The sequence below is a fragment of the Moschus berezovskii genome, chromosome 19, assembly GCF_049115385.1.
Source record: "Moschus berezovskii isolate FMDL1 chromosome 19, NW_MosBer_1.0, whole genome shotgun sequence".
Lineage (NCBI taxonomy): Eukaryota > Metazoa > Chordata > Mammalia > Artiodactyla > Moschidae > Moschus > Moschus berezovskii.
The window spans coordinates 47746156-47859164 of NC_142478.1; the positions used below are offsets into that span (position 1 = coordinate 47746156).

At 58.2% G+C, this 113009-nt stretch overlaps 1 protein-coding gene across 31 annotated transcripts; it reads right to left on the minus strand.

Moving 5' to 3' along the window:
- Nucleotides 1-550: 550 nt before the first annotated feature.
- On the minus strand, nt 551-84036 carry FBRSL1 (fibrosin like 1). Of its 31 annotated transcripts, none has more exons than XM_055404313.2 (20): nt 83357-84034; nt 67705-67905; nt 51185-51289; nt 48978-49013; nt 33065-33094; nt 14965-15010; nt 12128-12443; nt 11797-12017; nt 10996-11064; nt 10628-10827; nt 9874-9924; nt 9582-9677; nt 8968-9036; nt 8784-8813; nt 8498-8569; nt 7114-7243; nt 4775-4852; nt 4530-4613; nt 4139-4346; nt 551-2661 (listed from the first exon to the last, which is right to left on the minus strand). In XM_055404313.2, exons 1-20 carry the CDS (start codon nt 83633-83635, stop codon nt 1827-1829), a joined length of 3156 nt encoding a protein of 1051 aa, XP_055260288.2. In that variant the 5' UTR covers nt 83636-84034; the 3' UTR covers nt 551-1826. The 31 variants fall into 31 exon arrangements, with proteins under 31 accessions (XP_055260288.2, XP_055260275.2, XP_055260263.2 ...); XM_055404300.2 differs by having other exon boundaries at nt 8784-8816; XM_055404288.2 differs by having other exon boundaries at nt 8784-8816; nt 10628-11064; nt 11797-12014.
- Between the last annotated feature and the right edge of the window lie 28973 nt (nt 84037-113009).

The window sequence follows — 113009 nt, forward strand, 5'->3', positions numbered from 1 at the left end:
CTCCTCACCCTAGGAAGCCAATCCAATTGGGGTGCAATGTCAGAGCCCCATTTCCAAACCATGCCAGGGCAGGGGTGCAGGCCTAGTGCCAAGCACAAGCAGCAGAGGCCCCACTGCAGGGCAGGCCTGCGCCTCTGCGCCTGTTTCCTCCAGCAGGTCAGAGCAGCAGCTCCACCCTTGCGCCCCTCCTTGCTGAGATCGCCCTCTCCAAAAACGGTCACCTGCTCTGCTAGGGTAGCAGGGAGTGAGGCCAGCCCTCCTGAGGACATGCACCCTGACCCCCAGTGCACAGACCCAGAGAACAAGTTCGGGGCAGGGGTGATGTGGCAGGTGACAGGGTGGGGACTGTGGGACCAAAGCAGTTGAAGGCAAGATGGAGATGCCAGCAAAGGTCAAAGGGAGGAGTCTTGGCAGCGGGAACTGCTTGGAGGAGCAAGCCCAGGGCAGGCAGGGCAGCCCTGGTGGGTGGGAGCCCGGGGTTGGCCGAAGGAACTGAGGGCGGGTACATGACCCCCACCTGCCACAAAGTCCCACAAAACACTCAACCACCTTTTCATCCAAAATCAAGGCTGTATTTACCTTCATTGGTTGATGTGAGAACAGACTGTTTAAAATAACCGGGGTCTACCGTGAAAACATAGGGTTGAAAATACAGAACAGAATAAAGCAAACAGCCAAGGATGGCCAAACCGAGGCTCCAATGCTCAGGACACAGGTGTGGACGTCAGGAAAGAAGGGATACTGATGACAGGGCATGGTGCCATTCACGGGGTTATGAAAGTAAGACTGAAACCAAAAGGAAATCATGCCAAAGCCTTGGCCGGTGGGAGAACATGAGACCGATGTCTTCTGACAGCCTCCATGGAGAAGAAACACAGGTTATTTCTTTTGTGATCAGCCTTGAGCCTCTTTACCTCCCAATCCCTACTCATCTGGGGTGGATCCCCAGACCACCGCACAGCCAGCCCGAGGTGCACGCACGTTCCAGGGCCGCTCCGCGGTCCCCCAGCGGCCTGGCCGCTCAAGCGCTTGCATAGTTGAAGGATGTTGCTGCCATTAAACGTCTGAGGGCAGTTCCAACTGACAGTGGGTGGGTTGTTGTGACCACCTTAAACAACCAACCAGAGAAATTTCTAGAAACTGTTTTTATAAAGTCTACCTAGGTTAAGAATTTAATAACATCATATATTTATATTAAGACTATTTACAGTTTCATTTTTCTTTTTAAAAAAACAAACCGAAAAAGAAACCCTTTTACACTTCTGCATAATAAGGCAAAAAAAGCTTTGTACATTATTATCTTAATATATATCTGTAACTTCGGTTCCAAGTACCAAGGGAGGGCCAGGGCCGGGCCTGAGAGGGGGCCTCACAGTGCATTGGACAAAATGACCGTTTTTTTTTTCTCCATAAATAAGACAAAAAAACCCCAGGGGCTCTGGAGACAGATCTGAGGCCATTAAATTGCAAAACCAAACTAAAAGTAAAAAAGCAAAAGTGTCTTTCGTTTCTCTTAAGTGTCTAAAGAGCACAAAGTTGAAAAAAATACAAATCTATTAAAAATGCTTCTCACCTGTGGGAAAAAAGGTACAAACTTGAATTTTTTTTTCCAGTAGCCTAATCTCAAGCTCGGAAAACAAAAGATCACCCCCAGAAAATCTGTGTGTGACACCCCCGACGCTTCGAGTGGAAAAGTGAGCGTCGCCACCCCAGGGCCGATGGAACTGTGCTTAGGTTCTAGAAACGGACGTTTTGTTTAGAAAAGTGGACAGCAGTGCGTTCCTGGAGGGGCCCCTGCACGCGCGGCAGGAGCGGCCCCGCGGCCACTACCGCGCCTCCACCTCCTGGGGGTTGCGGGACGGGGAATAGTCGCGGGCCTCGCCCTGCGCGCGGGCCCCCAGCGGCGTAGTCCTGCTCCGCGGCTGCCCGGGGGGCGTGGGGGGCCCGCCTGCGGCCACCAGCGGCGGCGGCGCGCCGAGTGCGGCGGCGGCGGTGGGCGGGGTCCGCGCCAGGAGGCTGTTGTGCAGCACGGCGGCGGCGGGCGCGAGGCGCGGGTAGTGCAGGGCGCCCAGTGCCGGCAGCAGCGCCGCGCCGTCCAGGTGCGCGGCCCGGGCGCGCTCCAGCTCGTCGCGGCGCGCCTCCCGCAGGCGCTCGGGGCTGTAGTCGTGCGGTTCGCGGTCCCGGTAGGGGCGCTCGGGCGGCTCGAGGAGGGCGACGGGGCCCGGGCCCGGCGGGGCGCGGCGGGGCAGCTCCGGGCCGCGGTAGGCGTCGCGCGGCGACTCCCACGCGAAGGCCGGACGCTCGCGGCCCGCGGGGCCCGGGCCGGGCTGTGGGGGCGCGTCACCGTCCTCCCCGCGCTCCTCCTTGACCTTCACGTCGCTCTGGGACCGCTCGGCCAGCGCCTCGTGCGGCTTCCCGGGCTCGCGGCCCAGGAGACCAGCCAGGCGCAGGCCTTCCCCCAGGGCCATCTTGCTGGGCTTGGGGCCATCCTCCCTGGCCGGGGAGCGGCTCTCCTTGATGCGGAGCTCAGCCTCGCGTTCGGAGGGGATCCCGGGCCGGCCCGGATCGCCCTGGCCCCGGAGCACGAGGCCACTGCCTGGGTGGCCCAAAGGCGCCGCTGGAGAGGCCCGGCTCAGCAGGCGTGTCTTTTCCAGGAGATCCCTGGGAGCGACAACACAGACACACCCTCCTCAGCCTGACGGGACACCCTGCAGCGAGTTCCTCTGCCACCAAGTTCCCGCCTCAATGTGGCACCCTCACTGTCCACTGCAGTGACCTCAGCGTCCTTGTGTGCGGGTGTGTGTCCACTGAGCACTCAAGGTTCCTGTGGAATTACTGCTAGTGGCACCCATCAACACACACGTGGTGATCATAACCCACACACCCACAAGGATACCCCCATACCTACCTCCCCCACCACAGGCAACTCTGGAGCCCAACTTTGCTCCTGTGCTCAGAAGCACAGACTTCTCCACCAGAACCCAGGCCCCTGAGCCCCTGAGCCAGGAGCAGCCCTTCAGTGCTGAACTTTGGGAAGTCCTACTCCCGCTCAGACCCACTGATCCACTGGAGGGACGGGGTTCTGAAACCCCCTTCTGGTGGGTGTGTGTGGCCCAGCTGGGGCTCACCAGAGTTCCACCCTCCCCATCCCAGTCTGGTTCTCACCCATGAGGTGCCACTCTACGTTTTAGCCCTTTGGCCCTGAGGCTGGGAGCAAGGTGGGCATGACCACCACCCTGATGAGGGGCTGGGATGGCAGCTGAGCTTGAGTGCATCAGGTGCCCAGGTCCCCCTCCAACCCTCACTGCTGCACCTGGCTACCCTGACTGTACTTGCAGCCCGCCCTCTTGACCCTGCTTTCCCCACGGGGGGCTGCAGTTCCCTGGGCTCCTGACCCTCCGCGGTGACAGTGACGGTTGTAGGATGTGAGCAGGCCCTGGGGTGCTCCCTGGCACCCTTCCTGGGGCCTATGACAAATGTCCCCGTCATCTTCTAGACCACCCCCTCCCTCACTGTGCTCTGAGGTTCTGCCCAACACCTAGCTTGCAGCAATGCCTGGACCTGGCTGGAAGGGCTGGCCAGGGGCTCGCCCATGACTCCTCCAGAACCAAGTCCCGGACTCCGATGCTCCCATTAATGCAGGCTCCCTCCTGCCCTGCCCTGGCCTAGCTCTGCTGCCCATGGGGCGAGGGGTGGAACACACAACCTCAGCCCCCATCCTCCAGCCCAGCGGGCTCCCCACAGGTGTACTTCCCAGACCTGGCACCCCCTGGTGGTTCAGTAGCCCCCCTCCAGCTCTGCCCTGTGGGTCTGAGCTCCCTCCAGACCCCACTATGGTCCAGAAGCCCACCGTCCCTGCCAAGGCTTTGGTGGAAGTAACCCTCATCCTGGATGGTACCTGCCCAGATCATGCCCCAGCAAGTCTTCTGTGGGAACAGGTGGAGTGTATGGACTCGGGGGTCCCCTTCCCCTGGTCTTTCCTACCCCAAGGATGCAGTCTTTGCGTCCTCCCACAGAAGGAGATTTCAGTTTGCCCCCTTGGGTTCAGTAGAGGTGGCTGGGGGCTGCAGGTGCGGCGGCGGGGGTCGGGGGGGGGCAGGGAGCTGGCGGAATGGGCAGCAGAGGAGTCCCTACTCACCGGTCCCGCTCCTCCTTGCCCTTGTCCAGCTCTCGGTCGTGGTTGGTCAGGGCTGAGACCCGCTCGGCGTCTACGGGCTTGGGCCACGGGGGTGGCGTGGGGAAGGAGGGTGGTGCTCGGTGCAGCCGGTTCCAGGCCTCATGGGGGCTGGGCAGGCCGTGCAGCGTGGGGCCCTCCTTGGGGGCAAAGATGCCGCCGCCGCCGGGAGCTGGGGGGTGGCGGCAGAGGGTGAGGCCGGGGTGCCAGGGAGGAGCACACACAGGGAGATGCCCAACCCCAGGCCCGCGTTCGCCCTGAGGAGACGAGGGGCGCCAGTCCGCCCACTGTCGCTGGAGCCCTAATGCACATCCATGCCCGTGCAAGGGGGGGAGCAGGTGGCGGGGTCACTCACTCAGTGCGTGGCTGCCGAGGCCTCCGAAGGCGTTGCTGCCCAGGCTCCCCAGGCCCCCAAAGGTGCTTGATCTGCTGAAAGGGTCTGTGGGTACAGCAAGCACTCAGCAATTTGTGTGCACCGGGCCCTCCCCCACCCCGGGGCTCCAGAACCTGGCGGGTACCACCTGTACAATCTGAGGGTGCCCTGGGTCTTGGGGGTCAGCACAGGCCAACCAGACTGTACACATCTCAGGGGACACCTACCTGTCAAGTGAGCAGTGGGCAGGAAGCTGCCAGGATGTGCTGAGGGTCCAAACGGGCTGGTGGCGGGATGGGTGGCACCTGGGGAGGGGTAGGCTGTTGGAGGCCTGGGTGCACCTGGGGCCCCATCTGTGCCTCCTTCCCAGGGTGGCTGCACTTCCCTGGCTGCTCAACCTCCCCTTCCAAGCTCAGGACCAGCTGGGAAGTAGGCTTTCATCTCCCTGAGTCTGGAGGACCACGATGCGGGGGAGCAGGGAGGGAGGTGCTGAGAGTAGTGAAGCCCCCAGAGGAAACAGGGCAGAGCAAAGGCCTGAGGCTGAGCCTTGAGGGGCTGCTCCCACAGCCAGCTACCCTCTGAGGTCCCAACCAGAGCTAACAAACAATCCTGGTCATGTGACAGTGGGTGAGGCTTGGTGCAGATGGACAATGGCCCGAAGATGGCAGCCCCTCCGGTGGTGTCCCCTGGCCACAGCCTACAGGCATCACTGCAGCATCAGCCCCGCTCCCCCGATGCCCCCAGAACTGAATCTGGAGGGCAGCTGAGTGGGCCTGGTCCCGAGAAGGGGCTGCTGGGTCAAGGGTCGACCCTGCTGCTTAGGGTGTCCCACCTTCTGTCTAGAGGTGAATTTCTGGTGAGACCTGAGAGCGGCGCCCCCTCCACCTGTGGGGACCCTAACAGTGGAGTGCTCCTGTCTGCCTGCCATGGGTGTCACAGGCGGGCTCCTCCACCCAGACAAACGCAGGTTTAGTTCCCAGAGAGCTTCCACCTAGAAACGCGATCTCATTTCTAAGTGACCTGATGAAGAAATCACACCAGAACTTAGGATACAGTTGGTCCCAGTGCCGAAGAGGATGCTATGAGAACAGTCAGGGAAACGTGCTGCCTTAAAGAGCTACACCCCGAGAAAAGGCCAACGAGCTGATACTCCCTGGGGAAGAGGACGGCAACATGCAGATGGGAGAAACACAGACGCCAGATGGGCGGGGGGAGGCGGGCATCAGGTGGGGACAGCAGGGCCCTGGTCTAGGTGGGGCATGTGCTGGGGGACGTGGACACACAGCAGGACGAGGCCATGGGTGGACGGAAGCATAGAGGGGCCCAGGCCACAGTCTGTAGGCTAAGGCCTAAGAAGTCAGCTGGCCGCCAGGGCTGAGGCCCAGATGGGAGGCGCTCTACTTTCTGAGGGACCCTGACACCTGGGAGATGCCTCTGCCCTGGCTGGGGACTGGAGGCCATGAGGATGGTGGAGTGGGGGCTGGGAAGAGCCGCCCAGCTCACAGGCCAGCCAGCTGATCCCATCACACCACTGCACTAACGGGCTGCCTGCACAGACTGACAGTGGGTGGGGCTGATCGAGCATGAGCTTGCGGCAGGGTGTGAGCAGGGTGGATGTAAGCAGTGGTCAGGGAAGGTTCTCTGAGGAGGTGACATCCTTCAAGGGCCTGACAGCTGGGGAGGAGGCAGCAACAGCCCTGTGGGCTCCAGACCGTCAGCCTGAGGCCTGCCGCACAGCTGCCCTGGGCCGGCGTCTGGGAACTCGGGTTTCAGGAGGTTTCTCACCTTCCTCTGATAGGAATACCTCACTCACATGTGCTCAGATTGTTTGTGCGAACAGTGTGGTTTGTGCGGAGCACCCGCTTTCCTTTCAGGAGTCTGGGTTTTGGTCCAGGCACACACAGGTGCCTACGTGACTGGCCCCCAGAAAGAAGCCGGGGCGCTGGGTCCCCACAAGCTTCCCTGGGAGACAGCCTCTTGCCCTGTTGTCAGGGCTCCTTTCTGGGGAATAAAGTGCGTCCTGGAGCTCCTCAGGCAGTCCTCAGGAGACACCCAACTTCCACCCTCCCCCCTTCCTTGCCGACAGATGTGCGTCCCTTGGCTGCAGTGCATACAGCTGGGGGGCGGTGTGAGACATGGGTTGAGTCCTGGGAGCGCCACAAGCCTAGGGGTGGTCCTAGGGACCCCACATAGTGAGGCTGTGGTGTGGCTGCTGGCAGAAGTGAGCATGGAACAGAGGCTCTGGAGCAGCTTCCCACTATTTGGATAATAGCCGAACCCTTCCTGGGAGGGAAGCCCCAGAGAGGAAGGTGGCCTGGGCCAGAGCATGGGCAGGGTCAGGTCAGCTGTGGGGACACCTCTGGGGGGCAGGGGGAGAAGCCTCAGGCGGGCAGGACTGCCAGACCCCACCTGCTACGGCTAGAAAAACAAAAGTGCCGCCCAAGCAGCCGCAGCCCTCCTGTGCCCACACCAGCCAGAGGAGAAAGGCGAGACCGCGTCTGCTGGGCCATCCCTGGGCCTGCACAGTGGCCGGGTCTGCCAGCTCCCCTGGGCCAGGCCGCCTTACCCGAGCTGGAGAAGAGGGGCCGGGCCAGGTCCTGTGGGTAGTGGAATCCGGCGAACACGCCCGGGGCAGGGGGTCTGCTGAACAAGTCCAGCTTGGTGCCCACGTCCAGCTTGTGGGGCTCCAGCTGCATCTGCCGGGACAGAGCGTGTATAGGGGCCGGAGGCCGGGCCTCTGTCCTGCTCGCCACCAGGCTGCCGATGAGCTGGACAACAAGGTGTGATGCCCCCTGCTCCGCTGGCCTCGCTCAGTGGGCGGAGAGACAGGTAAGAGTCATCCTGACCATGTGTCAGCGACGCGGGGTAACCGAAACGTCGTCACGTGTGGTCGATATAGGAGGTTCCCGATTGTGGCGTTTCACTCCTGTTTATATGGTCTTTGAAAGCTGGTGTTTTACACTTAAAACTCATCTCAATTTGGATGCTACATTTTCATTAAAAATATTGTTTAGATTTTGTAAGTTGAGTTGGAAAAGTACATGCGCACACCCAAGTCTTTCCAGTTTTCCAATGGCTAAATTTACCATGAGTATTAAAATTTAAATGTATTAAATAAAACTAAGATGCCAGCCCCTGGGTCACTAGGGCCGCGGGAGGCACGGGGTGAGCCGAGTCCATCGAGTTCTTCCTGCTGTGGTGACAGCAGAGGGGTGCCCCCCACCCTGCCTGCTCCACTGCACCTTCCAGGCACCCTGCCTGAGTATATCCGTCATAAATCCCTTTCTGTGACTTGTCCTTTGTAACCCACTTAGGGTGCGATGATTTAAAAATGCCTTGAGTAAGGGTAACGTGTTACCTGAGATGACAGACAAGAGTGTAGAGACCCTTCTGTGATACGGGGAGCGGGGTCCCATCCTGGCCTCCCTCAGTGCCCCAGCCCACTGCCCCTGGCTGCAAGTCCCCAGGCTTCCCAGGGCCGCCTCTTCCCTGAATCACTCAGCCAGGTCATCTGGCATCACCCACTAGGGGGAAGGACGGCCTCAAGCTGGGCTCCTCTTCACCACCTGTCCCCCCCCAGGAGCATGCAGGCTCCATGAGTGCTTAGGTTCATCTTTGTCCGTGGCCCACAGCAGACACTTAATAAACACTTGGGGGAAAGGGGGAGCCAGGCCAAAGGCCCCCTGGGAGGGCCTGACTGACAGCAGGGAGGCCCGCAAGGTCAGCTCCTCCCTAACCCTGCCTGAGTCATCCCGGGTGACCAGGTGGGAAGTGACTTTGAGTTCCCCATACACTTTTGTCTTTCTCCCCAGCTCTGACCCCTGCTGGCCCGGCCCAGCGCTGGGGCGAGGGGCACATGCGCACACATGTGGACGCTGGGGAGGGCCTGGCCCAAGGAGGGCGCCCTCTGAGCCGCAGGCCTGGCTGGCAGGACGAGCAGTCCAGCTCACCTTTATCTTCTGCTGATGGTGGTAGATCTGCCAGGCGATCTGCACGTGCACAGCGCACCACTTCCCCGGCTTCTGCGACGGGGGGATGGGCTCAGCCTCGCGGCCAGAACCGTCTCCTCACTCCCCACCCCCAGATCCCTGCTGTCACAGGGCACCCCTGTGCCACCCAAGAGTCCTCCCTGGCCTCAGACCCTCCCGGAAGGTCCCGCCGGGCCCCTTCCTCCCAAGGTGAGACACGCACAGGCACACACACAGACCTTACACATGCAAGCACGCACACACTCACCCTGATTGCTGTCCGGTACGGGTCGGACACCTGCTGTCAACAGAGGAGGAAGTGTTAGACCCAGGCTCTGCAAGCAGTCAAGCCCAGAGGGGTTGGGGAGGGGGGACTATGTGAGCCCTGTTGAGCCGTGCTGGCTGGACGCCCACCCGGGAAGGAGAGAGGCAAGAACACTGCTGCCACCTACCCCGGGGGCTTTCTGCAGGAGGGTGTGAACCGCACTGGCCCGGCCTGTTAACTCGAGTGGGTTTGAAGTCTGAGGGGAAAGAGGGACACCGCACAAGACCACTTTGCAGGCTCTGTGCTCAGGTGGCTGCAAACCGCCCCCCAAGGGCACCGGTGTCCGCCTTGCCCTCCTTGTGGGGCCCTGCACGCTGTCACCCAGGATGGTCTGGCCTCCCACCACATCCTCCGTCCGGAGGTTTCTGAAAAGGCGGCAGAAGACTCTGATCACTGTGCTGGGCAAAGGAGCCCTGCTGCAGGGAAGGTGAGCAAAGCAAGCCCAGTCCCTGGTGCCTGGGCCTCCTGCAGTGTGGATGGCCTTGGGTGGCTGCTGTCCACTCTCCACCTCTGCTCCTGTGCACTGCTCCTCCCACCCCCCAACCCTGAGTGCTCCCAGCTGAGGAGCGAACAAGTGAAGCAAGGCTCTCCTGGCCCCGAAGATCAGGGTATTCTGCACTGAGGTGAAGGCCCTTCAGGTGCTACCCGGGATCATGACTGCCCTGCAAGATGCTGGTTGGGGGGGGGCAGTCCTGCAGCCCCTGCCCACCGTACCCACCCCCTCCCGGGAGCAGCTGGTACCTTGGGCTGAAAAGCACCCTGCAGGGATCCAAAGGGGCCTGGGTGTGGGAGCAGGGCGGGCAGTCCTGGGACGGCCGGAGGGAAGGGCGGGAAAAACTGCAAGAGAAGGTGGGAGGGCTGTTCCAGGGGCCTCGCCGGGCACTCGGACGTCCTGGGCAGGGGCGCTGGGCCTGGCCCTCCGGTCCCCACCCTGCCTCGCCTGCACTAGGGTGGGAGGCTACAGAGACAAGGCGCAGCCCGACCTCCACACCCCCACCCTGCTGGCGACCCCAGGGCACACAGGGACACTCACGTTGGAATGTCGGAAGTAGGGGCTGTCCAGCTTGGGCGTGTACTTGTCAAACTGGAAGGGAAGGAGGCAGAGAGTGAGGCCTCCCAACCGTGCTGACACCCTCCATTGGCCAAGTGCCCACCCACACCGCCAGGCCGGGCAGCGGCCTGAATGAGGCTGGCGGCCTCCAGCCAGCTGTCCTCCAGGCTCCCCAAGGGTGCTGGCCCATGGCCCTTCCCTGTTCTAGTGACCTCAGCATAGGAGGTGCAGACTCGCCCACCTGGGTGACTGCAGCCACGATTGGGAGGGTAGGGCCTGGAGCCCAGGGCTGGTGGTCAAGTTACAGGGTACACCAAGGCCACTGCTAACTGGCCAGTGCCAAAACAAAGCCGGGAGGGGACTCTGCCCATAGCAGCTGGCCTGGGGATAAGATCTTGAGGCTCAGGAACGTGGGAAGAGCCCTCATCTGCATGGCCCCAGTCCTGGCCCTCCTGACGTGCTGCCTTGCTGCCATCTGAGACACTGAGGACCCTACATGGGTGCAACTGACCCCACGGTCATGGGGACGGGGGTGTTCACCCAGGCCCAGGGCAGGGAGCTTCATGGGATGACCTGGGAGCGGGGCTGGGGGGCACCAGAGGAGGGGCTGGACGGACAGACGGACCGAGCGGGGCGGTGTCAGCCTGCATGCGTGCAGAGAGCGTCTGCGTGTGCCTGCTGCGCGTCCCGCGCCCGGCCGCCCCCTCCCCGCCTGCCGGCGCTGCAGCCTACGCACCGGCGGGGGTGCGGCGGGTGGCGGGAGCGGCGGCGGGGGCGGCCCGGCAGGGAAGGGGGCGAATGTGTGTTGGTGCTGGTGTGTGTGCTGGTGTGTGTGTTGGTGCTGGTGGAACTCCGCCCGCAGCAGAGCTCCCGGGCCCAGGGGGGCGCTCTGGACCAGAAAACGCGCGTTCAGCTCTTGCCTGAGCAGCTCGTGATCTACAAGAGAAAAAGAGAGAGACAGAGAGGCACGTCGGCCACGGGCTCCCGGCGGGGCGAGGCGGATAGTCACCTGGCACTCCCGGTTTCGGCAGGCCAAGCCGTGATGGCCGCTCGCTAGGTGCGGGCCCCAGGGTGGAGGTAAGAGAGGTGCCTGTGACCAAGTACCAATCAGAATCCCCGAATGAGGCTGGCAATACATGATTGGCTGGCTGAATGAGATCAACAGGCTGGCATCTAAAGGCAAGAGAGAACACGGTGAGCCACCCTGGGAGCCCGAGACAGCCCTGTTGGGGAGCCCTGCCCATCCCAGCCTCCCCCAGACCATTGTCTTGGTCCCAGTCTGGGGCACTGAGCTGCTCCCAACTGAGCTGGGCTCAGACTTTTAGAAAAAAATTGGAGACCCATGGAAAAGTCCTTAGTGACCTAAGATTTGGCCATGAGGGGGGGTACTTGCTGGAATCAAGCAGCGAGGGAGAGGTCAGGCTAGCTGCAGTTCATCTGGGGACCCTCTACCCCACAATTCAGCCCTATCCACCCCTGCCCCCCTAGCAGCCTAGGGATGGAGGGATGGAAGGAGACACACAGCAGGCCCTGGGAGCCCTCATCGCAGTGAAAACTGAGCAGCTCCAAGTTATACCAATTCCTGGCTCCCAACTGCCCTACTAGGCTTGGCAAGGGTTCAGAACGGAGCAGGGAGTGTGTGTCCGTGTACACGTGTGCACCCGTGTATCTGTGTGTGTGTACACCGAGGCCCTGGCAGGAAATCATCTTTGCCCTGCACTGATGGTCTGCTAGGGCGCTGCTATCCTGCTGGGGGTGGTCTGGAGGAGCAGGAGGGAGAAAAGTCTGCATCTCGGAGGCCAACCCCCCCTCCCCAGGGGCCATGTCCCTCCCTGCCCAGGGATGAGGAGCCCAGAGTGGAGCGGGGACAGTGACCCTGGCCCGACCGACGGCACCCAGACCTACCGGCGGGGTGTCCTGGGAGGACCAGGCTGTTGGCCGGCAGCGCCGGGGGCGGGGGCAGTGTCGGGGGCGCGGCGAACATGGCCGCCGCGTGGTGCTGGTGCTGGGCCTGCGAGCGGAGCGCCAAGTGTGAGGTAGAGAGGTGGGGGCCCGGCCCGTGAGGCGACAGGGACGCGTGCTTCGCGAGCCCCAGGCTGGTACCGCTGCTGGCACTGCTGCTCCTGCTGCAGGGAGGGGCGCTCAGTGCCCGGCCACGCGCCTTGCCTCCGCGCCGCCCCGCGCCCGCCTGAGGCCACACAGGCTCGGCCCCGCGCCCACCTGAGGCTATGCCCACCTGAGGCTGTGCAGGCCGTTGTGCGCGGCCGGGCCAGGGCCCGGGAAGGCGCCCGGAGGGAGAGGCACGTGCGTCAGGAGCGGGGCCCGGGGCTGCGAGGGCGCGGGTGGCAGCTGCGGGGCGAGGCGGGGCAGCGCCGGGGCCTCCTTCTTGACCAGCAGGCTGCCCGCGGTGCTGGCGGAGGGCAGGACCGGTGCGGGGCTGCGCACGGGGGCCAGGAAGGGCGGCTCGGTGCTCAGCTCGCGGCTGCGCTCCAGACCAGAGACCTTGGGCGCTGCCCCGGTCTTGGCCTCAGACTTCTCGCCCAGCGTGGGGCCTGCGGAGAGAGCGGAAGGGGTGAGTCTGGGGTTCAGGATCATCTCCGAAGGGGAACTAGGTGGTGCAGAGCCCCTGCCCACAACACCTTGGTATAACCCAGCCCTTGCTCCCCGGGGAGGCTACCTGTCTGGAGGGCCAACCACCAAGGCATGTCCTGCACCTCCTGCTCATGGCCATCTCAGTGCAGGGGCTCTTGTGGCCCCGTTTTATGGAGGGAGACTCAAATGCGTGAGAGCCGGCTCAGTCTGGGCGCTGGGCTCCAAGCTCTGCTGCCCTATCTCCCACCACGGTAGCGTCACTTGAGTGAGTGGTTGCTCTTTCTTGACCCACCTGACTGACCCAGGGCCTAAGCTCTTTTTTGGGTCCTCACCCTGGGGGAGACTTTCTGGATGACCAGCCTTGCCTAGTCTGTTGGGAGAAAGTGGCTCCCTCAACTCATCACCACCCAGAGCCTCTGCTCCCCTGAGCTCCAGGCTTGCCTTTGGGCCATCAGCAAGCCAGTTTGCTCATTCCAAACCCTCCTTTTGAAGCTGATCCAAGCGAGGTCTCAGGTCATGTGCCCAGGGGCCAGGTGGAAAGCATGTGTCCAGGCCAGGGGAGGCACCACTACCCATCTGAGCAGCTCTGCCTTCAGGGGATGACATCCCAGTTTTCCAGGAGGAGTGGAAATTCAGGTTACTGAATGTGTTTGCTTCATCTGGCCTGTTGGTTGACTCCACTTCCTCCTCCAGGCCCAGGGGCCCATGCAGGCGGCAGCCATGCAGAGTGACGCGCTGGCCACAGCCTCCCCTGTGGCTGCAGGGCAGTGTAACCCATAACCCAGGCTGGCAGAGAGATGTCTCCTCTGCAAGGCGACACCTCCCTGCCTTGGGCCTGTTTGCTTAGGAACAGACCTGAGGAGGGGGCCACTGCCACCACTCCTGCAAGGAGGACAGGAAGCTGTCAGCCCACGTGCTCACAGCTGTCCGGGGAGGCTGGCCCTCTCTCCCCGCCTATCTCTCTCACTTCTCCACACGCAAGGCTCTTGCAAAGTGAGAGCAGCCATCAGAACCCAAAGAGCCAGGCACGGGCCATGCAGACCTGGATGTGACCCCAGGCCTGCCACCAATGCTCCAGCCCTTCTGGAAAGTCCTGAAATCTCTAGAGCCTCCTGCCATTGACAAAACCATGAGCGCTTCTACTGATCACCCCTCTCCAACTATGCACCTCTCTGGACACCTCAAAGCCTTGCCCAGTTCCCTGAACTCTGATGAATCATAACCTCCAGAACTTGGGACTGTGACCTTATTTGGAAAAAGGGTCTTGGTAGCCATAATCAAGCTAAGAATCTCCAGGTGAGATCAGCTGGGAATTGGGGGTTGAGGGTGCCTAAATCCAGTGAAGGTGCCCTTAGAAGAGACAAGAAGAGGAAGGGGCCACATGAAGACAGAGGCAGAGATGGCCAGGATGCAGCCAGAAGCCTGGGGATGCCCACACTTGCAGGCAGTATCAGGAGCTGGAAGAGGGAGCAGGGACTCCTCCCCCGGAGCCTCTGGAGGGAGCACAATCCTGCACACACCTGACTCCAGACTTCTGGTCTGCAGAACTATGAGCCTGTTGTTTCAAGCCACACGGTTTGTGATCATTTGTTGAAACTGGTAACACCCTACATTAATTCTGTCTGAAATGTCCGCTGAGCATGCCTGGCTCCAAGGAGCCTCCGGTGGGCCTCCTTACCCAGACTCTTCAGCAGGCATCGGCTCTGCTGCAGTGCCTGACTTGAGGAAAGGGCTTCCTGAGCTAAAGGCACGTACAGGCCATGCCCAGCTACCAGACCAGCAGGACCTGTGGTGCACTGGGTACCCCAAGGCCTGTCCTGTGTAGTCATGTCCTAAGGGAGCCTCCCAAGCAAAAAGACTCCTTCTCTGTACTGGGTCCAGCGATACCCACTCTGGGCCACAGCCACGACCAACAGGCTGGGCTACAAAGGGCTACCCTGGCCTTGATGGGATGGTGCTGGTCAGAAGAGCTTTCTGCGATGATGGGATGCCAGGCACCTGTGCCGTCCCACTTGGGGTTCACTGGCTATGGCGAGTGAGTCTAGTCTGTCTCATGTTATTTCAACAGCCACACATGTGGTAGTGGCCACGGGGGCCAGTCCACACTGTGGCAGGGATGCTTCACGAGCCAGGAGCTGCTGTCCATCCCTAGAGCATGTGACTCCATGAACCTGGGAAGGGCGTGGGAAAGTACATTCCTAATGGTCCCCAGGGGGTACAGGGATTCCCCCCAACTTTGGGAACCACTGCTCCAGATCTGTGTGGCTCTGGCTGAGACACTGGTCCTCCTCCCAGCTCCCCCTGTTTCCTTGTGGCTGTTTCTGGGGGTGTGGTTTGCATCCCTCAGTAAATGTGAACACCTAACTCTGGCCTCAGGCTCTGCACCTGAAATTCAAGACAGAGCTAACTTGGGGCCTCCAGTTCATTTCAGGAGTGTGCCCTGTGCTTTTCTAGAGGCCTGGAGTCCAGGGACACACTTACCTTTATCGGCTGCTGGGGCAAAGAGCTTCTCGGAGCCCACAGATGCCTGGAAAAAAAGAGAGGAGGGTCAGGTCAAAGGGACCTACAAGGCTGGGGTGAACCTGGCCCTTAACCTCCTGCCCCTGGCACCCAGGGAACAGGTCTGGGCAGGCTCAGTGCATATGAGGGCTGCCCAGTCTGGTGGAACACGTCTTTCTGTGCCCACTGTCCCCACGTAGGAGGGTGACCACACCCAGGTCCAGTGGACTTGGACACAGGTCACTCGGCTTGTGATTAGGGACCCAAGGATTCCCCCTCAGCAGGGATGTGGGGGCTCAGTGGCCCTGCTGGGTGGGGAGCCAGGATTGGGGAATCTGGGTGCCTCCCTGCAGAGCCAGCATCAGGAACCTGAAGGTACCCCTGGGTCTGGCACTGGAGGCAGCAGGGTTGGGGGAACAGAGTGGGGATGCCCCCCGCCCCTGGGCTGAAGGCCACCGCCTGCCAGGCCTCCGACGGCCTGAGTCACAGGTCTGGGGACCACAGCCACCATAATGTACCGAGTGTCAGGGTGGAGCAGGCCCCTCTGAGTGGGGGCCAACCTGCTTCAGGAAGGAACGCGGCAGTTTCTGATGGGCCCCCTGACCCCGCCCAGCCTTCCCCTCCTGGGGAGAGGCCCGTGTATACACAGGGCCTTGGTGAGGACAGTCAGGATGAGGATGTGGCCCTCACACTGGCTCACGGGCAGAGGCCCGTAAGGCTGCTCTTAGCAGATCTTGTCTCCCTAGTTGGTGGTGTTCTAAATCAGTTTTACTGAGATATGATTCACACACCATACAACATACCCACTGAAAGTACAGAGCTGGGAGCAACCATCACCACAACCTGTTTTAGAAGACTTTCTGCACCCCCAAAAACCCCACGTGTTCTTCTGCTTTCACCCCAATCCTCACATCTCCCTTAGCCCTGGGCACTGCCACTCTGCTCCCAGTGTCTGTGGGTGCCCCGTCCTGAACTTCCAAGGGGAGAAAGCAGCCAGTGGTGGCTATTGGGAGTGGGTTGACTGAGTACCGAGGCGCATGAGACGCCCCTGTGCCCCATAATGGCCACCATCAGAAAAGACAGAAAACGGCGGGGCTTGGTGAGGGTGTGGAGAAGCTGGAAGCCCTGTGCGCTGCTGGTGGGAATGGAAAATGGTGCAGCCGCCACGGCAAGCGGTATGGAGGTTGCTCAGAAAACCAACCACAGAACTACCATGTGATACGCAGTCCCACTTGTGGGCATCTGTCCAGAGAATTGAAAGCAAGAACAGATAATGACAGGTATACAAACAGATACAAGAGTCCAGGCAGAGTGAGGCCCCACGCGGAATGGAGCCCAGGTCTGCAGGGAAAGGGTGGGAGCTGCTCGAAGAAGCTCCCTGGACCAGGGTCACAGCAGACCTACTGATGAAAATGTGCAGAGTGAACCGTGACACCTTCACGTGAACGCTGTGCCCCTTCACACCTCGTGCTAGGGTGGGCTCACCTTTCTAACCCTGCCCGGAAACCCCACATCCGAAAGAAAACAGGTGGCAAACAGCTCGAAAACAGGCTCACTGAGCCTCAGGCTGGACTGGCACTGGACCAGAAAGGAGGCTGCCAACCTGCCCCCTGCCATCCCCCTGGGAGGCCCCGGTGTGGAGGGTGGTTGCGAGGGTGCTCCTCCCACACCGGAGCTCAGGGGGCAGCAGGGAGGCTGTGGCTGTCACTTCTTCCCATGGGTTCTCAAGGCACCCTGCGTGGTGAGCAGCAGCTGTCAGAACACCTGGATCAGCGCCTCACTCAAGGAGACCCCACAGGGGTGAGCGGTCCACCTGAGCAGGGGTCTGAGGGGCAGGATGGCAGGGTCAGCAGTGCTGCCCACCCACCCCTCAGAGCCTGGATGTGGACACCTCATGCCCGCTCACTCAGCACCAGGCGTGGTCCCAGCTCTGCTGGGAGCTATGACCGCATGTCCAGGCGTGAGGTCAGGTGCCCCCAGAGCCCTGTACCCTCCTGTGAAGGCCCATGAGCCACCTACCCTCCTGCAATCCCAGGGTCCACCCAAAGACCTCGCAGGGCCTCAGCCTCAGAGGACTGGACCCTCACCATGACCCCAGGAGGGGGTCCCGGTGTCACCCGCACTTGAGGCCATACAGCTGCTGTAATTATTATTAACAGCTGGTCTCATTAACAGTTTCACAAATTAGTTCTCCACAGAGCAGCCAAGAGTATCTTTCAAAACCAAAGCAGAACAAGTCATCCCGGGACTGAAAACAGTCCAGGGCCTTCCCACGGCCCCAAACTACAGTGTGCATTTCTCCCCCAGCCCCCAAAGGCTGTGACCAGCTGGCCTGCCTGGGCCCTGACCCAGGGACTTCAGTCAAGTCCCCCAGGCCTTCCCAGAACCCCTCAGTCTGAGGGTGCCTCCCTCGCTGGTGCAGATTTAAATCCTCTCTGCTTGCTGCCCTGCACCAGGGGGAGGAGGGCATGAGTGGGCACTCGGAGCCCCCCCAGATGAGAGGAACAGAAGCAGAGGCCGCTGCTGGGCTCTGCCGAGAACACCCTCGTGAAGGTCTTTGTTACCTGTGGCCCTGACAGCCCCTCTGAGCCTGGCCCCGTGCAAGCAGCCCACGGGGGTCCCCAGCACCTCCTGGGGTGCCTGATCACATGCCCTCAGCAGGTGAAACAAATGAGCTAAAGGGCTGAGTCTCAAAGCTATCATTACCTCCCAGGGGTGTGGTCGCTGGGCCACCAGGATGGGGAAGGGGCGGCTACCTCCTGGCAGGCGGTGCCTCAGCTGCACACTCTGTGCCAGCCCTCCCTGGAACCCCCTCCTCCGATATAGCAGGGCATCTCCATCCCACCAAGGCTGATAGTATGGGAAGGAAACAGCAGAGGCATCACTCTGAGAAAACGAGTTTGTTTCTGTGGGGCACAACTGTCCTAGGTCCCAGAATAGGGGTGAAGGGGTGAGCAGCAAATTCAGTTAAGGCTGCAGGAGCCCTTGCCCAGCCCAGCAGGACGCCCAGCCAGGCCAGTTCCGGTTCACTTCAAGGCCCCAGGCTGGAGCACCGACTTCCAGAGACGGAAGGTGGCGCCCCAGACCCTGGGAAAGTCAAGGGACCAGAGATGGGGGAGTGGAGGAGGGGGCGAGCAGCAGCAATGGGGGAGGGTCTTCCCTAGCCCTGGAGACCCCTGGGGTGCTGCCCAGGCAAAGGCAGGAGGCAGGTGGCCGGCCATTCTCCTCTCCCTATCTGGTCCCACACCACACTGCTCAAGTTAAAGTTTGCTCAAAGAAGTTGAGGGATCCAAGTCCCCAGAGGGGTCACGGGCAGGGACCTGGCAGGCTTCCACCACATGGCAAGGGCCTGGACACCTGGCTAGGCACAATAACGCCCATTGGAGAAGGCTCTCAACAAACACAGGCATCCTCAGGCCCCAGGAGGTCTGGGCCACAGCCCAGGCTACAACCCCCTTGCCAGCACAGGTATAAAGCCAGCCATTGCTGGTACATGTCCCAGGTCGAGGTCCTTCGGTGACTTTCCTTCCAGGACAAGGGGTCTGGAGCCGGCTAGCTGACCCAAGGCGGGCTAGCAGTCCCAGCGAAACCACTACACCTGTGCTAATAACTTCTAGAGGATTATCTACTGGGACATGACCCAGGCAGCACGGGTATCTTCCCGCCCTGGCACTGAGCCCGTGTAGGGGTGGAAGGAAAGGGTCACTTGGGCCAGACTACAGGTTGGAGAGCCCCGTGGAGGGGGCAAGCTCGGTACCAAAACATCAGGGCCAGCACTCACACCCCAGAGGTAGTCAACCCCAGCTGCGGGCGGAGGTCAAGGCGCGCTTTGTCTGCGAGGACCCGACCTGTGGGGCAGCCTCGGCCCAAACACGCGGCACAACCTCCTCCGGTCGCGCCCCGCCCCAGACAAAGAGCTCCAACTCCTGGCAGGTGAGCGCGACGGGCGCCGGGAACCCGGGTGGCCGAGCCCGCGCCGGGGCGCAGACAAAGGCGCGAGCCCCCCCACCTGCCCAACGCCCAGCCCAGCCTACGCCCCGAGACCCTCTGCGGGTCTGCCACCACGTGCACCCCAGGGGCGCAGGCGGAGGTACTTGGGGGTCTCCGCGCGCCCGGCTCCCGAGAGTCGGAAGGAGCAGAGCGCCGGGTACCTCTCTTGGTCCTCTAGAGGGGGCGGCGGCTCTCTCAACCCCTATCTCCAAAGTCCCGAGTGCCTCCCCGGAGTCACCAGCTCTCACTCACCGCGCGCGCGCCCTGGGTCCCGCGCGCTCTGCTGACGATCGCCGCTAGTCCTCGGACCAGAGCCAGAGACGAAGATGGGCGGCATGGACGCCGGCGGCAGAGCGCGGGCCCCTGCCAGCCTTCGACCGTCGAAGTGGCCCCTCTCCCGTCGCGCCCTGCCTAGCCGGAACCCAGGCCGGGGGCGCACGGGCCACGCATGACCCCCACGCCGACTTGGCGCGCTCCGGGATGCTCGCAGTGCGCACTGGAGTCCCGGGCGCCGTCGGGCGCGGCACGGGGACCGGAGACGGCGGCGGCGGCGGCGGCGGGCAGGCACTGCTGGCGGGCGCGCAGGCGGCGGCCAGGGAGCGCGACGGGGCGGGGCGGGGGCGGGGCGCGGGCAGGCCCGACTAATCCAGCCCCGAGGCGTAGATCTGCCCGCGCCCGGCAGCAGGTTTGGGTTCAAGCAATCGCCGTGCCATCCCCGCCACCAGGTCACGGCGCGGTGCCAGCTATACCGAACTACGTAAGGGCTGACTCCTCCGATGGTCACAGCAACGAATATGGACGGTTCCTACGCCCAGTTTAGCGAGGTCGAGCAGCTGAGACTTGAAGGAAGGACAACAGAACCCCCACATCTGTCTGATGTAAGCTCTGCCCTCGGTTTCACCATCGGTGAAATGGGGACGCAAAGTGGGAGAAGAGGTCCCATTTTGCAATTACAATATGCACAAAATACGCCAACCCTGACCACTATTCAGGAGCTACCTAGCCACTCCGTGGACCAAAAGAATTGAGATCCAGGGGGAACAACTGCCCCTTTAGAAAGTCGAGTACACGTGTGTTAGTCACTCAGTCCTGCCCAACTGTTTGCGACTACATGGACTATATGTAGCCGCCAGGCCCCTGTCCATGGAATTTTCCAGGCAAGAATACTGGAGTGGGTTGCCATTCCATGGGTGGCTCAGTGGTAAAGAATCCACCTGCCAATGCAGGAGACACAGGAGATTCACAGGTCCATCCCTAGACCGGGAAGATCCCCTGGGGGAAGGAAATAGCAATCTACGCCAGTATTATTGCCTGGGAAATCCCATGGACAAAGCAGCCTGGCGGGCAACAGTCCATAGGGTCACAAGAGTCAGACACAATTTAAGCAACTAAACAACAATGCCCCATATGGATCCAGGTGCATGGGGCAGCACCTTCCACTCCACAGCACATAGATGCAACACCCGGACGCCAGCAGCACAACTCCCAATCAAGAAACTTGCTGTAAAAAATAAAATCCATGGAGAGTAATGGGATGGAACGGCTGTGGAAGGAGTTTGGGAGCCCCACCTCTAAGCTGCTGTGGGACTGGGGGCACTAGAGTGTCAGTTCTGGTGAGGCATCCAGGGACCCACAGCTTATTGCCCAGGTTTAGGGCCTGCATATACCTGCCCCAGGTTGAACGATCAGAGGTGGGTCCTTTCAAGGGGGAAGAGTGCAGCCATTCAGTTGGGACCATGGGAACCAGTCACAGAGCTGTGCAGGCTGGGCCAGCGCCCCCCTTTTCAAAAGGTGGCAAAACACTAGAAAACACGTGCACTTGCACAGCCTACAGGGAATCTCCAACCTCACAGAACAAATGGCTAATGGTGCCAGCCTCTAGGTGGGGCTTTTAAGTCCTTTTGCTCTGTTGAATTACTTTCTATTGACATGCACCAATTTACTGCTTACCCTGCCCCCTAAAACACCATACCTCCAAACTCAGTTTCTTGCCACAGAAATAGCTTATATGTGGCCCTTGCTGTGTGTCAACCAGCACTGTGCTGTATAGCTTCTAACCATGAAATCACTGGGCCCTCATGCTTATCTTTGAGGACACACTAGTCATCCCTATTGTGTTGATGAGGAAAAACAGAGAAGTGAGGTGACTTGCTGGAGGCCACAGAGCTGGTATGTGCCAAAATTAGGATCTGAACCCTGGCAGTCTGACCGTGGATGTCTGTGAGCTTAGCCAAAACATGCTCTGCCTCCAGGAAGGCAACAGAGGCTGGACCTAGGACTTGGGATTTTGGTGGGAGAATCCTGACTGTCAGGCTGGGGGTTAGGGGGTCTGCGGGCCTGTGTGCTCCTGTGCCCACCGCACCATGACCCAGATGGGCTCTAGTACTCGGCCCAGCTCCAAGGCCTCTAGTAGCAAAAGGGAAGATATTCATGCAGTGGGATGTCCCTATGTACCTCTCTGGGATCAGCGGCAAAAGGGCCTTAAGCCTGGAAATCTGTGAACCTTACACAGCAAAGTGGAATTAAGGCTGGTCATCCATTAACTGTGAGATGGGGAGATGACCCCATGCTGTTTTAGTTCAGTCGCTAAGTCGTGTCTGACTCTTTGTGACCCCATGGCCAGGCCTCCCTGTCCTTCACTATCTCTCGGAGTTTGCTCACACTCATGTCCATTGAGTCAGTGGACATGCAACCATCTCATTCTCTGTCGTCCCCTTCTGCCCTCAATCTTTCCCAGCATCAGGGTCTTTTCCAACGAGTCAGCTCTTCACAGCAGGTGGCCAAAGAATTTCCGCTTTGAGTTTCAGCTTCAGCATCAGTCTTTCCAATGAATATTCAGGGTTGATTTCCTTTAGGATAGACTGGTTTGATCTTGCTGTCCAAGGGACTCTCAAGAGTCTTCTCGAGCACCACAGTTCAAAAGCGTCAATTCTTCAGCACACAGTCTTCATTATGGTTCAACATTCACATCCGTAATGATGACCCCATGAGCAGTTTAATCACAGGGTCCTTACTAGTGGGAGGGGGAGGTGCGAAGACGCTGCCCTGCTGCTGGCTGTGAAGATGAAAGAAGGCGCCAGGAGTGTGGGCCCCTCTCCAAGCTCCAAAACACCACTGATGGATTCTCCTGGAGCTGCAGAGGGACCAGCCCAGTCCACTTGACTCCCACAGACTGAGAGTTAACAGTGTAGTATTCAGCCACCAAGTGCGTGCCAATCTGTCACAGCAGCTATCCTCACATCAAGGACCCCGATGAGGGGATGGTGTGCAGAAGAACAAGCTCTTGGGCCTCCAGAGCTGCCCAGATGCGCCATCAGCAGGCCTGAGTCAGCCTCGGCCTACTGGGAGCGATGGACAATACGCCAGCAAACAGGCAATGAGTCAGACTGGGTGGACAGGCAATAAAGGGTGACACGATCTGAATGGCAGCTGGGGGAGACTTCCCATGAGGGACATTTGAGCTGATACCTGAAAGAGGAGAAGGTCCAAGCTGAGGGGAGGTCTGTGGAAGAGTCCCCTGGGGGCGGCCGCAGACAGTGCAAAAGTCCCTGAGGCAGGAACAACCTGGCAGGGCCTTCCATAGATGTGGCATGAGGGCACAGGGCCTCGAGGCCATGACGGAGCTCAGGCATTTGTGCCAAGTGACAGGAAGAGGTGTGTATGGAGTCTGAGGAAGACAGAGGTGATGAGATCATTAAGAAGGCCCTGCTGTAGGAACCACCACATGGCTGGGTGGGGTGCGAGGAGCTGGGCTAGAAGCTGCTGTGACAAGCAGGTGTGGGGATGAAAAGGGGTGGGACCCCTCCAGACGTGCGGACAGGAGCTGTTCCATGGGAGCCGTCAGCCAGTAGCTGGTGACGGAGCTTACAGCTCCGAGGTGGTGACCTTGGTGCACCAGGTCAGGCGCCATCCCCAATTGAGCAACTGAATCCTCTGGGCCCCCAAAGGTGTTCCGTTGTCATGTGTCCTACAGATGAGCAGCCAGGCTGCACCCAGCCTCTCCAGCTACCTGGAGACCCCACCCCTGCTGTAACAGGTTCTAGGAGCCAGGGTGGAGGTGGGGAGAGCGGGTGGGAACTGAGGGCCGGGCCGGTGCCAGGAACCAGTGGGAGCAGCTAGGAGACTCGCCAGCCCTAGCCCAGCCTCATCATCCTGGTAGAACAAGCTCCTGAGTCTGACCAAGGTCTCAATGTCCCCCCTTGGCTCCTGTCTTGGGGCCTCTCCTACCACTGCCTCAGACCTTGGAGGAGACCCTGTCTTCCTGTAATGATACAGCTTCACGTCAAACATCATTCTTAAGTCCAACATGGGCACTGAGTCCTTGGAAAGGCTGCAATCCTGGCCCCATCCTCTGGTTTGGGAGGAAAACCAGACTTTAGGCAAGACCACCTTTAAGTCCTTTTAGAAAGGAGAGTGGTGTGGTCTGAGAAGACCTAATGAGGTTAGAAATGTAGAAAGAAATGGAGTGGGACTAGATTAGCAGGAAGAATGAAGGCAGCCATTGGAGAGCATAGGGATGTCTCTCAGACCTTCAGGCCAGACAGACGTTAATACCCTCGCAGCCTGTGGTCAGCAGCACGGTTACCCAGGGTTCCAGGATCAGCAACCAACATTCTGTGTCCGTTGTCCTTACGCAGAGCCAGCGGAGGCGTCGTCACGGGGTCCATGCAGGGTGTTCCACCCACAACCGGGGGACACTAGGAGTACCCACCCCACTGCCAGTCAGTCAGTCACTGGGCTACTCTCTGCTAGGCTAAGATGGTGACAGCCAGCCCACTCCCTCGTGGCTATCTCTCAGTAGGGCAAGTGGATGCAGAGGCTACAGATGAAGGCCCATGGGCCATGTGACAGGAACACCTGCCAAGACAGGGCACTATGTATGCGAGGAGGCCAGTGTGGCTTGGGTGGAGGGGCGACAGGCTTCCTGGGCCCAGCTTCTCTGCCTTGGTTAGTTCTTGCCAAGGAGTTGCGTGGCTTCACATAGAGGGAGCTCATGGGCGTGGACTGGAACCTGGATCCTCTCAGCCAGGCTGGCAGGCTCAGCTGAGGGGAGGGCATGGAGGGCGGGGCAGAGTGCTGAGGGTCCGCGCTAGCTGGGCGTGTCAGTCATCCAGTGTTGGGAAAGAGGCAAAGGCCAGAAAAATCTACAAATGCTCACTAAGAGGAATCAGAGATCAAATTGCCAGCATTTTCTGGATCATCAAAAAAGCAAAGAAGTTCCAGAAAAACATCTACTTCTGCTTCATTGACTATGCTAAAGTCTTTGTCTGTGTGGATCACAACAAACTGTGGAAAATTCTTAAGAGATGGGAATACCAGACCACCTGACCTGCCTCCTAAGAAATCTGTATGCGGGTGAAGACTTAACAGTTAGAACCGGACACGAACAACAGACTTGCTCAAAACTGGAAAAGGAACACGTCAAGGTTGTATATTGTTACCCCGCTTATTTAACTTCCATGCAGAGTACATCATGGGAAATGGGAGTTGGATGAATCACAAGCTGGAGTCAAGATTGCCGGGAGAAGTAACGACCTCAGATATGCAGATGATTCCACTCTAATGGCAGAAAATGAAGAGGAACTAAACAGCCTCTTGATGAGCTAAAAGAGGATAGTGAAAAAGCTGGCTTGAAATTCAACATTCAAAAAACTAAGATCATGGTGTCCAGTCCCATCACTTCATGGCAAACAGAAGGGGACAAAGTGAAAGCAGTGACAGACCTTATTTTCTTGGGCCCCCAAATCACTGCAGACCGTGACTCCAGCCATGAAATTAAAAGAAGCTTGCTCCATGGAAGGAAAGCTATGACAGACCTATAAAACGTATGAACAAGCAGAGACATCACTTTGCCAACAAAGGTGCATATAGTCAAAGCTATGGTTTTTCCAGTAATGCATGGATGTGAGAGTTGGACCATAAAGAAGGCTGAATGCCACAGAATTGATGCTTTTGAACTGTGATGCTGGAAAACTCCTGAGAGTCCCTTGGACATCAAGGAGATCAAGCCAGTCAATCCTAAAGGAAACCAACCCTGAATATTCATTGGAAGGACTGATGCTGAAGCTTCAATACTTCCCTGATGCTGGGAAAGACTGAAGGCAAAAGGAGAAGGGGGCGGCAGAGGATGAGATGGTTAGAGAGCATCACTGACACAATGGACATGAACTTGAGCAAATTCCAGGAGATGGTGGAGGACAGGGAAGTCTGGTGGGCTGCAGTCCATGGGGTCCAAGGAGTCGGACACAACATAGTGACTGAACAACAGAAGGTCACTAAGATCCCACTCAGTGCTGGCTTGCCCTCCTCACTGACCAGAAAAAGGAAACCCAGTGCAAAACAGCTACAAGGGGGTAATGCAGATTGTGCCAGAGATGTGAGATTTCATGCAACTGAGAAGACCCTTCAGAAAGCCTTGGAGGAAGGAGCTTGGTGATGGGCTTGGGAGTACAGTTGAGGGGATGCACAGAGGAGCTTTTAAGGCAGCGGTCCCTTTGCCATCCTCGGCGCTGTGGCCACAACAGCCCTCTGCGGTTCGTGCTGCCCACGAGGTGGCTGTGGGCAGGAGGACAGGGCAGCCTGCTTTGGGCTGAGTGTGGCCCTGAGAGACAGGCACACCCAGGACCTCAGAATGGGGCCATATTTGGAATGAGGGTCTTGGCAGGTGGGATCCAGGATCGACTGGGTGCCCACGTCCTATGACTGCCTTCTACACAGAGGAGACACAGTCATGGGGGTGTGAGGGCCCACATGACCGCAGACGTGGAGATGGGAGCCATTCCACCAGCTCGGGGAGCCTGAGGCCACCAGAGGCAGGAATCCTCCTCCGGAGGAAGCACAGCCCTGCCCACACCTTGACTCTAGGCCCCGGGTCTCCGCAACCGGAACCCTGGGAGTATAACTTGCTGTGGACTGAGCCGCCCAGTGTGCGGTGCTTGAGTCCAGTGAGCGTGAGGTGGGCACCCTGACCAGCCCATCCCTGAGGGCAGTGCGTTCTCAGCCAGTGTCTGAGGCAGGAGCCATGGGCTATGGGTATCAGGAGGAAGTGGTGGAGGCGGAGGCAGGCTTGGCTCTTTTCAGCTAGAACTGCAAAGCCCTTTCTTTTGGGACTGGGGACTAGGGTCTGGTCTGCAGGTCCCTTAGTGGGGTGGGAGGCATCGAGTGGGGCGATGCCTCTGGTCCTACCGGGGGGTGGAGGTGGGACGGGAGTAGGGAATGGGACTCACAGGGCGGAGCCCTCTTCTGGACGCTAATCCAGCTCTCCGCTGTGGCAGGGTCAGGGCATGCAGGGAGAGGCCTCGAGTCTCAGGGGACGGGATGGGCTGTCTTGGTCTACCTCTAACCCCTGCCCCATCCACCCTATTTGTTCTCAAGCTCTGACTATGTCTGAAAGCATCCACCTGTTTTGTGCGCTTGGTCTTTGCCTGTGTCCTGATGGATCCCATGGTTCCCACCAGCCTCCCCCCCTGACCCAAGGTAGAGAGACCACCTACCTTGCACGCCTGCACCAGGCCCTGGGTGCCCCCAGCCCAGTGAGGCCTCCTCTGAGGCTAGCAGGGCAGGTGTGGCCATCTGAAGGGCCTTGGGTCTCTGGATTTTAGCCTAAGGAGACCCATTTTGGACTTCTGACCTCCTGAACTATGAACCTGAACTGCTTTAGGTCATTGGTGGTTTGTTACAGCAGCTGTAGGACACGCGGACCACCCCCACCCCTGCATCTCTAGCCCAGGCCTCGCCATCGCCTGCTAGGATCCGTGCAGTAGCCTGACAGTGCTTGACTCTCCCTGGGGACTCCAGTCCTGGCAGATCCTCACTTGGTCCCTCAGGCTCCTCGCTGTGGGTTGGGCTGCAGGACAGACGTCACTTCAGAGGGTTAGCTGGGGCAGAATGAACCGATGTGGGCAGGGCCCAGGAGGTGTGGGCTACATTTTAGTCACCAGATCACAGTCCTTGCTGGGATCTATGCACCGCCCCCAATGCCAGCCCAAGACCCTCAGAGAGCAAACTGCCAAAGGCTCTTCCTTGGGAGACCCGTGGGAAGACACTGTGGGCAGAGCAGCCCTTGGTCACAATGCACAGCCCCTCCCAACCCCCGTGAGGACATCCCTGTGAGGTCTCCCTGCTCCAGCTGAGGTGGGGGCACCCGAGGAGCACCAGCTGCGGGCGCTTCTGTCCCCACAGCATCGGCCTGGGAAGGGGGGCAGCGGCTAGGAGAGAGGAGGCTGGGTGAGCCTCCTACAGACTCCGGTAGGTGTTCTCAGGACTGGGGCCGGGCCAGGCACAGGAGGAAAACCTCTGTGAGCAGGGGGACTCTAAGGGCAAGCAGGGGCATCCGCGGGAACTGGGCACTGAGCATTTCTCAGAGGCTGTCAGCTGGGGAGGGCTGTGGTGGTGGTGGCAGGGCCAGAGGGGTGGTGCCCCGTGATGGCAGCAGGGACGATTGCTAGGCTCTGTCTGAGCTGCTGTCATGTCTGTGTGGCCTTTCCGTGTCGTCACAGGGGACCTAAAGGGTAGACCTGCTAAGCCTCATTTCAGAGATGAAAACACGGGGGTTCAGAGAAGGCTGAGCCTGGACTGGGGTCTGTGCTCACTGCAGACTGAAGGCCTAGAAGCAGCAAGGCTTTGGAAGAGGATGTGTTGGGGTGGGAGAGGGGGTGGGGGTCGAAGTGGGGGTAAGAGTGGGGCTGGGGCTGAGAAGCTGGCCAGACCACCTCAGCAGCCAGCACCAACCTCTGGAATCCCTGCCTCCACCCCAGGCTCCAGGAACCACCACGACCCCCACTTCACAACATTTAGCAAAGAGTCGAGGCTCTGGGGGTAAAGGGCTGGCTGTGGGAGTCTGGCCCTCAGAGGGCCCCAGGCCCTCCAGCCAGCTGCCTGACCGCTCCCTCCCAGGCCCTGTTCCTGCAGCCCAGCACAGGGAGCATGTCCTGGTGGAGTCAGGGATGGGGGTCGCGCTAAGCCTGGCAGACAGGCCAGACAGAGAGAGCCCTCCAGAGAGAGCTGGGTGCTGACCGGCCAGCCATCTCGCTGGGCTGCTGAGGCAGACAGCAGCTGGCCAGGCCAGCGGGTTGCCTAATGAGCCCCACACAATTTTTCACCCCATATTTTTCCAATAAAAGAGCAGTTAAACTCCAACCACAGCCATCTGGCCGCTGGGCTCCGGAGCCTCCTGGCAGCACGGCCGCCTTCCCCACCAGCAGTTGGATGCCCAGAGCAGGACTTGGGGGCAGCGTGGGGAAGCATGTGAGGGATTATGTGGGGGGGAGCCACATGTTTTGGGGCGCTGAGGGGGGCCTGCAGCCCACATGGGCTGCCCCCAGGGCAGGGCCTGGTCCCTCAGAAGGAAAGGCGGTAGAGAGGTTTTCCATCTGTCTGTCTGTCTGTCTGGGTGTCAGCCTCAGGGGCTGGGCTGGCCTCTGAGAGTCTGTGTCTGGGAGGCACAATGTCCTCATTGTGTTTGCACCTGGAGCCAGAGGCAGAGCCCAGGGCTGGTGAGGAGGGGCAGGTGGGCTGGCAGGAGCCCGGGGTCGGGGGCAGGTCCACCTGGCCTCAGATATTGGAGCAAACTGGCCAGGAGAGATGGGCCCTGGACCTTCCTACCGTCCGCCCTCCCTGCCTGCCATGGCGTCGCCAGCACCCAGCACGTGGGTGAGTCAGCATGGACAGACCCCATCAGCGGCAGCCTCTCCCTCTCCCGCCCCAGCTGCACGCCCAGCTTGCCCCTCCTTCACTGACCCCTCCTCCCAGAGCAGCCCAGGTGGCTTCCAACTGGCTGCTGAAAATCTGCTCTGAGCCAAGGAAGGTAACAGGTCAAGCTTGTTCCAACTTGTCCTGGGAGGCACCCCCGTGGGTGCGCAGGGAGCTGCCCCCGGCCCGTTGGCTGCCAGGTTCCTGGGGAGGCCAGGGCGCTGCTATAAGTGGACGCTGACCTCCATCCCGCCCATGCTCTTGCGGTCTCCTAAAGGCAGGACTTTGGCCACCCTGGACATGCTATGGAGACACTTGGCCTTCCTCCTGTCCAGCTCCTACTGGCTCTGCTCCTGGAGGAAAGCAGTCGGAGCACTGCCAGGAGCAGAGGCCTCCTCTCTGCTGTCAGGACGGGGCCCTGCCACAGGCCAGCCAAACTGAGGTGGAGAGGCGGATGGTCACTTTAGCTGAGGTCCCAGGCAAGTGTCTGCCAGGGCCTTCTGACCTGCGCCTGCTTTTTGATGGGCCCAGAGGAAGTTACTCATCGTACAGAAACCCAGCTTGGGCAAAGGACAGATGGCACTCAGGTCTCTCTGGTTATCCAAACTCTCCATACCCACCACCTCGACTCAGAACCAAACAGCCTTGAGTAACCAGGTGTCCCTGCCACGGAGAAAACCAAGAAATCTGAACCACAGTTGATACCCTTGGTGCATAATTAGTGTCCCCAAGGAGCACTGCCAGGGTAAGGCTGTGCGGCAGGGACCTCCCAGGATGGTGGTTCCCCATAGGATTTGGAACAAAAGCTGAACTTCTTGCCATGATTATTTTTTACATCGTGACCCCTCTGAGCTCATCCCCTCCCTCCTTCCTTCTGCTTCAGCTCCACTGGACACTTTGCACCAACATCATCCCTGCCTCACCAGGGAGGTGATCAGTCACTCTGGAAGATCAATGGTGTGAGAAGAGGGAATGCAGATGAGATGGCTGGTGCTAGAACTGCCCCCGGGGATTAAGTGTGACTATGAGGAAGGGCTTCCCTGGTGGCTCAGATGCTAAAGAGTCTGCCTGCGATACAGGAGACCTGGCTTCGACAATCCCTGGGTCGGGAAGATCCTCTGGAGAAGGGAATGGCAACCCACTCCAGTACTGTTGCCTGGAGAATTCCATGGATAGAGGAGTCCAGTGGGCTCATGGGGTCACAAAGAGTTGGATATAACTGATCGACTCACACTTTCATGAGGAGGAAGCCATTTGCCAAGAAGGGCCAAGCAGAAAGAGGAACCTGATGACTGCAGACAGGCCATGCCAACCTAGAAGGCCGACATCCAGGTCTTTAGGTGAGAAGAAGAAATCACTAAGCCACCGTTGAGTCCGGTTTCCATTACAGGAGTAAACGCGTTTCCTAGCTGATCCGGGGCCCAGTCAGTTCTGACCATGCACATCCCCGTCCCAGTGGCAGAAATACCAAGATTCAGCCAGGCTGGTTGGTGAATGCCCTGGGCCCTAAAGTGAGCCCCTGTCCTAGGTCACTGCTCTGTGGAGCCCACGACCTCCCCTCCATCAGGCAGCCCACGGGGCTCTGACCAGGACCCCTCTGGCCTAGGCTGAGTGGCACCGCTGTCAGCAGCATGGATTCTCAGCCCTGGCTTCTGGCCTTCATCTCAGGTTGCCCAGCGACACACTCGAGTGTCACAGGAGACCCAAACGCTCACGGAGAAGGCAAACTTGGGTGAGATGGGAGAAAACCTGTACCTTTCCCTGGCTTACCAGCCAAGAAGCTTTCTAAAGCATGACTTGGCTCTGTCCATGTCCACTTCTGGGGACGCGTCCACTCACAAACAGCAGCAGACAGGCTTACTCACTCTGTGCTAACTCGCTCACTGTAGCCCCCGTCAGTCATGGGGCAGCTGGGGACACAGGGGCATGGAGACTGGGCCGCTTCTCTCTCCCTCCTCTGACCTTGGCCAGCCCGCAACGGAGCCAGGGGCTGTCGCTCGCGGGACTGGGTGTGTCCCCGCATCACCCGTCCAGCCCACTCAGGGCCCACCACTGCGGCCCCAGCCCAGTCAGCGTGAGGAAGACTGGACTCAGCCCTTCCTCCTCAGGACCCCCTGAGGCCCCAACACAGAACCTTCCAGCAGAGGGCTCTGGGACTCGGACCCTGGACTTCTCAAAGAGCCCCCAGAGTGGAGTTCTTCCTCAGGCTGCACAGGGAATTGCCAGAAAGAACCACGGGTTCCAGACCACCCCCAGACTTGGCCAGAGTGAGCTTCTGGGCCAGCTCGAGGGTGGGTGTGAGTGTAGAGGAAGCCACAGCCACGGCCCCCCAAGCGCCCTCAGTCACAGCCCGCAGGCCTTGATGCTCGGAGCCGATAGCCCCGTGCAGTTCTCAGTGTGCGTGCTCAGGGTGGCCGCGTGCGGCTGGGCCCTGGCTCTGCCCTTCCAGTCCCTGGTCTCCACTCCCAGGGTCTTGCCTCCTGCAGGACGGTGGACCAAAGGGCGGAGGGAGAACCCTGCCAGGGCCAGCGCTGACCAGGCGGCTCTGGAAGGCGCAATCAGGAGCCTCAGGGTCTCAGAAACCCCCTTCCCACACTCTCCCTCAGAGCAGCCCTCGCTTCAGAGCGTTTTTCCTGCAAGTCGGTTTTAAATGAAAGGAGGTGCTGAGGGCAACGGGCCAGCACGGCCCTCTCCCAGGTGCCATGATCTATTTCACCAAAGGCATCAGGAGAGACCGCCTGTGGAAACGCTGCACCTGGCCTGGGGTTCACCTTGCCGGCGCCCACCATGCCCTGTCCGCTCACAGGACAGCTGAGGGGAGGGCACCCAGGACCAGAGACACTTCCCAGCTGCCCTGCCCTCTCGCCACCTTCCTAGGAAGGTCTAGACCACAGCGACCCCACAGGGCATCTGGGCCAACTCACTCTGGACAGCACATCCATGACCTCCTCTATCCACCATGCGACCCCCACTGCTACCTCCCCCTCTCCGCCCCTGCCCACTCGCCCGCCCAGACTAGCACCCCTGCCACAAGGCTTGTCATCTGGACCCCAGGTTGCTCCATGGGCCTGCCCTGACCCTGCTCACCCTGCCAGGCAGCCTCTGAACCCCTTCCATGCTTGCTCATCTGCTTATAGGCTGAGCTGTGCTGAAGCGTGAAGCCTGCAGGAGAGAGGCTGGCCGTCTGTCCATCCACAGCTCCTGTCCAGGCAGGCCAGGATACACCAGGGGGGTGGCAACTGATGATCACACACTGCACAGACCTCCTGAGGGAACCACGCTCCAGTTCACAAGACGTTGCCCACACAGCGCTCAGCAGCCCTTCTGCCCGCCTCTCACAAAGTGCTCCTGCGCGCACTGTCCTCGCTGCCTGCACACTTGTCCTCCACGGTGCTCAGCGCCAGCCCCCAGGGCCCCACCCCAAGGACCAGGGGCTCCATCGCGTCGGTGCGGCCACCGCCTGCCAGTCTCACCACCTAAGACTCTTCAGGTGGGTGGTTCACTTGTTCACCAAAGATGGTGCAGCCAGACTGCCTGGGTTCCAGCTGTGTGACCTTGTGCAAATTCCTTACCCTCTCTGTGCCTTAAGTAGCCACATCTGCATCGGGTTGTGACAGGTCCTGCCCCATGGTGCTTTGAGTGCCAGGTGCGTGCACCCATTGAGTCTCAAGCCTGCTGTTGCTTTTCCAAGTTGAGAGCCAGTCCCAAGTGATGCCCTCAACTGTATCCCTGCCCACAGAACTCAGAATACAGTAGCAGTTCTGCAAACAGCTGCGGAGCCAAGAGCTCTTCCCCCACCCCCCAGGACACACAGGGCCCAGCAGATGACCAGGACCAAGGACTCCCGAATCCCATGGGCCAAGGGAGGAGCTGTGGAAAGGAATGCAGGACACTGGCACTGTGGGAGGGCCCCTCGCTGTCCCTGTGCTAACTCCCCACTGCATAAACCCTGAGACAGTGGAAACTTCACTGTTCCTGAAAATCAGGGACTGGGGGGATTGCGAGGGACCAGGTGCTGCTGCTATTAGCAGAAGTGTCTGTTTAGAGGTGATGTTTACAACCCCCAGCCTGGAAACACTGGAGGCTGTACTTGGCCCAACAGAGCGTGGCCCCTGCTCTGCCCATGGTGCCCCAATTCCAGGGAACCTTGGACTGACGGCTGCAGACAGGCCAGGAGCTGGGGTACGGTCCTGCAGTCCCAGGGAGCCTGGGCAGCACCCCAGCATGACGTCCTTGGCATCCTCAGCCAGGCCAGGAAGGCGCCTCCACACCCGGGAGGCCACCCCCACCCCCAGCACGCCCCACAGGAGAACCACAACCTTTCTGCCTGGTCTCTGAGGCCCAGCCTGTCAGGAGGCCAGGTTAGCAGGAGGGGCAGGTGAAGTGTGGGGGTGGGGCTTACCTTGTCATCCCCGTCGCTCTCGCTGTCACACTGCAGAGAGGAGAGAGAGAGAGGGGGGTCAGTGTCCCACAGGCAGGCTGGCCGCTAGTGGGTGAGAAGGCGAGGGTGTGGGCTGGGGCAGGGAGGGCCAGAAGAGGCAGCTCTGGCAGATCCCCACCCTGACTCAGGGCCTCAGGTCTGGGGAAGGGGTGGCCCCAGCCAGGGGTCCAGGTACCAGGAGCTGGGAGGGATCTGGGGGCCCCTGGCAAGCTCTGGGTCAGAGCTCCATTTAGACTCTGGTGCAGGGGCAGGGCACGGGTGTAGGCGAGGCAGAGGTGAGACAAAGGAGGACACGTGGCCTGGGAGACGCAGACCAGCCACCGTCCCAGGCCCAAGCGGGCCCAGAGCCACCAGGTAACCCCAGGAAACACATGGAGTAAACCCCACTCCCCTCTGGGGGGCAGTGAGATGGGAGGGGCTCCTGAGTGGCTATGAGGCCCATGGACCAGGGCTCAGGGGAGGGAGATGCAAAAGCCCAGCCTCGGAGCAACAGGAGGGCGGGGGCGCCCGGCCCCTGCAGAAACCGCTACACATGTGAGGGCAGCTGGTTAAAGAAAGATTGTGACAATGGTGTAAACACATCTTTGTTTTCAGTTCCCAGGAAGCATAGAGCTCTAAAAAGAAAGGCTGCTCTAGAAACCACAGCAATTTTCCCCCTAGAAGAATATAAAGGAAAAAGAAGCTCTTCCCAGCAGCTGTACTTGTGATGTGTTTGTGTCAAGTGAATTATACCACTGAAAATAAATCTCCCTTGAACTCACAGAAGGCTGATGGGACCCTGGCAGACATGTGGGGGTGTTCCCCAGACACATGCTGCTTCTAGGGGAGAGCCCACCCCAGACCCACTCAGCAATGGGGCACACCCCCTCCATGCCCTGGGCTAAGGGCTAGAGTGGTACAGTGAGAGTTCATAGAGTTGTGCCAGCCTACCTTGGGCTTCACCGCAGTGGGAAAGTGACCCTAGGGATGGTGGGGACCCCAACCTGGAACCTGTGGCAGCAGAGATTGGTATTTGGGGGGATCTTCCTGAAGCTGAGAGCAGCTGCATGGACCCTCTGCCCCCGAGCCTTGACGTGCACCCTGCAGGGCCTTATCCAAGACCTCTGGAGGTGAGGGTCCCTTCGCAAAAGGCAGAAGTGCCTGTGGGCTCAGCTTCCTGGCTGGACAACCATGGCAAGAGGCCCCTGCCCCTCGGGACTGGCCAGCTGTAGCGTGACTGACACCTGGGAGCCAGAGCAGGAAGGTGAGGAGGGGAGTGTGGGGGACGAAGCTGGATAGGTGAGCGGCCTGAACACGCAGAGCTTCACCTGCAGAGCCTGGACTGTGCAACTGTGTGACTGGCACTTCAGGATAGAGGGGTGGAGGGACTTAGGGGTCGTGGTCTGTGGGGAGCGGGGCCTGGAGAAGGGTTGGCACGAACCATCTCTGATCCTGCAGAAATAGCAGAGCTGCCGGAGACCCCCAATCAGGTCTCTTTATGCTTAATTAGCGGAACGGAGCCCCTGAGGTGGAAACTGTGATCCCATCAAGCTGTCAGGAGTCTGGGCCTCGGGCACAGCACACCTGTCCCTCGGCCCCCTGGGAAGCACCCCCAGGCCCGGTTTCACAGTCCTTCTGCACCTTCGGACGGGGCCACTGGTGACAGTAAATGATCTGACATTGAGGAGGGGGTGAGGGCGCCTTCTAGCAAGCACACGGAGCCTATAATTAACCAAACAGCTCACCGTTTTCAGCCAGCACAGGCTGCGTCGTAAATGAATTCACGTTATTAAGTCTTACTGAATTAATGTTTAGCTGCAATAGAGTCGGAATTGAATGAGGCAATTAATCAGGACAAGGAGGGAAAGAGAGCCACATCTGTCTTGAGGGAGCTGCCTGGGCGAGGCGACCTTCACGGGGCTGGGCTGGGCGAAGCGACCCTGGAAACTGTCACCCTGGTGTGGGTGTGGGTCCAGGCAGGGAGCCCATAGAGCAGGGGACAGACCCTAGGCAAGTGTTGAGTATGCAGGGAGCGCAAGACACCGGCTCTGGGGCAGATGCTTGCCCTGACGCTGCGCTGCCACCAACACTGTGCAGCCTTGGGCAAGTGCCATGACCTCTGTCTCAGGTATGCTTCTGGAAGACAGTCAATGGCCCACCTACAGGACTATTGTACAGCTTATATGAGTGACTACATGCAAAGCTCTAGGGCTGGGTACATACTCATTACTATATACAGTGAGATGATATTTTTACCACCACTACCACTCAATAAAATTACTGTTGTCTTCCAACAAGGATGAGAATGAGGGCTTCCCTCCCCTTTGGAGTGGCTGAAGGCCCTAACCCAGGGAGTTTGAAGGAGGTGTCTCCCAGCCCTGGAAGTGCTGGCTCGTGTTCCTCACCATAATGGCTGGTGGCTAGACGGGGAGCCCTATTTGGCCCAGATGAGAGCCCAACGTCTACCCCAACCTTCCCTGCTTGCCCCTAATTCCAATCCCACTCAGCAGGAACCACACCCCTCTACTGGCCTACCAGTTCCTCCCAGCCTAGTCAAGCCAGCAAGCAATGAAGCAGTAGGACCACTCGTCCAGGGCCATGCCCTCTGCCCATCTGTCAGTCAGCTCAGGGTTAGTCCCAAGTGCACCTCAGCTCACCCCAGGGACCACAGGCTATGTCAGCCTGAATGCCTGGGACCCAGGTGACTCTAAAGAAAGACTGGGGGGAGGCGCCCTGCTGGGAGCTCATGGCCACCCGGTGTAGGTCAGACACATATGTGAGCTCAGGGTCCTGCATCAGAGCCCCTGAGCTCAGCTCCTCCACGCCCCATGCCACCGCGTCACCCTGCTAACAGATGTGACCTGCGATGTCTGAGGTCGTTGTGTGTCGCCCATGTTCACGGAGATGATGTAACAAGGGACACGTGGTACCTCCCAGGCTTAACTGACAGCCTTCCCTGATCCCCATCCGCGGGTGGACAGGCCTTGAGACAAGGTTTAAGAAGCCAAAAGCTAGATGAGGCTTCCATTGTCCTAATGTTTAAAAAAGAACTGCTGCCAACATTTAAAAAATCTGGAGATTCCTCACAAAATCCTGCCTCTTACTGAGAATGGGGGACCACGTGCCCAGATGACAGCTCTGTCCAGTGCTACCATGCCTCCCTGGGGGCTCCACTGTGACCCCACCCCCTCTCCTGACATCAAGGGCCAGAGTGCTGGGCCTTGTCACGTGCTGGGAACATGGCCACAGAGGCTCCTGGAGCCCGATCCTGGGGCTCTGCCCTGACTCCTCCACTGACAGTGCTGTTGGCCACTCATTTCACTTCTTGGAGCCTCAGTCTCCTTATCTGTAGAGACGAGGGTGAGGGGTTCCACAGTGGGGTGGGCTTGGGGTTCAACAAGTTCCTGCAGTGGAGCGCGTGGAACGGCAGCTGATGGCAGGCTGGGCTCTGTAACCATGAGCTGCCGCCACAGCCGTATCACTCCTTTGTTGTCACTAAACGAGCTTCACGTTCGTCACTGTCATCTCCATCACCACCCTCGTCACCTTCATGGTCACCACGATCTGCCCCAGCCCCTTCCTTCATGTTATCTGACCAGCCCTTGGAGGTGCCCGAGTCCTTCTCGGGGCCTGCACACAGACACCCTCACCTGACAGTGCCTGCTCCCCTAGGGCACCTGCACAGGAGGTCTGTGGGGCTTAGCTTCCATCACCGAGTTTCTTCCAGAAAGCTGGGCAGCTGTCTGCATGAGATGAGGGCTGCTCATCACCCTCCACAAATTGACACGGTCGTTCAGCAGCCACAGAGACTGGCCTTGTTCTCTCAGCATGAACGTTAATTACCGTGTCACAGCAGCGCCAAGGAAGGCTGCCAGTCTCCCACTCCTCAAACAAAGGCATGAAAAATTCATGGGCAGGGAGACCTCGCTGCTGAGCCTGTGCTCCCAGCAGACGTTCTAGAATCCAGCGCTGGCCCAGAGTCACCTGTGGGGACAAGGAGGTTCCTCCATGTTCAATGGAGACAGAGGGTCTGCCCTGGGGGGAGGGTGTTTAAGACCACCCCTAACCCAGCCTCCATCCACGGGTTACAGAGGGCTGAGGGGCAGCGTGGCCTGGTGCTTGGGGAGGAGGGAGAGGTGGGCTGGGTCCCTGTCCCAGTGGCAGGGCCTACACTGTGCAAAGGCCCTGGAGGCCCTGCCCACAGACCTGCCAGGGGGTGGAGGGGGGCTGCCTCCTGCCCCAGCCTGGGCTGGGCTCGCCGTGGGCACGGTCACCTGCAAAGGCCTGAGAAGATGCCAACCAGAAAAGTCAGCAGGATCCATGGCCTGCGTGTGAGTAGAAGGCCACAGGACCTTCTGTTCAGCCCACATGGGTATGAGGGGAAGATCTGGCCTGCTGGGCAGCGGTGTTGACCCTTGTCCTGGGCAGCAGCCGCAAGGCTGGAGGTGTGCTGGGGGACACCTGGGGAAGCTCAGGTGACACCGGCCCTTGGTGCGGGCAGTGCTCACTGGGCGTGTTCTCCTGTGTGTGCCAAGACGTGGGGGGCTGTGCTGAGGCTTCTCAGACGTGAGCACCTGGCATCCAATCCAGTGGGCACTCTACCTGAGGGTGTCTCACCAGATGCCCCAGTGAATGCGTGGCACCTAAAGAGTCAGACAACCTGTCCTGGGGCCACATGGTGCCACGTGTGCGTGGGGCCCAGGAGCGGTGTCCGTGTGGGCAGTACATGTCTGTCCTCGGGGCTCCCAGCCTCCTGTGGCTCCGCACATTGGCCCTAGCTTATTAAAGATCCTGCTTGTTGGAGCTGCCTTGGAAGAACTGGGAAAGAAGAGCGGGCCCTCACCCTCTAGGGAACAGAGGAACGCCACCCCCACCCTGAGCGGAAATCCATCCTCCGCTGATAAAGGCGGAGGTGTCACCTTCATTTCTGTTGCAAACGCTCCGGGGGAGGCAGAACACATTCCAGTTAAGCGATTCAGCGAAAATAGAGAGCCAGATGAGGAGCATGAACTCCAGGCAGGCAGCAGCCTAGGAGGCTGCGCTGTCTGGTTACCACCCGGAGTGGGCTGCAAGGCTGCTGTTTATCCTGTATGCTCACCTCCACCTTGGGAGTGGGCACTGTAGCTGAGGGTTTCAGCCAGGCTCCCTGGCCCTGTCAGAAGGAGACCCTAGGGGCTCTCGGGGGTGGGGGTGGCCAGGAGGGCAGTGCTGGGGCCTTCGTTGTCCCATCTATGGGCCGGGGCAGCTGTGGTTGTCGGGTGGCCAGGTCTGAAGTGCGGGGTGGTACAGTGGTGGGAGTCAGGCACATGGCTGGAGAAGGCTGCAGCCACCCATGCCCGCTGTGGTATAGGCCCACTTCATGAGATGAGAAGGCAGAGGCTCAAAGGGTAAAGGGATTTACTTCCAGCCACATGGCCAGTGAGCAGGGGCCCGAGCTGGGTCCAAGCTCCAAAAGGCCCTGTGCCACTATCCACCCTCCCCAGAACCACAGGCGAGCCCTGGGGCTATGAAGTTGGCAGGAGTTGGGGCAGGGGAAAGGCAGGGGCCTAGAAGACCACAGGGCATGGGCTGATGCTGTGTTTTCTCACTGGGGTTGCTTCTCCACACTTCTCGAGTCCCCACCACAGATCCACCTGCTTACGGATGGGGAAACTGAGGCAGGGTAATTGGAAGCCCTCCCAGGGCATGGCTGGAGGGTAGGTGAGCAGGCTCCTAAAGCCATGGTCTTAACCTGGCCCATGTGGTCAGAGCCCCATGCCAGTGACTCCCTCGTGGCAGCTGAGACTAGACAGAGGTCCCTGCCCTGCCCCTGGCCACCTCAGCCCAGGAACTCCTGATTAATTAGGCAGGAGATTCGGATGGTGGATCCTGAAAACCCTATTCTTATTTACTCAGCTAATTCACTTTTTATGACTGTTTAGGCTTCAAAGCAAAACAAAGCACTAATTACCCAATTAATGAGCAATTAAGTTACTGCATCCTAATGGCCGGGGCACAGCTTCCTTTGTGAGCAGAGAAGGCGGGGAGGAGACCACTGAGCAGGGATGTACTGGGGGGAAATGCCATCCATCAGCTGGGGACAGCAAGCTCAGAGGGGCCTGAATCTGCCCAGGGTAGGTGCCCCTTTCCACACTGCCTGCCCCACAGCCCCTCTGGGCCAGGAGAGCGAGCCCCACTAACCCATCCATCCAGCTGTGCCTTGGCTGGTGGGGAGCTCATGGAGGACAGTAGCAGAGTTCTGGGGCCAGAGGCCGCCAAGCCTAGCTGAGAAGAGATGGCCACCAGGGCAGTGGGTTTCATAGGGCCTGAGGGACAAGAGGCTGGGGACCCTGCTCCCGCTCCAGGGTCTCTTCCTGCACGTTCAGATGTGGCTGACAGCAGCCTTGGAGGGAAGCCCACGGAGACAGTACAAGGCTTGGTGGAAGCCTGGAAGCACCTCAGGCCCCAAGCCTAGGATGTTGCTGCAGACAATGTGGCTTTTGAGTGGCCAGTGCGGCCTGTCCTCAGAGGGCAGGGTCTGAGTGTAGATGGTGCCTGGTGAGAGGGGAGGCCAGAACAGAAAAAGCCAATCCCCCCAACCTGGAAGAGAACTCTCGGCATTCTCATGCCTGGCCATTGTGACCCGCTGGCTGCCTCACCCCCCCACCCCTGCCAGCCTGCCTTCCTCGCCCTTCCCTGAGCTCTGTGCGAAGCAGCACCCTACACAGCGCTATCAGAGTCCGGACCTCACACTGCAGCCAATCTTCCAACTAGTTGCAATTTCTTTAACATCAGCCTCCTTCTATTGAAACCCAAGTTCCTTTAGAACAAAGATCTCATTCCTGCAGTCCAGAGCAGGCTGGGAGTGAGCGGCTGAACGAATGACTAAGGCGGGCACACACAGACCCTGGACAGCGGAGGCAGGGAGTGAACGAATACACGGATGACTCTCGCTCTGACCACTGACCAGTCCCACTCGCCTCCCCTCACGGGGTCTCCAGGGGATGGAACCCAGAGAGGGCTCTGGGTGTCACAGAGTGGGGTTGCTGCCTGTGGTGGTGGCCAGCCCCACAACACTGCCTTGTATCTCACACAATTCTGGAATGTTCTATCAAAGCTCCTGAAGCTGAAAACCTACTTCTTATTACTGGAACCTTGACCGTAACTGCTATGAAAAACAGAAAGTTATGTTTCATTTTCTCTGGGTGCAGTTCCCACAGACACCAAGGACAACTGGGGCATGGTTCTGCAGGTGACTTTGCCCAGAGCACGCACTGGGAGCACTGCACGGCCTCTGCTCCGAGGATCCACGCTGGAACCCGGGCCTGGCACTCACAGTGTAAATGAGTCATTTTGCCCCACACACTTCTCTCCCACGATGGCTCAGTGCTGCAGTGACATCCACCTCATTCCTAGGGCAAACATGCATCCAAACCTCCACAGGCCTCAAGGGTCACAACCTGCTCCTGCAACTGGCTGGCCACGTTGTAATTACACCTGCACGCAAGCACATGCACTCACGGTGCCATATACATGCACACGCCGACACACACTCACTGACACACAAACACTCACACGATGGGCAGGGTCCGGTGCATGCTGTTTCCCTGAGGAATGCCCGTCCCCCAGGTAGCCCCTGGTTCGGGCCTCCCCTCAGATGGCACCCCTGGCCCCTGAGCCTCAGGGGGCCCCCTCCACATCCTCTCCCCTCCTCTGTCATCCCCTTCGTGCACCCGCTTCCCTTCTTGCCCATCGGCCCCTCCCTCCACGGCGCCCATGAGAGCGGGCATCTCTGGGTTCTCTTCAATCCTCTGACCTTGGGTCCTGGAGTGGCAGGTGACCCACAGTGAGGGGGCCACGAAGACTTGGGGATAGCCAATAGTCACCACTTTAGAACTTACTTTCCAACCACTCCCTGCCCCGCCCGAGCTGCAGGGGGACAGATGGTGCCCCTCAGAAGACCCCGTGGCCCTGGGCTCCACCTCAGGGGCCTTTCCAGGGCCTGGGTCCAGTCCTTCCCGCACACCGCGGACGGTGTGTCACACCAAGCCGGCTCTCCCTTTGCTCTCAGCCCTCGCTGGGCTGGAATAATGAACAAGTCCCTGTCAGGAATGAATAAAAGATGGCCCCCGGCCCTGCCGCCCGCCGCTGACCTTTCTGTAGTCGACTGTATTAATATATTCTCCTGTTGTCAGACTCAAAGCACTAACTGCCTTATGAATTATTTATCAACACAAAAAGTCTTAACCAGAACGGTGTTAACACGAATCCCTAACCTTCTGGGTCCCAGCAGCCCTGCCTGTTCTGCATAATTGAATTTCAGCTCCCAGCGGCCTGGCCAGGCCCGTCACCCACCCACTCCCCAGAATGACTGTCCCTGCAGCCATGGTTCCTGACACATGTGGCTGCGGCCTTGAGGGGTCCCACAGGCTTGTCCAGAGTGTCTGTGTCCAGCCTCCTGGGACAGGCCCTGACTGGACTGGAGTCCTTCAGGTCACGCTATCTGAAGGGGTGAGGGCGGCAGGGGTCTCCAGGGGACCTGAACTGCTCTGTGCTCATCTGAGGGGCTGGGATCTGCCTGCACCCCAGGCTGGGCCAGGAGAGGAATGGACCCCCCATCCCCCCCACAGCCGCAGCTTCCCTGGAGGGTGGCAACAGCCAAGAGCAGTGGGAGGGGTGAGTCCAGGGGCAGAAGCTGTCTTCTGACTGGAGGGTTGGGGAAGAAGCTGGCAAAGATCCAGCACGGGTAAGGGGGCTGTGGTGGCCCCCACAAGCTCTCCCAGAGTTCACTGTAGAGTGACCATGCTGTCCACAGCTTGGCCTCCCACTCCCTAACAGGCTGCCCTCTAGAGAATTCCAGAGCCACGTGCTCCTGAACACCCGGCCCTCAGAAACTGTTATGGTGAATGTGGGTGTCCTAAGTAGCTAAGTTAGTGCAACTGGTCACTTAACAACCAATAGTCAACCCAGCCTGAAGCTTCAGGCCCCCAGCTGGAGCAGAGGGCCTCCCAGCTCCAGTCTGCCAGCTCTCCCATGGGGTGGCTCACCCAAAGGAGTGCTGATGTCAGCCGATTTGGGTGGCTGGGACCAGCCTGCTGAAGCTGTGGGTTGGCAGGCCCCATCCCCCTCCTCTCGGGGCCCTGGCACGCCTGCACCCCACCATGATTTGCCCTTGGCCTGGCTTCCCTGCTGCCCCTGACCACTGGCACAGTTGTCCCCAGAAACCCCGGCAGTGCCCAGCACTCTCGAGACGCACCCACTGCATCAACCAACTCCCCATCAGGGCAGGGACCCCAGGACTTGCTCTGCTGTGCCCCCAGTGGAACAGAGGCCGCAGCCCTGAGTGATGCCCTGGACAGACACGTGGAGTGTGACAGTGGCTGGCCCCACAGTGCAGCAGAGGGAGCCTGGCAGGCTTGCTTATTCTCCCCACAGCCCTGCGGGTTGGGTACCGCGGCTCCTCCCTCTTACAGATGAGACATCTGGGGCACCGGGTGGCACCCAGCCTGGCGGCTTCCCCTCCTCTCCTGACCCGAGACTCTGCTCAGCCCTGCCCAGTGGACCCCTCATCCCCTGGGGCTTTGCAGAGCCTTGGACCTGTGGTGCAGCTGTCCAGTGGGCAGGGGCTAGCTAGTGCCTCTGGCTCCGCCATCCCCGCCCCTCTCCTGCTCACGTGACACCTGGGGGCCATGCATGACCTTCGGAGGCTCTGGTGTGTTCCTGACAGAGCAGAGTCAGGAGTCAGAAAATTCACTAAGCCAGAGGGCTGAGCCGGCCTGCTGGGACAAGCATCCGGAGCCCAAGGGACTGGGTACCCAGGGCTCACAGGGGCAAGTGGCTGTCCAGGTCTGTGCCAGCCCAACCTGTAACGTATGTGGGCACTTGGATGGCCTCCCCACAGCACATGCTGGGGCTCTGTCTCATGAGAGGGAAAGGGGAACACACCAATAGGGCGGGGACCCCCAGGGAGCACAGGACGCATCTTTCTCCCACCCTAGCGTCCAGCAGGACAGAAGGTAGCCACGAAAAGTTTCCTGGCCAGAGGGTGGGTCCTCAGGACCCCCAGAGGGGTTCAGATGTTAGAGCCCTGAGGGGGATGGCATGCTGCCCTGGCCTGCCTGGTGCTCACCCCGCCCTGGTCAGGCTGACCTCTATGTGGGACAGCAGAGGAAGTGCCAAGGACCCAGCTGCCTGCAGAGGATGGCCACAGAGGGGCCCAGAGCATGCACATGACAGCCCTGGCAGGCAGAGCTGTCAGACAGCTGCAGTGCCACTCAGAACCACTCACACCAAATCCCCTTCTCCCTCTTCACCAGCACCCTCACTAACTCTAGCACCCACCCCTCCCTCCCAGCACCCCTCTGCCTGTACCACCGTGTACAGCACTGTTCAGTCCACCTGCTCACCTTCTGTCGTTCAGTCACTAAGTCGTGTCTGACTCTTTACTACACCATGGACTGCAGCACACTAGGCTTCCCTGTCTTCCACTATCTCCCCACGTTTGCTCAAATTCATGTCCACTGAGTTGGTGATGCTATCTAATCATCGCATCCTCTGCTGCCCCCTTCTACTGCCCTCAATCTTTCCCAGCATTAGGGTCTTTTCCAGTGAGTCGGCTCTTCACTGAATCAGGTGGCCAAAGTATCAGTACTTCAGCTTGAGCATCAGTCCTTCCCAATGAAGATTCAGGGTTGATTTCCATTGGGACTGATTGCTTTGATCTCCTTACAGGTCTGTTTATCTTATTCTCCCTTCAGGAAGAATCTGCTGCCCAGTTGCCTGGAGAGCCCCCCAAGGCCACGCCCTTCCTGCTGCCACAGGAATAGACAGATGGGTGGATGGTGGCTCCTCTGACAAGAGGCAGGCCAGACACGGGCTGGGGATGTACCACGGGTAAGGACACTGCCCACCCCACTCCTGCTGTCCCTGGTGACCCCTGAGCCGCGGCCACTTCCCAGCAGCGGCTGAAGGGCTGTCCTGCGCTCAGAGGCAAGAGAAGCATGCAGCTCCTGACTCCGGGGAAAGCCTGACGGGCTTTTATTGCTTTTGCAAAAATTATGGCTGCTCGGAAGTGGCCCAAGGAGCAGGGTAATGGATGTCATAAACCTGCCTCGTAAAGACGGAGTCTGCACTGCATGGCTGTGTGCGGGGCAGGTTAGGGGAGGCCTGTGCTGGCCAGAGCAAGCAGATGGCTCTGCTATCAGGGGGGCTGAACTGCTCCTGGGTGGGCATGGGGCAGGCAGGTCTCAAGGTGGCTCAGGGGCTCCCTGCGCACATGTCCACCAGCCTTCCTGCCCTTGGATGCTCACTAGAGCCAAGTCCCCCACCACGTGCTGTGCATCCTCTTCAACCACAATTGCCCCTGGCTCACGGAGCAAAGCTGGCAAGTGACCCACATGCGGCCGACCAGGTACCCCATCCCCAGGAGTCTCCCTGCCTGCCCTCCAGAGCCCCAGGCCCATGGTTCTCAGAAGGCAAGACTTGACCCTTCTGCCAGTGGGTGAAGGGTGGCGGGATGAGAAACCTGAGTGCAGATCCAAGAGCCCCAGCTACCATTTCCAGGGCACGCACACGCGTGTCAACACACACAGGCGCTCAGAGCCCAAGGGACACATGGCCCTGCTGTTGTGGTGAGCGCTTGACTGGCCTCGTCCATCACCACACTGGACAGGGCCTGGCCACGGCAGGTGCTCGGCAGATGTGTGTGGGCTGCTGTTAGCTGTTACACACGTGTGCATGCTTGTCTTCCCCAGTAGAAGCTGCTGTGCCCCGAGTGTGACAGGCCCTGTCAGGACGGGTAGGGGCTGCGGGTGGCAGCCTGTACTTCCTCAGGCCGCCATGCACCTGTGCCCCTCTCATGAGTTGCTGACACACCTCCAACAGAGAGGAGGGGTCCACAGCCTCTCCCCGTGAAAAGAGGTGGGGAGGCTGTGATAACAGAGCATCAGGAAGCCACACCACACCACTGCTACTGCTTCCTCCCGGCTCTCAGGACCCTGGTAACCTGCTGCCATGCTCCAAGGAAGCCCAACCAGCCCATGGAGGTAGGTTGCATGTCAGGGGAACAGAGGCCACTGACCATGAGCTAGCATTAAGCTCCAGACATCAAGAGCCTTTCATGACCTCATCCCCCAGATGTCTAGGTGTTTACGAAATGAGCCCCCCACCCCCCCAGACTTCCTCAGCAACTGCTTCTCTGGCACAGCGGCAGCCTGGGCCCTGCCAGCCCTCATGTCAGCTTTGCCTGGGCCACACCAGCAGCTAGCTTCCACTCTGTCCAACTGCCCAGGCTCCCAGGGGAAGGGACTGGTAAGAGGTGTGCTACAGGCTGCATTAGGCCCTCATGGCTCTGAGGAAGATGAAACTCAACTGTGCCAGGAGCCCAAAGTGTGCCTGCCTGAGACCGGGGCTGGGAGGTGCTGCGGTGGAGGTAATGGGAGATAAGCAGGCTCTCTGGGAAATTAGCTGTCAGCAGCCCAACCAACAAGCCAAAATTCATTTCCAGAAATCCCCTGAAGGCAATCAAGCCGATCAGCTAATTATGCCTCGTGTGTATGTATGTGGGTGGGTGGGGGCTACCCTGGCGGTTTGGCAGGTGGGGCCCCACCCGACTCTGGTGAGCACCCTGGGCCCTCCGCACCTGGTGTGGAGGCTGCCTCCCACCGCCACCTCCAGGCTGCCTGGCTGGGGTGCAGGCAGGCACTCCCTTCTCCAGATCCCACCATGGCTCTGCTGAGAACTTAGAGCCTCACCTCCCACCGCAGGGCCTTTGCTGCTCCTCAGCCCCATGTCACTGCGGGGTTGGGAGGTCTTCTCGCTAGGCTACTCAAACTTCTCCACAGCGCTCACCACCTCCCCAGGGACCGGGACACTGGCTGTTTGGTTCCTTCCAGTGGTGATGATACTCAGTAAATGTCTGTTGAGGGGAGGAGGGACCTGGAGGTGAGAGCTGTACCCCAGCCCAGGGTGGGTGGGAAGACGGCGGCTCGGGCTGAGATCCGGCCGGTGAGGGCGGGAGAGGCGCCTGGAGGCCCGCAGCCGGTGGGGTTCTGGTGCCGCGGGCAGTGGCAGGCAGGCTTCCTTCAGAGGGTGACAGCGAGGGGCCTGGGGGGGACTGGATGGGAGAAGTCGGTGGGGAAAGCCGGGGTGAGCTCGGAGTGTGGCCCTGAGCAGAGGCCCCTCCTGACAGTGGGGGCTGCAGCGGGTTCTCTGCCCCTTCCCCGACCACACCCACCCTGAGGACACCTACCCGGACACCGGATCACCTGGGTCCTCGGCCCTGTCCCCAGGCTACACACTCAGGGTGGGGGGAGGGCAGCCTCTAGCCTGTGAGGCATCTAGGTCCTCATTTCTCTTTAATAAAAGAAACTCCCTAGTCCCCTGCTTCGCCGGGAGATGTATCCTCCTGTCCTTGGTTGCAAGCAGTCAAATTAAGAAAATTACTTTCTAACTAATTTTATGGCACTAACGAACCTCTGGCGGCGTGCTGGGGAAGCTGTGTCGAGTTTTCGGGACATACGCTGTTGAGGACGGGCAATAATTGGGGATTTGCTGGGGATAAATCTTGGCAAGTTAAACTTTTAAGTATGGTCTATAAGCCAGGTCAGGCACAATTACAAATGCCCTCTGTCACCGAGCAAGCGGATGCTGTGGGGAGAGGCAAGGACAAGCGTGACCCCTCCTGAGCCTGAGGGCCTAAATGCAGACACACGAACAGCAAGGTGTGTGCAAACATACCACATGGCCACAAGGTCACACACACACACTGCATGACCACAGTCATACATATATAGACACATCAGTGCCATGTCCAGACATGGGCTCCCAGATGGACACTTACATGCAGTGTGGCACACACACACACACCTGCTGCATCCACAGATACACATGGGCACCTCCAGACAGACTCTTGAGAAGACAAGACACAGACTCATACAGAAATGGCCACAGAGAAAAATGGAATGCTTCCGGGTGCAGCTGTGGAGCCCTGCCACGGCCACACAGAGACACCACCTTATGGGCACATGGGAGAGACAGACACATGTGAACATTCAGGGTTACATAACACACACTTCTGGGCACTGAGAGTTATACACAATCAGGGCCCTCAGCCTGAGTGTCACCCTTGTGCCTGAGTGCTCCATGGTGAACTCTGGTTCTAGAGGCAGGGTCCCAGCCGGCCTCAAGCCTCATCCTCCGGCTCCCAGAAGGGTCACCTGCCAGCCCCCAGCCTCGGCCTGCTGGGAAAGGGTCCTTTAGGCCCCCGCCCACTCCTCCAACCCCAGGGGAGGCTGCCACCAGGCCAACTAGACAAGAGGGCCAGCAGGGTTGACCACACAAGCCCTGCAGTGCTGCCCAGCACACATCAGGGGCCTGCGGGCACACCTGCTCACGCCAGGGCCTGGCGCACACACACCAGTGTGTCTGCAGACAGGGTTCAGGAACCCCCAGGGCTGAGCAGCAGGTTGGGCCGCTGCCCCCCACCATCTGTCACTCGGTGCAGCCGCAGTGGCGGCTAAGCTGCAAGCAGCTGGCATGTTAATTACAACTTCTTCTCCAGGAAACATTCAAAGCAGCATTTTGCAGAGAAGACCACGAATGACACATGGTGGTTTGGAAGCAGAGGGCTGCCCAGAGGCTCTGGCAGGGAGACCCCAGCAGCCCCCGGGCGCCTCAGGAGGCTCCACATGGCGTATCTCTGGGCCCAGCCTCTCGGGACTCCCAACCCTCCAGACAGGTGCAGCCTGGTGGGCGTTCTGAGTCTTGCCCCCAACTCTCCCCATCACTGCCCCAGGTTGCCCTGGTGACAACCTGCACCACATGGCACCTCCCAGAGTGCAGGTCCTGTTCAGGCCTGGCCCAACCACCCCCGTCAACATGGTCAGGAGCGGTTGGCGCATCAGGACCACCCAGGCCCATGGGAGGAAGGAGCGGCCTGGGGCTGCCAACCATGACCGCAACAATAGATGAGAGCACAAAGACTTCCTGAGGAGGGCAGACGCCTTCCCAGGAAAGCACCCCTTGGGTGGCACCTGGGACCACTGCCCAGAAGTGTACAGCACCCCCGGTCAAAGGCTCAAAGATGCTACAGCCAGGCCTGGGATTTGAGGCTGAAAGCAGAGCTTCCTGGGCTGGCAGACCCTGGGGGTTGCGGAGCTGGGGGAGGGGAGGGCCAGGGACCCACGACTGTCCCTGCCACCCAGGGAATTAATGGGTTAATTACACACCCTATAAAAAGCTGCTGTGATTTAGAGAGCCTGCTTGTCAGAGCCTGGAACTCTGGAACTCGCAGTTAATCAGGAGCTGCGGGATGAGGCAGGCGGAGCCCAGGCCCCTGCCCTCCAATGAGCCGAAACGGCCGTAAATCTGCAGAAACAGCTTTTATGGAGCTCTGGGTTTTATGGTGTCATTAACGGGCCTCCTGATACTTAAGGGGAAATGAAATAAAGTCATGGGGAGGGAGCTGGGGGACAGGGAGGGTGGCCCCCACCATGGCCGGAATATCAAGTGGCAGCAGGCCGGCCCCTCTCCCACCCCTGGGCCCCTGATGACAGCTAAGAGCAGGGGCCTCACACCTGTGTGGCTGGGCCAGCACAGCTGGGGAGAGGGTGTCAGGGCACGGGGGCAGGGGGCGGGGCGGGGAGGGCACATGCTGCAATTGCTCCACGTGCAGGAACCCTGACACCAAACGCTGCCCCACAGGACCCAGGGTGTCCAGCCTACTGCCCACTCCTCTGCAGGGCAGGACCCGGAGTCCCGCTCCCTCTGAATCTCTGCCCACTCTGGCCCATCCCCATCCTGTACAAACTCCATTTCCCGCCTGGGGGCAGCGTTCAGTACAGTCGGGGCTCCTGTGGGTCGAGGGTCAGGATTAAAGTGTACGGAGCAGACAGCTGAAGGAGGGTGGGAGACTTACGGAGTAACCTCTGCCTGAGACTGCCTGCGCCGAGCTCTGCAGGGAAGGAAGAAGGACAGTCAGGAACCAGTTGCAGCCCGTGACGGCCACCCTCTCCCTTGAGGACCTGAGCAGGCAGAGCCCATCCTGGGTCTTCACTGGAACTCTGGGCTGGGGCCACACTGATCAGCCTGTGGCAGGGCCCAAGGAGCCATAGAGGAACCTTCCACCCCCAGACCTGGAGGTATGGTCCAGCCCAGCGGAGTCTCCAAGCAGAGAGGTGGCAAAGCCCCCACATTCCCCAGGGGTGGGCTCAGCCCCTCCCAGAGGATGTGCCCCACCTCTCCACGTGGGGTTCTGGGCCAGAGGCTGACCCACCTCTGTGCTCAGGTAGGCTTTTCCCTCACCACCCACCAGCTTCCCAGGGTCACCGGGTCTAGCGGGAAAGCCTGGGAAGGTTTCCTGGAGAAGGAGCTGGGCAGGTAATCCTGGAATCTCAGATGTCAGATGGGGGCCAGGGGAGGGAGTCAGCTGTGGCCTACAGGCCAAGTCACCCCAGAGGTCCTTTGAGGGTGATCCCGACTATGCTTGATGGAACTCCCTCTGGCTCAAATGGGCATTTAGGATCTGACGGGAGAAACCAGTTAGGTTCATTTCACCAGCTCCTCAAGGCAGGCGGTGGTCACCAGGGTTGAGCCCCGAGGCCCAGGCAGACAGGATGTGATGACCCGGCAGGTGGGGGTGGGTGGGGGGTCGTTCACATGGCCGGAGAGGGCAAGCTTGTCTGGGGTGTGTGGGACTCACGGACCTGGGGCCAGTCCACACTGAGGTCCAGATGCCAAGATTCTTCTGGGAGGATGGGTGACCACTGCAGCCTGGACCACTCTGCTCAGCTCAGCTGGGGCCAAGGGAGCCCTCCCCTCCCCAGGCAGGCCCTGGCCAGGCCCCAGGCCAGTTCCTGGGGGTCTGCTAGGCCAAGCTCACCCCAGTGTGTGTGTGGGGGTCCCTCACCCCCTGGGGTAGCTCAGGCCCCAGGCCCTGCCGCTGGGGGGGTCGGGTGCCATAATTGCCCCCAAGCTTGCGCACTCACGCCACCTGTGCTGTGCCTGCAATCCGCCTGCTCCCATCCTGGCTGGCAATTAGAGGAGTTCGAACTAGGGCAGCCCCCGCGGCCCCAGACAATTACCAGCCTATTTTCCCATCTTGTGGCAACAAGATCGGAGCTGGGCAATTAGGCCCTCCTCCCGGCCTCCCGCACCGGCCCTCCCCCAGCCCCCATTTAAATGATAATGAGAGACGACTCATTCCTTTTAGCCCTGCAGAAAACCCATCTCCGCTAGGCCGCCGCCACTCCTGCAGCTGGGGGTCAAGAAGACAAAGGCCTCTTCCAGGAGCGCGGCCTCCCATGGGGGGCTCTTCCGCCTGAGTCACTGCACCCCCCCCAAGGCCCCTCAACCCCCACTCCCTGCCCTTGCAACACCTGCCCCATCCCCCTTCTCCAAGGTCTAGGGAGACCCAGCAGCCCTGGAGGAATACCCTGCACCCCCATTGCTGGCCACGTCCCAGTGGGAGCCCTCGTTGTTGCCTGGGTCATCCCCAAACTGAGTCCTAAGACCCCCCTCTCCCCGGCCCCCTGGGACCTGAGCTCAAGGACCTTTTAGACAGGAAACAACAAAGGGCGTCCCCAGACCCAGGCCAGCTTGTGCCTCAGAGGGGCACCCTCCCCTCCGTGTGGCCCCCAATGGCAGAGACCTGGACTGCTGGATGCCCCATGCTGCTGCCAGCCTGAGCTGACAGGCGGGTCCACCTGGGCAGGCAGGAATGTCTGCAGCTCACTGGGCCAGAAACGCACCCCCTGCCTCCACCCTTCTTTAGACACATCTGTGTGAGCTGTTTGGCATCCACAGCCCTGCCTGCCGCCAGCTGGGCACCGACCCGGATCCTACCCTGAGCCGGACATAGGAACTGCACCCCAGCATGGTCGCCTCCACTCGCCCCTGCCCGTGCCTAATGGTTGGTCCTCATTTAAATCCCTCCTAATGGGGAAGCCCCAATTAGTAGACAGTCATGCTTAAAAGGAGGCAAATGCTAATTGTGAGCACAAAACCCTGGATAGAGACTCTGGGCCGCTAAACGAACGGCTTGCAGTGTCCGCTGAAGGTTGGATGCTGGCTGGGCAGTCACCCCAGGGAATCGGAAGTGTTCCCACGAGCGGCTGGGGTACTCACATCACTGAGTTGGTCCCGAGAACTGCTCCTCCGGGAGCTGGTGGCTTCTCGGAAGCTGTCGCCGTCACTGTTGTGGTCACCCCCTCTGGACACTGCGGCCTTCATCTGGGACAGGGAGAGATGAGAAACTCAGCACACACACCCTGCAGGGTGGGGCTGGGGCACAGCCAGCTCAGGCTCCTCCCCCACCCCACCCGGTCCCTCTGGGCTGAAACCCGGGGAGGGGGGTGGCAAGGCGGAGCCAACCACTGACAACCCAGTAAGTACTTCCCATTCCTACACAGAACAGGAAAGAAGAGCCCAGAGAGCCAAGGGTGAGCACTCAGTGGCGTCAACTGCTGTCAGCTCTGTCCTTTCCTCTGGCCGGCGGGCGACTGGAGACTCTGGATGGGGAGTGGGCCAGCGGAAGGCCCGGGCCTTTTCCACTCCGCCAGGGGCCCATGATCAGGTGTCAAGACAGGCCTGCCTGCGGCAATTCACCTCTGCTCCCTGCAGGCACACCACTCCTGGGCCCCCTTCAGTCCTCACCACAACCCACGTCAGGGCTGTAAGGTCTGCAGAGTTGGGTGTGGACCAGCCACGCCCCTCTGTGTGTCCTAGGCACAACCTCTCTGTGCCTCGGTCCTGTCGTCTGCAGAACAAAGCAAGTAGTACCCACTGGAACAGCTGCTGCTGGGTCAAGTATCTGCCGGAATCTCTGTAGACCCAGCAGGCCCTCAGCTCCTTGCTCCTCACACAAAAGCCCTGGTTGGCCACTCTGTGCCCACTTTACAGAGGAGGAAATCAAGGAGGGAGTTGATTAACCACTAGGGAGGTTAAGTAACAGTGTGGAAAGTGGACCCAGAAACCTGCCTGCGTTCTTTTTACTTGGAAACAGTTTCAAACCTCACCAAGCTGCAGGGCAGGAACATACATCACAGCCCCTGACCCTTGACCTCTGGCCCCAGGAAGTCACCACCCCGATCATGCCAGCCTCCATCCAGGTCTTGTCAGCTCCCAGCTGCCCTCCTGGACTCCCTGGCAGGACCCACAGAGCCTGGCTGTCCCACCACCTCCAGGTGGCTCCAGTTTCCTGGTTCTGGAACATTCCCACGGCTTTGTCTGGACATGCACCAACAGCCCAAACCTCCAACTGTATGTATGAGGTTTCCGAGCAACAGACCGAGGCCACGGCTCCCAGCCAGCACACTACCTAGCACCCAATGACCCTGCTCCAGGTGCTGCCGATGTGCCTGCGGGGCAGCGTGTGGCCTCCTGTCCACCCCCCAGGCCTCCCCGCCCAGCACATATGCTCTCAGAGTTTAGGCGTGCTCAGAACCTGTGCCACAACCAGGGGCAGGGAGGCCCAGTCCTTCGCATCCAGCCATTTTGTTCTAAGCATCCTTTAGCCCTGGAGACCTCAGCTAGGGTGGAGAGTCACAACAGGTCAGCCAGGTGCACCAGCTGTGCTCCGGAATATTCTCAAGTCCCCAGGAAACCCCCTCAAGGCCTGAGCCCTTCTTCCTGTGGACCCAATGGTGGGCTCGCTCTCTCGAGGCTGCCCCTCAGAGCCCCTGCTCCCCGGGGGCCAACCTAAGCCCTAGATGGGGTACAAGCTCCCATAGCCACAGGCCCCTGCACGGTGGCTAACAGAGTGTAATCACAAAACAAAACTGGCATTCATCCACAGCCCAGGCCTGGGTGCAAGGACCCAGGGGAGGGCCCCCTTCTGGGGAAGCAGGAACAGCGAGGGGGAAGCCCAGCCCTCAGGACTACCCTCCCATCCTATGGCAGGCCCAGGGAGGGGTCCCAGTCTCACCCCAGCCAAACCACCCCCAATGTGAGCCCATGGGTCCCTGGCCTCACTAGCTCCATCCTGCATAGCTGAGTGGTGAATGCGCAGACCCTGGGCCAGTGCTGGCTCTCTGACTGTCCTTGAGCCTCAGTTTCCTCATCTGTGAAGTGGGGGTGTTGACAGGGCCCTTCACAGGCTCTATCGGGGTAAGAAGTTCTGTTTGTGAGCCTGAACCTGCTCTAGCACTGATGAGCCACCAGGTGTCACTGCTGTCACCAGCTGGAGACAGGTCTTTCTTGCCTCTGAACTTCATGGCAGGTCTCCCCAAAAGAAGTGAATATGGGGTCCGGGAGAACTTCCTCACTGCCTTGCTGGCAAGGAGCCTCTGCAAGAAAACAAATGCCCTCATCTACTGGGGTTTTCAAAGTGGGGTCCCTGGACATGTAGCACCAGCACCTGGGAGCTTGGCAAGAATGCAAATGAGCACTTCCGGGCCCCACTACAGACTCGTGTGTCATCAGGTCCTCTGGGGGATCCTGGTAAGGCTCTAGTTGAGACTCTTGGCTTTGACCTTCAGTAATCACCCCATGACCCACCCTCACTGTTGGGGGACAGTATTTCAGGTTGGGCTCGGAGCAGGGTCCCTGCCCAAGAAGAAGGCTGGACCCAGAGACGCTGCAAGGACAGAACAGGCCTGGTGCAGCTGTGCAGGCTGCTCACTGTACAAGGACACCGAGCAAAGGGGGAGGGGAAGCAGAGGCTGAAGAAAAACCCACACACAGCTGAAAGGTGAGAAGGGAGGATGCCACATTCCACTTCATTAAGTCACACAAGTGGTCTCTCTAAGCTGGACCCGCAGGGGGAGGACAGGCTGGAGTCTGTCATCCTCCTCAGGCAGTGTGTTTTAGCTCTGAAAGAGCTATTTCCCAGAAAATCACATAAAACCCATTTCCCAGAAAATCACATAAAACTCAGTACTGTGCCCTGGGAACCATCCCAATCCTGGACGCACTGGGATGGCTGGTCACCTTCTCTTCCTTAGCCAGGCCCAAGCTGGACTCTGGCTGTCATGTAGCCCCACCTGCTTCCTAGTGGCTCAGAAATGCTGCTGGCCAGCTACGCCAGAAGGTCAAGGATGCCATGCCTCCATTTTTGGCTGGAGAGATCATATTCTGATCTGGGCCCTGATTGTCCTGGGAGCCCCTGTGCCTGGGCCCACCCCTGGGCCTTGTGGTCTATCCCTATGCCCACTCAACAATCCTTTATCCACCCATTCATCCTTTATCCACCTATACATCCTTTATCCACCCACCCACCCTTCCACCCATCTACCTGTCCACTTAACCACCCATCTGCCCACCATCCATCCATCCATCCATCCACCCACCCACCTATCCATCTTCCCATCCACTCACCACCCACCATCCACCTACCCATCCAAGGCCTACTGAGAGCCTGCCTATGAAACGGCCCTATTCTGGGCAATGAACATAAACAGACCCAAGTCCCCACCCTCCCAAAGCCTTCAAAGAGGCCAGCACATGGAGCACGTGGTCAGCACATGGGTGCTCTGGAAGGACAACAGCAGAGAAGAGCAAAGAAGGGGTCGCCATGGAGGGCCTCACTGAGAAGGCGACACTTCTGAAAGGTGATGAGGCAGGTCACGAGGCTACTGGGAAGGGAGGCAGGATGGCACTGCTGGAGCAACGAGGCTCCCTGAGGGAGAGGAGAGCCCTAATGAGCACCAGCAGTTTCTGCAAGTTGTGCAAAATTCCTGAACAGGTAACAATTGGCTTGTGCAAGGTGACATACCACAAAAACATATCCTCAGACTGGCGGGACAGGACTCCCCTTGAGACTGGTGGAAATGTGGAAATAGGGCCCTGCTCTCCACCAGGCAGGGTCAGGACACAGCCCTCAGAAGGGCAGGCAGAGCCTTAGATCAGCATGGCTGGGGTACTGCCACATGAGCAGCAAGGTGAGAGACACCACCCTCAGACTGAGGCACCCCGGGAGCACCTGCGGCCCTAGGCTTTCTGGCAGTGATAGGGAACTCCTTCCTGGGCAAGGCAACTCCCTAACCAGGTTCTGCAGCAATTCCGGGAGGAAGTGTCGCCTCCCAGGCAGGCTGCCAAGTGCCCTGGGCCACAAAGCATGTGGTTCCACTTGACGCTCAGACTCATAGGGTGTGCGCGGTGGCGGTCAGTCCAGGAGGCATGGCTGGAAAGGGGTCCAAGAGGTGGGACCTGGCAGTGTCCCCAGGCTACGTCACCAGGTGCCTTCCCCCTGGTGACATGGGGGACAAGAAACTCCCTACGCCTGGGAAACCCCAGGGCTGATTCGGGGGCTCCAGAATCCCTCACTCCAGCAGTGAGAAGACTCACTGGGACTCCTGACCCTTCACAGACCAGCTCCCACCAGGACACAGAAACAAAGGAGCACCAAGAGTCCCTGGATGGCCCCGCAGGCACTCAGCAAGGCCTCTTCTGCCCACATCCCAACACAGCACCTCCCTGCTCCTGATACCTGCCCGATGATCTGTGCATTCACCACCTTACTGAGACCCATGCCTGAAGCAGGGTGCAGAGGCTCCCCCGCCCCTAGAGCCCTGCCACGCAGATGGAGCTGAGGTGCCCTGTGCAGCATGCTCAACTGCTGAGTGCCTGCAGATGCACATGCCATCCTTCCATGGCCAGAGTGGGAGTGGCGGCCCTGGAGCTGTGCAGTGCACAACCTGAACAGTCATCCATGGCGGCCCCTGCAGGAGATCATGCCCCACCAGAGGCTTCACCCCCAGACAAGTGTCATCCCATGGAGCTCTCAGGAGTGCACATGAGCACACACACATATTCTCAGGAGCTCTGGGCTCTGCCCCATGCCTCTCCCACCTTCGCCCCACCAGCCCAGCCCAGGGGTGGGAGGTGCCCTCTGACCCATGGCTAGTCTGCACTGGCCTCCAGGATGAGGAGAGGCCCACTTAGCCTCCATACCTACAGGCGTGGGAGGGGAAAGGGTGGGGATGGCCTGGCTGCAGACCCTGGGGAACCCTGAGAAGGGGGCAAACCAGTGGGACCTGGTAGGGTGAGGCAAGGGTCAGGCACCCGCTAATCATCAGCAACCACCCCTCAGCCCCCAGTCAGCCAGCACACTGTCCCGGTGAGAAGGGAGTCAGGAGCACAGGCTCCTGACAGCCGAGGCACCCTATTCCATGCCCACTCAAAACACACACAAACACGCATGTGCACATGGCTGGCGTCCCAGCCCCGGGGCCACATGGCAACCCAGGCCTGTGGCAGAGAGCCCTCCCCCTTCACCCCAATCTTCTTTCAGGGACTCCTGCACAAATAATGCCCCCACAGGGGTGCTTTAAAACCACTGGGCCTCTTCAGGGATCAAACATCGTGGGTCTGGGTCTCAGAGACCTTTCTGGGCCCCCCAGGTGACTCCTGAGTGTATCTCAAGGGTGAGTGGGCAGCCACAGGTCAAGCCCATGGCCCTACCTGGACCCCTGCCGGGTGGACTGAGAGGACGAGCTGTGTTCGTCCATGAGAACCATGTTACTCTTCTTGCCCCCACTCTGGTCCCTGCTCATTCCAGCTGATCCCTGGAGTCCAGTGTGTTCTATGGGCTCCAAAATAAGAGCCTGTTCTGTCTACTTTAAGCCCCGACTGAAGCAGGGCACGGACTGTGCTGGGGATGGGGGCACCCATCCCCCTTGGGTGCCCCAGCCCCTGGTCCCTCTGTCACCCTGGTACTCAACGCCCCAGGGCTATAAATGAAGCTCTGTCCAGGAAGCTCCTCTCTGTCCTACTACTTGCTCTGTCCACCAACATTCCCTGATGCTCAGTGGGGCCTCATGACCCCACTGACCCTGCACCCCCGCCCCACCTCGCACATGCCACCTCCCTCCCCCAGCACCTGACAGCAGTGAGGACAGCCCGTACTTTATTCTGTTCAACAGAGCCCCACCCTCTGAGCTCCAGGTCTGTGCTCTGCCTCCAGCTCTGCAGGGAACCTAGGTTTTGGAAGAGGGCCACAGAGCACGGCTGGCCCAGAGAAGGGAACCTTTACGCAGACTATGCAAATACATTCATGAGGGGGGCTGGTGGGCAGGTGAGATGCTGGGGTGTGTAAGGAAGGCCAGGGCCCCCTCCCCACCCGACGAGGCCACCTGCACGGCCTCTCCTTTGCATGCTCGCAGAGCACCGCTCCAGGTCAGTGTGGAGGATGGTACCCCAAGTGCAAGACTGCAGACCAGCGTCCCCCGACCGACAGCAGCACCTGCTGGTGAAAGTGTGGTACTGCAGCCGCCTTGTGACCCGAGGGTGAGAGGGAGGGTTCTCAGGGCTTTGAGTCCGGTGGAGGCTCCAAAAGGATGGAGTCCACTGTAAGGAGACCCTGGCTCTGGGCACGGCCCCGCCCCAGGGTTTCGGTCAGCTGGCTCCTTGTCAGCTGTACTTAGGCCTCAGGTTGGGTCACCTCCTAGGTGAGGCCTCCCCAATCTGCTGGTCTAAAGCAGCCTCATTTCTGTTTCCAGGCAGGCCCGTTGTCACTCAAATCCCCCAACTCATGTCATGTCTGGAATTTCAGCAAGTGTCTTAGTCACCGAGCCCAGACAGGGACCAACAACAAAGCCCAAAGAAATATACACCTAATGGGCCATGCCCTCGGCACTCACTCCCCTCTACCCTTCTCCATACAGGGCCCCCCAGCAAGTCCCCCATGTTTGGTTACTGTGAGAGCCATGTCTGGAGTGGGGGTCTGATTGTGCCAAAGCCGGGAAATGGCCAAGCACTCTGCCCATGGGTCCTGCCAGGAGGGCTGCCCCCAAAGGGACCAGGTGAGCCCGCCAAGGAGGCCGAAGACGAGACTCGCCTGTCCAGGCCTTGCGCGGGAGGCGGGAGAAACCATTCTGTGAGGAATAATGATAAAGCAGTAACTGTGGTAGCAACAGCACATGTACCTTTCTAGCAGGAACCGCGCACATCAGCTCAGTTTTTCATCTCTACGACCTGAGACGCGTGCAGTATTGACAGCTCCACTTTATAGATGAGGAAATAGGCCCAGAAAGGAGGAGTCACTTGCCTGGGGCCACCACAGAGCCCAGGCCCTAACCATGGAACCGCATATTCGTGTTTGTGGCCACAGCCGGGCTGGCACAGAGCCAACGATGACCTCATGGTGAGGTGGGGTGAGGGTGCAGAGCGTTCCAGGGAAGCCCACCTCGGCTGCCCACCAAGCTACAGCTCAGGCCCCAGAAGAGGGGGAAGTGGGAGAAACCGTCTGTGCTGATGGGAGCCAGGCACTGTAGCGGCTAGCTAGGACCCAGTGTGGTTCGAACTTTAACTGACCCACACAAAACTCTGAGGGAGTGCCACTGTCCCACTGTACAGATGAGAAAACTGAGGCACCGAGGGGCAGTCACCTGCTCAAGGCCACACAGCTAGCAGATGTCAGAGCTCATTCCCCACCATGACATTCATCTTCCAGAGGGATGTTCATCTTCCAGAGGGCGAGGGAATATTCTGGAAGAACTCTACCAAGCCCAGTATGAAAACCTGTGATTAGAAAACCCCTACAATGGCAAATATGGACCCGGCAGACCAATGTGATAGTGAGGAGCACGGACAGGCTGCTCTGTCTCACTCCCTGAGTTGACTAAGCGTCCGGAGCCCAACCCTCTGCCAGGCTCAGGGTTACCAGGCCTGCTCAGGGGTGCAGAAAAGAAATGGGCAATCCCTACACCGCAGAGGGATGAGCCCAAGAGAGGGGCATGGGAGAAGGGGAGGGGCGGTGAATGAGCCGGAAGGCAGGCAGGTTGGGGAGGAGGGAGAACTCAGACCACAAAGGTCCTTATGGGGCATGTCCAGGAACCAAGACTTCCTGAGGGTGGAAGGGAACTTCCAGGGTGCTTTCAGCAAGGGAAGGGCATGCTCAAATGGGCCCTTTAGAGGAACCTCAAAACCTGCAGAGAGGCAGGAAAACTGGAGCTGGCTGTCTTCCAGGGAAAGGTCACAGTCAAGGGCACAGATTCTGGAGCTGAGCCACCTGGTTTGAACCCTGGCTCCATCACTTTCCCTGCTTGTCTCAGACAAGTTACTCAGATGCTTTTTTTCTTTGGCTTCAGTATCCTCCTCTGAAAAATGGTGCTAGCAATACACTGCCTCACAGGTGTGGTCACTGGAGACAGTGCCTGGGCCGGCTGTGAAAGGTCATCTTTTCTTTGCTGGTAAGAAGTGGTGGGCTGGCAGTGAGGGGTAGACACGGACATCAGTCTCCAAAGTCAGTTTCTTTAACAGACACATGACTATTGAGATCATCTATTTCATCTGAGGGCTTCCCTGGTGGCTCAGTGGTAAAGAGTATGACAAGGCTGGCTGTATATTGTCTCTCTGCTTATTTAACTTCTATGCAGAGTACATCATGCGAAATGTCGGGCTTAATGAAGCACAAGCTGGAATGAAGATCGCTGGGAGAAATATCAACAACCTCAGATATGCAGATGATACCAGTCTAATGGCAGAAAGTGAAGAGGAACTAAAGAGCCTCTTAATGAGAGTGAAAGAGGAGAGTGGCTTGAAACTCAATGTTCAAAAAACTAAGATCATGGCATCCGGTCCCGTCACTTCATGGCAAATAGAATGGAAAAAAGTGGAAGCAGATATTTTATTTTCTTGGGCTCCAAAGTCACTGTGGATGGTGACTACAGCCATGAAATTTAAAGACTCTTGCTCCTTGGAAGGAAAGCTATGACAAACCTGCTGCGCTGCTGCTGCTAAGTCGCTTCAGTCGTGTCTGACTCTGCGACCCCATAGACGGCAGCCCACCAGGCTCCGCTGTCCCTGGGATTCTCCAGGCAACTGGAGTGGGGTGCCATTTCCTTCTCCAATGTGTGAAAGGGAAAAGTGAAAGTGAAGTCGCTCAGTCGTATCCGACTAGTAGCAACCCCATGGACTGCAGCCCACCAGGCTCCTCTGTCCATGCGATTTTCTAGGCAAGAGTACTGGACTGGCTTGCCAGTGCCTTCTCCGATGACAAACCTAGACTGTATTAAAAAGCAGAGACATCACTTTGTCAACAAAGGTCCATATAATCAAAGCTACGGTTTTCCAGTAGTCACGTACTTATGTGAGAATTGTACCACAAAGAAGGCTGAGCACTGAAGAACTGATGCTTTTGAACTGTGGTGGAAAAGACTCTTGAGAGTCCCTTGGACAGCAGGGAGATCAAACCAGTCAATCCTAAAGAAAACCCACCCTGAATATTCATTGGAAGGACTGATGCTGAAGCTCCAATACTTTGGCCACCTGATGTGAAGAGCCAACTCATGTGAAAAGACCCTGATTCTGGGAAAGATTGAAAGCAGGAGGAGGGGGATGGCAGAGGATGAGATGGTTAGACAGCATCACTGACTCAATGGACATGAATCTGAGCAAACTCTGGGAGACAGTGTAGGACAGGGGAGCCTGGTGGGCTACGGTTCATGGGGTCGCAAAGAGTCGGACACGACTCAATGAGGGAACGAGAAATTTCATCTTTAGTCAGTTTTGGTTAAGTTGTATTTTTCAAAACCTTTGTTCATGTCAGCTGCTAAGTCACTTCAGTCGTGTCCGACTCTGTGTGACCCCATAGACGGCAGCCCACCAGGCTCCCCCGTCCCTGGGATTCTCCAGGCAGGAACACTGGAGTGGGTTGCCATTTCCTTCTCCATCATGTCAGCTAGGTTGTTCAATTACTGGGACAAAATTGTTTATGCCTCATTCTTTCAATGTCTGCAGCACCTGCAGTGGTATTTCCATTTTAGTTCCTAACATTGGTAATCTGTGTTCCTTTCTGCTTGATCAATCTAAGTACGCGGAGTTCTCAATTTTGTTGATGCTTTCCAAGAAACAGTTTTCGATGTTGTTCACTTTCTCTATTGCTTGCTTTCTTGCTCATTAATTATGCTCTCATTGGGACTCCTCCCTTTCTTCCATATGACACTCTGCTCTTGTAGGTTCTTCAGGTCACTCATCTTGAACTTGTCTTCCTTTCCAACAGGAACACCGAAGCTAGAGGTCTCACTCTGAACACTGCTTTGGCTGTATCCTATTAGGTGCATTCTATATGGTGAATTCTTATTTCCACTTTACTTTTCTAATGAAATTCTGTTCAGAAGGAGAGTTAGGAGGTGGAAGCAAAGGGCTGGCCTGGGTGGGGAAGTGAGCAGTGGAAGATGGCTCCCCGTTCCTGGCCTGATCCCCAGGGCAGAAGCCAAGCTCCCCACTGAACTGAAGGAAGGTCTGGAGCGATGTTCTGGCTTGTTCTCGCTCAGCGAGGGGGCTGTCGCTTCTGGGGCGGAGGGTATCGGCCCTGGATACACAGACCTGAAGCCACAGGGGAAGTTTAAGGCTGACAGGTGCTCGGCTTTGCTGCCCAGTGGCGGGGGTTCAAACCAAGGGCTGTCTGAGTGCAAGAACGAGAAAACCAACAAGAGTGGCAAGTGTGAGGAGACAGTGAACTTGGAAAGATACATTTCTGCCTCTGAGCCACACTGGACCAGTCTGAGGCCAACTGAGAAGGGCTGCATGAGGAAGATATGTTCTGCCTTTCCAAGACTTGGTACAAAAATAAAGTAGAATATTTCACTGTTTTCACACTGACTACATATTGAAATGATACTATTTAGAATATAGTTGTCCCTTGGTGTCCATGGGAGGTTGATTCCAGGCATATTCTTTACCGCTGAGCCATTGGGGAAGACCCCAGGAGCCCCCTACAGATACCAGAACTCCAGAGACGCTCAAATCTTTTATATAAAATGATGCAGCCCCAGTCAGCCCTCTGCATCCATGGATACACAGTGCTGATGATATACGAAGTTAAAATATGTTAGGGCTAATTTTTGTCTCTTTATGTTTTTCATGTGGCTCCCATCATAGTCCCAGCAAAGGGAGCTGCTCTAAGCTTCTGCAGGGTCAGAACCTGCCTTTTAACAAGAACCCCTTCGGGAGTTTGGGTGGAGCCCTTCTCAAGCCCTCTAGTCCCACCCCTGGGACAGGCTTCATGTCAAGCCCCCCAGGCAAGAGCAGGTGGCTGGACACAGACATCATCTTCCTTAGACGCCCCAGCTCCTGACTTGGTGAGCTGCTAGGAATGTTCTGTGGTCAGTGTAGCCTCTGGCTGGAGAAGGCGGGCCACCAGCTCCCCTGCCCAGCCAAGTGTCTCTACACACAGATGTAGGCCTGGTTCTTCTAATACATTAAGGGACTGCGTCACATTCCATGTCTGCCCCATCAGAGGCTCCCTGGGGAGGGGTGATCTGCCTTGGTCAAGATGCACCGTGTGCCTGGCATCTTAGGTGCTGACAAAGTCCTCGTGCAGTGAGTGGCTGATCCAGGGGCACATCCTCCCCAGGATGTCCCCTACGTGAAGGAGCAGAACTCATGGGGAGTGACTAGGCGCTCACCTGGGGAGCACCTCTGTGCTCAAGACAGCTGTGCACACACACGCAGGGAAGCCCTGTGCATGGCAGCCGACAAGCAATCTCCCCCAGGAAATTGTCAGCCTGGACCAGGTGTCCCAGGTGGACGCTGGAGGTGGCGTGCGAGCCCCTTCAAGGGCTGGGAACCTGCGGACTCATCGGGGTCACCCGTACTCATGCCCCTCCCCACCCACTGGGTGGACCCCAAGGGGTCTCGTTTAGTAGGTTTCATCTCTGTGTTGGTTTTGGACAGACCACCTGGTCACCCCTTACTTAACCTGACAGTAAAACCACAACAGCCATCACACATCAAAGAGTTAATAGTGACCAGGCGTCGCATCAGGGGCTCCTGTACAGAAGGCACATGTCCCCTCCCCATGGCCCAGTCTGCAGAAGAGGAGGTGGGCCGCAGGGTCCAGAAAGGCCCCAGTAGAGCACTGTGCCCAGGCTCCAGTCTCCATCCAAGGGCTTCCTGGGGAAGCACAGGGCCTCCCCTAGACCACCAAGGCACCCCCTGCAAGACTCCAACTCCGCCCATCAGGCCAGGCTGCCCCATTCTCCCCAGGACGAGGTGGGCCACATCGCACACCCTTGGCTTCAGGGCCAGGACAATTGCCAGGGCCCAAACCTCTCCCACCAGGCCATGCAAAGCCCACACAGTTGTGTCCTTTGGCAAGCAAGGTGAGTCATCAAATTAGAATTAGCCACCAATGTTTGGAAAAAACCACTGAATCCACAGAAAAACCCAGGTTTCCCGTTGTTCTCAGAAACACTGATCTGGCCACACTGGACCACCTATATTTTTTCATGGCAACATGGGTCCCCCAGGACATGACGCATGTGATCCAGTGCCCTCTATGGCCAGTGGATGCCTCGCCCAAGTGCACATCCCTCAGGGTCCTGGAACTTTGAACCTGAGGCCAGCCATGGCCACAGACAGTCATGTTGGGGTTACAGAGCCCCGCTAAGTCCAGATGGAACCCAAGTCCCTTCTTCAGCAGTGATCACACAAGGGACAGCCCCACCCCAACTCACCATGGAGTTCACCCATGGCGGGGTGGAGTAGCCCCAGGCCCTGGCGAACCTGTGGGCTCAGCCCTCTTCCCCACCCTTCTGCCATCAGAGATGGTGCTCCCAAGAGTTGGGTTTCCCCCACTAAGTAGCACCCATGTACTGCAGCCAACATTCCCAGAGCACAAAGGCCTAGAAAGGTGGTGACCAACGGTCCAGTCCTGGCTTGCCCCACCCGAGACACGCCCAGACAAGAGCACGCACAGGGCCTGGAGGCAGAGATGCTCAGACTGCACCTGGGTTGAGAGCTTAGGGCAGCAGGAGGGAGAGGGAGGCCTTGCTGTGCACACAACAGGATAGCGGGACTACACGGGAGTCAGTGACAAGATTTCAGAAGTGCCTTCAGTGGCATCAAGAAAAAGACCCCTTCCACAGCTGGGGCTCCAAGAAACAGGACAGGAGGAGCCGGTCCATTAAGTAGGCTGCCAGGAGGGCGTGGAGGGTCATTATGGCGAGCTGCAGCCCCCAGGCCCACACCATGTGGCACGGTGAGCCACATCTGGGCCAGGCGCCCCCCTGCCTGGGCACCCCCTCCCCTGGCTGCTCTCCTGCAGCTCAGCTGAAATGGAATAAACGAGAGGCAAGTCCAGATGTGCAGAAAACCACTTGTTGGAATAAATCACTTTCCATACGACACAAACTATGTTAAATTACAAACACTGATGCTATTATAAAAATAATGGCACAGCACTTTTTATTTTCTTTAATCAGAAAAATAAGCCCCATGTTTCTGGGAGGGAGACCAGGTATCTGCAGGCCCTGCTCTGGGTGTCAGGACCCCGGAGTGTCAGGGTCTTCACGACCAAGCAGGGAGGAAGGCTTGGGCCTGGAAACCGGGGTGGGGTGGGGTGAGGTGTGGGGGGCGGTGTGTGTGTCTGTGGCCTCCACGAACCAGGTCAGTACTAGAAGTGACCAACACAGCTGGGTGAGACGGGCGCACAGAGCACTGAGCCCTGGTGGCCGATGCTGCTCTTCCACCTGTGCTGGGACTCCAGGGGCAAGGGGTGGACGACCCGAGTGCAGACATGGGTCTGGAAGCAGGGTGGGGGTGCGGCAGAGAAAGCCTTGTAGTGTGAGGCCTGTCCTGACGGGGGACGTCCTGGGGGGCCGGGAGCCAGGAAGCTGTAGGGGACAAGTGGGAGGCTGGGAGCGGACGTTCTGGGAATGGCCTTGGGCCCTGCAGGCTTTCTTGGTCCAAAGCTGGAGGGGCGGGGGGAGACTCTGCCCTCCACCTCACTGCCCGGCCATCGGGGTGGAAACAGACTCCCGAGGGGACCCTCCTTGGCACCAGCAGACCCTACTCAACCATGGATGGCCCTGAGCATCCTTCAAGCCCTCTCTCCACAGCCACAGGACCCCAGAGCTGGACAAACATGACCCTCTGCCAGAGGGCAGGCAAGTAGGGGCCCAGGCCAGGCTCTGGTTGTGCCCACGTTCTGTCTGGTGAGGGGCGTGGGAAATGCACACTGGCCAGATGGAGAGGGGCCCAAGGAGAGCAAGGCCTACAGCTGGCACACCTCCCAAAATCTCACACACAGACACACACTCTCTCTCCATGGACACGCGCACACTTGCAGACCACACGCTGTGTACAGGCACACACAAACTCACTCTCTGAACAGTACACCTGGGCATGGAGCTCCAGCACTGGAGGACACGTGGGCACTTTAGAGGCACAGAGAGATGCTGAAGGACCGCCCCCCCAACCCCAAGCCCTTGGGGGTAGCTGTGTTCCCTCTCCTGGGGGCGTGCATGTCACAACACAGTGGGCACAGACGGAGTGAGCCTGTGGGAGGTGGGAAGGTGCTGAGGTCCTCTCCTCTCTTCCTGGTGCACGGGGGCCTCAGATTGGTGGTGGCCCTGGCGGGGGCTCTCGCCTCTGCTGAGCCTCAGCTTCCAACCACAAGCAGCCCGGCCTATCTGGAGAAGGCCTCTGACCAGTCTGACAACACATCTCAGGCTGCAGGGTGAGGTGGACCTTGGCCCGACTCAGCAGAGCCACACCTGGCGTGGTCTGGGAAAACAGGCATCAGGCTCCAGGGCTCACAGACGGGGCCTGGCGGGCCACTGCAGGGGTGGCGGATCGAGTCCGTCGTGACCTCAGGGGCTGGCAGGGTTGGCCTGGGGCCAGGAGGGAGAGCTGGGGCTGATGGGCCCGCACCAGGTTCAGCAGGGACTGCCGTGGCTGGCTGAGGGGTCCCAGGAGAGGCCGGCGGGGTGGAGCTGGCCGACCCAGGAGTGAGGGGCGCTCAGGTAAGGGGAGTAATGGCTGGGGCTTGCAGGGCTGGCTCGGGCCCAAAAGTGACCGCAGGGGCTGGCAGGGCTGTTCTGGGCCCAAGAGTGGCCGCTTTCGTCGGCAGGGCTGTTCTGGGCCCAAGAGTGGCCGTTTGGGTGGGTGAGGCTGTTCTGGGTCCATGAGTGGCCGCTTCTGTTGGCACGGCTTCCCAGGGCCCAGCAGTGAAGGTTTGGGGGGACCAGGTTGCTCCGGCGCTTCAACTAACTGCTGGGGCTGACTGAGACCAAGCAGTGACCGCCGGGGGCGGCTGGGCTGGCCCAGGAGGGATCTTCGGGGCTGGCATGGGGCTAGGAACGCCCGCCGGGGGCAGCAGCACTGGCCTGAGGGTGAGCTGGTGGGCCGGCGGCGTGGACGCAGCATGAGAAGTGACTGGGGGGGCTGACACCGCTGGCACTGGGCTAGCAGCGACCGAAGAGGTCGGCACCGCTGTCCTGAGGATGCCCTGCTGGGCTGGCCGCGGAAACACGGGCCCACCCATGACCGCACGGGCCAGCAGCGGTGCCAGAGGGCCAGCAGGGACCGGCAGACGTGGCACGGGACCAGGACAGACCGCAGGGGCCGGCAGCGGTGCCACGGGGCCAGGATGGACCGTAGGGGTCGACAGAGGTAACATGGGGCCAGGATGGACCGAAGGGGCCGGCAGCGCTGCCACGGGGCCAGGAGGGAGCGCAGGCGCCGGAAGCGCTGCCTGGGGGCTAGTGCCCAACGTGGTTGGTGGGGCTGAGCTGGGAGTGACCGCTGGGGCCGGCAGGGCTGATCTGGGGCTGGAAGCAGCTGCTGGGGCCGGCAGGGCTGACCTGGGCCCAGAAGTGACCGCCGGGGCTGGCAGGGCTGTCTTGGGCCCAGAAGTGACCGCTGTGGCCAGCTGCGCTGACCCGGGAGTGGCCGCTGGGGCTGGCAGGGCTGCCCGGGGTCCGGGGAAGCCCGACGGGGCTGGCAGCGCTGACACGGGGCTGGGAGTGACCCCTGGGGCTGGCTGGGCTGGAGCTGCTGCTGGCGCTGGGCCGGGCCGTTCTGGTCCCAGTGGTTGGCTGGGAGCGGCCCCCCTTCTGGGGAGCACACCTGCATGGAAGAAAGAGCACGTGTCCACCTGGGCAGGTGTGTCTGTAGACCCCCCATCCATCCCGGGGCCCTGAGACATGCTGCCCCCTCACCAGCATTCCAATCCCCAAGGGAGTTGAAAGTGGAGTGTGAAATACCAAGAAGAACCCCCTCTCTGAACAGAAGGCGCAAACCAGTGAGTCCCTGAAGAGGAAAGCAGCTGCAGTGCTGAGCCGACACCTAGGACAGAACCCTGTGCTCTGGGAGATAAGCCCCTGGCCCCAGTCTCCCTGCCCCATGCCAGTTGGGCTCTGGGTGACAGCAAGGATCACCTCCCACTGAGGGCCCACTCCCAGCAGGGGTGCTCCCTGCGCCTGGACCACCAAACAGAAGTGATGTGACTCCCCCCGTCTTGCAGACACTGCGCTTCGCGTAAGTTTAGCACATGGAGAGCACCAAGCAATGAGCCTGGACCCCACGCATTACAGACACGCTGGACACCCTGTAGTCGGCGGAGCCTGACAGACGCAATGGGGAAACGGGGCCAGCCTATCAGCAGTGCATCCCCCCGCCCCGCCTGAGCCGAGACCACCCGCCCCTGCCCCCAGTTCCTGGCCTGGTGTGGCCTCTCTCTGGCTGTGACCGACCTGAGGTATCTCTTGTCTCTATTCAGGACCCTCAGACTTCCGGCGGACGGGCGCCCCTGGCCCCAGTCCATGTGTGCCCCATACCCCACCCCCGACAACGACGGAGCACGTTGCCAGGGAGGCCCAGCTGCCGACGGGTGGTGTCCAGGTGCTGGTGTGGCCCCAAGGCTGCCCGGGGGCAGAGGGCACAGAGCCTATGGCTCTGAGTGGGAGGGGCCCGGAGCTCACCTGCTTGGTGGGCTGCAGAGGGACCTTCTTCTTCCCTCGGTCACAGGGGGTCTCCAGGTCCTGCTCAGAGCTGCCTGCCTCCAGGGTCTGCCCGTTCTCACTGGGCTCTGCAGATGGGCAGTTTTCTGCCTCCCGGGGCTTCTTGACAAGGCGACGTTCCCACTTCTCCTTCCGCTCGTGTGGCTTCAGGGCCATGTCCTTCTGCGAGGTGATGAAGAACAAAGCCAGTTAATCGGTGGTGACACATGGTTCCGAGTGTTAGCTACTCCACCTGTGACACCACGACAGACTATGCTGTGCCAAAGGTGGGGCCCTGTGCATGCGACAGCACCTACCTGGAGGGGCTGCAGCCCACGCCGCCCTCCACAGCGGGCTGTCAGGCTACCACTCGAAGCTTGCGAAGAAGCCTCCCACCCTGGGAGGGTCATGTGAGCGGAGTGAAGGGAGATGGAGGGACGGGTAGGGCACAGATGGGTCAGATGAGTATGGGTGGGCCTGTCAGGACTGCGGGTTTGGGGAGGATGACTGGGGTGTTTCCCAAGAAGCCCAGCCAGTAATAGGGTGCCCTGATCCTTGGCCCAGTGTGAAGTCTCGACCAAGCTCACAGGAAGCAGGCACTGAGACTGGTGGCTGTGCTGGCCTCTGTGAGACATGGCCCATCCTGGGAGTGGCCCTGGGATTCCCAGTCTGAGAGCCATTACCACAATAGCTGGCCAAAGGCAGAGATGCTGCAACTCTAGTTGCCTCCTCTGCTGGTCTTGAGCCACCTGTGGCTCTATCAGCCCAAATTCCCTGCAGCCTGGCATCCTGACCAGATGGGAGCTGTCCTGGGGAAGCAGTCTCCATCTCAGCCAGATGTGCAGGGCTTCAGCGACTCCAGATCCAGCCCTAGAGCAGTGATGTGGGCCAGTCCTGCTCACAGCTGTACCCAGTGCCCGGAGCTGAGACTGACACACAGTGGGTGTTTAACAAACGTGTGTTACACTGATGCTGACGACAATGTGGTCTCCCATCCCATCAAGCCTCTGCACTGCCTGCACAGCTCCTACTATGCACAGGTCTGGACAACCCGCCGCGCCCCCCCAACACACACAGTCCTGCCCATGTGCCCGGAACCCAGGAGGACCTGGCATTGATATGTACTGAGCAGGTGAGGTGCCTCTTGCTGGCAACCACAGGGAAGCTGGAGGCAGCTCCAGCACCACTGGGCTGCTAAAGAGAGAGAAGGAAATGCAAACAAGGGACTCAGCAAACTCCAAGAGCATCTGTCCAGGGAGGAGGGGAGGAGGAAAGCCTGAATGAGCCCAATGGTGACTTTATCCCACAGCCCTGCAAGAAGTGTCCCCAGGCACTTAAGTGGGTGGCAGAAGGACGAGGTCCTAGTCTGCTCTGGTCCCCTGGACTGGAGGTAGGAAACGGGAGGTGCTGTGCTTGCCGGGTGGGGTCCTCCAACTCAGGGTCTGCAGCCACCTCAAGAAGACTCCCCACGTCCCTCTTCCCACCCAGTGCGCAGGGCCCACACTTCCCAGAATTCACCAGGGGCGCCAATGAGGCCAAGCAAACTGGAGTTGTCCCTCCAGGCACAGAAGCACCCTGACTGCCCTATCCGGTGTGGCCCGTGGCCCAGCCTGGGAGCAACCACATCCAACTGCAGGCTGACTGACCACCCCGCTCCACGGCTGCACACGGCGGTGGTAGCAGATCCCTCCACTCTCCCAGGCCCAAACCCACGGGCATGCAGACCTGGAGCTCGAGCAGGATGTGGGGAGTGAAATGCCATCCACAGCCTCTCAAGAGGAAGCATGTCGCACCCTGTGATGCCTGCCCCCTCACCAAGCACTGGCACGCTCACCTTCCTGCACACCCCTGCCCCATCCTCAATGTCAACTCAGGGGTACCAGGATGAGAGAGGAATGCTCTCCCAGTGGGGATGGGGGCTCCTAAAGGTCAGCTGAGCTGTGGGGCCACAGGTGGGGAACTTGTCCTGGGACATTCGTGAGGTCAGACACCATGCCACGCAGCAGTCCTGCCAGCCTGGAACTCAGGTCCCCACTGATGACTTGCCAGGCCCACAGCTGTGGATCTGACCAAAGTTCCACAGGCAGATTCTGCCTGAGCAGCAAGGGGGACCCCGACTTGCTGGGTGCACAATATCCCCTTTCCCACACTCACACTCTATCAAACCCCAGAGATACACACAGGTCACCTGTACTTTTGTAGCCACCTCTGGTACCCCCCAGGGCACCAGCTTGTCTCAGTCAGAAGGGGCCACTCCCCACCTCATGCCCTGCCGACAAGAGTCCCTGCTGATCCCAGGACTTCCCGCGCCTGCCCCTCCCATAGGAATCAGGCCAACTCATTACAGTGGCAGTGAGCGACGACTGTATGCCACCTCAGCTCCAGGCACCTGGGGTCAGATCAGGAGGGAGCCGGCCTGATGGGCCGTCATGAGTTGTCATGACTCCCAAAAGGAGAGAAGGCTAATGCAGACAAGGAAGTGGAAGGGAAGGAGCCGCTTCAGAGGTGCATGCCTGTCTCCTGGGGACGGGAGGGAGGCCAAGAGGGAGGCTCTGACGTCTGAGAGCAGTCAGCAGCTGGCCCTACACATGGCCACGGGCTTCCCTGGAGAACAACACTGAGGCTGTGCCTCCAATGACAGAAAGCATTGGTGAACACCAACGGCTCGCTTCCCACACGCAGAGTACTCAATACATATGGACTCCTGCTGTGCCCATGACATATGAATGCCAACCCCTTTACAGATGGAGGCCAAGGCCCAGAGAAGTCCAGAGTAATTCCTGGTCACGCAACTGTTCCCAATCAGGCCCTGGAAAGCAGCAAGGCCCCCGGAACCGCCACCTGTCCACCAACGCCAGGCTGCAGAACCTCAGAACCTCACTGACCATCCATGGGTCCCCGCCTCCCCCCAGCCTCCTATCCAAAGGTGGAAAAGGCCATAACCCCACTCAGAAGGCTTCCTCAGGGGAGGGCGGGGCTTTTGTCCCATGTAGGTCTTCGGCAGATGGGACTGGGCTGGCCCACGTGCAGGGAGCCAGCCGCCTGCCACACTCAGTCTACAGATGGAAATGCAGGCTTGTTCACACACCCTCTCGTCTGACCGAGCACCTGCAGCCAGGCTGACGTGGCACTCGCTAACACAGGAGGCACGGGCAGACACCACCTAAAGGGCCCACAGACATAAGGAGACAGGGTTTTGAGGCCTCTCGCCCCACCCCCACACACAGGCGTTCACATGCACACCCAGACCCCGCAGCCTGGACGGGAGGCTGGGGCGGAGTCCCCACGCAGGACGTTGCAGCTGCGCTGATCGGGCCCCTGGGCACAATCTGCCACCCCTTGGAGCTCCGCCCCTACCCAACACGGGCACTGTGACTTTCTTGTCGCCACAGAAAGTGGCACGCTTTCTCTCCCCACCTTCCCGTGCACCACTTCATTCTGGAAAGAGTAAGCCTCCTGCCCCGTGTGGCCTGATCCTGAGCTGCGCACCTCATGCGTCACTGTGGGCTGAGCTCTCACAGGGAGGAAGGAGCAAGCACCCACCTCAGGGCCTTCTTAGGGCCATCCAAGGCCACTTTCAACCTACATGGCCAAAGTCACAAAGGCTGTTTCTGGTCCAGGGGATAACCTCTGAGCTCTCACGTCTGAGCCCCAGAAAGAAAACAGGGCTGCCTGTGACACAAGTCTGAGCAAAGGGAGAGAAATGTGGACGGTCCAGCACTAACCATGAAATCTGCAGGGGCAACCTGCCCTAAAGGGTCACATGCAGGGGGGTAGGGACCTGTCTTTCTGACAAGCATTTGTGAACCAAGGAGACAAAATGGGCTGGACAGACAGGGAAGGGAAGCAAGCGTGGGGATGACTTATGTGGTGGGAGCTGCGGATAGAACCTCCTCCGGAACCCCACCCACTCCGGGCCGGGACCCCTCCTTCCCCCCTCAACTAGCCCCAGCCCCTCTGCAGGTTCTGGAAGGGCTGCAGGAAAACTCTAGGCCATCTCTCCAAACACACTGCATCGTTCACATGGTAAAACTGACTCATCTGTCAACCATAAATTGTTCTATCTTGTCACTTTTTCTATTATTTTCCTTTAAAAAACAACAACTAGACTGTCAGAAAACTTGAAACACCAGCGCCTCTCTTGCCTGGACTGGACTCAGTCCAGCTCCATCCCGGCCACCGCTCACAGTGGCATGTGGGGCCCCAGGACAGGACCTTCTGTGTCTCGAAGGAGTGGGGGAGCAGGAAAGCCACCTGCCCTGGCCAAGCTGCCATGTGCCCAGCATGGGCCCTGTGCAGACAGAGGCTCCCCGGCTTTCACAGGCAGGAGGCCTCGTGCCACACACGTCCTGGCTCCAAGAGAGGCCCACAGCATTTCCCACCTGAAGGTTCGAGAAGATGAACTCTAAGCCAACAGCCCCGCCAGTTTCCTCTCCTGGAAGGAAACTCGCCATCTCAGCAGAATTTCTCTGGAGCAGGGCTCACTGGGGTCCAGATGCCGCTCCCATAGCGAGTCACTGCCCTGAGAACACTCCCAGAGCTCCCCAGGCTTCTGTTCTGTGCGTGCAGCTGGTGAGCACGAGCCAGCCCTGCCCCTGGGGCCCAAGGCTGGGGCTGCCCTCGCCTGTGAGGCCACTCCGGTGGTGGTGGGGGGGAAGGGTTGTCTGGCCCCTTTAAAAGGCTCAGCCATGCCTGGGCACATGCAGGGTCACTGCCCTGCCAGCCTCAATTTCCTCATCTGGAGATTGGAGCGGCAGCTGTGCCCAGGCCTGCGGGGGTTTTAGCCACAGCTGCTTCTGGAGCCACACTGCAGGCCCACAATGATGCTACAAGTGCTCCCAAGTACAAAGGGGGCAATGAGGCACTGCCAAATTGTGATGATGCAGGGTGAGCTAGGACGAACTCCAGTGCTCCAGGGTCTGCAGTTATGTCCACCAGCAACCCAGGAACCTCCAGCCAGCTCTGGGAGTGGCCAACTCTTGCCATCACCAGAGGTGACAAGTGAGGTAACCCAAGAGGGGTGTCCAGGTAGCCCTCAGTCAGCATGGAGCCTCCAGGCCACACATGGGCAGATGTGGCCGTGCAGACCCTGGAACCCTCGCCCGCACGCAGGGGGCTCAGAGCAGGTGCTGCTGGGCATGGAGGTGCACAATCCCTGGCTGCCTAAGGCAATGGCCCAGCAGTGAAGCCCCCGAGTGACCAGGCCCTTGGACCCTCCCGGGACAACTGGGGTAGGGGGAGAGCTGCTATAAAATCACAGATTAGATTTTCCTGTAGCAATTTCTTGTGACTATTTTAACTCCCCTAAACATTAATACTATGCAGCACCAATAAAATTTCAAACTGTGCTTCAGTAAACCAACCATGGAGAGATAAAAGTAATTAAAACTGGCAAACACAGACTCAGAATTGTTCCCCTCACTGGGGGCTGAGGCTGCTTGCTCCCACGTGGGTCAGGCCCTTCCAGGCCGCAGACTCTGCAGGCAAAGGCATGGCCACCTCTCTCCAACTGGCAGGAGCCCCCTTCCACACTGTCAACCACACTGGGTTCTGTTCCCCAATACCTGAGCCCCAACCCCACAGAGCTCACCCCTCCTCACCAAACTTGGGCAGCTCTCGCTGCCCCCTCAGCAGGGCGAGAGTGCAGATGGCCCCAGTGGACAGCCCACCTGAGACCTCACCACTGCCTCCCACCCCACCTGCCCCTTCACTTCCTGGAGAGAGGCCTTGTGGGATGGCCTGGGACAGGGCCAGTGGGCTGTGGGGTGGCTGAGGTTGCCTGTCTCCCAGAACCTCCTGGACTCGAGGGCCCCAGCAGTGCTCCCTGACTCCTGTTTCAGGCACCTGCTCTCTGTGGTTCCAGGAGTTCAGGTCAAATCCCACCTGCCTGCAGTCTGAGTGTGGGCCCTACCCATTCTACCTTCAGAGCCTCACCCCCGGCTCACCTGGCAGGCTGTCATCTCCCATCAGAGCTTATCTGCCCCAGGGCCTTGGCCCAGCTGCTTCCTTTGCCCTGCATGCGCATGGCTCACTGCCCCTCACCTGCAAGTGTTGGCTCAACAATCCCCCACCCGCTTACCTCAGGAAACTCGAAGCCCCTCCACCCTGCTCCTCTAGGCTGTGGTTCACACCCTGGGGCAGAGACTCCACATGCAGGCGCTTCCTCCCAGTGACTGGGGGAGCCAGTGGCTTACTGCCAGGGTCTTTTCCCAGGAGGTATCCCCTCCCCTCCCCCCAGCCAGAAAGCAGGTAGCTGCTGCACTGCCCACCAGCATCCGACACCCCCAACCCCCAAGTGACCAACTCTCCATGTCTGCCTGGGACTAAGAGGGTTCTGGGGACATGGGACTGAAGTGCCAAAGTCAGGGAAGTCCTAAAGAGACAGGGAAGGAAGGCCCTGTGAACCACGACAAGAGGCTCTGCCTCCATTTAGACAGGCTTTGCTAGAGGCCCTCCCTGCCCACACAGAGGGCTGGGGGCCAGATGGGGGACTGAGAAAGTCCTCCGCCTGCCCTAACCCCTGCCCCGGGCCCTGCTCCAGGTGCAGGAAGGCCACAGGCACCTTGGCCCCTGGCCCGGGACCTGTCTGGGCTCAGGCGCTGAACTGGGAGCTAGCCTGACTGCTCTGTGGGGCCAGGTCCAGTCTCCCCTCCAGCCACGTCGCCTGGTCAGAACTTTCTCCCTGACCCGTCCCCCGCCTACGTCACACCCACACCGCCCCAGCCCCATACCCGGTATGCTGACTCTCTAGGCAAGCTTCCCTGAGGGTCCCCTTGCCCTTGAGGGCTGTTCCCTGAGACCTCACTGACATCTCTGCTGCTCTGGAAGCTTCCAGAACCTGCCTCGTTGCATCCTGGTCCCACTGTGCTCCTCCTCAGCGCCCTAACCCAAGCACCTGCCCACAGTGTGCGTGGGGAACTGAGCACATGGTGAGGTGGGCACGGCTGAAGGGCAGATGGTCAAGGGCAGGGAGTCAGGAGCCCGGCTCCAGCAGGATGACCACAGCCCCTCCTGGGCCCCAGCTCCTGGCACACGAGCAGGGAGCCCCTCCCAGAGGGACGCCCCCTCCCAGGCCCTGTGAAGGCACCCATCTCTTCCCATATCTACTGACTGAGCCTCTGCTGTCAGGACAGAGAAGAGACACCTGGAAACAGAACACGCAGACCCACCCACCCTGTGGCTAAAGACAAGCCAGACAGGTGACCGAAAACGTGGACAGAAGTCTGGGGAAACTGGAAGTGCCTGGTGGACGAGGAGGCTTGAAGGTGGACAAAGATAGTCACCTGCTCAGGTCTGCGCCCGGTGGATCTGCTTGAGCCACCACCCAACACCATGTCCATGAGTGGGCCCCCCCGTGACCTGGGCCGACCCTTGACTTGCATTACACTGGGATTTAATGGTCACAAACCACCGTTCTGACCATGACATGAGATCGGTCTCTGCTCGGGGCCCCTCAGGCCATAAGCCCCGCCCCCAGATGCTCAGTGCCCACTCCTCCACAGCCAGACAGTGCATCCCGTGCTCAACCAAGACTGCCACAGTTCCTCTCAAGCTCGTGGTCCTGGGAGCTCCCCCTCTGGCCCTGGAATCTGCACAGCTGCAGCCTGGCCCAGTGGGGGAGCAGCCACGGCGGCTGCTGCTGAACCATCTCATGCTCGTGTTCTGTGTGGGTGGGGGATGAAGAAAAACAAGCTCAGAGAAGAGATAGACAGGTATAGGACCACTAGTAGGTACTTCCACCTTATCACCCCTAGATGAAGAAAGTGATACCCAGAGCAGGCACAGGGCTGCCCTGGCTGATAGGAGGGCCCCAGAAGCAGCATCCTGAGCTTGCTCCTGGGAGATGACGCGAGCTGGGCAGGGCCCCGCAGCAGGCGCTCCTTGGGTGCAGGGTCCAAGGTGAGGAGGTAGGCAGGGCCAGGCTTCAAGGGGAACATGGTTTCATTCCATGGACAGCAGACAGGGGGACCCCTGGGGAATCTGGGTCAGGCAGAGATGTGATCTCAGGAGTCAGGAGCCCTTGGCTTTATCCAGATGAGTCTATGAGCATTCCTGTCTGACAAATCCTCACTGGGGCTGCAGGTGGAGCCAAGACTGAGGTGAGGGCAGGCTGAGCAATATGTGGGAAAAGAATTGGCTAGGGGGCCTGCCAGGGTCTGAGGATCAGCACACAGTGCCGAGCCTTGGGGCCAGAGGGGATAGCTGTGGTATGTGAGCTCAGGTAAGTGATGGGATCGTGGCAGACCCAATGGGTTCCTGTGGGGACTGGCTCTCATGAGAGGCGGGAGACCTGGGGCCAGGACCATGAACACCCTGCCCTCCCCCAAGGCTGGAGAGCGTCTGCAGGCAGAGTGGCAGCTGCTGGGCACCAAAGATGGCAGAATACGTCAGATTTGGGGCAACCAGTGGGACAGGGCAGGGAGAGAGGATAAGGACATGGCTGATGGCCACACACTGCTGGAGCTCCTGTGGAGGCTGGTCTGGAGGTCCCACCAGGTCCCACCTGATCTCCACAGGGCCAACTCCTGACTCAGTGTGAAACTGTGAGGGCCCTCCCTCCAAAGGACAGGAAAAGCAGAGTGGTCAGACATGAAGCCCCAGGCCAGAGGGGTGAAGCCCAGGCTGGGGTGGTTTCCAGACTCCAGCACCCTTCCTCCAGAAGGCTGGACAAAGGGAGGCAGAGTGGTCCTATACCTCCCTATCTCTGGCAGGGCCAGACTGGGGGCCCTGCCGCTCTCTGGTTACATGGCCTCCACCCCAGTCCCCTACCCCGCCACGGTACAGCACAGACCTAGGTCCTGTGCCTGGTTCTCATCCTGCTCTGCTACTTGCCAGCCACGCAGATTCAAGAAGTGACTTAACTCCCGAGTTTTCAGAGGGGAAAACTGAGGAAAATGGGAACAGCACGCACTTGCTGCGGGGGCTGCTGAGAGGACGAGGTGAGCCAAGGCCCTGACTGCCGTCGTTCCTGTTGCTGTGATTTTCGGCATCACCACTGACTGGGCCAAGCTCTCGCCCCCCAGTACTTTCCTGGCAATGGCACATAAGTGGGGGCCCCCTGACAGGGTCACACAGGTGCCGTGCACAGATGCCTGCTCTGTTTCCCCCAGTATAAGCTGCCAGGTCAACATGTGCAGCTCTGTGCAGAGTCCAGAGGGCGGTGACCGCCCTAAACATCTGTTCCAAAGAAGCAGCAGAGCCGGGGTCACTGGAGATGCTTCCCCAGGTCAAGGTCCCTCCCCACATACACACACGCACAGCAGCCCCCCACCCCCTGGCCCCACATGCACACCAGGATCCAAAACAGCTCTCCTCCCACACACACACACACAGAGTCCTGGTGAACTGAACAAAAGGGGAAACTCAGTGAGCTTTCTTTCCAGAACTACTGTGGCAAATCAGGGTTCTAGAAGATTCTCCACACCGAACTGGAACCAAATACATTTGCCCTAACTCCCCAAAGCACTTGATTCCACGCAGGTTTCAGATTCCAGCTCCCGGAAGAAGAAAGTGTCTCAGGTGACCTTGGTAACCGGTCACCGCAAGCGCCCCTCCTGGCCTCACAGACCTCCCACAGCCTCTCAACCCGAAAGCCCCACCCGCCCCAGCTCCTCCCCAGCACCTGCCTCGCCTTCATGGCAGATGCTGTCATCACAGCCCGTTACCTCCTTCCAGTCTCTTGCGAGTCTAGTTACCTGTCCGCCTCCTCTGCCTGGAGCCAAGCCCGCAGCTGGCATGGGGCACAAGATGCAGCCAGTGCTTAATGAGTCAGGAGGGCAGGACAGGTCAGAGCCCTCCCTGGTGGCCAGCAGTCGCTTCCAGAGGCCTGGGAGAACCACGTGAGCCTCGTGCAGCCTGCCTCAGGGCCACCACTGCCTGGGTCCCAGTGACTGAGAGCAGCGAGAGACCATCCCAAGCAACAGTCCAGGCAAGAGGGGTTGCCGAGGGCTGGGTAAGGGAGGCCATGGTTCAGTGATGCGACTCACAGTGTTGGAAACCTCGAACAGGCAGTGGCCTGGCTCCCCAGAGGCCTCATGAAGACTGAACTTGGGGATGTCTCCTCGGGGCAGCAGGTTCCCGGTCACCAAAGATGCGCAGAAAGGGACTCCTGGCAGAGGGGTGCGGGCAGGGAGCATGGCCCGGGAAGTGTGACCACAGCAGGCACCTGGGCTTGGCCCCCGCCCAGGGGGACTTCTGGCCCAGATGAGAGGCCAGGTGAATGCTTCAGTCTCCCCATCTGCGCAGGGTCCCCAGCTCCCAGGGCTCTTCACAGAGCACGTGACCACATGGCTCACGGTGTCCCAGTGTGTGCCACTGCTGTCACTCTGGCTGCCCCCAGCTCGGTGAATCCCACACCCATGCTGGGGGTGCTTTCCAGACTCCAGCACTCTTCCTCCAGAAGGCAGCAAACTGCCCACCTGAACAGAATTCGCTGCATACACATACCTGGGCTGCAGACCCCCCACCCTCCCAACAGCGCAAACGTGCACACACAGTCCAGAAACCAGAGCAAGGGCGGAGAGAAAGCCGCTGCAGCCGCCATGGAGGAGCCCCCCACAGCCCAGGCTACCGAACCTCCCAGGCAAACTTGACTAGTGGGAAGGGAAGACTCCAGGCCATGGAACCCCTTCTCTGCCATGCTCTCCCTCAGGCACAGCACAGCCTCCAGATGCTCAGCACCCTCTCTGTCATCAGCTCCACGTGGCCTTCACCGGGGCTGGGCACAGCGTAGGTGAGACAGATAGGGAAGCCCCAGAGGCGCCGAGGCCACAAGTGCCATGCACACAAGCCCCAGTCACGGGGGAACGAGGGAGTGAGCCAGCATAAGGGAGCCCAGGAAACGGCCCGGCCCCATAAGGGGCTCAAGACCATCACCTGTGCTCGAGGGCAGGTGAAGGTAACATGCTGACCAGCAGAGACAAGGCCACCGTCCATCAGGGCTTTGGCTGCCACCACTGCTGTGTGTCACCAGAGTGTTCCCCCGTGACCCTACTTCCCAAGATGGGCATGGCGTGATACTGGGGGACGCAGCTGAGCCCTTGCAGCCCGGTACAGCCTCAGGCTCTGCAGTCCGGGGGCGATCCCCACGGTGCTTGGGGGGGTCGGCCCTTCCCCAGAGGTCAGGCAGCCGGCCCCGGCCACAGCATTGCTCCTGCAGCTCACGAAAAGGCTGACCCTTCAGCTGTCGGGCAGGACCACCCTCTGCTCAAGCTCAGCTTCTTCCCAAGGAGTGTCTGAAAAATGCAGCCAAGTTCAGGGGAAGATCTGCAGTTTCTGTGGCCTGGGACGGCGGTGGGCAGATCTTGGGCAAGGATTTGGCCTCCCCGGGCCTCAGCTGCTTCTCTACAAAGTGGGTGTGTGAGGACAGGGAAGTCCTCAAGACAAGTGCTCAGCAGCTGCTGTTGTCAAAACTGCTCCCACAAAGCTCGTCTCCCCCACGGCAGGAGACAGTGATGGTACAGAGACGCCAGGCCTGACTGAGGCTGGGCCCAGAGCCCCTCCCACCCCATGATTAGCAAAACCGGTGCTGCCCTGGGCTGGTGGGCACCCAGGCGGGCCGAGGGGCCATGCGGAAGTTTTGCTGTCACTGGCTGCCAGGGCCCCCCTTGGAGGCTGCACACCTCACAACAAGCTGTGGGCCCTAGTGGGGCAGGGGGAACAGCCTAACACATCCCAGGCAAGGTCCAAGCTCGGCACCACACCTCCAGCCTACGACTGCAGGCAAAGCCCCCCTCCCCCCAACAGGCCTCAGTTTCCCCATCTGAAGAGCGAAAGGCAGCCTGGAGGAGGTGCTCTGGCCTGAGACTTGGACGTTTTCCACGCTGAAGGCTTCTCTGGCTGCTGGTTCGCCTCACAGCACCCAATCATCCATGCATTCTCAGCCCTGACTCCCCAGCCGTCTGAGGGTTGGGCTGGGCACGTGGCCCCCCAGGTTAACCGACAGCATGGGCTTCTGTCCATGGGCTGCGGGGGCTACACCCCAACTCCCCACATGCCTGGCCTTGAGCACTGAGCCAGCACAGACCACGAGCTCTCTGCCCTGAGTGGGGGCTGAACCTGACTCGCAGAGGGATCACCACCACTGACCCTCCCCAATGTGGCCCAGGAAAGGGGGTGTCTTGGCACCCTTCACTGACTCCCCTACCCCCATGGGGCCATGTCCAGGCCTGAGCCCACCCCTCAGCGGGCATAAGGCTCACACCCCAAGCTGGGAAGGGTTCCATTATTTTTGGAGGAAATACACAGCAAGCCCCGGGACGCCCCAAAGGCCCGGAGCAGGGGGGCCAGGCCAGGACCACCTGCCCACACACCACTGTCCACCTGCTGACGTGTCGGAGGTGGAAGCAGGGTTTCTCAAGCACGACTCTATATGGAGCAGGTCACGTACAGCTTCAGGTATACATTTTGTGGATTATAAAAGCTACACATGTTGATCAAAATGTAAGAAACAGAGAATTAGAGAAAGGAAGTCGCCTGTGGCCACAGCTATAATTTTGGGTGTTTTCCTTTCCATCTCTATTCCCGGGTACACACGTCCCAGACACGTACAGATGTAACAGATAACCTTTTCCTTCTGCAAAAAAAGAGAGTCACAAGACTACAAATGTGGTTATAGCTGCATAGCATGCTCTGGAAAGACCAGGAGCTGAGGACAGTAGTTACTGAAGGATACTGAGTCTGGTGCTAACTTTTTTCATAATATAGCTTTTCATAAAAATTGACTCAAACCAGGTAAAAGTGTTTTGCTGTTTGAAAAGCAAATGAACAAAGAATCATATGGATGCTAAACCAGAAGAGTGGTTCTAGTGCAAAATGCTCTCTCCAGACCTGGAGAACACGAAGGAACACGGAGGGCAAGGGCCTGCTGCCCTGAGGGAAAGCCCTGGGAAAAAGATGCCCTGTGCCGCCCCAACCATAGGGCCCCTATCCCACAGCAACCTGCTCACTGTCCCCACCTGGATAAACGGAAAACTGGAAAGCCGACAGGGGACGAGGGCTTAGGTGTGCGACCCCACGCCAGATCATGACCTCTGCACACCCTCAGCTCAGACACTGGATTCCAGTGGAGATAACCCTACCCCCAGGACTGTGTACATGTCCTGAGTCAGTCAGACTTGGGGCCCCTCCTCAGTTGACAACACCCCCGCCACATTACGGAGCGCCTACTGGGTCCACTCAACAGAGGTGGCCAGTGATCCTCTCAGCAGACCCAGAGGCAGGCACCCGTGTCATCCTTCCTCTGGAGCAGACACAGGGACACCAGGTAGATGGTGAGGGGGCCTGAGACCTGCCCAGGACACAGCGTGGAGAGAGGGAAAGGGAGCCTGGAGGGGACTGGGGTGGGGGCCTGCATCCTCAGAACGAAAGGAGGCCCTGAGGGACACTGGCACTCTGCACAGGCCCCCACACCTGACATTAGGTTATGCTCCAAGGGTGGCAGCTTGCATCCACATGGAGGCCAAGACAGACTTGCGAGGGCCTGGCAGAACTCTGAGACTGGGCACGCTGAAGTCCTGACACGGCAGGCGACGGGCCTCAGTGTCCCCATTTGTGCAGTGGGGACAAGCAGGTTCAGAACAGCACCTGGGAGAGGGAGTACTCGTTCGCTGCATGCTGTCGCTATCAGCCTCATTATGAATTATCTGAACTCTGGGGGAAAACCACTACACTTTAGCAAGAAATGAGGCCAAACGAGTGGGCTGATCTAGAGGTTTTGACTTGTCCAGAAGCACCGTACTTTCCAAGACAGGCAGACCCCTCCCTGGCTCAAAAGGGCAGAGAAAGGTGTGTAGAGTGGCCCTGCGTGATGCAGCATGCCAAGCAGAAAGCAGCTAATTCTCACCATGACCTGGCTGGGGTTGGTCTGAGCCTGCAGAAGTCCCCTCACACTGTGTGTCCCCTGAGGCAGGAGGGGTGCAGCCAGAGCCACTGCAGGCAGCGTGTGGGGCACTGAGTGACCCTAGGCGCAGCCTCCCTGAACCTCAGTTTCTCCTCTCGCTGGTTCACTCCAAGAACGTGGGGCACTAGGACCCTCAGGGTAAACACACAGGCTCAGTGCCTGCTCTCTTTCAGCTACAAGTTCTGGAGCGTCAAAACAGCAGACAGCTTCAGAGAGTGGGAACTGCAGGCAAAGAGTGTGTGAAGTAACAGGGGGAGATGCACAGCTGGGGGGAAGGGATGCTGCTTCAGGCCATGCCCAGAGACAGCCTCTCTGAGTGCCATTTGCGCTGAGACATGAAGGCGCCGAACAGCCCAGAAAGAGGGAACAGCAAGTTCAGAGGCCCTGAGGCAGAACCTGCAAGGGGCTGATACGCTGGTGTGAGAGGATGTCAGGTGGCAGAGGCCAGCTGATGGGGTGCAGGGCCTGGAGGCCACAGTAAGCGTTTTTGTCTTTACCCCACCTGACAGGATGGTTACACATCTGGAAGGTGGTTTGGTGTATCCACTCTCAGAGGCCGCAGGGCAGAACCTGGCTTGAAATCTCAGCTCTGGGGCCTCCCCTCCCCAGGATAGAGCCTAGGCCTGCGCCACCACACCGCGATAGAGGGTGTTAGCTGAGGACCCCTAGGCCCAGGAGCCATCCCAGGCTTCCCAGATGAGCACAACAGAGGACGTGGGGCAGTGTTAGCACAGGCTCTGACACAGGTGCATCCATGTGTCCAGACAAAAAATGGCAAAACTGTTCCTGGGCCACCTGTCCCTGGCTGCCAGCACCTGACCCTGATGCTGTCTACAGACGCAGGGCACCCCTGAAAAAGGGACCAGAGACCTGCAGTGTGGGGACTTCCCCTCCCCCAAAGCTTAGCTTCTGAGACTGGGGAGTCCTAGGCCACTGGCCCCCAACTCCTCAGAAAAGGGGAGCTGTTAACTAAGCATTTCCTGGGACCCCAAACCCCACAGACGCTGGTCCCCCAAAATAAGTACTGTCTAGGACCCCTGGAGGGTGAAGGGGCTGGCTAGCTGACTGGGGCTCACAGGACTCCCAGGCCAGGCGGCATTCCTACCCAAGCCAGTTCTAGGAGACAAGAGCTCCCAACCAGTCCACTTGCCAGCTTTGACAGCACTCATTTCCTTCTACACTCATTTGGTTTCAGGCGAGAAGAGATGTTATTTGCTCAACAAATATTGTCCACGATAACTCAACCAGGCAAGCAATATTTTCTGCCATCCTAATAACCACGCAGCACACAGCGGTGGCAGAGAGAGGGGGCTAAAATATGACCCTCCCTCTCCCCGTGTGAATAGAAACCTCGAGGAGAGGGAGGAGGAGAACAGGAAGAACCCTCAAGTATCCATTTTATCACGGCCTCCATGCAAGTTCAGCAATGCTCACCTCCCTAGCACATCCTGAACCGAATCAAGTGATATTTTGGCAACATAAACACAATTGAAAAAAGACTGAGTAGCCAGGCAGCCCCCAGTATGGACAGTATCATTTAGAGATTTTTCTCCCCAGCTCCTTAAAATACCAACAGAACCGCACCCCCCGCAGAGGGCCAGATCCTCCCGGAGCAACCCTCTAGGCGCGTGGGGGCCACGCAGCCCTGGGAGCCCTAAGGGGGTGGGTGTGCCCATGCCCCAGGGGCTTCTCTCTCGCGTCTCAGCAGCAACATGCTCGCGGGGGCCCACCTACCTCCAAGGCCTCCAGCGTGCTGAAGCTGGCGATGGCGAAGCCGTCGATGACCTCTTCCTCCTGCGAGCTGGACTCGCGGCGGCGGCGGCGCGGGGGGCGCGCGGCGGCGGCGCGGGGCGGGGGCGCGCGGGGCAGGCCCGTGTTCTCCTTGCCAGGCCCGGGCTCAGGCTCGTCCCCCGACGACGCACTCTGGTCGCGGGCGTCGCGGGCCGCCTCCCGGCGCCGGCCACGGTCCCGCTGCGCGCGCGAGCGCCGGCTCTGGCGGACCTTGGCCTCCATGGCGCGCGGTGACCTTGCGGCCGCGCCGTCGGGCTCCCGCTCCGCTGCCGCTGCGCTACTCGGCCCCGCCGGGCTTGTTGCGGTCCGCGCGGACTCGGGCCCTGGGCGGCGGCGGGCGGCGGGTCGGGCCGGACATGCCGCGCGGGTAGCCTCAGCCCCGGGCCCTGCGCGGCCTGGGCGCCCCGGCGCGGGAGGCCGCGCGCATCGGCGGGGCGGCCGACGCTCAGCGGCCGTGGGCCGCGGCCCCGAGGGCACGCCCCATGCGCGACTGGCGGCGGGCGAAGGCTGGGCTGAGGCCCGACAGGCGGGCAGGCGGGCGGGGCGCTGACCGGGGCTGAGGCGCCGGGGCTCGTGAGGCGGCGGTGGCAGCGGCGCCCCGAGCGGATAACAACTGACGTACTTCCGCCAGGCAGCCGGCGCCAGAGGAAGTGGGCGCTTCAGCGGAGCCGACGCGAGCCCCGCTCCGCCCCGGGCCCGCCCCCTATGGCCCCGCCCAGGCCGCGCACCGCCCCTTCGGCCTGGCCCCACCGCCCCGCCTCCGGCCCCGCCCCACCCAAGCCGCGCTCCGCCCCACAGGTCCGCCCCGCCCTTACCCCGCCCCTTTGGGGAGGGAGCTGGGAGGCCGCGCCCCTTCCCGCCTCTCCGCACGCACCTGGGCAGGCGACCCTGCACGTGGGCGGTGTAGGGAGCTGAAGTGCTACCCTGGCTTTCTGTTTGCCTCTTTTGGGAGGGGCGGGGGGTGCATCACTGCGCCTCCCTAGCCGCGGCCTCATTCCGATAGAATCTGTCAATGGGAGCTCATAATCGGAAAGGTGGGGACTTCTCCAGCCAAGCGAGACATATGCCCGGAGGGGCACGCTCACAGTCACCGCCTTCCCCCGCCCCCGCAGCTGGGGGAGGGTGAACAGAGTTGCGGAGTCCAGGTTCCCACCCACAATTGGAGGCCCAAGGGTGGGTAGTCCTCGAAGTCCTTTCAGATAAAGGGGCGGGTAAGGGATTTACTCGGTTCGCAGAGGGGGACAGACCACCTTAGCCCCGAGAGGGGGCATGTGAAAGATGAAGGTTTTTCATTCTCTCACTATCCTGCACCCCAGTCTAGGACTTCTTCACGTGTCTCCCGCCTCTCGTTAAGGGGTCTTCCTGCAGGCTGGGCTTGTCCTTCCATGGCTTCCCGTGCTCTCCACCGCTCCCTGCCCAGGCACCTGACCTCTGGGCTCTGTTATGGGGAGGAAGTGCTACACGAAGTGCATTCCCTCTACCTTTTCCTGTCAAGTTCCCCACCTCACCCCTCTGGGTGGGAGGCCCCCAGGGATGCCTCGTTTGCATAGAGAAAGCAATTTGGGCTGTGGCGGCTGCTCCCCTTCCAGGGCAGCATGGTGGCAGGAACGGATGAGAGGGGGGCAGCTGGAGAGTTGAAAGATATAACGAGGAACTTCCTCTTTCACCCATGGGAGACTGCGGTTAAGGACCCACAGCGGGTGGGGAGGGACTGCTGTCTTCCTCAAATCTTAATATCATTAATTCATTTAACACCACTTTACTAAATGCCCTGCAACCGGCACTGTTTGTATTGCACTAGTGGATGAGACAAATGGCCCTTTCAGAAGTGAGTGCAAAACCTGAACACAGAGCCAAGTAACATAATGTTATAACCTGAAGATGACCGAAGAGGGAGTTGTCATAGGAAGTGGGCATGGGGTGGTCCCGGAAGCCTCTCAGAGGAGTGGTAATTTGAGCTGAGGCCTGCCAGATGAGAAGCCAGCCAGCCGGGGGCCCCAGTGTGAGCAGGGCAGAGGTGTGTGGTCTGGGTTGTCACATGCTGTTGACAGGGTTGTCCCTGGGGACATTGGGGAAGGCAGTACTACAAACATCCTGATACAGGGGGTGGGGAGCCCAAGCCCCCAAAGCTGCCAGCCTCCAGTCCCATCCTGTCCAGCTCTCTCTGCTCTGAGCCCTCCTTCCACTCTCTCCTAGTTTCTTTGGGGGTGGGAGCAGGGTCCCCCTCTCCCTTTCCCATTCCAGATTTTGTTATCACTCGGACATCCCCAGCAGCATCCCCTTTGATTTTTAAGAGCCTTGTTAGATGAAAAGCTTTCTGCGCATTCCTCCTACCCTAATTCTCCTCTGAGGATGGAAGGTCTGAAAATTTGTGTTTGTACGGGCAGGAGGTGGGGGTGGTCCCAGGGGAAATACTTAAGGATTTCGTTTGGGCAACAGGCCCTTGGGCCTGCCTGCCCATTCCCAGTGGGGCTTCCAGGCCCCACACTTGCTCGGGAGGCCCGGAGTCCTCAGAGACCTGCAGCCTGGGCTGCTGAGCTGATCTTGGGGACTGCAGGGGGCTTCCTTTCTTGTCACCCCTTTCCCACCCTCTAGCACAAGGCTTGGGAAGGCCCAGGTTTTGGTGTTGAGGTTTTCAAGTGTAGGAATGACTGTTCATCTCCCCTTGAAGACACTTGGATGTGTTCAGGGTGAAGGATGACTGTAGACCCCCTGTGGGCACTCTTTGAGTTTCTTAGCTCTCCCGGGGAGAAGCCCCCAAGGATTTTCCCTTCTTCGATTTATTTCCAGGTGGCTAGCCAGTGCCTTAGGGAGCAACCACCATCTCCTCAGGATCCTGGGCACAGGAAACCTCCTTTCAGGGGAGAGGCAGAGTGGGGTGGGAGGAGGCCGAAGCCTGCTTGCCTGCCTTGTGCTCATCTCCCCTGCCCCCACATATGCACATCATAGGGGCTCAAACGGTAAAGAACCTGGAAGACCTGGAATGCCTGAGTTGTGAAGATCCCCTGGAGAAGGGCATGGCAACCCACTCTAGTATTCTTGCCAGGAGAATTCCATGAACAGAGGAGCCTGGTGGGCTGGAGTCCATGGAGTACCTCTCCCAGGGCTCCAGACCTTCTCCTCAGGGTTTGCAGGAGCCTGCAGAGCTAAGCACTGCCGCCTCCACTCCCTGCTGGTATAAGGGGTGGCAGGGCTGCTGTTCTGCTCACTTTCCATGTGTGCTTTCACACACATTTGCTCTCTTCTTTCTGGAGGGGGATGGGGGGACTTTGGAGTGCAGACACCAACAGTGGCTAAGGGATAGCTTCAAGACCACGCTAGCGGTATTTTCTAGATCTATGCCGTCCAGCCCAGAAACCACCAGCTTGAGATGTGCCTCATGCAACTAGAAAACTCAACTGTGCGTTTTATTTATTAACTGCAATTGAAATGAAATAACCCCTGTGACTGGTGGCTACCATGCTGGCCAGAGCAGTTAAAGAAACTCGGCTCTAACCTCAGCTCCTCTCTTTGGACTGTGAGCCGATGATCTAACTTCTCTGCCTCAGCTGTCCCTTCCATAAACCCAGAGTGGGGTGGGGTGGGGTGGTGATGACATATTTCCTGTGGTGGGTGGTCTGAACATTCACCTAGAGTCACACAGGGGCGGGAGGCTTGTTAACATACCAGAGACTCTTCCGGTCCTGGTCCTACTTGGGGTTTGAGATTTGCATTTCCAACAGGCTGGGGCTGTGACTCTGGAGACCACAGGTTATGAGCCCCCTCTTGTTTGCGTGTAGACGCCAGTGTCCCAGAGAACGGGCGCCTTCGCCTCTTGCTCCACCTCTCCAGAGAGGTACTCGCCTTTCTGTACCTGGATCCTGATGAAGTAGGTTTCCTCCCTCCTCTCTGCCTTCCCACTAGCCCCCTTGGGGCCCTTGGGGCTCAACTGCAGCCAACTGAGGTCTTTCCTTCCACCTCATCCCATTCCTGAGGACTCATCCTTCCTCCAGTACAATAGGGGAAATGGGTCCTTCCCACAGGCTGCTACTGCTAAGTCACTTCAGTCGTGTCCGACTCTGTGCGACCCCCATAGACGGGAGCCCGCCAGGCTCCACCCTCCCTGGGATTCTCAAGGCAAGAATACTGGAGTGGGTTGCCATTTCCCTCTCCAATGCATGAAAGTGAAAAGTGAAAGTGAATTCGCTCAGTCGTGTCCGACTCTTCGAGACCCCATGGACTGCAGCCTACCAGGCTCCTCCGTCCATGGGATTTTCCAGGCAAGAGTATTGGAGTGGGGTGCCATTGCCTTCTCCTCCCACAGGCTGCTGCTGCTGCTAAGTCACTTCAGTCGTGTCCGACTCTGTGTGACCCCATAGACGGAAGCCCACCAGGCTCCCCCGTCCCTGGAATTCTCCAGGCAAGAGCACTGGAGTGGGTTGCCATTTCCTTCTCCGTCCCACAGGCTAGACACTGCCAAAGAGAAGCCTTGCCCCACCCTGCACCCTGCTGGCCCAGTGCTGTGTGATTTCAATCCCAGCCTTCACCAGATCCCACCCGCAGAGCCAAGTCCTCACCTGGTTACCACAGGCAGCAGAGCGCCCTCCCCAGCAGAATTCTGAGAGGCATTGATGAAAATTATCTGCTTCCAGGGTGGCCTGGAGCTTAACCCCATCAGTCTTTGCTGTTTGGCTTTGCTTTAGAGTCACTGCTTTTCTGTCAGGCTCTGAGCAATGTTAATTGACATGGAATTGTATTCAAAATTCAATTTGCCCTCACAGATCCATTCAGGCCCTATAAATCATCAGAGTCAGCTGTTCCTTCGGGGTTCAAACACACTTTCTGCTTGTCGGGTGACAGCCAGAAAATGAGTTCAGGCTCACAGGCCAGCCCCTAGTGCCACGTCTGTGAACAGCTGTTTGCTCCACCATAGTGAGAAATGTTGGTTTCAGCCTTTCCAGTATCCATGCAACCTCCTTCTGGCAGCAGCCCTTCAATGTACTTTGGACACTTAGCCTATTTTGGTGGATGCGGTCTGGGAGGGGCAGACAGCTCACTGCAAGCTTCTCCCTCTCCTAACCAAAGAAGAGGCAGGTGTCCTAGTTTCCACAACAATGCTGTGTGACAAACAGCCCTAGAATGTCTGTGACTTGGAACATGAATTATTTCTTTTTTGCTGATGAGGCTGCAGGTTCCTGGAGGGGCTCTGCTTCAGACTGTGGTTCAGGTTCAGGTCTGTTCCAAGGTCTCTCTCTGGGACACAGGCTGCAAGAGGTGAGCTACTTGAGGCATTTTCTTTGCAAAACTCACAGGGGCAAGCCATACTTCAAGGCACAATGGAATTCAGTGCTTTAAGCCTATCATGTCTGCTTGCATCCTGTCCAAAGCAAGTCACTCAGCCAAGATTGTCACCCATGGGAAAGGAAGTTGATGCTTTCCAGTCCATTGTGGGGAAGGCGGGAGGGTGGCATTGTAAATCACGTGGCAGGGGCTGGGTGTGGAGTCTTGCTACAGAGAAGAGGTAAAGATTTGGGGACTCTATTCCCATTTGTCACAATAGAGGCACACATACCAACTCGATGTCTTGTGCCGAAATTGGAATCTTTTTTTTTTGGCCACGCTGCTCAGCTTGTGTGATCTTGGTTCCCCCACCAGGGATCGAATCTGTGCCCCCTGCAGTGGAAGTGTGGAGTCCTAACCATTGGACTGCCAGGAGATTCCCTAGAATCTATCTTAAGCTGGGTATCCAAGGAATTGAAATTTGGGGTATACTCATCCCAGGTCAGATCAGATCAGATCAGATCAGTCGCTCAGTCGTGTCCGACTCTCCGCGACCCCATGAATCACAGCACGCCAGGCCTCCCTGTCCATCACCAACTCCCGGAGTACACTCAAACTCATGTCCACAGAGTTGGTGATGCCATCCAGCCATCTCATTCTCCGTCGTCCCCTTCTCCTCCCGCCCCCAACCTTTCCCAGCATCAGAGTCTTTTCCAGTGAGTCAACTCGTCGCATGAGGTGGCCAAAGTATTGCAGCTTCAGCTTTAGCATCAGTCCCTCCAATGAACATCCAGGATTGATCTCCTCTAGAATGGACTGGTTGGATCTCCTTGCAGTATAAGGGACTCTCATCCCAGGTGTGCCCCCCTAATTCTTGTACCTCAGGATGTTCTCTGTGCTGGAGCTTTGAGCCCCCTGCTGCTCTGGGGGCTGACCCCCACCTGCCCTGCTCTGTCCACCTCCCTTCTCTTCATCAGCCCTCACTCAGATGTCTCTTCTCCCCAAAGTCCAGTTGGCAGCTCTGTGTTGGGTTGACTCAGCTGAGTGGGAACATGTCTCAGAGTTCCCCTCGTTGTGTGGCCGGTCAGGATGGCCCACGTGAGAATTCATACGCTCTGGTAGGCAGAAGTGATGGCAAGAGCGCTCAGTTCTCCTCCAGGGTCCCTAAAGGTGCCTGGTCTGCCACCATCCCTCATGGGTGGGTCGGAATCCACCATTCCCCATCTCCAGAGGCTCAGACAGCTCTTTCTGCAGCCCCGGGGGTTTCCTGCCTCTCCTGCCACCCGCTAGAGTCCTGAGGAAGGGTTGGCTTTGTGGGAGGTCCCTCTGGAGCTCAGGTTTGTCCAGGCTCTGCATCTTTATAGCTGCCATCCAGCCTTCTGACCACCCTAGAGACACACAGACAACGCCCGGTAGGGCTGTCTCTGCCAACCTATCTGCCCATCGTGGAAGGCCCGGCTTCGGTGCCCAACTGCACAGACAGTGCATCTCTCTGGGCCTGAGGCCTCTCCAGGCACAGGTGCCCTGTTGGTATTCTTTCCTTCATGGGCACATCAGCTCCAGGAGAGCAGCTGTGGGCCTAACTCAGTGACGGCATACAGTGGGCCCCTGAGTGTCCTTTGTCTGAGGCTCCCAGGAGTCCTGGCTTGCTGACTCTCCTTAGAGGTCTTCCAAAAGATCCAGCCTTCGAGGAGGAGTGGGAGGCCTGAGCAAGAAAGGGACGTTTGCAAGGCAGTGAGGTCCTGTCTGAGTGGTCCCTGTGTTCCCAACCTGGCCCTGAGCCGGTGTGCACAGCAGGTGAGGGAACAGCCTGTGGGAGGAAGGCCAGGGCCACAGGGGCCCCTGGACTTTTCCATTTGAAGGGAACAGAAACCCAAACCTGGACTGGCTTCTTCTGTTGTGGAGCTTCAGATGTGCTCCTGGGCCTCAGATCAGATTGGACTCAGGCTGGTTGGCTTCACTTAGGGCAGAGAGGGGTGAAGCAGCCTCCTGCTGCTAAGTTCAGGTCAACAGCAAAGAGGCAGTCTTTTCAGAGCCTTCAGAGGGAGCAGTTCAGCCAATTTCCAAATACATGAACCATAAATACTTATTGTCCAAAGAAGCTGGGACCTTGGGGCTGTGTGTTACTCAGCACTAGCTGACTGATGCAAATAAGGATGAGAAGGGTGGAATCTGCAGCCGGGCTCAGAAAAGACCTCACATAGCTCCTCAGCCACAGTTGGGTGCTGCAAGCATGAACTGTGATGAACCCAGCAGTCAGGGAAATGTTTCTGCTCTGCCAGCCTGTGGGAACCAGCTGTCGGTTCTGCAGTGACTGTCAGGACAACTATAGTTGTGCAGCAGAGGCGGGTGACTTTGAGAGACACAGCCCTTGTCTGCTGGGGCCTGCAGTTAGCAGTGGAGGTGGGTAGTTAGCAAGTCATTACACCTCAAGTTACAGGTTCTGCCATAGCTAGTTGGCTGTCGATGTGGGGTTAGGTAGTATAGGCACCTCTTTCAATAGGTGTGACAGTGAAGGGGGACATGGGGTGGGACCATACCTAGAGAGGAAGGTGGGGCCAAGAGAAGTTCCCCATGCAGGAAGCAACATGCGGTGGTGCGGCAGTAGTGATGGTGATGAGGACACTAACAACCATCGCTTTTGGAAAACTTATCTATCAGATGTGGTTCCAAATACTTTTCCTGTGTTAACTTATCTAATCTCTTAGCTGAGCTAACACAAGACTCTCAGTTGGTAGGTGTTCTTATTACAGGTTTCCAGTTCCTAATTTCAATTCTTAATTGTCCCTAGCCAGAAAAGTGCAGGGAATTCTTACAAAATGTTATATGTTCCACGTTACTTGTGTAACAGTCCAGAAATGGAATATTATTCATAGCATTGGCTTTATTTCTCTTACTTGATGTTTTATTGATACAGTATGGTTGCCGCAGCTCCAGCCATCATGCCCTCACTCCAGTACTCCATGAGGAGAGGAAAACAACAGTGGTACCAATCCCTGAAATTCTCATTATCAGAATAGTGTTTCATAATCATTAATTGTTATAAAGGAGGTTGGGAAAGTGAAAATCTGGAAAAAGGGGTGGATTTACTAATAACTTTCTGTGACCAAATATGATTCATTATAAGGTTAGGTTAGGGGGTTGACTTTCCTGTGGTCCCAGGGTTTCTGCTTCTTATGGAACGAAGTGGGACTCTGTGAGCTGGGAAGAGGGACATGGATGGCTATTTGGTGGACAGCGAGCACAGTCCATCATACATTGTCCATCATGTCTTTGGTAATAGCACCCTGATTTTCCTCTGGGAAATCTCTACTCTTCTGTACTCAGTCCATGAAATTACAGAGTGTTAACTCCATCTCTGACTCCAGATGTGAATGTATCACTCATGTTTTGCAGCTGGAACCACCCATTTCTGTCCTCAGTGATTGGTCCGGGAGTGGGCATATGACCCAGTGCCTTGGTGGTAACCATGGAAGGGAGGTTCCCTCTTTCCCTCAGGTCTCAGGGGCAGGCAGGTGTCAGCTGGAGTCTCACCATCCAAGAGGAGTGCCTGCCAGAGAATGGATCCCACATGGAGGACAGATGAGCCAGGAGACTGAGGGGACTATGACCTAACGACATTTTTAACTTCAGATCCAGCTGTGCCTGAAGCAGTGTCTATGCATGGACTTCACATACACATGTTCAATATATTCCTTTTTCGCTTAATCCAGTTGTGGTTCTGCCACAACCACATCTTACTGAAAGTGCCCATCTGAAATGACCTTGTTACCTGTCAAAAGCCCATGAAGGAACTTGTCTAATGGTCCAGTGTTTAAGAATCTGCCTGTCAGTGCGGGGGGACACAGGTTCGATCCTTGGTCTGGGAAGATTCCACGTGCTTTGGGGCAACTAAAGGCCACGCGCCACCACCACTGAGCCCACGCGCCCCTCAGTCAGGGCTGATGCCACCCCCGACCTCCTCAGGCAGCAAGTGGACCCTGAGGTGTCTCTTCTCAGCAGCTTTCAGACACTATGCTGCCCTTGGCTTCTTTGTTTATCAAGCAAATGTTTGCTGAGCTCCTTGGAACTCCAGAGTTTATCTTTAGTTATGGAGAACCCGCTTCGCAGGTGGTACTAGTGGTAAAGAACCCACATACTAGAGCAGGAGATGTAACAGATATGGATACGATTGTTGGGTTGGGAAGATCTCTCGGAGGAGGAAAGAGCAAACCCCTCTCTAGTATTCTTCTCTGGAGAATCGCACGGACAGAGGAGCCTGGTGGGCTACAGTCCATGGGGTCGCGGAGAGTCAGACATGATTGAAGCAACTTAGCACACATGCCTGGAGAACCCAGAGATGTGTCAGATTTTCATCCGCTATTGTTGCAAGTGGCAGAGACCCAAGTTCAGCTTCCACTGACTTGGGCGGGAGGAGTGTATGGAGGACATGGGGGCTGGGGTGGGGTGTTCAGGAGCCTCTGGAATGGGGAATAAGGCGCACGTCCACGCTCCGAGGGGTGGTGGCTGCTCTCAGAGCTGCTTCCCTCTCTACTATCTCATGCTCTTTGTAAACACTAGACCTTAGTCACAACAGGCTAGGTTACACTGTAAGATGAGCTCTGGAAGTGCAGTGCTTACCACCATATCTTTTTTTTTTAAATTATTTATTTATTTTTGGCTGCGATGGGTCTTTGTTGCTGCGTGTGGGCTTTCTCTAGTTGTGGCGAGCAGAGGCTACTCTTTGTTGCAATGCACGGGTGGGGTACAGGCTCTAGGCATGCAGGCTCAGTAGTTGTGGCACACGGGCTCAGTTGCCCTGCAGCATGTGGGATCTTCCCGGACCAGGGGTTGAACTCGTGTCGCCTGCATTTGCTGGTGTGTTCTTAACCACTGGACCACCAGGGATGTCCACAGTGTTATCGTTGTATTCCTGCTCCACGTGATCTTTCAGGGACCAAGGCCGGTGGAGGGTTTGCTGCCCGGAACACTGTTGGTTGCCCTAGTCATGTAAGAGAGCTGAGAGGGAATGCCAATTCATCATGTGGTGGCCCTGAAGTTACACAGGGCAGACAGACACTTGGGTCCCCAAAACACAAGATGGGGCTGGGGGTGAGAGGGTCTCACAGGTATTTATAAGCAGTAGATGTTTCTCCAATAGTGTTTACGAGCACTGGAGTATAGACAGGAGTCACTACGCACCAGCTGTTATAACTCTCTAGACTCACACGCAGAAGCCCTATTTTCTGGTCCTTCATAGATCACATGAGGTCTGGAGTCTCAGGTTAACCCAGGTCAGCATTATTACTGAGCACCCACTCTGCGCCAGGCTCTCTGTGGGAGACAGAAGACACCATGCCTGCTTGAGGCACAGTGTCTCCATTTCAAAGATTCCAAACTTGATCTGAATTCTGTTGTGGGCTCACTTTTTTGGCAGGTAGAAGGTCAAGGCATTTGAACACCTTTAGGCAGAGTCCAAACTTCCCTTGCTACAATCCCCACCATTCCTTATTCCCTTCTACCCACATGCTTCATGCATCTGGTTCCTGCCTGTCTCCACAGATATTTGTTGCCCTGGATTTCCTTATCTGCTTGTTCAGGTTACTCTTTAAGCCTAGTGTCAGATAGTTCCAGAAAATTGATGACTTGGCCTGACTTTGGCTGACCTTTAGAAATTCAGGTTGAAAAATTTCACTCCAGATACCGACTGGAAAGCCTGAGTGCTGAAGGTTGGCATCTCCTGGAATTGTGCAGTGTGCAACCTGTGTGGATGTACACGGAGACCCTGGTCTGTGGGATAGGGAACGGTCTGAGGTAGACCAGTTCTGGAACTTGACCACCATGCTGTGAGGAAGCTCAAGCCACTGCCCATGGCCAGGTCTTCTTTTCCCTCCTTCTCTCACTCTTCAGACCTTGCATGGCTCATCCTTCACTTGCCACTGCCTTTGGGGCTCTGCAGAGACTCACAGAATCCACTGGAGCTCTTTCTGTTGTGAAGGACCTAAACCCAACCCAACTGGCATACATCGAAAGAAAGGACTTTATTCCTGTAGCTGAAAAGGACAGATACAGCCTGACCTAGGGTTTCAGATAATCTGCCAGGACTCCACCTCCCGTCATCAGCTCTGCTGTCCCCTGTGTTGGCCCTGTTCTTGGCCAGGCTCACACCCTAGGGAGCAGGATGGGGAGCAAAATGGCTTGAAACGGAAGCTCCCTGATCACACTCTACCAGGGCAGTGACCCCAGTGAGATGGTCCTTGTAAAATCTTAGGGTTCACTTTGATCGGACTCACTTGGGTTATTTGCCTATCCTTGATCAAACACTGTGACTAGGGGGATGGTGACAATGATAATAATAGTTAGCAGTTATTGAGTGCTCATCAACAGCCAGAATGAAAGTGAAAGTTGCTCAGTCGTGTCCAACTCTTTGCAACTCCATGGACTATACAGCCCATGGAATTCTCCAGTCCAGATTACTGGAATGGGTAGCCTTTCCTTCTCCAGGGATCTTCCCAAATCAGGGATCGAACCCAGATCTCCCACATTGGAAGCAGATTTTTTATCAGCTGAGCCACATGGAAGCCCAAGAATACTGGAGTGGGTAGCCTATCCCTTCTCCAGAGAATCTTCCCAACCCAGGAATTGAACCAGGGTCTTCTGCATTGCAGGCAGATTCTTTACCAACTCAGCTATGAAGGAAGCCCTGAACCAGATATTATTGACCCCAGATCACCACCATCACCTTCATCATCACCATCGTCATCACCTTCACCTTTTCATCACCTATTTCACCATCTTCCTCCTCCTCTTCCTCATCATCACTGTCACTGTCACCATCATCAACACCCCAATACTTAAAGTGGAGATGGAGGTGGTGACAGTGGTGAGGGATGCAGGGAAGAGTTCTCTGGCCACCAGGGTCTCCAGCCCAGATGTCAGGCAAGAGTGAGGAGTGCCTGCATGGGGAGAGTCAGGGGAGCACATTGGAAACATCAGAGCCAGGACCAGCCTTTACTGAAGGATAAATATATTGGCTTCAGGCTCACCTTCTCTGCAGGGTCTCTTCTCACAGATGCAGTGTGCTGGGGGGACATGAGGACTTACCTACCGTTGGGGTAAGTTGTGAAGTTTTCCTACAAGAAGGCAGAGTTGGATGTGGGGGTGACCTCTTCCCAGTCCCTCAAACCCCTCTTAGAACACACACACCAGGCCTTACAGGGAGTGCTGAGGGCCATGAGTTCCTATCCAAGCTGATGGACACACCCTGGCTCCCACCCAGGGCTCGCTCTGGCTGAGCCCAGGCAGAAGCCAGACTAGGAGGCTCCAACTGCAGGGTCAGGGTTGGGCAAAGAAGAGTCCCAGGGCAAACAGCTGGGCACAAGTTGGAATACAAGGGTGGACATAAGAAAAAGCTTCTTAGCTGGCTATGCACAGATAGGGCTCTTCTTGCTCTGGCAATGCAGAAGGCTTAAACTTTCGTTAAAGAGATGATGCTCAGCCCTTCCTGGTTCTCTGTGTGCCCTGACACTTTTCTGAAAATGGAGAAAGGCTGACATCACAAAAAAATTCTTTTGGGGTTCCCCCTGATGGCACAGAATTGGGGGATGCTCAGAGTGAGGGGCCATTGTGGGCACCAGTTCCCATGTCACAGAGACCAAAGTTCCTGGGTGGTGATTGTTCAAAGTCACACAGTGTGGGTTAAGGTGGAGCCTAGACACAGCCCACTTGTAGGAATCTTTTTAGGAGCCAAAGAGTATTAGGGAGGGCTCTCATCAAAAGTGACAAAAACCCAACCCAATAAGGCATGAATAAAAATGGAACTGTGCTACCTCAGGCAATTGGAAATGCCAGGGACACTAGTGTCATGTATGGCTTGATCAAGAAGTCAACCCAGGCCGACACATCTGGCTGTCCCTGACTCTATGCTCAGCCATTCACCTTTGCTGAGTGTTGGCACAGATCCAGGAGTATCAGTGGTTTGACTAAGGTTACCTGCCCAGACCTGGACCAATCTTTGACATGGGCAGAGGCAGGGGGAGTGATACCTGCTGACAGATCAGATCTGGGTTTGACCAAGGTGAGGGTGGGTCCCCTGAGACTGTACTCACAGGGGGAGGCTGCTCCTCAAAGCAGGCTGAGGTGACTTTAGCGAAAAGTAGGGGAATGGACGTGGGCAGGCAGAAAGAGCTCCACCCCCACAATGGGGTTCTCCTGGCTCTAACAAATGCAGTGGGGCCTGGCATCATCAGCCCCTCCCAGGGAAGGCCCCAGTTGTTCTCACTGAGGCCCGCTGGGAACAGGTCCCCTTCACATGTGTACTCTGGGTGCTGGGCCCGCAGCCTGGCTGGGGGGCGTCCCAGGGGAGCGGGTGTCAGGCTGCCAGGAGGCCCACATGCTCTGGGCTTTTCCATGGCAACAGCTGGGCCAGCTGGCAGCTCGGCAGGCACTTCACGAGCCTCTCAGAGGCTGTGAGGCCGTGTCCTGCATGCTGATGAGGGAGGGAGCCAGTTCCATGGGCACGTTCCATGGCGTGCATTAGTGACACAGCTGCCAGCAGGCAGGAGGAGGCCTGGGACTCCAAGAAGGGCCAGGCAGGGCTGGAACCAGCTCACCTTCCCTGATCCTGCAGGGTCTCCTGGGCTCGGGTGCAGTGGCTCAGAGACTGGCTTTGAAGTCAGCATGACATCGTGTGGGTGAATGACCGCAAATGCTGTGCACTTAGCAGTCTGGGCCTCAGTTTCCTCATCTGTAGGACATGATGAAGGTGAGAGAGGAGAGTGAAAAAGCTGGCTTAAAACTCAACATTCAAAAAACTAAGATCATGGCATCTGATCCCATCACTTCATGCCAAATAGATAGGGAAACAATGGAAACAGTGATATACTTTATTTTCTTGGGCTCCAAAATCACTGCAGACGGTGACTGCAGCCATGAAATTCAAAGATCCTTGCTCCTTGGAAGAAAATCTATAACAAAGCTAGACAGTGTATTAAAACTCAGAAACATCACTTTGCCAACAAAGGGCTGTATAGTCAAAGCCATGGTTTTTCCAGTAGTCATGTATGAATGTGAGAGTTGGACCATACAAAAGGCTGAGCATTGAAGAATTGATGCTTTTGAATTGTGGTGCTGGAGAAGATTCTTGAGAGTCCCTTGGATAGGAAGGAGATCAAACCACTCAATCCTAAAGAAAATCAGTCCTGAACATTCATTGGAAGGGCTGATCCTGAAGTTCCAATACGTTGGCCACCTGATACAAAGAGCTGACTCACTGAAAAAGACCCTGATGCTGGGCAAGATTGAAGGCAGGAGTAGAAGGGGGTGAGAGGATGAGATGGTTGGATGGCATCGTCTACTCTATGGACATGTTTGAGCAAACTCCAGGAGATAGTGAAGGACAGGATGCCGCTTCAATCCATGGGTTCGCAAAGAGTTGGACATGGCTGAGGAACTGAACAGCAATGTCATAGAGTTGTTGAAAATTGTAGGTTTAAATGAAATAAAATCAGTCAGGCACTCTCAACCTGGGCCCTTTGAGGAAGGTGTAGAAAGAGAGAGGTGCCAGGAACTGGCCTCAAAAGAAATGCTGGATGATGGCCTTCAGGCAGACAAAGAATAATTTAGGTCAAAACTCAGGTGTGCAGAATGAAGAGGGTTGGATAAGGAATAAATGAAGGCAGAATAAAACTTCTGCTTTTTCTTATTCTAATTGTCATACAGATAACAGTTTCTTCAAAATGATACCAGCAGAATGTATTGGGTGATTATAGCTCATGGGGACATGACCAAGGTCATGGGGACATGAATGAGGCAGTGTTCCCCAGAGAGGAGGCAGAAACCAGCCAGTGTTATTGGAAAGGTGCTGCTTACCGTGTTATTGAAAACGGACTTGGATTGGTTGTGAATGTACATTGCAAACTCTAGGGCAACTGCTAAACTTTTTTTTTTTTTAACAAGAAGTGTAGTTGCTGTGTTGCAAAGGGACACAGGTGTGTTTCGGGCACGGGTGTCCCTGGAGGGGGCAGGAAGGAGGGTCCCATCTGAGACTGAAGGGCAAAGGGGAGGGGACAGATGCAGAAGCAGAGACAGCGGGACAGACATGCAAGAGGGAGAAAGGAGGGGACCCCATTGGGCAGGGCGCCTGCAGGAGCTGTGGTCCAGGTAGGTGGAGGGCCACAGTCAGGGGCACTCTTTCTCTGGCCCCTGGCCCTGCTGTCCTCCCGGTGCTCCCTTGGCTGGACTCAATGGTGGTCAGAGAGCAGCGAGCCCCTGACTTGTCCTTTCCAGGGCCAGAGCAGGATGGTGAAGGCTGGGGCAGAGAAATTCCAGGAAAAGCACAGATGGGTGACCTGCTGCCCCCTACTTCCTCCCCCCTCCCCCCACCCCAGCTGCTAGGATGCTTGTTTCTATTCCTGGGCTTTAATTCCCCACCCCACCCCCCCCTTGGGGGTCTGGAACCTAAGTGATGGGCGGGGACTTTGTCCTTAGAGGCTGCCCGCTCTCTCATTGCTGGATCTAGTCCTCAGGATGTTTCAATTACTGTCTTTTTAACGACCTCAAACAGATTCTCTGCCCACCAGGGAGAGACAGCGGCAGTGTGCCAACAGCCAGCCCAGCAAATTTAATCAGCGACGATACTCATCTGACAAATCCAATCCTTCTCCACCCCACAGCCTCCAGCGACCACAGGCGGGGAGCAGCAGGGAGGCACTGGGGCCAGCCGGGTGGGGATAGCCCCCGGGCCTTTCAGGGGCTGTGGGGTGGGGGGAAGCAGGGAGGCTCCTGGCCCCCACCAGCTGTTGGTGACAGCCGCTTCACCCCCCCAGCCCCTTCACAGCCCCTCCAGGGCTCTGTCAGAGGGTGAATTCGGGTTGTTGCTCAAACAAGACTGATTTTGGCAAAGCCCGTGGGGTGGATGTGCTCTCACAACTGTCGCCCGGTGTGTGGTTTCCTGGCTGCTGTAACCGAGGGCCACCCCACAGGCACTTCTCAGTCTGGAGGTCAGGAACCTGGGGTCTCACAGGGGTCGGGGGTTGGCAGGGTGCCCCAGGAGGGTGTCTGACCCACGGACTCAGGCATCCTGCTGGACCTCGCTATTGAGGGCCACCTGCAGTCAGGCCATAGCCCCCACCTCAATGAGATAGAGTAAGTGAGTCAGATGGCTGACAGTTGATGGTGAGGGCTGGCAAAGACAGAGCCCAGGAAGCTTAGGAGGCTGGGGGCGGGGAGGCTTCAAGCAGAAACTTGGGTAAAGCCCCGAGGAGTGGCCCTGCTGTGCCAGTGGGAACGCGGTCACCGCTAGGCTGGGGGCAGAGTCTGAGAGTACAAGTGGACCGTCCAGAACCCCATGGGCCCAGCATACGTCCCCTATGTCCCCCGGGTATGATCTGTGGCTTGGGTCAAGGTCAGACCCATGCAGTGAGGGACCCTTGGCTGATCAAAGGCACACCCAGGCCTGGGACGGAGCCCTCAGAGCAGGAGCAGGAAGCCCTGGCAGTCTAGGAAAGACCCGCCACGCACACGGAAGTGATGGAAGGTCACCTTCAGCTCCCACAGGGCCAGCACTTTCCCAGGGAGGCAGCAAGGGGCCAGGTGCCAGAAGAGAGGGTCAGCCCACGTCATGGCCCGGTACCCAGCTCCTTAGGCCCGGAGAGCACCCCTGAAATCTGGAAGGTGCCCCCGTTTCTCCTCCAAACTTACATCCTACCAGGCAATTCACTGATTCTAAGTGATATTGATGAAGCGCCTGCTCTGTGCTGGGTGCTGTTCTCATCACCAACATGCAGTGAGGCCAAGCAGAGAAGGTTCCCCCACAAGAGTTTGGATAGCAGCTGTGTTGCTTATTCTATGAGAGTTGTTGTTTAGTTGCTAAGTCATGTCCGATTCTTTTGCAACTCGATGGACTGTAGCCCACCAGGCTTCTCTGTCTGTGGAATTTCCCAGGCAAGAATACTGGATTGTTGGCATTTCCTTCTCCAGAGGATCTTCCCAACTTAGGGATTGAACCTTTGTCTCCTGCATTGGCAGGCAGGTTCTTTACCACTGAGCCACCAGGGAAGCCCTCTGTGAGAGTTAGCCAACCTCAAAGTTAGGGGGAGCCCAGTGCACACAAGTCCCCCAGTTCTGACACCACCTGCAAGTCCAAGGTTCCTGAGATGCCCTCAAATTGGACAACCCCCTGGGAGGCCTCCCCGACCCCTCAGGGCTCTGTTCTCACTGTCCAGGTTAGCTGCAGGCAAGGGGCATGGATTATCATCAGCCAAGGGACTAGCTCTGGGCAGACCCAAGAGATCCCCAAACATGAGCCCCTGGCGTCCTTCCCACGGGGCTGTGGACAGAGCTGACTCCCCAGCCCTGATGTGTGATAGCACACAGGGGGTGCTCCCAGCCAGGGGCTCCTCACCTTGGCGTCCAGCCTTTACTGGGGCTGCAGGGACAATGTGGCTGCCCTCAGTGTCCAACCCCTCCAGAGAGGGAGCTAAACCCTGCCGTGAACCCCGTCAGGGGCTCTGATGGACCCTGGCCCCATAAACAGTCCTCCTAGTAGAAAGGACACTGGAACCTGGGGTGCCTCCCAGAGCCTGACACTGGCCAGCTCTCAGTTTGGGGTTTGGGGGGTTAACTCCACACCCTCTGTGGAGCTGGCTTGCTTTTGTGGGCATCTCTCAGGGTCTGAGGCTGGAGCAGACTGAGGAGCCCCACGGCAGGGGTCAGAATGCAGTGCCTGCCTCTCGGCATCCTTCCATGAGGCAGAGACTCACAGTTATAACGGCCAACGGTACTATCTGGGGCCCATCACTTTGCTCTGGGCCAGGGGGGCGCAGGGGACACACCCAGTGATCACGTGGTGTGTGGGCTTGCTACAGGCTCCAGCTCTAAGTCACTCAGGTGACACGGCTTGGGGACCTGCTACAGGCTGGTGTTCTGGGCCTGGGGTGCATCTACATGCTGCTGCCTGCTTCGTGTCTTATCCGGCGCAGACAGAGAAATAAGGCAGGAAGGGGTTAGGGAACAAAGGTATTGAAAGGGCAAGGCGGGGCTGGCTGAAAAGGTGCCTTACCTGACAGGGGTGAGTGGGCTGCCCAGGGCCAGCAGTGGGGGGAGAGGCTGGAGGGGAAGTGCTGGGGCATGTGTGCGGGGACTGTCACCTGTCACTGCTGTGACACCACCTTCCAGAGGAGGACGTGAGACTCGGGAGGCCGGAGAGGTGGGGACAGAGCCAGTCGTGGCTACCAAGCCTGTCAGCTTGCCTGGCCATCAGCTCCCACAAACAACACTGCTCCCGGTCATGAGGGCATTTCCGGGCGAGATTGGCATCTGAGTGGCGGCCTCTGCTGCACATGCCTCTCTGGTGTGGGGGCCTCTCTAACCCAGTGGGGCCTGAATAGAGCCCAAGGTGCAGGGAGGAGAACGCGCCTCTTCCTGCTTCGCTGGTGACCGGGGACATCCGTCGCCGCTCCTCCTGCCCTTGGACTGGGGTTCACACCATCAGCTGCTCTGGTTTTCAGGGCTTAGAACTCAGACTGATTTACTCGATCCGCTGACCTGGGCTGCTGGGCGGCAGATGGCAGGTTGTGGGTTCCCAGCCTCCAGAAGCATGTGAGCCAATTCCTGTAATGAATCAATGAATCCGTGAGTACAGCAGGAGGCCAGCTGAGGCCTCTGCAAACCTGGCTAGCAGAGGCGGGGCTGTGGAGGTGCGTCCGGCTGAGCCGTCTTCCTGGTCAAATGCGCTTGCCTCGAGATGCCGGCACGTGCCGATGAATTGGATGTGAATGGGAGGACAAGAACACGGGAAGGCGAGAAGATCCTCCTATCGGCCTAAGCAACCAGGAAAGAGCAGTCATTTCTCAAGTGGGGGACGCTGTGGGAGGGGCAGGTTTGGGGTGTTGTACTTGTTTCCTGGGCCTGCTGTGACAAAGCACTGCAGACCGGAAACAGCAGGAATGCATTCTCTTTCCATTCCAGAAGCTGGAAGTCTGAAGTCAAGGTGTGGGCGGGGCCACATTCTGGAGGCTCCAGGGAAGGACCCTTCTTGCCTCTTCCAGCTGCTGGTGGCTCCAGGTGTCCTCGGCTTGTGGTCACATCGCTCCTGTGTCTGAGCTGTGCTCCCCTGGACTTCCTCCTCTGCCCAGCCCTCCTCCCACCCTCTTCCTCTCCTGGGTGCAGGCCCCTCCCAGCATCTTGCTTGCTTACTCAGGGTCTGGAAGTAGGACCTGGTTCTGTCTCTGTGGGAGTGGCCTGTCTCTCGACAGGTATTTCCCCTCTTTCACCCCCCATGGATGTGAGAACTGGGCCATAAAAAAGGCTGAGTGCAGAAGAATTGATGTTCTTGAACTGTGGTATTGGAAAAGACTCTTGAAAGTCCCTTGGACTGCAAGGAGATCAAACCAGTCAATCCTAAAGGAAATCAGTCCTGATTATTCACTGGAAGGACTGATGCTGAAGCTAAAGCTTCATTACTTGGCCCACCTAATGTGAGGAGCCAACTCATTGGAAAAGACCCCGATGCTGGGAAAGGTTGAAGGCAGGAGGAGAAGGGGATGATAGGGGATGAGATGGTTGGATGGTATCACTGATTCAATGGACATGAGTTTGAGCAAATTCCAGGAGGTGGTGAAGGACAGGGAAGTCTGGCGAGCTGTTGTCCATGGGGGCGCAAAGAGTTGGACTTAAGAGACTGAACAATCGCAATCCCCCATGTGGACTTTGTTCCAGGAGAAAACATCTAACACCAGGTGGCCATCAGAATAATAACCACAGCAAAGTCTGACTGACTGAAGGCACTCTATGGCACTTCATCCACATGACACCGTGGATCTCTTGATGCCCCCATGGCTGGCGGCGCTGCACCCATCTCACGCTGAAGATGGAAGCCAGAGAGGCGAAGCGACTGGCTTGAGATAGCTCAGCAGGAGGTTTTGGTGCTGAAGTCCAAACGGAGGCTTGTGTCCTCCTTCCAGGTTGTATTGCAAAGGGGAGGGGACAGGAGCCAGGGCCGCCCTTGGCAGAGGCCCAGTGGCTTTGTGGAGCAGCGGGCAGGAGGCCAGCCTCCAGCTGGTGTTCGGTCATATTTATTCTGGTTGAATAACACCAGTATTGACATGAAAAGAGCAAAGAAATATTTTGTCTGCCCCAGACAGGGACTCACCTAAATGACTGTGAGAGGCCGCGTGTCCACCACGGCGTCCCCGGGACAGAGGAGACAGTTGGGTGGTGGCCGATGCTGTTGTTCACTTGTCCACTTGAATGGACAGGTGCTGACTGTAGTCTGTGTGTCAGGCCCTGTTCTGGACACCGACAGCAGGCAGAGTTCAGACATGGGGAGGTTCTGCTCCCTCAGAGCTGTACTGCCCCAAGGCTGGGGTGGCTGCTGCGGGTTGCCCGGCCCTCCATTGCTACGAATGTCCAGCCTCACTCTTGGAGGGCAATAAGGTGCTCCTGCTGAAGCTCACAAGGATGGGTGACCCAGTGGGGGTCAGGCAGGGCTGGGGGCAGGAAAGGGAGGCAGAGGTGAGGTGGAGCCGGTGATGGGGAGGGGGGACACTTGATTGGCCAGGATTCCCCGCACAGAGTTTTGCTATTCTTTGACTTGCTAACCTTTAAATATTTATTCAGATTTAAGTGGGAAGAGACAGATTTTTATTTTTCTAACATTTCATTCTTTTCCCTAACATTTTGTTATGAAAATTTTTCAAACCCATGGAGAAGCTATAAGAATGTTCCAGGGCAGACCCCACGGCCCATCCCCCAGACCTGGCTGTACCTGCTTTCTGCCTAGCTTCCCCCACCTCCATCCAGTTGGGCTGGTCACCTCAGGCGGTTGAAACACATGACCACAAACTAGGGCCTGAACACAGCAGAGTTTATCCTCTCACAGCCTGGAGGCTGGAATTCCAGGCTCAGAGGTCGTAGGGCGGGTTCCTCCTGGGGACTCAGGTGAATCTGGTCCAGGCTTCATCCCGCTCCTGGAGTTGCCAGCATCTTTGATGCCCTGCACTTGTGGGCAGCCACAAGTCACATCACCTCACCTCTGTGTGTCTCCTCCCCTTGTCTGATGGACACATCTTTGGGGACCACCAAGTGGAAAGTGAGAAAGCTGGGATTCAGGAGGACAGAAGTCCCTCAGCCCAGGAATAAATGAATTCCTAAAAGCAGAATGACATATGTAGCGCTAGATGGATGTTGCTTTCACTGTACATCAGGAATCTGTTCTGTCAGGACCTCTCAGGGGTGCGATGAGTTGGGAATGCTGGAGGCTGGGGTTGTTGTGTTGTGTTAGTTGCTCAGTCATGTCCAACTCTTTGTGACCCCATGGACTGTAGCCTGCCAGGCTCCTCTGTCCATGGAATTTTCCAGGCAAGAATACTGGAGCGGGTAGCCCCTCCCTTCTCCAGAGGATCTGCCTGATCCATAGATCGAACCTGGGTCTCCCGCACTGCTGCAGGCAGATTCTTTACTGTCTGAGCCATGAAGGAAGCCCCTGAAGGTCGGGGGGATGACCTCAATTTTCATCTCATTCCATCTTAGACTTCATATCTGAGGATATAATACCTTGACAATGATGGTAATTAAATGCAGATTAGAATTTCAATTCCAAGTGTGACCTAAAAATAGGAGAGAAAGATGCAAATACTAGCACCTCGATGTCCCTGCAAAAGCCAGGACTGTTTGGGGGGCCGGTGGGGGATGGCTGTCAGGTGGTCTGGCTATAGGCACAGGAGGCAATTGACCTAGGAGAGCTGGGTCATGGGTGAAAGACACAGACCTGATGGTCCTCTCTCCTAAGGAGAGGAAGTCCTCATGGGGGTCCCCAGGGTTTGCTGTTCTGGGCCCTGGCCCTGAGGAGGACTGGCTCTCTGCTCTTCCTCCCAGTTCATGCCCACCCACCCAGCCTATGAGCATCAGCCCATGAATGCGAGCCCGGCCCCCCACCTCCCAGCAAACATTGGACTGATGTGGTTTGATGGCTGGAGCCACCCACTGCTCCACGAAGCCCTCTGGGAGTCACCTCCAGCCTGGTGGTGTTCACTGTGTCCTACCCAGAAGCTAAAGGAGAGTGCTCGAGCCAGGAGACGAGGTGGGGGACCAGACAAAGTGAGATTTCAGTTTCCAAAAGGACGCAAAGGTTGGGGCTGAGCCCTCAGACCTCTGAGATGGACATGACTTTGGCCATGAATTTCAGAGTGGACACTGGAGACCCTCAGAGAAGGGGGGTGGTCACTGAGTGGCAGACTCCCTGTGGGCCCAACAAATCACACAAACTCATGGCTCAAAACCACACACCTTCCCCTCCCCGCTCAATTCCCATTTCTAGGGGTCAGGTCTGGGCAAGCTGTTCTTCTGGAGGCTCCAGGGAGAAACCTCTTCTTGCCTTTTTAAGTTTCTAGAAGTGCCTCTCTCCACTCCTCCAACTTCAAAGCCAGTCCCCCCACCTTCTGCTTCTACCGTCACGTCTGACTGACCCCGCCCCCCCATAAGGACCCTTGATGACACTGGGCCCACTGTCATCACCCAGGACAATCTCCCCATTTGAGAACCTTTATCTACAATATCTTCAAAGGCCCTTTTGCCTTGTAAGGTAACATATTCTCAGGTCCCTGGGGTTAGAACCTGGTATCTCGGGGGGCTGCGGGCGGTGGCTACCAGCCCCATGTCAGACCAGTGAGGTGTAATGTGGCAGGTGAAACATGTGTGAGTTTTAGCAGGACATTTGGTCAGACTTTCAACCTCTTCTGTGGCAAACCGCAAGCGTGGCTGGATGCTGAGGGAGGCAGCAACCGCTGGACCACAGGTCGCTGTCCATCTGCTGATGGACAGTGAGAGCTGACCTAGGCCCACTCCTTCGCTTATCCTGGAGGTATATGGGGATCTCAAGGGGATGCTCATCCACCTCGTGGCTGTCATCGTGCTGGATGATGAGGTCATCGTCCAGAAGATTCCAATCAGCTGTGGCATGGGAACGCCCACCTCCCGGGGATGGATGGTCTGGGTGTCGTCCCAGCGCCATTGTCACTGTGCATGGTCTTGGGCAAGTTACTGACCACTCTGCATCCCTGTTTCTTTACCAGGAACACACATGTGGCTCAGATGGGATAGGGATGGGGAGGGTTACAGGGAGACGATCCACATGTGGCTGGGGAGTCTCTAAAGGTGGCAGGCATAACATCACCTCCTGAGTGCTCTCCTCCAGTCCTGCTCCCTGCCCTGGAGCTGGGCAGGCCTTCGTGGGTGCCTTGGCCCACAAAGCATGGTACAGGTGGCGCTCTGTGTTGTGTGATGCTGGATGTTGGCCTTTGGAACCAGCCGCCACGCTGTGAGGAAGCCCCGTCATCTCACATGGGGAGAGGCCACGTGGGGAGGCCTCCTAAGAGGCCCCCAGTCATGTGAAGGCGCTTTCTCGGAAGTGGGTTCTCCTGCCCAGCCAAGGTGCCCAGGCGTGGAGCCGAGGCGAGTGTGGTCATTGAGCCCTGCCCACCTGGTGTGTGCATGAGCATGAGAACTGAGTGCCATTTGTTTGGGTTGGGCCACCCAGTTTGGGTGACTTGTCAGGCAGTGACAGAGAACCGAGGCCCCACGTGGAGCACTTAGCACGCAGAGAACACGTGGTTAGCGCTCGGTAAGCGCACAGGCTGCAGTGGGGGCCCCAGGGTGCCTCCCCTGCACCTGCTCTGTGTTCTGCCCGCCGCCCCCCCGCCCAGCAGCAGCAAGCTCCACGTGGTGTGGGACATGTGGATAGCAGGGAACCCCAGCTGACATATCAGGCTAGGACAGGAGCTTCACTGGGGTGACTTTGCCCCCCAAAAAATGTCTGGAGACGTTTTTGACTTTCACACCAGGACAGGCGGCACCCGCTTTGCAGCCTCCACTCTGCCTCCTTCTCCCACGTATGGAGGGCACTCTGATGGTGCTGGGCCCACCCGGGTCACCCAGAATCATTTTATTTTCAGGTCAGCTGATTACAACCTTCCTCGCCCTGCCGTGTAACCCAGTACATTCACTGGTCCTGGGGATTAGTGCAGCCCTGAGACCTCATTTTAACTTGATCTCATTGGAAAGATTTTTTCCAGATGAGGTTGCATTCTCAGGTGCTAGAGGTTAGGGCTTGGGCACATTGCTTGGGGAGGCAATTCAACTCGTGACAAGTCTTTAAATGAGTGTTGACGCCCTCCAGTGTTGTGCTATGTTGGCCGCAAGGTCACACTGAGTCCATCATCCTCACAGGGTGGCCTCCCCCTTCCCCCCTCCAGCAGAACCTTCTCTGTTGCTCGGCTGTGCTGGGAAGGAAGCCCCACCCATGTAGTGCTCCAGGTCTGTTCAGGGCTCTGGATGTATGTGTGTGTTGGAGGCGGGCGGGGGGCGTGGTGTGGCCCTTAGTCCTCGGCTGGCCAGCCCAGGTCTTCTGTCTTCCTGCGAAGCCTCCCTAGGGGCTCCTCGGAAGCTGGACCCTCCCAAGCTGGGTCCAGGGCTCAAGCCAGTCTGGGGGAGACATGGGCCAGCCCTGATCCCAGGGGATGGGAAGTATACCTCCCCCACCACCTTGATGGGAAGACAGTCCCATGTCGTGGGGTGTGGCTGCTGGGGTCTTCGTCGCCGTCTCCCGGTACACAGGCAGCCTCGCCCTGCAGCCAAGTGGGGCATTTGACTTCATTCTGAACTTCAGGAAGGGTGGTCACTTTAGCTCCCCCGAGTCAGTCTGCACACTCACACCCTACCCCCAACATTCACCTGTTCACACACTCATTCACACGTCCACGCACGTATACTCACACCTTCACACTCAGTCACACACGCATGTGTGCACACACATTCACACAGGCTCACACCTAGACCCAGAATTTTCCGTATAAATATAAAATTTTCCGTAACCCATAAAACCCCAAACACCTGTATTTATTCCAGATTAATGGCTCCTTTCTCCCGTTTCGCCTCTCAGAGTGCCAGAGCAATGCCCAGTGAGGCAAGCCCCTCTGGTCCCTCCTGGTGTCCCCTCTGTTCCTGGGCTGACCCCCCAGACACATCCTTGCCCCCTGCCCTGGGCCTCTGAGCAGAGAAAAGGCCAAACCCCATACTGGTCAGCATCTCTTCCTCTTCTCCAAGCGGTTACCACCTGCTTCAATGAGGAGAAAGCAGAGACCTGAAGGGGTGTGGATCATTGGGCCTGGAAAAGTTGGGGGTCAGACAAGTAGGCCTGCAATGCAGCAGACCCCAGTTCTATTCCTGGGTCAGGAAGGTCCAATGGAGAAGGGATAGGCTATCCACACCAGTATTCTTGGGCTTCCTTTGTGGCTCAGCTGTAAAGAATCTGCCTGCAATGCGGGAGACCTGGGTTTGATCCCTGGGTTGGGAAGATCTCCTGGAGAAGGGAAAGGCTACCCACTCCAGAATTCTGGCCTGGAAAATTCCATGGACTACAGTCCATGGGGTCCCAAAAAGCGGACATGACTGAGCCACTTTCACTTTCACACAGTAGGCAGCTCATTCACCCATTCACCCAGCACGCCATCTCCCAGAGTAAAAGCTAGTCTTTACAGATGGCCTGGGAGGCCCTGCTCTCTCTCGGCCTCCTTGTCCCTGCCTCCCTGTGCTCCGGCCACGTGGCCTCCTTGGCCTTTTGTGCAGGTGGTTCCCTCTGCCAGGCACTCTTCCCTGGGTGGTGGGAGGCTGTGACTGGTCCTTCTGGGCCCAAGAGCTGGGAGAGAACCTTCCGAAGGCGGGGTGCAGGCTCACAGCTGCTTAGACCCTGACTTGGGGCTCTGACACGTCTTCCTGGGGATGCCAGTTACCCTGCAGATCTAGCCCTGTGCCAGCCCTGCCCTGCCAACTGGCAAGCATGTCCCTTGCTCAGTCCCTTGGATGAACTTGGGACAACTGAGTAGTAGAACAGATGTTTCTGTAACCCCTTCTCATATAGGACAAGGAGCAGGCCTGAGAGAATGGCCCAGGTTGGCTGAGTATTCACCCTCACCCCCGAGGCCTGCTGGGCAGGGCAGGGCAGGGCTGAATGGGCGCCCCTGGACTTTCAGTCTGGGTGAACTGGTTGGCTGGAGCTGAGCCGGGCTGCAGCGCCTTTGGGCCCAATAAATCCTCCCATTGGATGTGTAACAAGGCCTGAGGCGTCTGCCTGTTCAGCTCAGCCGCACAAATTGCAGGTATAAATTTCCTGGCTTATTGCAGGGATTCTGGAATTCAATTAAGTCAGCTATTGTCCTGCTGTGGGGCGTGTGGAGCAACCCGCTCTGGGCCGGGTGATCAGGAGCCCAGCTGCTGCGGCTGTCCTCGGGGACCTGCCAGCTGCCGGTTTTGCCTGGGGCCCTCCCCGCCTCCCCACAGGCCCATGCCAGCTGCTGCTCAGAGGCTTGGGGTGAGCAGAGATGGAGCCCTGCCCTGGGGGTGCCGTCCAGTCAGAGGGCAGTCGGTCAGAAGGACATATGCCTTCCTGAAGCCACCTTGTGTGTCATGCAGAGGTCGGTGCCTCGAGATGGGCGGAGAAGCCCTAGGACAGCTGGTTTCCTTGTTTCCTGGCTGACTGGGAAGGTGTTGTTAGAATCTGGTGAGGAGCAAGCCCTGGGAACTTGGGGGTAGAGGGCAAAGGGAACGGACTGTGCAAAGGTCCGTGGACACAAGGTCAGAGTGTTGGCCACAGCCCAAGGGGACACGTGGCCGGAGCACACGGTGGGGAGTGGGGGAGCTGAGGGAGCAGGCCTCCAAGGCTGTTATAGGGATTTTGTTTTTCATAATGTGCTGGGTGCGAGAGTATCCCCCCAAATTCACATCTCCCAGGACCTCAAAATGTGGCCTCATTCAGAAATGGGGTCTTTGCAGATGTAATTAAGTTGAGATACGGTCGTAAGGAATTAGGGTGGGCCCTGAACTGCGCAGCTGGGGTCTTTGTAAGAGGAGAGAGGAAGATGGAGACAGAGAGAACAAGCCTCATGAAGACAAAGGCAGAGACTGCAGGAGCCGCCAGAAGCTGGAGGAGGGGGAGGAGGCCCTCCCCGGAGCCTCTAGAGGGTTAATAAACACACCCACAAACCTACAAACAAGTAGCGAGTGCCAGCCACGGAGGGACATGACGGCGATGACTGGGAGAAACAGGGCTGCTCTGATGGGCGGTCAGTCTGGGTTTCCGACTCTTAGCTCAGAATTCAGTACAGAAGTCAGCCGACAAATTACACACTCCTGGCCCTTCTTGGGAGCAAGCTGTTAGTGGCTCAGACCCTTCTGACCTGGTGGTTTCACTTTTAGAAATTATCTTCGTGAAATAGCCATAGCTATATTCTAGAATTTTCTGGAAAAGTGAGAGCTGGTGAAGGTTCTGTGGCTGAGAAGGGTGAGCCAGCAGCCCAGATAGAGAGGGTGCAGGAGCCAGGCTGCCCTGACAGCAAGAGCTGCCTGGAAGTCTGGAGTCAGCCTGGTAGGGGGGAGGGGGAGGTGGTCCAGGACGGGGGCTGTCACACATTCATACACACCTCACACACTTGTATGGGCTCCAGTCACCCTGACGGTCCCCAGCACACACCTGTCCTAACCCGAGAAGTCACAGCAGCTTGTGGTGGGGGCAGCTTGGGGTGACCCCGGGCCTGGCCATGCTCCCACCCTCCATGCACCACATCTGCCCCAGGACCTCTCATTTATCTGGGGGATCTATCTGCAGCCCTGGACACCTTCCCCAGTGACCCAAAGGCTTCGAGGAGGGGGCCCGAGGGGCCAGCAGGGGAGCACAGCCCCTCTGAGGGTTCTGGAATGGCCCCTTCCAGACCTCGTCAGCTCCTCACCAGCTGTGGCCGTCCTGCCCTGTGACCTGTGGGCCTGACCTCAAGGGCCATCGTCCATCTGGTCTCCATGCACTTCAGGCTGTAGGGGTCCTGGCCTGGCCTCTGAGCCTGCCCTTGGGGTCTTCAGGGGGCCCAGAGTCACCTACGAGACCCTGATCCAGCTGGCCCCTGCATGTTGCTGCTCATCCACCAGCAGGAAGGGTGCATGTGGGGCGCCCCCACCGTCCCCACCCTAGGACCACATCCTCACTGGTTCCTCCTCCTCCTGCCGCTGGTCAGGAGTCTGAATAAAGACTTCAGGTGCTCAGTCTCTGGGGGTTTCACTGGGGGTTTCGTTGGCTTTCTGCAGCATCAAGAGGAAGCTGAACACTCTCTTAAACAGGAGAGATTGGGAAGGCGGTGGGACCAGGAGGCCTCAGGGGAGGGATGTTTTCTGGGTGGTCCCGGATGGCCCTCAAGACCTCCTGCCGTCCTGAGCCAGTCGGGCTTACCCTCCTCCCATTGGTCTCCTGAGTGAGGACCCCTCAGGCCTGCTTGGCCTCCTGGGGACCCTCTTCCATCTGGGGAGGACTGCCCAGCAGGCCCGTGCTCCTCTCTAACTGGGCTTTGTGTGACCTCTTCTCACAGGCCCAGCGGCATCTCTGAGGGGCAATCAGGCCTGGCCCTTGGCTCCTGGCGGGGCTTCCCATGGGAGCACTTGGGGTGTCCATGGTTGTATCTGCAGGGCCTGCCTTGAACGTGCTCCGTTCCAGGATGTGTCCAGGCAGTGGGGGTGGGGAGGTCTGACCCCCAAGACCCATATATCCTGCACCCTTTACATCAACCCAGAGGTCCCTGGGACAAGCCTCCCATTCAAGCAGCCCTGCTGGCAGATCCAGCTTCCTGGGCGGTGAGCTCCAAGGTGGTCACTTGTCACTTCCTAGAGATCTCCAAGCTGAGTGGAAGCAGGATGCCCTTGAACTTGAACTTTGGAGGATTTGCCAGGAGTTTGACTCTGGGTCATACACCTCCCAGTCAACTTGGCCGTGCTCAGCACCTGTGGCTCCTGCTGGAAAAGCATCACTCCCCCAGGAGCCTCCAGGTCCCACTCCCACAAGAAGACCGCATCCTCCCTGGTCCCTCCTCCTCCTGCCACTGGTCAGAAGTGTCTGAAGAAAGAACCCGAGGCAGCTCTGCTGCCTTCTCAGTCATGTGCAGCAGGTATTAGGAAGCAGCTGGAACACTTGTCTGGGCAGATGGAACACCCTCCTCCACCTCTGGCAGGCACTCTGAGTGGCGACCAGCATGTTAACCCTGTGTTCTCACTTAAGAGCTGGTGGAGTAGCTTTCCCCTGGGGGCTTAGGACTGAGCCTAAGAGCTCTCGAGGGTTGTGTTCCCAGGACCTGACAGGGCGGCCCTCGTGCTGGGTGGAAGCGGGCTGGCTGCACAGAGATGGAGGTGTGGTGACCTTGAGCTCAAGGGCAGGCGTTGGAACTCCTCGTGGGGGCTGTGTCTGGAATCTGTCAGTCAGGAGCCTCTGTAGGGGGAAGTCCATGTAGTGGAGTGGGATGCAGGGGGCTGCCATCAGAGTGATGGGAGG

Bases quoted from the DNA above. Each gene is read 5' to 3' on its own strand.
- FBRSL1 (XM_055404285.2), bottom strand. From the start codon at position 83,635: ATGGAGGCCAAGGTCCGCCAGAGCCGGCGCTCGCGCGCGCAGCGGGAC. The intron at 33,095-48,977 runs GTAAGTCTCCCA...TCCTCTCTGCAG, and splicing joins TCTCAGGCAGAGGTTACTCC to TGTGACAGCGAGAGCGACGG. The intron at 4,614-4,774 runs GTAGGTGTCCCC...CTGTACCCACAG, and splicing joins GCCCACTGCTCACTTGACAG to ACCCTTTCAGCAGATCAAGC.